The sequence below is a fragment of the Schistocerca serialis genome, chromosome 5 (assembly GCF_023864345.2).
Source record: "Schistocerca serialis cubense isolate TAMUIC-IGC-003099 chromosome 5, iqSchSeri2.2, whole genome shotgun sequence".
Classification (NCBI taxonomy): domain Eukaryota; kingdom Metazoa; phylum Arthropoda; class Insecta; order Orthoptera; family Acrididae; genus Schistocerca; species Schistocerca serialis.
In genome coordinates, this window is record NC_064642.1 from 797,408,856 (window position 1) to 797,553,034 (window position 144,179).

General features: G+C 43.9%; 1 protein-coding gene across 1 annotated transcript; it reads right to left on the reverse strand.

Annotated features, from left to right (window-relative positions):
* Window positions 1-5,022: 5,022 nt before the first annotated feature.
* Window positions 5,023-92,835, reverse strand: LOC126482231 (polyglutamylase complex subunit TTLL1-like). Its single transcript, XM_050106210.1, has 8 exons — window positions 92,729-92,835; window positions 81,638-81,703; window positions 77,401-77,579; window positions 71,945-72,128; window positions 54,568-54,769; window positions 38,557-38,787; window positions 15,842-15,951; window positions 5,023-5,140 (listed from the first exon to the last, which is right to left on the reverse strand). The coding sequence occupies exons 1-8, from the start codon at window positions 92,833-92,835 to the stop codon at window positions 5,023-5,025; spliced, it is 1,197 nt and encodes a 398-aa protein (XP_049962167.1).
* Window positions 92,836-144,179: the final 51,344 nt, after the last annotated feature.

Here is a 144,179-nt window from a genome sequence, read left to right on the forward strand (position 1 = left end):
TAATATCTTTTCTCATTTTTTGTAATAACTGAGACATGAAACATCTCGTGCCCATCACCCTTTCTCTTACGTCTTGCATCCTGTATGCACGCCATGTTCCTTGCTCTCTCTAATGCATTGACAGAAAAAGAGATCGCAACACCAAAAATAATTATTGTAGGGCAATGAAATGTCTAGGTAACAACTTTGGCACTTATGCAGTTTAGCAGGTACGGAAAAAAATTTTTCATTTTTTTTCAAAATTTGATCGATTATAGTCAAATTTGATACGCTGATTACGAATACGATATTTATTTTCGCCCCAGTCAATTATTTACATCAAAAAAATTGTTTTAAACTTTTTAAAATTTTTTTATTTTTCAATATTTTGTCGATATAGTGAATTCTGATGCGCTGATTTCGAATATAACATCCATTTTCATTTTCCCTTGACCGTCGGCGATATCTTCTGCCCGATAAGCGCGGCGCTGTCGATGACGCAACATTGCGTAATACACTAACTAATCAGTATTTTCAAATCATAGGCGGCCGCTGCCGCGGCCGCATTCCAAAAACAAAACTCCCAACCTAACCTCAAGTGGGCTACGCTACAGATCAATTTATGCAGTTTAGCAGGTATGGAAAAAATTTTTCATTCCAAATGTATCTGGCTTGGAGAGCTTTGTGGGTGAATATGTAAAGTTTGTTGGTGATTGTACTTTGTATTTTCATAAATAAAGTGATCTGTAGCGTAGTCCACTTGAGGTTAGGTTGGGAGTATTTTTTTTTGGAATGCGGCCGCGGCAGCGGCCGCCTATGATTTGAAAATACTGATTAGTTAGTGTATTACGCAATGTTGCGTCATCGGCAGCGCCGCGCTTATCGGGCAGAAGATATCGCCGACGGTCAAGGCAAAATGAAAATGGATGTTACATTCGAAATCAGCGCATCAGAATTCACTATATCGACAAAATATTGAAAAATAAAAAAAATTTAAAAAAATGTAAAACAATTTTTTTGATGTAAATAATTGACTAATAATTGACTGGGGCGAAAATAAATATCGTATTCGTAATCAGCGTATCAAATTTGACTATAATCGATCAAATTTTGAAAAAAATTGATAAATTTTTTCCGTAGCTGCTAAACTGCATAAGTGCCACAACTTTAACTTCTTAAAATGATACGATCACAGGTAAATGAAAGCGCGAAATTAGCCATCGCAAATATGAAATGCTGGTACATTATTAATAACCGGTGTAACCACCAGAAGCGAAGGTGTTGTTGTTCAAACGGCTCGCTGGATCGCCGGTGAACTTGACCGTTTTTATCGTTTGGAAAGAGCTATAGTTGAGACTCGTGACACCACATTATACGTCTCCAGTTAGTTGCTGCCCAGCTTCTATGTTGTTCGGCCCGTTTCAGATGTGTAAGCCAAATGTGCTACATTATCAGTGGCCATCTGCTACGTAAGAGACTCCACATGATCACTGCATGCCGCTCTCTTCCCAAATTTCTGTCGGTAACTGGCTGAGTCTGTATTCAGTGAGAGCAGCTATTCCTGCCGGATTTGAAACAGACTGCCATGTGACAGTGCGATGCAGACTTTTCTTCTTCCTGTTAGTTCATACACTTTTATAACCATTGTTTTCACACCGTGTTACGTGTATGCGAGTGGTACACAGCTTTCTGCTTACCTTTTAATTACAAATAAAAGCATTCCCACATTTGAATACATCAGCTGGGAACTGAAGAACTCGCGCACTAGCAGATATTTTCAGGACGGTATGTGTGTTCATTTCATTCTGAATCATCATGGTGATGTAGAGGATGTTTTGATAGGATCTCTACATGATTGTAAGGAGCACTTCAGGTACCTAATAACACGTTTGGTTGTCTTAATTTTTGGTACCTCCCATGACTTTTCAACGTGATGTACACAGTCTATAAGTAAGCAACGTTCAGAACAGTTTCACACTTGTTACTATAAAATTAATGCTAGTTCTGAAAAGAAGAAAGAGAAAAGAAAGAGAGAAAAATTTGTATTCGACGAAGCAAAATTGTGACCTCTTTCTAATATAATGAGTCTTTAGAAACTATATGCCGTTTCCTATAACTTTGTATGTCTATTGCTTTTCTGAGAGGTTACATTCCGCGAATAAAATTCTTAAAAGTTGAGATTGTCTTTTCAAGAAGTTGAAGTTCAAGCAAGGATTACTGGTTCAAAATGTCCAAATGACACTGAGCACTATGGGACTTAACATCTGAGGTCATCAGTCCCCCAGAACTTAGAACTACTTAAACCTAACTAACCTAAGGACATCACACACATAAATGTCCGAGGCAGGATTCGAACCTGCGACCGCAGCATTGGCACGGTTCCAGACTGAAGCGACTAGAACTGCTCGGCCACTACGGTGGGCTTAAGGATTACTGAGATTAACTTAAATTCAGAAAGATTCTTATACATAATACTCCTCGTGATCAGAAGGAAAGCGAATAGGTGCTTCAGTTAGCAAGGTGCTGCTCCAACTGTAATGTCTTAATTCTATTCACATCTTGAAACTTTATAACGATAACCGTTACAAACAACGGAAACGTCAAATTCATTTACCTGTTTACTTATCTCGGCATTCCTTTCGTTTCCTAATATTGTTTAATCAAATGATTATTATTACTTTAGTTGCTCTTTCACTGAATATTATAACAGTAAGTGACATTGAAAATAATCCACACAACCACACATCCTGGAATCTTAGCAATTAAATATTCGGAGCCTAGTTCGTGCATGAATGCGTCGGAGTCGCACTTGGTGTGGGTTTATTGACAAGGAGAGAGAAAATTTCGTCTTTCAGTTTTTATTGTTAGTACACTAAAGACGTTACGGGAGTTATGTGTGGAACAAGTAAGTTTATCCAGTTTTTAAAATGCGTAGTATGTTATCAATAGAATAAATAAAAGTATAATCTCGAGCTCTCTTCATCCAACAATAACATATCCTTAACGTTTGAAAATAACAAGATTGAATTCTCTAGACACACTCTCGTTATCTTCAATGAATCCTGACTAGAAGCATAAGATATAAAGTGATGACACATTTCTAAGGAAGGAAATCTACATCTTATGTAAAAAAGGGTCACACTTTTCAGTTGAGAGCAATTACATTTAACTCATTTGTTTTGTTGGTGTGGGCGTAGATAACAGTGAATAGTTTAACCAGATACAGATATAAATCACCAGTTATTGTTTTGATACATTTATTTGATTTAATTTTACTGATTCTTTATCTAGGATTAAAGTTCTTGCAGACTCCATGACTTCTCAATTGTCCATCTTCGCAAAAAACGGTACTTCAGCCGTATCCCTACATTAATTTGAGATTTATGCAGTATTTTTCGACAGTTAGCAGTCTACCGACTATCCTGTGCTATTTCCTTTCATCTCTACCTAGCTACTACACGTAACATGGTCTTTAATCTGTTATTCACATTCTAGTGTTGTTCTGCCTCTAGCATTTCTCGTCTGTATGCAGTCCATCAAGAGTAGTGACTGGCGTATTGTGTCGAGCCAGTTGCTCGGCCACCATTGACCAGACGTTTTCAATTGGCGAGAGATCTGGAGAATGTGCTGGCAAGGTCAGCAGTCGAACATTTTCTGTGCCCAGAAAGCCCCGCACAGATCTGGCATGCGGTCGTGCATTATCCTGCTGAAATGGAGGATTTCGCAGGGATCGAATGAAGGGCAGAGCCACGGGTCGTAACACACCTGAAATGTAACGTCCACTGTTCAAAGTGCCGTCAACGCAAACAAGAGGTGACCGAGACGTGTAACCAATGGCACCCCATACCATCACAATGGGCGATAAGCCAGTATGGCGATGACGAATACACGCTTCCAAAGTGCGTTCACCGCAATGTCGCCAAACACGGATGCGATCATCATGATGCTGTAAACAGAACATGGGCTCATCCGAAAAATTACGTTTTCCATTCGTGCACGCAGGTTCGTCGTCGAGTACACCACCGCAGGCGCTCCTGTCTGTGATGCAGCGTCAAAGGAAACCGCAGTCACGGTCGGCGAGGTGATAGTCTATGCTGCTGCAAACGTCGTCGAACTGTTCATGCAGATGGTTGTTGTCCTGCAAACGTCCCTCTGTTGACTCAGGGATCGAGACGTGGCTGCACGTACCGTTACACCCATGAGGATAAGATGCCTTTCATCTCGACTGCTAGTGATACCAGGCCGTTGGGATCATGCACGGCGTTCCGTATTACCCTCCTGAACCAACCAATTCCATATTCTGCTAACAGTTATTGGATCTCGACCAACGCGAGCAACAATGTCGCAATACGATAAACCGTAATCGCGATAGGCTACAATCCGATCTTTATAAAAGTCGGAAACGTGATGGTACGCATTTCTCCCCGTTGCACGAGGCATCACAACAACGTTTCACCAGGCAACGCCGGTCAGTTGCTGTTTGCGTATGAGAAATCGGTTGGAAACTTTCCTCATATGAGCACGTTGTAGCTGTCGCCACCGGCGCCAACCCCGTGTGATTGCTCTGAAAAGCTAATCATTTGTATATCACAGCACCTTCTCCCTTTCGGTTAAATTTCACGTCTGTAGCACGCCGTCTTCGTGGTGCAGCAATTTTTAATGGCCAGTAGTGTATTTCAATTGATCATTTGGAATAATTTCTTAACAATACTGGAGGCTTTCAAATTTACAAATGTAATGGAAACAGTTTCTAAAAAGAGAAGAGCACAAAATACTTTACTGTAACATGATAATTTTGCTAACTACATGCAGCGTGTATGAAATGTTTGTGTTTTAAGGACTTGACTTTTAGAATGGCGGTACGAAAACAGTGTCATTGTTAGTATTTAACAACACAAAACGATTCCAATACTGCATTTGACTCTTGATTTTCAGATTCTCATCAAACGGGGACAGGCAGACGCCGGATGCGTTGCACCCGACGTGTGGTCGCAGTGCGAGGCAGTGGGTGGTTGGCAGCGGTGGCGGGGGCGTCGCCGCTGGTCAGCGGCCCGCCCTGGGAGAGCAGTAGGCGCGCTCGTGCACCGCCGCCAGCTCCTCGTCCAGCAGCAGCTCGAACTCCCCCAGGGCCTTGGCGCTCGGCACCTTGTTCCAGCGGGCGCTGCACCGCGACACAACACGACACAGCTCTCTCAGCAAAATACATCGTTACGTGGGCACACTTTTCAATAGCACACCCTACAAATTCCATGGCGTACGTGTCTTACCTGGTGAGCCAAAGCATTATGACCACCACCCACCGAAAGTGACGTAGTAAGGACAATATATATATGGCGCAGAGGTAATCATTCTAGTAACAATTTACTACGAGGATGGCCACACAAATTGCAGCCGGTTTTCGACCTCCCCTATCTTCCTCTCCAGTTAGTTCCATCTTGCACATAACCTCTCCGATCCCATCAATCCACCTCAGCCGTGGTCTTCCTCTCGGACTGTTGCCTCTGATGTCTTCTTCCAACACCCGCCAGGTAATCTGACCTCGCTGCAGAACGTGCCTGTCCTACGTCAGTCTCCTCTCTTCGATCACGGCCACAATGTCGAGAGACTTGTATATCTGTTGGAATACGCCATTTTCCCTTTTTCTCCTCGTTCTCCATCCTTCACTGACCAAATACTATGTCTCATAACAGCATTCTGAGATGTCAGGCGTTTCCTTTCTATCTTCTGCGTCTTAGTCCAGATCTCTATTCTCAAATAGGACGATAGGTTGTATAGCTGTTCAGCAGATCCTAATCTTCGTGGCCACCGATAGAAGCCAAGAATTCAGTAGCATTCCAAGTGCAAACCTTGACCTGTTTCCAGTGACGAAACTAGTACAAAATGGGCACATCCATTGACATTAGCGACTTTGATAAAGGGCAGATTGTTAATGCACGGCGCCTGGGAGCGAGAATCTCGCAAATGAAGAAACTGGTTGACTGTTTACCTCTTACTGTCGTGAGCATCTATGGAAAGTCGTTGCAGGAGAGTGAAGCCACGAGTATCTGGGAATGTGTTGGACGCCACACGCCTCGCCACAGGAGGGGGATGCCGGAGGCTTCCCTACTGTGAAAAGTAGGATAGGCCGCGGCATGTGACAGAACTGACGACAAAGTACAGTGATTGTGCAAGCATAATAATTTCGGAGCCCACCGTTCAGCGGACATCGTTGGTAATGGGTCTCTACAGCAGACACCCCAGTCTGTTCCCAAGTTGACCCAACGACATCGGGCTGCGCACGCAACACCGAGATTGGACCTTGTCCCAATGGACAGCCTCTGTCGACCTGGAAACAGCATTCGATAGTGTCAAATGAGGCAAGGTGCTCGAAATTCCGAGAGAAATGTGGGTAAGCTATAGGGAAAGGTAGCTAATAAATTATGGTTGGTTCAAATGGTACAAATGGCTCTGAGTACTATGGGACTTAACTTCTGAGGTCATCAGTCCCGTAGAACTTAGAACTACTTAAACCTAACTAACCTAAGGACATCACACACATCCATGTCAGAGGCAGGATTTGAACCTGCGACCGTAGCGGTCGTGCGGTTCCAGACTGTAGCTCCTAGAACCCCTCGGCCACCACGGCCGGCAATGATGGTTGAAACTTTAACAGTGGCAACTTTATTTACAGTTCGTACAAAATAGATACGTGTTTCAAAGTTTTACTGACCTTCAAAGTAGTCACCAGCATTGTGTATAGCCCGTTGCCAGTGATGTGGAAGTCGTATGACACTCTTAGCAGTTTGTGTTGACTGTTCATTTTTCGAACACAGCCTACGACCAGCATAGAGACCGAAGTGATAGCACTTTCTGCAGTACCTGACCATCATTTTGCAGGACAATGCTCAAGCACGTACAGTGCAAGCTGTTTCTGATTTGAAACTTCCTGGCAGATTAAAACTGTGTGCCCGACCGAGACTCGAACTCGGGACCGTTGCCTTTCGCGCGCAAGTGCTCTACCATCTGAGCTACCGAAGCACGACTCACGTCCGGTACTCACAGCTTTACTTCTGCCAGTATCTCGTCCCGAGTTCGAGTCTCGGTCGGGCACACAGTTTTAATCTGCCAGGAAGTTTCATACCAGCGCACACTCCGCTGCAGAGTGAAAATCTCATTCTGTTACTGATTTGTTTGACTGATGGGACTGCTAAGTACAATACCACCTGCTGCACTGCCCTGACTCAAGCCCTCATGAGCTCAACTGCATTTCTGAACCAAGGAAACACTTCACGGCATTCGCTTCAGAACTGCTACAAATTCGTCAGGCAGTAGACCGCGGCTCTCGAACTGTCAACACAACTGGCACTGCTAAGAGTATGCTACGACTTCCACATCGCTGAAAACGGGTAATACACAATGCTAGTTGACTACTTTGAAGGTCAGCAAAACTTTGAAACACGTATCTATTTTGTACGAGCTGTAAATAAATAGTTGCCAGTATTAAAGTTCCAACCCTCGTACAACGCGAGCAAGAACAGAGACGGAAAAATAAGACTACAAGACGAAGAACGAAGTGCTCGGATTAGAAAGGTTGTAAGACGGCGATGTAGTCTTTCGCCTCTACTGTTCAATCTGCACATCGAAGAAACAATGACGGAAATAAAAGCAACGATAAAAAGTTAGATTAAAATTCACGGGGAAAGGATATCAGTCGTTAGATTCGTTGATGACATTGCTATCTTCAATGAAAGTGAAGAACAGTTACAGGATATGTTGAAAGGGATAAAAATCTAATGAGTAGAGATTATGGATTGAGAGTAAATAAAAGAAAAACAGAAATTAATTAGAAGCAGCAGAAATGACTACAACAAGAAAGTTTACATCAGAATTGGGGTTAACGAAATAGGCGAAGTGAAGGATTCTGATAGATATGTAGTGTTGTGTCCTACTCAAGCGCTGTGTGCTTCTTTAGTGGATACAGGAGTGAGAAGATGTTTATGAACAGAGGATTTGAATCCACGTCTATATCTACTTAGATGCTCTACAAATCACATTTAAGTGTCTGGCAGAGGATTCATAGAACCACCTTCACAATTCTCTATTATATCTCTATTATATCTTTCTATCTCGTACAGCTCGCGGAAAAAATGAACACCTGTATCTTTCCCTACGAGCTGTGGTTTCCGCTACTTCATCGTGGTGATCGGTCCACCCTATATAGATCGGGGTCAACTAAATATTTTTGCATTCGGAGGAGGAAGTTGGTGATTGCAATTTCGTTAGAAGATTCCGTCGCAACGAAAAACGCCTTTCTTTGAATGATGTCCAGCCCAAGTCCTGTATCATTTCTGTGACACTCTCTCCCACATTTCGCGATAATACAAAACGTGCTGCCTTTCTTTGAACGTTTCGATGTACTCCGCCAGTCCTATCTGGTAAGGATCCCACACCGCGCAGCAGTATTCTAAAAGCGGACGGACAGGCGTAGTGTAGGCAGTCTCCTTAGTAGGTCTGTTACATTTTCTAAGTGTCCTGCCAATAAAACGCAGTCTTTAGTTAGCCTTCCCCACAACATTTTCTGTGTGTTGCTTCCAATTTGAGTTGTTCGTAATTGTAATACCTAGGTATTCAGTTGAATTAACGGCGTTTGGATTAGACTGATTTATCATGTAACCGAGGTTTAACGAGTTCCTTTTAGCACTGACGTGGATGACCTCACACTTTTCGTTATTTAGGGTGAACTGTCAGTTTTCGCACCATTCAGGTATCTTTTCTAAATCGTTTTGCAGTTTGTTTTGATCTTCTGGTGACTTTATTAGTCAATAAACCTAGCATCATTTGCAAACAACCGACGACGGCTGCTCAGATTGTCTCCCAAATCCTTTGTATAGATAAGGAACAGCAAAGGGCCTATAACACTACCTTGGGGAACGCCAGAAATCACTTCTGTTTTACTCTACGACTTTCCATCAGTTACTACGAACTGTGACCTCTCTGACAGGAAATGACGAATCCAGTCACATAACTGAGACGATATTCAATAAGCACGCAATTTAACTAGGAGCCGCTTGTGTGGAACCGTGTCAAAAGCCTTCCGGAAATCCAGACTAACGGAATCGATCTGAAATCCCCGTCAATAGCACTCAACACTTCACGTGAATAAAGAGCTAGTTGTGTTTCACAGAAACGATGTTTTCTAAGCCCATGTTGACTGTGTGTCAATAGAGCGTTTTGTTCGAGGTAATTCATAATGTTCGAACAAAATATATGTTCCAAAATTTATGTGGTTTAAATCTCTCAATTGCTGCCGACACTATTTCTCTGACTTAAGTCAGTCTATTCTACACATAATGTCAAATAGTAAAAACAATACATAACTTCGTTGCTGCATTTTCAGCAATAGTTACTTTCAGTAACATTGAATGCTGAAACATCTACAGATATAAAAGATTTATAAATCTGTCTCTCATCAATACAGTGTCTATTCATATGATGTTAAGTCCTGACCACTTTGAAAGTCTGCAAGTATTATTCAGTAGGTTAACACACCAAATAAACTCAGTCCATGAATGGAGCTCCGGAGAGGGGATGCTTCTATCTTACCAGCAGCGGCCTAACCGTTCGTGGCGGTGCTTTCCTGCCACGGTGGCGGCTGTAGGAAGAGCGACGGCGTAACTGGCCGCACGCGTGTTTGAAGGAGCGGTCGATCAGATAGATGCCGATACCACAGGTAGCAAAAACAACCCGCGAGGGACGGAGGAAGGAGGACATAAAATGCGGACCAGCCCTTGCAAAAAGAGCGTTCCTGGCCAAGAGATATCTACTAGTGTCAAACATAGTTCTTAATTTGAGGAATAAATTTCTGAGAATGTATGTTTGGCGCACAGCGTTGCGTGACAGTGAAACACGGGCTGTGCGAAAATCATAGCGCAAGTGAATCGGAACATTTGAGATGTGGTGCTACAGACCAGTGCTGAAAATTAGGTGGACTGATAAGGGTAAGGAATGAGGAGATTCTCCGCAGAATCCACGAGGAAAGGAATATATGGAAAACAGTGACAAGAAGAAGGGACAGGATGACGGGACATCCGTTAAGACTTCCTAGGTATTAGAGAGCTGCAGAGGATAAAAGTTGTAGAGGAAGGTTTAAATACATCCAGCATATAATTGAGATCGTGGGCTGATATTCTGAAATAAAAAGGATGGCACAGGAGAGAAAAAGGCCTCAAACAAGTCAGAAGAATAATGACCGAAAAATGAAGTAACGTCAATGAAAACGTGTCGGAAGAGTCGCGTTTCTTGTTACACTCGGTCGACAGTGGTTTCTGGATACGCCGTCATCCAGCGAACGGCTGTTCGAGACGCGCAGCGCGCAACAGACCGCACCCAGTGTGGGCACCATTATGCTTTGAGGGGTAGTAACCCCGTGGTAGTAATCCAAAGCACCACGATAGCTGAGGACAATGTGAACTTCGTTACCGACCACCGGAATTCCTTCATGTTCGGTGTCATCCCCGGCAGCGATGGCATCATTCTAACTGTAACGCGACATCATCCTAAGGCATTAATTTTCCTCAACAGTAGTTGTAGGTACCAGCGTTATTATTCAAATTTTAGACAGGTCAGTCTTATGTCAGCTGCTTTGCTGAAAACTTTCATATACTTTAATACACAATACGCTATATTTCAAGCTACAATTTATGAAAAAGGAGTTACTTCCTTTTCGATGTTACAATCGATAAGTATTAGCTCTGAATGTACATTTTAATTTCTTTGTTTGACAAACATTTGAAATTACGAATTATTTGGCACATTTAAAATTTCTATTGTTAATTACGCAATCTAGTGCTGTTTACTATGTTTATTTCTGGAGTCATTCATGAAATAATGATCGAAACTAATAGAAATTCATTTCTCAAGAAAAATTGTACACCTTTTAATACTGAGTGAGATACTAGTAAGCATGCCTTTGTATTTTGGGTGAACAATGTAATTTCGACTCTCTTAATGAGAAAATTCAAAAGACTGTATGATATACTAAAATCTGACAAAATACAGCAACGTAACAACAAAACTTGTGCAACAACAATTTTCAAATTTATTTAGATCAATTCGACAATGAGGACCTAAAATGTGAGAGTGAGAATTTCAGCTTGAAGAATAAGACTCCTAGACAAGAAGAAGTGGAGCTAACCCTACACGAAAAGCTAAGTAAACTGGAAAGTTTTATTGTAATCTTTGCTCTTCACAAATTCTTCATAAAAGACTTTGCTTATTGTGGACAATAACTGGAATTAGGAAAGAGGGGGGAGATTAGAAGCTGGATGACTGTTCTCATCAAAGGCCCGATTCGTGCGTCAGTTGTTTGAGGCGAATGGCAGTAAACTCATGTTCGTGTCTTTGAAAGTGAATTAGCCTCATTTTAATCCGACGGAAGCATCTGGGAATTGCATAAACTACGCGTAAACATCTGGTGCCACTTACTCCCCAAAAATCTACGATGGGCTTGTCGTAACAATGGCACGCAGAATCCCTGTTGTATTGAGTTCCGAAGGTGGTCATAAAGTTTCAGCTCATCAGTATATATCGTGCTAATATCATTGTTACACATTGTTATGCACCTTCGGACACACTAAACAGTGCACTGCGTCACAGTAAGCAGTAGCTCTTTGTCATGTTCTATTGAACGAAGTGCAGATTCTGCGATGATCAGCAATGCTGGACAGAGATACCTGATGGGAACTTTAAATCTTTTATTAAAAGGCTTAAACGCCAGCAGCTATACTGGGCTGGAAAAACGCATCTAGGCACAGATTATGTTTTGTGGAATTAATTTGCAATAATTTAACAAAACAACAGTGTTATAAGAATAATCATTGATAAATGCAGTGAACAGATGCGGCAGCGTGAAGTTTGACGCTCTGCGGATTAACTTCGGTCTGTAGTCACTACAAAATGTGCCGCGGGGAGGGGGTTGGATGTATTAACGTTTATTAAAAAAATGGAGTCCGTCTGATTAAGTTTATTTCGGTAGGGTACGAAATTTATTTATAATTTTGCAAAATGTGGCCAATTCACACGGTTAAAGCAAATTGCCAACGATGTTACATTCTCGTTATTATTTAATCGACAACAGCACATGACACCGCAAAATTGTTATTGTTATTATTGTCGTTCTGGTATTCAGTTCAAAGACTGGGTGTATGGAGCTGTGCACGTTTATCTAATCTGTACAAGGCTCTTCATCTTCAAATATCTACTACCACCTCCAACCATTTTGACCCCGTTATCGTTTTCATCCCCATGTCTGTTTCTATAATTTTTACGTCGAACACTTCCCTGTTACTTGATGCATCAGGATGTGTCCCGTCAGGGGATCACTTCTTTTAGTAGAGTTGTCTCTTAAATTTCCTTTTTTTTTGCGTTACAATTCAGTTCCTCCTCATATTTTATTTCATCTTATTTTGAGTGACGGAGAAAGTATCTGATGTTCATTTAATCAATCGGTATCTGTATAACTTTCAATATACACTGTAGGGCAGAAAAACGACGGACCACGAAGGAATTAACGGAATGGAGTGGAACTCAGTAGATGTGATGAACATATACGACAAACAAATGAATACAGTTGCAGAACAATTGGACGATGTATTCAGGACAAAGAGTTTCACAATGGACCGAGTCAGTTTCGCTTTGGTCCGCTCCAGGTCCTTATGCAAGCAGTTAGTCGGCTTGGCACTGACTGACAGAGCTGTTTGATGCGCTTGCTGGGAATATCTTGTGGAATTCTGGCCAAATGGCGCGTTAGGTCGTCAAAATTCCGACCTGGTTGTAGAGCCCCGCCCATAATGCTCCAAACTTTTTCAACTAGGGAGGTATCCGGGCGACCTTTCTCGCCAAGGTAGGGTTTGATAAGCACGAAGAGAGGCAATATAAACTCTTGCCGTTTGTGGGCCGGCATTATCTAACTAAAATGTAAGCCCAGGATGGGTTGGCATGAAAGGCCAACAAAACGGGACGTAGAATGTTGTTGACGTGTCACTGTGCTGTTAAGAGTGCTACACATGACCAACGGGATCCTGCTACGAAACGAAATGGCTTCCCAGAACATCAGTCGGGGTTGTCGGGTGGTATGGCAGGCAACAGTCATCTTGGTATCCCACCTCCGTCTGAGGTGTCTCCAATCATGTCTTCGGCCTGGAATCTCATTGGCTGGAGTAGAACTGTCTTTGCTGATGAGTCTCGCCTTGCATTGAGCCCCTCACAGCAGTGGGCTACATCCCTGGCTGTCGCCCATCTTACGGCCTGACAACCAAGAGTGATGGTTTGGGATGCCATCTCTTTTCGTAGCAGAAATCCTTTGATTGTCATCCACTGCACCCTTACAGCACAGCGATACGTCGAGGGTATTCCATGCCCCGTTTCGTTGCACTTCATGACAAGCCATCCTGTGCTTACATCCCGGCAAGATGGCGCCCGACCGCACACGGCGAGAGCTCCCACTGGCTATCTTCGTGCCTGCCAAATCATACCTTGTCCAGTAAGTTCGCCGGATCTGTCCCCCAGTTGAGAACGTTTGGAGCATTCTAGCTCCCTCCAACCACCTCGGGATTTTGAAGATCTAACAGGCCAATTGGACAGAATTTGGCACGATATCTCTCAGGACGACATCCAACGAAGCTATCAATCAGTGCCAAGTAGAGTAACTCCTTGCGTAAGAGCGAGAGGTCGATTACACATGACTGACTTGCTCAATCTGTGAAGCTCTTTCTCTTCCAAAAATCATGCAATCTTTCTGGACTTGTAATCATCTACTTCTACATCCATACTATGCAAGACACCTGACGGTGTGTGGCGGAGGGTACCTTGAGTACCTCTATCGGTTCTCCCTTCTATTCCAGTCTCGTTATGTTCGCGGAAAGAAAGACTGTCGGTATGCCTCTGTGTGGGCTCTAATCTCTCTGATTTTATCCTTATGGTCTCTTCGAGAGATACACGTAGGAGGGTGCAATACTGTATACTGCTTGACTCCTCGGTGAAGGTGTGTTCTCGAAACTTCAACAAAAGCTTGTACCGAGCTACTGAGCGTCTCTCCTGCAGAGTCTTCCACTGGAGTTTATCATCTGCGTAAGGCTTTCGCGATTGCTAAATGATCCTGTAACGAAGCGCGCTGCTCTCCGTTGGATCTTCTCTATCTGTCCTATCAACCCTATCCGGTACGGATCCCACACCGGTGAGCAGTATTCAAGCAGTGGGCGTACAAGTGTACTGTAACCTGCTTCCTTTGTTTCGGACTGCATTTCCTTAGGATTCTACCAATGAATCTCAGTCTGGCATCTGCTTTAGCGACGATTAATTTTGTATAGTCATTCCATTTTAAATCACTCCTAATGCCTACCCCCAGATAATTTATGGAGTTAACTGCTTCCAGTTGCTTACCTGCTATATTGTAGCTGAATGATAAAGGATCTTTCTTTCTATGTATTCGAAGCACATTACACTTGTCTACACTGAGATTCAATTGCCATTTCCTGCGTCAGTTCGTTGCAGATCCTCCTACATATCAGTACAATTTTCCATTGTTACAACCTCTCGATATACTACAGCATCATCCGCAAAAAGCCTCAGTGAACTTCCGATGCTATCCACAAGGTCATTTATGTATATTGTGAATAGCAACGGTCCTATGACACTCCCCTGCGGCACACCTCAAATCACTCTTACTTCGGAAGACTTCTCTCCGTTGAGAATGACATGCTGCGTCCATTTGTTTACCTGTGCATTTACATCACATGTACCGATTTACGTTCCATTCGAATAATTGCTTCGTGATGCGTCTATTGGTCTTCAATTGTATTTACGTACAGATCTGAAGTGAATGTTATATGGATTTATTTATTTCATGTTTTATATAGTTTATGTTATGTCGACGGTACGGAAAGTGCTTTGTTGCCATAAGTGAAAGTTAATTTTTTTAAACTTTACGGCAGAAGTGACAACTGAGAAGCGTATGCTGATGTGTAAATGTGGACAGAAGTAACATCTCAGTTTAATAGTGCAGAGGTAAGCGGTATTCTGCAGAGAAGTTGTTTTTCTTCGTGGTAACGAAAGGACGGTGACATGTGGAAAGGAGAAGCGAATTATTATGTACGGTCAGTTGAACAGAGGAGAGTCAAGTGACAAGATGGGCATGACAGATTATTACGGGTGAAAGGAGTGGTATTTTGTGGAAAGTAGGTTTTTTTGTGGTAATAGTTGGACACTGTAATGCGGTAAGGACAGTGAAAGTACTGAGACAGTGGAAGAGATTGGCAGAAAATTATCACAAAGGCACTGTTGCAATGACTTACAAAATCGTAAACAAAAAATGTCGGGTCTTGAGATTCTCAAAAGAGGATGACTGGAGAGGTAAGTAGCAAGAGAGAAGTTGCAAACTCTGACGATTTAACCAGATGACCTACGCAGAATACAGGGTTAACGCTGTAAGTGGTAAAGCCGAAAACGAATGGGTCGGCTTTACGCTCCTCCTTTCTCCGAATCTGTCTGTACTGGCTCGTAACTCGTGGAAATCAGTCGAAAAAGAGTACAACAGTCCAACAATGGAAAATCCAGGGTGGAATGTAACAACACCAGAGAAGGAAAGTGGTTACTCACGATATAGCGGAGATGCTGACTCGCGAAAAGCACAATAAAAAGATTCACACAATTAAACCTCTTGGCGATTAAGGCCTTTGTCAGCAGTAGACACACATACACGCACGCACACACACACATAAACGCAACTTGTACACTATTCTGCAGTCTCAGAGAGTACAACAGTGTTAGTAACTGTCAGAAAGTAAAACACGCAGTTAATTTTTGACTGTTGAAGTCACTTACTCACCTCGGGAAGCCGTCAGGTGGCAAAACGACGTTTAAAATGTTGTCTATCAACTTCGTTTTAAGGATGCGGTCTTTAATAGTTGTTGATGTCATAGAAGGCGAAGCGTTAATCTGTAACAGAAGAAACACAACAAACTTACGACTACTGTATATGTAAGGCAAGGCAGACTGCACATTGTCTTCAGTCATAAGACTGGTTTGATGCAGCTTTGCACCCTACTCCGTTCAGTGTAAGCCTGTTCAACTCTGCATACGTACCAGGAACTACATCCACTGGAATCTGCTAACAATAGTCAAGTGCTAGCCTCCCTCTCCCCTCCACAGTTTTCTTCGCTACCAAATTAACGATTTCTCTATGTCTCATGACGCATCCGGTCAAACGACTCGTTGTCTCTGTCAGTTGTGCTCTAAATTTCTTCACTTTCCTAGTTGACTGGTTGCCTTTTCAACAGTTACCCGAACTACTCGTTGAGTCTTCAGAGTTCTTCTATAATAGCGCATTTCAAAATCTTTTATCTCCTTCTCATCTGAACAGTTTACCCTCCTCATTTGCAGGTCAGGGTGGCCGAGAGGTTCTAGGCGCTACAGTCTGGAACCGCGCGACCGCTAAGGTCGCAGGTTCGAATCCTGCCTCGGGCACGAATGTGTGTCATGTCCTTAGGTTAGTTAGGTTTAAGTAGTTCTGAGTCCTAGGGGACTGATGACCTGAGAAGTTAAGTCCCATAGTGCTCAGAGCCTCCTCTTTTCACTCTCGTATAATGCTACAAACTAGGAAATTGCCTTCATAAAGATATCCTAACATTTTATTTTGTATTGGAGGTTAACAAATTCCTCTTTTTTACAAAACACTTCCTAAGACAAAAAAGAAAGAAAAAAGTGACGCACAGCGAAAGAGTTATGCAAACTGGTCACAAATTGATATTCATACAGATAGCGAAAGAAAATGCAAAACTGTTAACTTTGGCGACCGATGAATGAATCTATGACGTTGCATTGCAATTCACTAGGTACCTGGCATGGATAGCAAACAGAATACATGTCGATACCAGCGCGTAAGGTCTTGCGAATATCATTCCATGTACTCAATTGGACAGCAACTATGCTTGACGGACACGCTTATGAACGATGTACGCAGATGTCAGCATTTGAGAGAGGACGTGTAGCTGGGCTTGAAGAAGCCAGTTGGAGTAATCGGTGAAACCCTTGACATTTGAATAGGAGCCCCGTTTTGTTGGCCTTCATGGCAAACCATCCTGGGCTTAAATGTTAGCAAAATAATGTCCACTAGCACACGGCGAGAGTTTCAGCTGCTTGTCTTCTCACTTTCCTAACCTTATCTTCGCCAGCAAGTTCGATGGATCTGTGCCTATTTGAGAAGGTCTGGAGTAGTATTTTTTATTTATTTAATTCACACGTCTAGTTCCGTAGGACCAAATTGAGGAGCAAATCTCCAAGGTCATGGAACGTGTCAGTGCATGAAACTACAACGTAAAAGTAATAACAGATGAAATAAAACGTTTATGGACTCGCAAAAAGTCAAGCCATAAGTTTATGAAGAAGCAATCAAAAATATAATATAAGAATCAGCTTAATTTTTCAAGGAACTCCTCAACAGAATAGAAGGAATGACCCATGAGGAAACTCTTCCGTTTCGATTTGAAACAGCATGGCTTACTGCTAAGATTTTGAATTATTGTGGTAGCTTATTGAAAATGGATGCAGCAGTATACTGAATGAACATCTTTCTGCACAAGAGTTAAAGAAGTGCAATCCAAATGCCGATTGGATTTCTGTCGAGTATTTACTGAGTGAAAGTTGCTATTTTCTGGGAATAAGCTGACATTGTTAACACGAAACGACAGTAAAGAGTATATATATTTAGAGGGCAACGTCAAAATACCCATACTAGTGAACAGGGCCTACTTACCACATCGGGATTTTGACGATCTAAAGCCCCAATTAGACAGAATTTAGCGCCATATCCCTCAGGTGGACGTCCAACAATTCTGTCAACCAATACCAAGCCGAGTGACTGCTAGTACAATGACCAGAGGTGGATCAACGCCATTTTGATTTGCTCAGTTTGTGAAGCTCTTCCTCGTGAATGAATCATCCTCATTTACGGAAACTGAAATTATTTGTTTGCCTGTAGATGTAAATCATATCTTCCGATTTCCGTTCGATTCGGATAATTCCTTTGTGGTGCTTCGTCCTTTTTTTCTGTCTTTCTGTTGCTAGTGTATTTTCATGCTACTACATCTGTAGCGTACATCTTCTCTATTTCTAGCACAATGAGTTATTTTCGTCCCTAGACAGCAAAACTAGTCGAACAATGTTAGTATTTCATTTCCTAATCTAATTCGTTCAGCATTCCCTGGTTTCATTCGACTACAGTCCATCATTACCCTGGTTTCACTTTCGTTTATGTAATTTTCCGCCCTCTTTTGAAGACATTATCTATTACATTTATCTGCTGTTTCAATTCATTTAAAGTCTGCGTGATGGAAGTTACTAGGAATATGACTGCCTATGAGGGGAAGAAATCCATTGTGCACTTGGTGTACGTACTGGGTGGAGTCAGTGCGGGAGTAGAACGTGTCCTTTCGGATGCCCTGAAGAGGTCATGGTAGCCAACTGCAGGTAGTGGCAACTGTAGCTAGTAACGACGTGTGTCGCTGTGGAACAGGAAAAAATGTTTTTGGTTTCCAGTGGATATACGTAGTCTGAAGACGGCCAGGCTTGCTTGCAAGATGAAGAGAGAGGTCACTATGTGTAGCATCTTCGACAGAACCGATTACGGACATTTGTTAAAGAGTTGGTCAAACCCGAGGCTCAGAAGGTTTTGCAACCATGAAGGCTGCAGGTTCCTACGCTTGCGCCATAAGATGGATAGGTCTTGGGATCCACTGAAAAGTTCAGGTGTCCATTACATACAGGAAGCAGGGATATGGGTAGCCGGGGCTGAGTGGAATGGACTGGGCAGTTTTTTTGGTTAGAATTTCTAGGAAAAGTGGACACAGAGCTTCGGTCTCAAAGAGTGCGTGTCAAACACAGAGCAAGGATAGCTCCAGGAACCATTGGTATTGTAGCTGAAAATTGTCGTGTCTGTGTTGAAAAAAAAAAAAAAAAAGCAGAGTTCTCAGAATGTCAAATCGTTATGCATACTGAAATCTAGCCGGAGCCGGAATAAGTTCAGCAGAGCCTTTTACTAAAGACCTAATGGTGTTCAGAAGCGATGGATTGCATTCAGCTGGTGGCCGTGTGTTCGTTAGTGATAGAAGTACTTTATCTCGTAGCGACGTTGAAGTGGATAATTGCTGTCAGCTAGTATGAATAGAGGTTACACTTAACAACCATAATAAAGAAATAACTTGGTCCTTTTACCGAGCTTCAATTCACGAAATACGGTTGCTGAAAGGCTCAAGGAATATATTTGTCTCATTTCGAAAAGATCATTTATACAATTATAGTTGGTAAGGGCCTTCAATTTGACCTCCCCTTATTGGCGAAAATACATGTTTAAAATCGGTGGTAGGCATCAAATTTCATCCGGAATGGCACTAAATGTTTCCTTCGAAAATTATGTTGAGCAATTAGTTCAGGAGCCAACTCGAAGTGTATATGTCTGCAATAACACGCATGATCTCTCAAAAACAAGTAATGCTGAGCAAATACCGAGCTCCCTGAGGTAAACGGTGATAAATGACCAAAGAGTTCAAGGGATATATTTGTCTCATTTCGAAAGGGCCATTTATACAAATATAGTTGGTGGTTGCTTCAATTTGACCTCCCCTTATTGGCGAAAATACATGTTTAAAATCGGTGGTAGGCATCAAATTTCATCCGGAAAGGCACTGAATGTTTCCTTCGAAAATTATGTTGAGCAGTTAGGGAGCTTGAATGCCGCAACATCTAAACTCACCAAAGAACAACGCAAAATATATCTATTTAAAAATAGATAAAAATTCAGTTGACGCCTTCCTATAAAACAGCCTCCATTCTTTCCAAACTAACTATGTAGCTTAGATCACATGTGACTTAAACTCAGCGGAACAGTAGTGGTGACAAATGAGGGATCTGTAACAAGGAAAATTAATAAGAGGCGGAAGGACTCTGTCGCGTAAGCTACGAAAGGAGCATTCCAGATGTCAAATAACGAAAAAATTATAAGATTGGCGTTGTTTTACTGAAGCCGAAAATTTAGTGTTGACTTTTAATGTTTCCCATAAGGAAACTGTAAAACACGCGAGCGGCAAGACAGAGTCAATACCTTCACTGGCCGATCAGCAACGGTAATGTTACCGAAAACAGGGCAACTAAAGTGGAGTTACTAAGCATGGTTTTCAGAAATACCTCCACCAAAGAAGAAGCAGTAAATATTCTAGAATTGAAAGCAGGAACAGCTGCCAACATGGGTAACTTAGCAATAGATAACCTCAGAGCAGCAAAGTAAACCTAATCAATGTAAATATTCCAGAATTCAAACCATGAACAGCCGCCAACATGAGTAACATAGTAGCAGATACCCTCAGAGTTGCAAGGTAACTTGAATCAATCAATAAAAGCAAATTTTCCTATCCAGACATGTTCCTTTTGGAGTATGATGACGTAATAACTCCATATTTAGCAGGACTTCATGAATAACCCCTCGCTCGACGAGTGACCCTTATTGTCGTAACTCAAAGTTGCAAAGATTACATGAATAAACAATTACGGACTCTGGAAAAAATATTGAGTGCGAACATAGTGAATTCAATCGTAGAAAACGACATGTTGACACCTATCAGTACGGATTCAGAAAACATCAATTTTGTGAAAAACAACAGCCTCTTTATTCACACTAAGTAATCAGTGCTCTAAGCTGGGGTTTCCAAACTGATTCAATATTTCTAGATTTCCAGAAGGATTTTGCAGGTTGACTCACAAACTGCTTCTAATTACACTGCATGTCATTGGAGTCCCATCGCAGCTCTGCAAGTGGATTCCTGACACTCTGTCACAAAGGTCACAGTTCGTAGTAATTATATGACAGTCACCGAGTATTACAGAAGCGATATCAGACGTTCCCCTGAATCTGATAGGTCCTCTGCTGTTCCTAATGCATATAACCGATTTAAGACAACATCTGAGCGGCGCTCTTAGATAGTTTGCAGGGTGATACCGTCTAGTAAAATCATCAGTGTATCAACACCAATTGCAAACTGACTTAGATATTATATGTGTATACACACGAGTGCTAAAAGGAATCCAATGAATTATGGTTGCACAATGAGCTGCACAAATCTAAAGGCTGTTAGTTCAACTAATTACCTTCTGATTGCAGTTACGAACGAGATGAACAGAAACCATCCAATAGAAAATGTTGTGGGGGAAGGCGAACTAAAGACTGCCTTTTGTTGGCGGATCTTTTTAAAGATGCAGCAAATCCGCTCAAAGAGACTGCCTACATTAATAGTAGAACAATCTTCATACCACCCCACACTCCAATGTTGCCAAAATTATTCAACATGGCGGATCCTAGATGACGGCGATAGATATGGCAACGTCGCAATAACGTCATGGTGGGAAGTTCAAACTTTGGTTTGAAAGCCGGTTGGTGTGGCTGAGTGGTTCTAGGCACTTCAGTCTGCAACCACACAACCGCTACAGTCGCAGGTTCGAATCCTGCCTCAGGCATGGATGTGTGTGATGTTCTTCAGTTAGTTAGGTTCAAATAGTTCTAAGTTCTAAGAGAGTGATGACCTCAGATGTTAAGTCCCATAGTGCTCAGAGCCATTTGAACCATTTATTTTGCCAGGAAAATAGGTCAATTGTACTACCTCCACTAACCTAACCACTTCCCCTCTAACCCTCTCCTACCCCCACAGAAAATGGCGGGAAGTTCTTATTCCAGGAGGACAAGGCAACACACCGCAGCTACCTCCACTAACCTAAGTAAATGGCGGTAGAAAAGGGTACTTGGGCTACCTCCACTAACCTAAGTCATCCAACCACCTCCTCTTCCTAGGAATTGGCGGGAAAAGAACTCAGCCTGTGCTGGATAGGATGGATGTAAGATTTTATTTTCCAGGCAATCTTTATTTAAACAATTAGGGGCAGTACCTCCATCCAGTGTGTTCACAACGAGGTCCGGAATCCAACTGACCTAATACACAGTAGTGCCACCACAGGGCACCATCGTCCCTGTTGTGACATAATCCAGGATGCCGGTCCAGGAGGGAAAATTGCGGGAAAAGGACTCAGCCTGTGCTCGGCTGGTGGATAGGTTGGACGTAAGTCGTTATTTTCAGGCTTTATTTAAACAATTTAAGGCAGTAGCTCCATCCAGTGTGTCCACCATGAGGTCCGGAGTCCAACAGGCTTAGTACACTGAGCCTGAGGTGGGCTGCTGGAGAGGGGAATGAGTGTACTTTATTTATTTTGGAACAGTTTATCTAGGGACGGATTTCACACACTTTATTTATTACACTGATACAAAACACGCGCTCTGATATGCTTGGGGGTCGCAATTTACAGCCTACAGACCTGCATACTACTCGTAAATCACCAAAATAATGCAGTAAAATGACGTACACACAAGCAAAAATTTCGTAAATTGTCGAAATAATGTATGTATAAAGCTCTGCAAACACGCCTGTTAATAGTAAAGTCTTGAAATAATGCATTTTACTGCCTACAAAACTGCAAACTAATCGTAAATCACCGAAATAATGAAGTTCACAGACGTGCATACACACTCACAAATTATAAACTCTCGACACAAAGCATACCATTTATTTAGGGACGGATTTCACCTATTTTATTTATTACACTAATACAAAACACTCACCCTGGCGTGCTTGATGTCGCAGTAAATAATCTACAGACCTGCAAACTACTTGTAAATCACCTAAATAATGCAATACACTGATGTGCAGAGACTCATACTACTCGTAAATTGTCAAAATAATGCTGCAAACATGCTTGCTATTCGTCAACTGTCGAAATCATGCATTCCAGTGCCTACAGACTTGTTCACAAAATAATGTGACAGACACGAAAACAACTCATAAATCACCGAAATAATGCATATATAACTCTCTGCCTACATGCTCACAACGCTTAAATAGCCGAATATAATGCGCTGCACAAACACTCAGTGCAAGTATAAAAACACTTTTCAACTATAGTCAACCACGATATATCAGCAAACTGGTCCCCTACAGAACTCTAACATGCACATGCTAGGTGGCATACTCATGCCAGTCCCATCCGCAAGACGAATCTGGGCATGCGTGTATACCATTGCTGGGACGATACCCCTTTACCTATTGATCCTGATGTCGCAGGCCGTGCTATAGCAATCTGTTCCAGAATAACATAGACTGCGCTCCCCCCCGCGATCCTAACGGGACATGGTAGCTGCGTCTAGCCATGAACACGTGCTTACCTGCCCAGTGTGGTTGACGCATTGCTGTGAAGTGGATGCAAGGCGACTGACCATCTAAATGGTTCTCAATGTTATACCGATGTCACTTGGCTATGTAAAATAAGAGCCAAGTTGACTTCTCGGATATTGTAAAGTGCTGCAGAAGATAGCATGTAGGACTGATAGACATGAATGGGCCCTGAGGGACATAGATGTGCTTCAGACTGTCCATCTGTACGTAGTTTGGGGATGCACCACATTACAGTAACAAAATCCTCGTCCTTCTCCCAGTTCCCTTACTGGCTTCTATACTATCTAGTGCTGTACAAGCAGGCGTCATTTCACGCTGACCTAACACGTCGTGCACCATTGGCAGAGTTACGACATCTTTTCCCATTTCCACCGAATGGTCAAATCGTGGTCCTGTCGCACCAACTCAGGTCACTCTATTTATACGCATGTTGCAGAAAGTAGTAGATTTGGCTCTCTCCGACTTACGCTCAGTTCCAACTTAAATTCGAACGGTCTCATGCACTAAGCTGCAGAAATGACAGCAGTTGCAAGATGCATAGGGACTACCTAAAACCATGTTGGAATTTTATTGTAGCAGACTGGCTGTAATCGTTAAAGGACTTCTCCATCGAATTCAACAGATGTATGTGGTTGAATGGAAAGACTTTATTCCAGATCATAGACATCATTTCTAGCAGATAGCGATACTGTAGAGATCTGAGAAGCCTGTGTACATTTCTTATGACCTCAGTCACCATGCCATCTACTGTTTGTGATCCTTCTCAATCAACCATCAACCATAATCCAGTGGATATATAGTGGAACTACTGACGTGGTATTGATACAGAATACATTACAAATACTGGAGAAATATCAAGGGGCTACATGAGGGATCCGCAAGCAGCACTTTCATACCACGTTCCTTAGCCGAATCACTTTCAAAATTCAACAATTTTACCACGAGGTTGCATTGTGCCCTATGTGTAATTGCACTGCTGGTCTGATAGTATACAGTGCTACGATCACTGTCTATATTCAGTGTCACTGTGTTGGTCTGGAAAAACACAATTCATTCAGAGGTAACGCCATACCTCGATTTATAAATCCAGGAGAGCTTTTAACACGAATCCTTGTGTGTGTCTGTAGAACCAGGACCTGTTGTGATACTAATATTGCCGTGCCTTTTAACATCTGTTTGTAAGACGATTACGTCTATGTTTCTAAGGCACAGTATTACATCTCGCAAGAACGACTTGTGAGGCATGTTCACCCATTGTTGACTTTCGGTTGCTATTATTTCGTTAGTTTTAGGGGTTGTGTGAGAGGTTCACCTTGAGCATCAAGCTTATAAAGTATCTACAAACAGTGTTCTGATAATTGCAAAGGAAATGGCTATGTCCAGTCATAAGAGGGTATGCATTTGAGGTGGGATACTGTGATAGCAAAGAGAAGAGTATGTCAAGTCATAAGAATTGTACAGATACTTCTGTTTGCAGAGCCCCACCCTTGAGCAGGGTGTATCTCCGATAGTTCACTCATTGTCAGGTGTCATTCAACTGAGACCGTGATTGTAATATTTAACTGCAAGTACTATGATTAAATATATATGTGACCAATTACCTAGAATGATTTTCTGACTGGGTGTGTGTGCCGCACAGCGCCGGTGGCCTGTGGAGGGTATGATTCACGTTTCTGGCTAATGGAGGAGCTGTCCAAATGGAGAGACCTGTTGAGATGCAGGAATGTAGCTGACTTAACCGTGCTGTCCTCTAGACGGCCGAATAGCGAACTAATATTTAGTATCTGTTGGACAGCTTTCGTGATCGTGTGGAAATTTGAGAAGAGTCGATATTGGGGTGTGGCTGCATATTTCACACCTTTATTCAGTTGAGAGAACATCAACTGTGCTTCGTGAGTCTACCAGGTGAAAGACGGGTGGAAGAGACATTTACTGGTTCTCTAGACATGAGAAACACGTTAGTTGACTTTGTAAATTATAGCTATGATTTGGAATCTGTTACATCACTGACAGCAGTTTCCTCAACTGTTTTCTACTTTTCACATAAAGGTCTAAGCAGACCTAGTTACCTAGTTTCTAGTTACTCAGTGGTTTACAGCATGCTCCACCTTGTTAAAGGTTCAGGTTTCTAGAGTAAAAATGTCCAGTCTATATATTCAAAACTATGTTGCATGAGTGATGCTGCTATGCAAGCGATATTGCTATTCTGGCAAATCATGCGAAATTGCATATGTTCTTGTAATCCCAGAGTCTGGGGATGGGTGTAGAAAAGCAAGCAAGCAAGCAGGTTGGGGCTGGAAGCAGTACCGAGGGGAACCGAATACGAATTTGTAGAACAGTTCTGAGAGTGACTTTAGTCTGCCGAGGGCGCTCTGGTCACGCACTGGGATTGTATGACCGCCTGACCTCGCAGGAAATATCTCATGCAACGAGGAGTATACCTACGGCGCATGTGCTTACCCCATCCGTCTTTGTGGTATACTCATATGTACGAGTGTCTGGTGAGCGTTAGCTATACCGATTATGGAAAAGGGGCGTTTTTGTATGGCACAGGATACGAATTGTATGTTTATTACATTGACTTGGTAAGTGGTGAAATATTGCTGGTTTGGAGATCAGTTTCATGCTCCTGTCTTCAGTGGCAGAACAGAGTAATTGAGTAAGAGTCTTTCCGTATCTGACAATCTGTAGGCCAATTTGCTGGGTTTAGTTGTCAGCCCAATATGGCGATTTGTACCAAATAGATTTTGCCATTTAACATCTCATCTGCAGAAAAAAAAGGCGGACAGTGTTTCCACTATGGCAGCTTTAGTATTTCGCAGGTAAATTCACTAAGAGTCAATCAGAATGCTCCATTCATTCACAAGATATCCTTTGTACTGGGAACATAGGAGCCTCTACATAGCAGTGAGAACGTTTGTGTTTCAGATACGCTCATTGAAAGTGGAAAGTGTAACACGTGATGGACAGGGTGTTATGTTAGGACCAATCAGGATGAATGTATTCGGCGATATTCTGCGCTATTTTTCGTATACAGGTTCTGTTAGGAGAAGAATTCCATGCAGACAAGCTGAGACATCATGAAAGCTTTTACAAAAACGATCGTTAACTATTTCTGGAGCACTTTACAATTTCCGAGTGCTCGACTCAACTCATATTTTACATAGCAATGTGACATCGGTATAACATTGAGAACCTTTTAGATGGTGAGCCGCTACACGCGCATTTCGCAGCGATTCGTCAGCCACTCTGGGCAGGTAACCACACATTCACGGCATCCCGCATGTCCCGTTAGGATCGATAGGAGGAAAACAGTCTACGTTATTCTGGAACAGATTTGTATAGCAAGACCTGTGACGTCAGTATCCATAGGTAGAGGGGTATTGTGCCACCAATGGTAAATACGCATGCCTGGAGGCGTCTTGCATATGGGACAAGCGTGAGCGCGCCACCCAGCATGCATACTATGAGGTTCTGTAGGAGACCAATTTGCTGATACATCGTGGTTGACTATAGTTTGAAAGCGATTTATTATTTAGGTGATTTACTTGTAGTTGGCAGGTCTGTAGACTAATTACGGCAACCTCAAGCAAGCTAGGGCGAGTGTTTTCTATTAGTGTAATAAATAAAATAGGTGAAATGCGTCCCTAAATAAATTGTATGCATTATTTCGAGAGTTTATAATTGATGAGCGTGAGTGCACATCAGTGAACTGCATTATTTCGCTGATTTACGAGTAATTTGTTGGTCTGTAGGCTGTGAATTGCGACCCCAAGCATCTCAGAGCATATGTTTTGTATCAGTTTAATAAATAAACTATGGGAAATCCGTCCATACATAAATTGTTCCCAAATAAATAAAGTACACTCCTTCTCCTTCCAACAGCCCAGCACAGGCTGAGTCATTTTCCCGCAATTTTCCCGCAGACCACCATAGGATGAAAAGTCACTCTAGTGTCATGCAAGGTACAACAGTGCCTTCAGGTGGCAGTACTGTGTACTAGGTCAGTTGGACTCTGGACTTTATGGTGGACACACTATATGGAGCTACTGTCTCAAATTGTTTAAATAAAGACTGAATATAAAGACTTACATCCAATGTATCCAGGAGCCCAGCGCAATCTGAGAACTTTTCCCGCCATTTTTCCTCCGCAGTCCACCATCTTGGATTACGTCACAGGAGGTATGACAGTGCTCTCTGGTGGCAGTCCTGTGCACGAAATCGGTTGGACTTCGGACCTTGTGGTGAACACACTGGTTGGAGTTACTGCCTCTAATGGTTTAAATAAAGACTGCCTGCAAAACATAGGCTTCTACCCATCTTATACATCTACCCGTGGTCTAGGGGGAGTGCGGCTCTCGCAGCCGAGCGAAGCAGACGTGCGGTGTGTGCTCTCCGCTGTCAGAGAGAGCCCGCGCGCCTTGTTTACTTTCTTCGGCCGACACTAACGTGACGCCGTAGCGCTACAAGACCATGGCAAACCAATACAGAAGATCAACCTTGAAATTCACATTTCGGAACGACTTTACCCGACCAAAGGCGCTCGAAGTCGAACGCTTTTTAAAAGAGGAAACCAAGATCCCGGCTGCCGACATTGTCGGCATTCATTTTTCGATCGTCAGTAGCACGGTCTACGTAAAGCTCATAAACGAAACTACATGCGACAAGGTGCTTCGTGAGATGAAACAAGAACTCCGCTTCTGCCACGCAGATGGCAATGTTGGCAACGTCGAGGTTGGCCATGCCGCAATGGGACTGCGGACTATCCGCATATTCGAACTTCCATTTGAACTCCCGGCGGCAGAAGTTGTAGCGGCGCTCCGCCCCTACGGCACGGTACACGAACACGTGGCTGAAAAATGGACCCAGTTTAAGACGTATCCCGTACTCAATGGAGTACGCCAAGTGCGCATAGATCTCCAACGACACGTGCCATCCTATCTACAGATAGGAGGATGCCGGGCCATAGTTATTTATGACGGCCAGCCGAAGACGTGTTCCGGATGCGGCAAAGAAGGACACCTTCGTTCCGAGTGCCTCCAGCGTCGGATCACACAACTCCCACCGAAGGACGTTGCACCACCAGCGGCGAAGACTGTTCTACCCGTGACTTACGCGGCGGCGCTCACGACGTTCTCCACGCAACAGACACGACCGACCGCTTCAGCGGTACAAGAATCACTTTCCACGGACAAAAACCAGGATGATCCGCCGACCTGGCCAGTGGTGGAAAATAGTACTACGACTCTGGAGCTACCGAACGCGACAGACATTGACGCCGGCAAGATGGCAATTGATTCCCTTATTGTACCGACCGAAGCGTTTGTTCCGGTGGAGCGTGAGTCAGTGCCGTCTTCTGACAATGAAGGCCATGTACGGAAACAGCGATCACCGAAACGCCGAAAGCGCCGTCGTCGGACCGTGTCGGAACACAGCGGTTCGCATTCGGCCGGGGAAGAACAACTGACCCCTCAAGAAGCCAGCCGCGAAGCTGGGGCTGTTTCCACTGACTCCAACCTTGCAGAACAGACAGAAAAACATGCAGCTTTCGAACATCAGCCCATTGACAGAAACAGTGAGCAGCGGGAAGGTACCGGTGCAGGCAGCGAAGTCGCCCGGTCCCTTACTACCAAACATTCCGAGGCTATGGAACACGAACAGACATCCGCGCCCGCTTCGTGGGCCGAGGACGTCGAGACACAAGATCCCGACCCGCGGCCAACTGAGGCGCCGCCGGATCATGCAGCATAAACAGCACAGGAAGGACCGCGTTTGGCGGGGGGTGACATTACTTCCGATGTTCGCTTCTCTCAAACTTCAACATGGATAACCTCGCCCAAACAACGCGTTGCCAGGCTTACCGCCTGGCGACAATGAATATCAACATGATCAGTTCTCCTGTCAAGATCCAACTTTTGAAAGAAACCATACGAGCCATGGGAGTTGACTTTGCTTTCCTACAAGAAGTGAAAACGACTGCACTCCCGCACTTTTACGGTTACGCCACACATGTGACGCCCGGTAGCCCTGCAGACACCGGAGTGGCGATATTAGTGCGTGAAGGTATTGAAGTTACCGACGTCACGTTTCTTCCCTCCGCGCGAGGAATAGCATTTACGGCACTCAACACCCGTTTCATTAATGTTTACGCGCCGTCGGGTACCACAAGACGTCACGACCGCGCCAGATTCTACTCCACAGATGTCGCTCCCCTTTTCCTTGGACGATACGACCACAGCGTCTTCGCCGGCGATTTTAATTGCGTACTTCATCCCAAGGACCAAATCCCACATTACATGCCTTGTCCGGAACTGGGTGCGATGATCCAAGAACTTCACTTTTGCGATACGTGGGAAAAAGTCCACGGTAACCGCTCTGGCCACACTCATCTTACCAGTCATTCGGCCAGCCGACTTGACCGCATATATGTGTCACAAGATCTCACACAAGGTGTGGTGGACGCCGAATTATGGCCTCAAGCCTATTCCGATCACAGTGCCTATATCTGCACTATACACCTACGCCCCCAACAAGTCTGGCGCAGCAATGGCTTTTGGAAGCTCAACGTAACTCATCTCCAGGACCTGGATTGCCGTCGGCAAGTTGCAGCAACGTGGACTGACTGTGAACGCCGCCACCCACGATACACCTCGACCCTGGAGTGGTGGCTCCTCTGTGCCAAACCAGCAATCCGTAGGACACTTATGCGATATGGCAAGGACGTGACTGCGTGGCATCGACAGACCCTCGATTTTTACTACGCGGCACTCAGGGACCTCGACGCCTTACCCCCTTCCCCGGAGAGACAACATGACCAAAGCAGAATGAAGGCTCACATACTATCATTGACGAAGCGTCGACTAGAAGGTGCAGTAGTCCGCTCGCGACGGCACGACCGAACGGTTGCAGAGGAACCCACTATGCACCACGTTGTGGCGGATAAGCGCCGACAACGTCAACATTTAATCACACAACTCAGGACACACGACGGTCGCTTATGTACGACCCAAGCAACCATAGTAAAGGCGGTGGAGGATCATTTTCGTCATCTTTACAAGGAAAGAACCGTCATTGACGAGGCCACTACTGAAGTGTTACAGCAGATAATACGTACTATCGACGAGGCTACCGTGAATGCACTAACAGAGGAAATCTCACTCGAAGAAGTCGAAGACGCCGTGGACAAAGGTGCGGCCAATAAATCTCCTGGACCTGATGGATTGCCCATCGAATTCTACCGGACTTTCCGTGACCTCATGATGCCTCGCTGGGTTATAATGTTCCGCGAACTTATGTCTCCAGACTGTGTTGTGCCGCCAGCGTTTGTAGAAGGTCTCCTCATACCAGTACACAAGCCAGGTGGAGGGCTATCGATTAACGACTATCGGCCGCTTACAATGTTGAACGCCGATTACAAGATTTTCACCAGGATTATGGCGAGCCGTATTAAGACGACTTTGCCGATGATCCTCGCTCCAGAACAGACGTCGCAGGGGGGAGAAGCCAACATACACACGGCCACCGGTGACTGCAGGGACTTAATAGCGATCGCTTCTGCGTGCCGTCTGAGAGCGGCGATCGTCTCCGTCGATTTCAACCGCGCCTTTGATAGAGTGCACCAAAACTTCCTCCTACGAGTGATGGACTGTATGGGATTCCCCCCGGGCCTCATCGACACCCTACGGCGTCTTTGGACCGCAGCCAGCTCACACGTCCAGGTCAATGGAAGGATGGTAGGACCAGTACCCATTAAGAGGTCTCTACGACAGGGTTGTCCCCTTTCTACCTACCTTTATGCAATCGCACTCGAGCCACTCCTAAGGGGCCTTAACCACCGCCTATCTGGTATCACGCTGCGGGCCGTCACCTTTCGCTATAGGACATACGCTGACGACCTGCTACTGCTGGTTCGTTCCAATGACGAAGTTCAAAGCGTACTAACCTGGATTGAGCGATACGGACAGGCCGCAGGCAGTCTTCTGAACATCAACAAGTCGGCGGCGTTGGACATTGGGCGTGGTCTCGGACCGGAAGCCTTCGCTCCCCTCCCACCAGTTTCTGATCTGCGATATTTGGGCATCACGTTCAAGAAAGATGTACGTCAAACAGCTGCAGCAAACTACCGACGGTTATTACAGATCATACGCGCAATGGTGCGACAGAACCTGCTCCGGGACTTGAATCAGCTACAACGTGTTGAATACTTGAACCTCCACGTAGCTTCCAAACTCAACCACGTGGCACAGGTCCTCCCACTACCGCTGCAGATAGGTCGCCGGCTTCAGGCGGCCTTCAGTTACTGCGTTTCCGTAGGTCATATCTTTAAAGTACGATACGACACTCTTACCCTCCCAGTGCACAAAGGAGGGCTGGGATTGGTCAACGTCAGGGCGAGAGCAGCTGCCCTTTACATGAGCAACATGAGGAAACGATGGAAAAGTCAATATACCTCTCTCACGGGTTGTTTACTACAGGTTCTGATGCCAGCCTCTAACGTCCCGCCGGTGTCGGTTGCGCACGTCGCACCACAGCTCTCCCATGTGTCGACCTTCATTCTTGATTACAGCTATGTCAGCTTGAACCTCTCCGCCACACGTCCACCGAAGGCGAAAGATTTTTATACCAACCTTCTGCGGGCTGTTCACCATAACGTGGTGGAAAACAAGTACCCTACGGTTCACTGGCCAAGAGTGTGGAAAACGATACACCACCACTTTCTGTCATCCACGGTGCGTTCGAAGTGGTATCAGATCGCCAACAAAAAATATGCCACGCGCCAGCGACTTCACACTATCGGACTGGCAGACTCCCCTTATTGCCCAGATTGTCACCTTTTGGATACTGATGAACATCGTTTTACTTGCACATCATCGTCCGGAGTTTGGCGACTAACACAGAAGATACTGGCTTGTTACCTCCGGGTTACACCTGATATGATTGACCCGCAGACCCTACTCTGTCCCGATGAAACTTACTTTCCGGCTGCAAAATATCATGCGCTTACATGGTTCAAGGGACTTACCGTCGCCTACATCTTTAGCGACGGAGAGAAAGAGCAGATTGATTACTGGTGGTTCCTACAAAATGCTCACAATGCCCTCGAACGCACACCGAAATACCGTACGCTCTTCGCAAATTATTTACGCAGTGTTTTCGTTAACCCCCCACTCAGCTGGGGAGTGCCAGGCTGTGGTTAATGTGCTGTGCCGCATCACACTAACGGCTCAACGTTCTGCCTTGTCAGCCATGACCAAAGGAAGAGACAAGCTGCTGCAAGGCTACTGTTTTCATTGAGGCACTAGCGAAGCAGAGTGCCTCCGTTGCAGATGCCCTTCAAAGGCGCTATTGGCGATTTCAGATAACGATGGCAAGGCTCCAAGTGGAACCAGTTACATTATTGAAGAACCTTTTAGTTAGAATTACATCAGTGGTTTTATATTTTTATTTTTTTTTTTGATTACTCTTTTATGCCACCTTTGTTGTTGTAACACTTACTTGTAACACTTAGTTACTAGAATTCTCATTTGTACACGCTCCCTAAATGTAATCATATAAAAAAATAAGAAAAAGTGGCAACGAATAGCCCTAACCTTGATTCCCATACTTCCCCTGGTCTATAGGCAGCTCTCTGGGGTGGGCTCACTGAGGAGCCAACGCCTGAAGTGGATCAGATTTTTTTTGTTATAGGATGACAAGTGGCGGTGGCACTTAGGTTTCTTTTTCATTTTCTTATTTTTTTTTTATTTTTTTTTTATATTTTTTTTTTATTTTTTTTTTTTTTTTAGTTCCATTTTCCTAATGGGCTTTTTAAGGGAAAAAAGTGGTCCAAAAAGGGGGTAGCGTCTAATAAAATAAAACAAAAAAAACAAAAAAAGGGTAGGGTCTAAAAAAAAAAAGCTGTAGCGTAAAAAAAAAACAAAAAATTGGTAAAAAAAAAAACAAAAAAAAAGCAAAAAAAAAAAAAGGGGTAGCGTCTTTGATTCATAATCAAAACGCTTTCGGTCCCGGGTTCGATCCCCGCCACTGCCTAAATTTTGATAAATAATCAGCATTGGCGACCGAAGACTTCGGGCATAAGACGTCAGCCTCAATCTGCCAACGGCCTTGTCAAAGAGGGCGGAGGAGCGGATAGAGGTTCAGGGCACTCTCTTGTCCGAGGGGTGGGAAATTTCCCCTAAAGGCGGAAGAATCAGCAATGATCAACGACATGAAGGTGCAGAAGGCAATGGAAACCACTGCATTAAAGACACGTAACCTGTATCCACAGGACATGTGGCCTATATTTGAAGAAGTGTCATAATGATCTCTCCGTTGGCAAAAGATTCCGGAATTGTCCCCCATTCGGATCTCCGGGAGGGGACTGCCAAGGGGGAGGTTACCATGAGAAAAAGATTGAACAATCAACGAAAGGATAACGTTCTACGAGTCGGGGCGTGGAATGTCAGAAGCTTGAACGTGGTAGGGAAACTAGAAAATCTGAAAAGGGAAATGCAAAGGCTCAATCTAGATATAGTAGAGGTCAGTGAAGTGAAGTGGAAGGAAGACAAAGATTTCTGGTCAGATGAGTATCGGGTAATATCAACAGCAGCAGAAAATAATATAACAGGTGTGGGATTCGTTATGAATAGGAGGGTAGGGCAGAGGGTGTGTTACTGTGAACAGTTCAGTGACCGGGTTGTTCTAATCAGAATCGATAGCAGACCAACACCGACAACGATAGTTCTGGTATACATGCCGATGTCTCAAGCTGAAGATGAACAGACAGAGAAAGTGTATGAGGAAGGGTAATGCAGTATGTAAAGGGGGAGGAAAATGTAATAGTCATGGGCGACTGGAATGCAGTTGTAGGGGAAGGAGTAGAAGAAAAGGTTACAGGAGAATATGGGCTTGGGACAAGGAATGAAAGAGGAGAAAGACTAATTGAGTTCTGTAACAAGTTTCAGCTAGTAATAGCGAATACCCTGTTCAGGAATCACAAGAGGAGGAGGTATACTTGGAAAAGGCCGGGAGGTACGGGAAGATTTCAGTTAGATTACATCATGGTCAGACAGAGATTCCGAAATCAGATACAGGATTGTATGGCGTACCCAGGAACAGATATAGATTCACATCACAATATATTAGTGATGAAGAGTAGGCTGAAGTTCAAGACATAAGTCAGGAAGAATCAATACGGAAAGAAGTGGGATGCGGAAGTACTAAGGAATGACAAGATACGTTTGAAGTTCTCTAACGCTATAGATACAGCAATAAGGAATAGCGCAATAGGCAGTACATTTGAAGAGGAATGGACATCTCTAAAAAGGGCCATCACAGAAGGTGGGAAGGAAAACATAGGTACAAAGAAGGTAGCTGCGAAGAAACCATGGGTAACAGAAGAAATACTTCAGTTGATTGATGAAAGGAGGAAGTACAAACATGTTCCGGGAAAATCAGGAATACAGAAATACAAGTCGCTGAGGAATGTAATAAATAGGAAGTGCGGGGAAGCTAAGATGAAATGGCTGCAGGAAAAATGTGAAAACATCGAAAAAGATATGATTGTCGGAAGGACAGACTCAGCATACAGGAAAGTCAAAACAACCTTTGGTGACATTAAAAGCAACGGTGGTAACATTAAGAGTGCAACGGGAATTCCACTGTTAAATGCAGAGGAGAGAGCAGATAGGTGGAAAGAATACATTGAAAGCCTCTATGAGGGTGAAAATTTGTCTGATTGGTTCAAATGGCTCTGAGCACTATGGGACTTAACATCTATGATCATCAGTCCCCTAGAACTTAGAACTACTTAAACCTAACTAACCTAAGGACATCACACAACACCCAGTCATCACGAGGCAGAGAAAATCCCTGGCCCTGCGGATTTGTCTGATGTGATAGAAGAAGAAACAGGAGTCGATTTAGAAGAGATAGGGGATCCAGTATTAGAATCGGAATTTAAAAGAGCTTTGGAGGACTTACGGTCAAATAAGGGAGAAGGGATAGATAACATTCCATCAGAATTTCTAAAATAATTGGGGGAAGTGGCAACAAAACGACTATTCACGTTGGAGTGCAGAATATATGTGTCTGGCGATATACCATCTGACTTTCGGAAAAGCATCATCCACACAATTCCGAAGACGGCAAGAGCTGACAAGTGCGAGCATTATCGCACAATCAGCTTAACAGCTCATGCATCGAAGCTGCTTACAAGAATAATATACAGAATAATGGAAAAGAAAATTGAGAATGCGCTAGGTGACGATCAGTTTGGCTTTAGGAAAAGTAAAGGGACGAGATAGGCAATTCTGACGTTACGGCTAATAATGGAAGCAAGGCTAAAGATAAATCAAGACACTTCCATAGGATTTGTCGACCTGGAAAAAGCGTTCGACAATATAAAATGATGCATGCTGGTCGAGATTCTGAAAAAGGTAGGGGTAAGCTATAGGGAGACACGAGTCATACACAATATGTACAACAACAAAGAGGGAATAATAAGAGTGGACGATCAAGAACGAAGTGCTCGTATTAAGAAGGGTGTAAGACAAGGCTGTAGCCTTTCGCCCCTACTCTTCAATCTGTACATCGAGGAAGCAATGATGGAAATAGAAGAAAGGTTCAGGAGTGGAATTAAAATACAAGGTGAAAGGATATCAACGATACGATTCGCTGATGACATTGCTATCCTGAGTGAAAGTGAAGAAGAATTAAATGATCTGCTGAACGGAATGAACAGTCTAATGAGTACACAGTATGGTTTGAGAGCAAATTGGAGAAAGACGATGGTAATGAGAAGTAGTAGAAATTTGAACAGCGAGAAACTTAACATCAGGATTGATGGTCACGAAGTCAATGAAGTTAAGGAATTCTGCTACCTAGGCAGTAAAATAACCAATGACGGACGGAGCAAGGAGGACATCAAAAGCAGACTCGCTATGGCAAAAAAGGCATTTCTGGCCAAGAGAAGTCTACTAATATCAAATACCGGCCTTACCTTGAGGAAGAAATTTCAGAGGATGTACATCTGGAGTACAGCATTGTATGGTAGTGAAACATGGACTGTGGGAAAACCGGAACAGAAGAGAATCGAAGCATTTGAGATGTGGTGCTATAGACGAATGTTGAAAATTAGGTGGACTGATAAGGTAAGGAATGAGGAGGCTCTACGCAGAATCGGAGAGGAAAGGAATATGTGGAAAACACTGATAAGGAGAAGGGACAGGATGATAGGACATCTGCTAAGATATGAGGGAATGACTTCCATGGTACTAGAAGGAGCTGTAGAGGGCAAAAACTGTAGAGGAAGACAGAGATTGGAATACGTCAAGCAGATAATTGAGGACGTAGGTTGCAAGTGCTACTCTGAGATTTAGAGGTTAGCACAGGAAATGAATTCGTGGCGGGCCGCATCAAACCAGTCAGTAGACTAATGACCAAAAAAAAAAAAAAAAATAATCCATCTTATGCAGGAGTGTCCTTTTCCCACTAATTATTCCTAGGAAGAGTGGGTGGTTGGATGACTTAGGTTAGTGGCAGTAGCCCTAGTGTCGTTTTTTCCCACCATTTTCTCAGTGTAGTGGAAATAGCCACGGTGTGTTGGATTGCCCAACTGGAATCTGAACTTTCCTTTATTTTCTGGGGTGTAGGGAAGGATTGGGGGGAGGGGGTTAGGTTAGTGGAAATGGCCCAACTGACCTATTTTCCCGCCAAAATCTAAACTTTTGCCATGACGTCATTGTGACAGTGCCATATACTTCGTAGCCATTTAGCGCCACCATTTTGAATAAATTTGGCAACAATGGAGAGTGGGGTGGTACAGAGGTTGTTTTACTACTTACATTACGCCTGTCCATTCCATTCTGGAGTACTGCTGCATGGTATGGGATCCTTGCCAGGAAGGATTGGCGGAAGACATCAAATAATTTCAATGAACAGAAGCCTGTTTTGTTTTACAGTGAAAAAATAAAGAAGATGTCAAAGATAAGATACGCGGATGAGAGTGGCAGTTATTAAAAGAAAGGTGTTTCTCTTTGCGACACAATCTCAGTTTGAATCTATTTGAGTCACCACTCTTCTCCTCCAAATGCGATAATATTTTGTTGACTCCCATGTACATAGCGATTAACGATCATCTTAACGAATTGGAGTTCGGTGAGAAAGATTTAAGTTTCATTTCAGCCATGTGTTATTCGAGAGTAGCATGGCAGAGAAATAGGCTAAAAGTGGTTCGATGATGGGTGTGTAAAGCATTTAAGCGTGAAGAGAATGGTGGTTAACAGGTGTAGATGCAGATGGACAGAATTACAGTGTTATCAGCAATCCTTCGTTATTTCATATCTTCTCCCTGAACTTTGATGCCCTTTTCAATTTCTCCTCGGTTTCCTTTAGTGCTTTTCTAATATGTGAACAGGATGACATAGGTGATACGCAACAATCCTGTCTCAATATCCTCTCAACTACTGTTTCCGTTTCATGTCCTTCGACTTTAGAACTGCTCATTAGCTTTACTACATGTTGTAGACAAGCTTCCGCTCACTGTACTTTATTCATACTACGTTCATAACTGAAAAGAGTGTCTTCCAGAAAACATTAAAAAAATTTCTGTAGGTATAAAAATGCAATTAACATACGTTTTTCAGCTTTATTCTAAGATAAGTCGTAGGGTCAGCTGATCCGCGTGTTGTTACACTTTTCTGGAACCCAATCTGATCAATCCCAAGGTCGGCTTCCACCAATTTTTCCATTATTATGTAAATAAGATGTGTCAGTATTTTGCAAATATGACTATTTAAACTAATGGATCGGTAGCACTCACATCTCTCAGTACCCACTATCTTTGAAAGTATTACGTTTCTCGTTGACGTGTAAGTACATTTTTCCTAACTCAAATGTCTTGCACACCAGATGGAATAGGTCTGCCTTGGCTAGCTTCTCCAAGTACCTTAATAATCCTGGGGGAATGTCACCTACTGCATCAGCTTTGTTTCAGCTTTGATCTTTCAGCCATCTGTCACGCAATGCTCGCCGAATCATATCTACCAAGTCATCCTCACCTACCTCCTCTTCCATTTCTATAATACTGTCCACAAATTCATTTCCCTTGTATAGTCCCTTTGCATAATCCTTCCACCTTACAGAAATCATTTCTTCAGTCAGTACTGGCTTGCGATCTGAGCTCTGTATATTCACCATATTCAAAGAACATAGCAGCCCACAAACAGGTTTCAGGTATAAGTAGAGAACCTTAATGGTTGTATCAGAAGATTATGGCAAAGATGGGTCGCCGGTTCACCTCTATGAGCCACGGCTTGAGGTTCTTGTCAATGATGATGTCGTAGCCGTAGCACTCGAAGCAGTGGCGGTCGTTGACCATGACGGGCACTGCCGCCTTGAGGGAGTGCACGATCAGCCACGAGATGTCGTCGAAGAGCTTCTGGGTGACGGCGGCGCCGCGAGTGCCCTCCAGGTAGAGGCGCAGGTTCTCCACCCCCCACTTTCCGCCGTGGCCCTCCTTGTACTCTGTCTGTGGGCAAGCGGACACCGGGGCTGCTTGACGCAATTCGTGACTTTTAATTCACGAACTTAGTTAGCTAGTTTCATGTTCCATAATTTTAACGATTCCTTTACGGAAATGATGTGGAACGAGTCAGTTTACAGGATATGTATACCTGATTAGTGTTATCATTAATGAACTGGTTACCATTTTACGTCAACTCACGCAACTACACTTAAAACAAGTACGAGGGTCACTCCGAAAGAAATGCACACAATTTTTTTAAAATTCAGTTTTCATTTTGCATGTGTGAAAGTTTTACAGTGTGTAGATACATACTTCCAGCTTGTTTTCAAAATTAGTTCAACCTGTTCCCGTGAGTTGCGCCGGCATAGCATGTCTTCAAGATGGCTGCTACACGTGACGTTCGTCAGAAGCAACGTGCTGTCATACAATTCCTGTGCTGTGAAAACGAGACAGCGGAAACATCCACAAGGGGCTGAAAAAAGTGTAGGGAGATGCTGCTGTCGATCGCAGTACAGTTAGTCAGTGGGCAAGCAGGTTACGTGATGAAAGCGGGCACGGCAATATTGAGGATTGTCCTCGCAGCGGCAGGCCTCGTACTGCACACACTCCAGACAATGTGCAGAGAGTTAACGAATTGCTGACTGGTGGCAACGCATCACAGTGAACGAATTGTCACGCCACGTTGGGCTAGGGGAAGTAACTGTTTACAGAATACTGAAAGTGTTGGCGTTAAAGAAGGTTTGTGCCAGGTGGGTCCCCAGGATGTTGACAGTGGCTCACAAAGAAAGAAGAAAAACGGAATGCAGCGAACGTTTGGAACAGTACTAGAATGATGAAGATGAATTTCTTGGAAGAACTGTGACAGGTGATGAAACATGGCTCCATAATTTTTCACCAGAGACGAAGAGGCAATCAATGCAGTGGCACCAGGCAAATTCACATAAGAAAAAAAATTCAGAACCACACCTTCTGCTGGAAAAGTTATGGCTACGGTGTTTTTCAATTCCGAAAGACTGTTGCTTGTGGACACATGCCAAGTGGAACCACCATAAATTCTGATGCACATATGACAGCACTGAAGAAACTTCAAGCTCGACTGAGTCGTGTTCCACCACATCGGCAAAAGCAGGATGTTTTGCTGTTGCACGATAATGCACGGCCACCCCCCCAGGGGGTCCACAACTCTTTTGTGGATACGTGCGTAGCGAGCACGGGACCCCGAGCTAATGTGGCCCTCCTTCCTTTCCGGGCTGCATACCCTCCCTTTCCGCATCCTTCCCCGTCCCCCATCTTCGCCCCCCCCCCTCTCACCTCTGGCTCTTTCCTTCCCTTTCTCCCCCTCTGGGAGTATGGTTTGTGCCTACGTCTGGAGACGGACGCTCGAAACTGTTACAAATTCCTTGCTTTCTACACTTGCAAGTCTTCGTCCTTCCTCTGTCCTTCTCTTTTCCTTCCCTCTTCTCTTTGCCCTTTTCTCCGCTGTGGCGTTTGAGACCCCTCTTCTTTCCTTTCCCTTTCTCATTTTTCCTCCCTGTGGGTGTCTGAAGGCCGACCCACGCAGTTCCATGCGTAGCCGGTGACGGGGTAACGCGTACGTACCCCCTGGCAACGGCCAGGCCCAGGGAGGGGTGATTACCCGAGCTGATACCTTCCGAAAGTGCCGATTGTTCCCTCCGTCCGTTTGTCGGGAGGTGTGACCTGAGGTGTGAACAATCACCTAAGGCGGGAGTGCCCTCAGAGAGGGCCCCCACAAGGGAGGAGCGCGCCATCGGAGACGCCGGTAATCATGGGGGATTCTTCCGCAATGGTTTCCTCACCTTCCACTATGTCTGCTCACAAGCGTAAGTTCACTGAGTCTCAGCCACAGACAGTTCTTCCATCGTTGCCACAGTTCCTTGTTGTTTCTCGGTCTGACGAAGGTCACGACTTCTCCACGGTCAACCCTTTCATTATTCAGAAAGGTGTCGACGCAATTGCAGGTCCTGTAAAGTCTTGGTCCAGATTACGGAATGGCACCCTGTTGTTAGAAACAGTCAGTGCCCTCCAGGCACAAAAATTGCTGCATACCTCACTGCTATACACCTTCCCTGTCTGGGTGGAACTGCACCGTACTTTAAATTCCTCGCGAGGAGTCGTTTATATACGCTCCCTCGATGGATTGTCTGACGAAGAAATTCAGCACTACCTGTCTGACCAGGGCGTAACGGCTGTTCATAGGGTTATGAAAAGGGTTGACACGAACATCATTCCAACCCGCACTGTCTTCTTGACATTTGACAAAGTTCAACTCCCATCGAAAATCAAAGCAGGCTATGAGATAATTTCCGTTCGCCCTTACGTCCCACACCCTACGCGTTGCTATCGGTGTCAGCGGTTCAATCACACCAGCCAGTCCTGTACCAATCCGGCCAAATGTGTTACGTGTGACAAGGATGCTCATGAGGGTGCTTGTCCACCTCCATCCCCTCGCAGCATCAACTGTTTGGGTGACCACGCTGCTTCCTCTCGAGATTGCCCCGTTTTTAAGGAAATTAGAGTGAAGGAAAAGGTGTCGACCATTGTTGCTCGAAAATTGTTCGCCAGTCGACAGCCCACCGTGCCTCAGACAGGAAAATACATCACTGTCCTTGCTTCTCCTCGGCCAACAAAGGAGGCGGCCACGCAGACTTGCGACCTCACCTTTAGTGCCACGGTCGTCAGATCGGCCAGCGCAAAGATCGCCCGTTCAACCTCACCACTTTCGCCTGCCCACTCTCTGGCTCACCCTTCGTCGAGCTCTGCTAAATCTCGAGCTCAAAAGCCAGACACCAAGACTTCGAAAAAAGAGCATACTCGTGAAGAGTTTTTATGTACCGCAACTTCCCAACCCTCGGTTCCTCCTTCATCTAAACATCATACTTCCAAGAAGGCTACTAAGAAGCCCAGTTCCTCTCCTTCTCCGCCAAGGCGTGTCCCATATACAGCACCATCTGGCGGAAATCGTCCTCAGCCGTCTTCTGTGTCGCCGAGGCGCACTGCTGGCGGCCGATCAACCGGCCGATCGCTGATGGCAGGAGCTGCTCCTGACCAGCCTATGGATCAGGATCTTCTGCCTTCGGCTCAATGCCATTCCATGCTGTCGGTCGCAAGCTCTGAGCAGTCGTTGAGTTGACAGCGACCTTGGTCACATTCCTCCATTTTCTGTTCACCCTATGTCCATTATCCACTGGAATATTCGCGGTATTCGAGCCAATCGGGATGAATTGTCGATCCTCTTACGATCCTACTCGCCAGTCATCTTCTGTCTTCAGGAAACAAAGCTGCGTCCCCATGACCGCTTTGTTCTCCCTCATATTCAGTCCATCCGATATGATCTCCCCTCTGTTGAAGGCACTGCAGCACATGGAGGACTCATGATTCTTCTCCATGAAACTCTCCATTATCACCCAATCCATTTGAACACTTCCTTCCAAGCTGTCGCCGTCCGTCTTTCCCTTTCCGGATACACGTTCTCTCTTTGTACTGTATACATTCCATCATCCACACCAATGGCACGAGCTGATCTCCTTCATCTTCTTGGTCAGCTTCCACCCCCTATTTGCTGGTTGGGGGCATCAGTGCCCACCACCCGCTTTGGGGATCTCCACATCCTTGTCCACGTGGCTCACTATTGCTAGACGTCTTCCACCAAGCGGATCTAGTTTGCCTCAACACTGGGGTCCCTACATTTTTGTCTGCCTCTACGACAAATTTATCTCATTTGGACCTTGCGGTCGGTACTGTTCTGCTAGCTCGGCGCTTCGAATGGTTCGCCCTTGATGATACACACTCGATTGACCACTTTCCATGTGTCCTTAGACTGCAGCCTCAACTGCCATACATGCGCCCGCGACGCTGGAAGTTTGCCCAAGCTGATTGGACACTTTTTTCGTCTCTAGCGACATTCGATGACCATCACTTTCCCAGCGTCGACGATGAGGTCACACATATTACCGACGTTATTCTTACAGCTGCGGAACATTCAATACCACGCACCTCCGAATTGCCCCGGCGCCCCCCAGTTCCTTGGTGGAACGGGGCATGCCGTGATGCAATACGTGAGCGGCGACGTGCTCTCCGCGTTTTCCGCCACCATCCTACTTTGGCCAACTGTATCCACTATAAGCAGTTCCGAGCGCGATGCCGTCGTGTCATCCGCGATAGCAAGAAGGCAAGCTGGAAATTCTTTATTAGCTCATTTAACACCTTCACTCCCTCCTCGGAAGTTTGGAGTCGGCTTCGACGGTTCTCAGGCGCGCCTAGTTTCTCCCCGGTCTCTGGGCTCACTGTCGCGCATGACACATTAGTGGACCCCGTCAGAATTTCTAACTCGTTGGGTCAGCACTTTGCTGAGATTTCGAGCTCTTCAAATTACCCACCAGCGTTTCTCCCGAAGAAACGCACAGCGGAAGTGCGACCTCTTGCTTTCTCCTCTCAAAATCGCGAAAGCTACTATACTGTTTTCTCCATCCGGGAACTCCAACATGCACTCTCTTCTTCTCGCTCCTCCGCCCCAGGACCGGATGGTATCCACGTCCAAATGTTGCTGCATTTATCAACCCACAGTCTGCGCTACCTCCTTCGCCTTTATAATCGAATTTGGACCGACAGTACTTTTCCCAGACGATGGCGGGAAGGTATCGTCGTTCCTGTTCCGAAACCTGGAAAGGACAAACATCTCCCCTCTAGCTATCGCCCCATTTCTCTCATGAGTAGTGTCTGTAAGGTTTTGGAGCGTACGGTGAATTACCGTTTAGCGTGGTGGCTGGAATCCCGCAGTCTTTTAACACCTGCCCAATGTGGATTCCGAAAGCATCGTTCTGCAGTTGACCATCTTGTTGCTCTCTCCACTTATATCATGAACAATTTTCTCCGGAAACGCCAAACAGTAGCAATATTTTTTGGTCTGGAGAGAGCATACGATACATGTTGGAGGACAGGCATCCTCCGCAAACTGTTCTCTTGGGGCTTTCGAGGCCGGCTGCCCCTTTTTCTTCGCGAATTTATGGCAGAGCGCACATTTAGGGTCCGGGTGAACACTACTCTTTCCCGTACTTTCTCCCAAGAAATCGGGATACCCCAGGGCTCCGTGGTGAGTGTTGTACTGTTTGCCATTGCCATCAATCCAATTATGGATTGTCTCCTTCCTGATGTCTCGGGCTCCCTCTTTGTGGACGATTTTGCGATCTACTACAGCTCTCAACGGACCAGCCTTCTTGAACGACGTCTTCAAGGATGTCTCGATCGCCTCCACTCTTGGAGCATCGAAACCGGCTTCCGTTTTCCTCCCAGTAAGACCGTTTGTGTTAATTTTTGGCGACGTAAGGAGTTTCTTCCGCCCTCCTTACATCTAGGTCCTGTCAACCTTCCGTTTTCAAACGTCGCTAAATTCTTGGGTCTTATGTTTGACAGAAAACTGTGCTGGTCCTCCCACGTTTCCTATCTTTCGGCTCGCTGTCTGCGATCCCTTAACACCCTCCGTGTCCTGAATGGTACCTCCTGGGGAGTGGACCGAGTGGTCCTTCTCCGCCTCTATCGCGCCTTAGTGCGCTCGAAATTGGACTATGGAAGCATAGTCTAGTCCTCTGCTCGGCCGTCTATTCTTCGGCGTCTCGACTCTATCCACCACCGTGGATTACGTTTAGTGTCTGGAGCTTTTTACACCAGCCCTGTGGAAAGCCTTTATGCTGAGACTGCTGAACCTCCGCTGTCCAATCGGCGAGCAGTCCTTCTGAGTCGTTATGCTGGCCATCTGCCTTCCATGCCTGCTAATCCAGCCCATGACCTTTTTTTCGACGCCTCCTTTGATGTAGGGTATGCAGGCCGCCCCTCCTCCTACTACCACCGGGAATCCGCTTCCGACAACTGCTCCATCCTCTTTCCTTCCGCTTTCCTAAAACCTTCTTGACATCTTGGGGTACAGCACCGCCTTGGCTCCGTCCCCGGATCTGCCTGCTCCGTGACCTTTGTCGATTTCCCAAGGATGGTACCCCTTCACTTGTTTATCGTCGGGAATTTGCTGCTCTATGTGCACAAATGACGGACGCCACATTTATTTACACCGACGGCTGGAAGACATCGTTAGGTGTAGGGAGTGCCTATATTGTTGGCGACACCCCAAATCACTTTCGGCTTCCCGACCAGTGTTCGGTTTCTACTGCGGAGCTTTACGCTGTTCTCCAGGCTGTCCACTACATCCGCCGCCATCAGCGGATACAGTACGTTATCTGCTCAGATTCTCTCAGCTGTCTCCTCAGTCTCCAAGCTCTTTATCCTGTGCACCCTCTGGTCCACCGGATTCAGGACTGTCTGCGCTTGCTCCACCTGGGGGGCGTCTCGGTGGCGTTCCTCTGGCTTCCGGGACACGTTGGTATCTGTGGAAATGAGGCGGCCGATATAGCAGCCAAGGCTGCAGTCTCTCTTCTTCGGCCAGCTATTCAATCGATTCCCTTCGCCGATCTACGGAGCGTTTTATGTCGTCGTGTTGTTCATTTATGGCACGCGCATTGGTCGACACTTCTCCATAATAAATTGCGGGACGTGAAAGCTCTTCCTTGTGCTTGGACCTCTTCCTCCCGAACGCGTCGTCGGGAGGAGGTAATTTTAACTAGACTCCGGATAGGGCACTGTCATTTTAGCCATCGACATCTTTTAAGCGGCGATCCTCCCCCACTCTGTCCCCACTGCTCTCAGCTGTGGACGGTGAGACACCTTTTAATTGAGTGCCCCTATTTTAATCCGTTACGCTCCCGTCTACAGCTATCGCCCGATATATCGTCGATTTTAGCAGATGACACGCGCTCAGCCGACCGCGTTCTCAAGTTTATTAGTGCCAGTGAAATGACGTCAGTCATTTGAAGCTTTTTTTGGGGACAACCAACCCCTTTCTGTAGTGGATTTTTAAGCCTTCCTTCTGCTTTTAGTTTCTCCAATTTTATGACTTTCGTTCCCATTGCAGCTGGTTTTCAGTTTCGGTTTTTTACTGTTTCCTAAGTCACGGACCGGGCGCTAATGACCTTAGCAGTTTTGCGCCCTAACACCAAAACAAAACAAAAAATGCACGGCCACATGTCAGTCAAAAAACCATGGAAGCGATCACAAAACTCGGATGGACAACACTGAAACACCCGCCTTACAGTCCTGACCTGGCTCCATGTGACTATCATCTCTTTGGGAAACTGAAAGACTCTCTTCGTGGAACAAGGTTTGAAGATGATGACTGCCTTGTGCACACTGCCTAACAGCGGCTCCAACAGGTTGGTCCAGAATTTTACCGTGCGGTTATACAGGCGCTGGTTCCAAGATGGCGTAAGGCAGTTGAGAGGGATGGAAATTATGTGGAAAAATGAAAATATTGTTCTTAAAGGATGTATCTACACACTGTAAAACTTTCAAACATGTAGAATAAAAGATGTATTTAAAAAAATGTGTGCATTTCTTTTGGAGTGACTCTCGTACATTTTTTACTGCTGTCAATTTTTAAGTGGAAATTCGTTAATGGAATAGAAAGAGTTGTCCAGGAGATATGATTTTAAAGTAGTCCGACATTTTCTGTTATTGGCCAAATGATCAAAACCTTTTATTGCTCCATATTTAACTCCTCTCTCATCCACTCACAGCATTAACAGCCTCTGTACATAAAAGGCGATGTCCTCACTGACTACTGATTGACTTATCATGGCCCAACAAAAACCGCTAAACTTGAAATTTGGAAGAGAAGTGTATCTTACACTATAGGCGTCGTTTAAGACGGGATTTTTCTAAATTCTATGTCCAACGGGGCTGAAATAGGGGATGAAGCGTTTTCTTTAACAAGCCACTATTAAGGCTGCTTTGGAGTTAGGCCTACGAAAATTGGTATTTGGTTTCTAGATCAGAAATAAAGAAATACATGTTTCAGCATTTTCGGGAATTTAATTCCATGAGGGTAAAATAGTGGGTGAAAGCCTTATTTGAAAATAATTTGTTATTAAAGAACTACTAAAGTATTTTTAAAGCTATGTCTGTGAGCATTGATATTTCACTCCTCTATTACAAATAAAGAGAGACGTGTTGCAGTGTTCCTGGAAACTGAACCCCTATGGGGGCAAAATACGGTATGAGACTTTTGTGAAAATATTCTATTATAAAAGCATTTTTAATTCTAAATCTATGAAAATTTAAATTTGCCTGCAGTTAGAAATAAAAAAATACATATTTCAGTGTTTTTGGAAATTCAACTGCTATCGAGGTGAAACGGGGGATGAGTGTTTTTATCGAAATATTTAATTGTGGAAACATTTTTGAAGTTGAAACTATGAAAATTTGCATTTGGCTTCTTTGTTAGAAATAAAACAGAAGCATGCCACTGTTTTTGGAAATTCACCCTCTAAGGGAATGTAACAGAATCAGACTGATTCGCTGACTCGTCATCGCCCAGCCAAAACCGCTAAGGATAGAAACTTAAAGTTTCGAGAGGATGTATGTATCCTATACTGTAGGCATCGCTCTAGAAGGGATTGTCCTAAATCCGGCTTCTAACGCAGTGAAATAATTGATGAAAGACCTTTAGAAAGCTTGTCATTGTTAATGGAATTTTGAAGCCAGATCTACGAAAATTAGTATTTGGTTTCTCAGTCACAAAATAAAAAATACGTATTTTGGCATTTTGGAGATTCAACCACTAAGGGAATAAAATAGTGGGTGACTTATTTTGAAAATAAATAATTACTAAAGAACTAATAAAGGCATTTTTAGGCTACATACATGAAAACTGGCATTTGACTTCTCGCTTACAAACAAGAAAAGTCTTTAAGTGTCTCTGGAAATTCAACCCCTAAGGGAGTGCAGTAGAGGATGAAAAATTTTAAGAAAATATTTCGTTACATTAAAAAAAATTAATGAAATTTATGAATATTGGTGCTTCATTTCTCCGTTAGTTCCACAAGAACGCAAAAGGCATGATTAACAAAAATGTTGGATTCCAGCTACTAGAATCATTTTTTGGTCAAAACTACATTCGACTAAAAGAAAATGAAAAAAAAAGTCTCTGCAGGCCGTACAGTCCTCAAGAGCGAAGCAACGGGAGCTAAACTAGTAGGTAATAAAAGTCATTTCTCCCTATAGTGTCGAAGGTACGTACACCACAATTGTTCTCAAACTTGATGGACTGTTTGTGACGAATTTCAGTTGCGAAAATGTACTTGTGATGGTGCAGATGAAATGCCTGGCTCCTCAAAGCGTTACCTGCAAACGCCTGTGGAGGTACACCAGAATTTATTCTTACTGTTCGCTTTTGTGCTATCAGTCCTTTCTATCTAGGTGATGAGCTAAAACCAGAAAATTATTCCGTGTGAGATTATTCATTGGAAATATGCAAAATATATCAAGAGAATGATATATTTATTTCCAAGATTACCAATTATACAAAGAGCTAAATTAGCTGAACTGTTTGAATCTCAGTAATATGCTTCAGGCAGGTCAAAATTTTATCAGTATGTACAACAAAAATTTTACGCATTGTACCCTTCTTACTGAGTCCTGTTGATTTGCTGTTGTTGGTATGTCTATGTTTGTTGTACAGAACAGAATGTAGTTCCTTTTTTTTCAAAATTTTGAGAGAGTCTATTATTCAGAGCACTACTTAGTAAATCTTTGTAAAATATAATTTACCAACACTTGTGTTGCTTCTCTCTAATGGGATTTATGATAACATTATTATCATCTGCATAAAGTACAAATTTTAATTATTGAATGTTAAGTGGAAGATCATTCTCATATATGAGGTATAGGAGTGGACCCACAAGTAAACCCTGTGGGTCTGTCTTCGTTATTTATGATTTTATTGTCCAGTCACTAAAATTTTCTGCCTTTGCGATATCGTCTGAAATATTGAATACAACCTTCCACGTCTTGTTTGCCAAGTATGATTCGAACTAGCTGTGTCTAAAGCCATCCGTTCCATAAAATTCGAGTTTTTCAAAGAGAGAATCATGATACACACAATAAAATGCCTTGGAGACATCACAAAAAATACCAACTGGCGATATATTACTATTCAATGCTTGTCCTATTTGATGAGTGAATGCATAAATACCAACAGACCATATATTACCATTCAAGGCTTGTGCTATTTGATGATTGAATGTACAAGTAGCATACTCAGTCGAGAACCCTTTCTGTAATCCAAACTATTTTACGGTACCAAAACTGTTTCCACTTAAATGCACGACTGCTCTTCAGTGCATTACTTTTTCGAATATTTTGGAAAAAAAGTCATTAAGGAAATTAGATGATAGTTGTTTAAGTCTGCCTTGTCATATTTCTTATGAAGTAGTTTAAAAATTAAATATATTAAACTGTCTGGAAAAATTCCCTGTGCCAGTAATTCAATCACTATGGATATTACATATTAAGCTGGGCAACATTTTGTGATTCTATCTGAAATACCATGAGCTTTCGATTTTTGGAATTTTTAGAATCGTATTAATTTCAGTCAAGGATGTTGATGCTACTTTTAGCTGCTTAAAGCAGTGATTGCTGTTCATGTCACTAACACTAGTAAGCCTCGTGATATGTGCCCATGGCTGTATTTTTCCACTAACTTGTAGCCATAGCAATATTCAAAATTTTAGAAAATAAAAGTTGTATCGGAGTAAAATTTTGTGACGAAGTGGCACTGTCATTGGTGTTGGCTATCACAGGTTATTTTGATGAGAAATTACTTATTAAAAATCGTATTTACAACGGAAAAAACATACAGTGACATTGATGAACCACTAATACATATTTAAGACCAATTTAGGACTAAACAGTAATTTGAATAAATGTTTAAGAAAATATTGCACACTGTTCCAGTTACTTTTGGGCGCGCTCTCAAAATTTTTACATGTGTGAAAGTTAGTTGACTCTTTGTGCTTAATCCGTGCGCTCGTCTTTCATTCTACGCAGTGGAGCCAATTTCCCTCAGTTTTATGGTTGGAAACGATCCGTTCAGGCCACTGCACTAAAGTACAGCCGATCCGTCAATGTTCCAATTTGCGCGAGAGTGAAAATCTCGTCTTCAGAGAATTATTGTCAAGTTACTTGCAAAAGATTCCACATTTGTTCGGTTGCAGTTCCTGCTAAGCTGGTTTTCTTTGACAGATAGTCCTTGCACTGTGAACCGAATTATCGAATGTAAAGCACATGTCTCGGTCCAATCTCACGCGAAGAACGTTAGGAAGCGTTTTCGAACATCTGCGGTTTATTTCGAACACATGAGCTTTTCGCACTGCAACAGTTTTTAAACTGTTCTGAAAATGGCATAGTTACCAAGAAAAGAAAATATGTTCCCACTGGCACATATGTAAGTGTATGCAGTTCCTCATTAACTTGTCTTTGGTGGAGTTTAGTAATGAGTACATGCTGCTGACAAAACCAGAAATGTAATCGGAAACGTTAGCCATGTGATAATAGGTATGGCAGCTGGAAGCCGGTTATGGCACTGAAATAAACCATCTTCGAAGTATTTGTGGCTGGCTGTGTTCTTCACCAACAACCTTAACGGTCATGGAGTTCAGAAACCCACCATTGATAAAATAAAATTTAAAAATATAAATGTTCTTCAGTCCTCTAAGTGTAGCGCCCATATGGGTTATGAAGAAGTTATGAGACTAATTACAGCACACAGAGAGGCATTTCGGCAGTTATTCATCCGCTCTCCATACGTAATTGGAGAGGGAAGGAACTGCAACATGTGGTACAAAGCTAAGTATCCTATGCCGTGCTCTACACAGTTTTTTCCAAGATATGTACGTACATGAGAATATATAAATTTATATTTGAATGTCACAAAATAGGTTAACATCAAAACTCTCAGCATCGGTGGGTCACATTCAAATGCTAGTCGAAATGTCTATTGAATGCGAACAGATATACTGCCTCTATGGGTTCCATGCTCTATGAAAAGGGTAATTACAAAACAGCTTAATTACTACGAAATGATGCAAAGTCTTACCTCTACATTTCACTTACGTGGTGAGTACGCATATTTGTGCTGGTGATCATTCACTGTTGTTATATTGTGTACCAGAAATGAATCGTAACACAGAGTTCAAAGGACAATGAAGTCAGCAGCAACCAATTATGCTTCTTGTACTTACATTCCCTAACATCGACATTCATAATTTACGATTTACATGAACTGGCAAGTGTTAATTAGTAAAATTTTAATTTTGTTCCTTACACAGCGATATGGTTAGATAGAATCTTCACCACCATATTTTATTTGGTCTTTAGAGACGGATCAGTTTATAATTTCTAATAATTGTTTGGCAAGATGCTTTTCAGGCACTGTTTGCTTGTTATGCTTTGACAGACAGATAGGTAACTAGCACGCAATAATTAAAACGAGTTGAGATACCACTTGAAACACAGACACATGTGGGTCGATGAACCACTGCAAATTCTTCAAACCCAACATGCGAATATTTTACAGGTTTGTCACAGTCTGTTTCCAAGTAACTTTCAGTTACTTAGTCTCTGCGAATACGGGCGCTCATACTTCAATTAGCACCTCAATAGTTTCTGAGGGCTATTGTACCTTTTATCTGTCTTTTCTATTTTTATGAGCCGTGCAAGAAGGTGGAAAACCAACTACGACTCTTAATCTCCCCAGTTTAGACATGGCTTTAAATAGACGAGAAGTGTATATTTTATTATGTAGACATGTGCGTCAGAGCATACTACCTCACTTTTGAACTTAGCTTGGACTTCATTTTCCTCCAGACTGTTCTTAACCAATCAGTATTTCAGCTGTCTATAACACCACGCAACAGTCTTGTAGGTTCTCATGTCGATATCCATACTTCATTGGTAATGAAGGTGGCTACGTAAGCTACAACTGTCAAGCACGGTGTTTCAACATGGAACTGAGGAACACACACAACGATTCCATCTGTCAATCGTGTGAATCAATGTTGTCACAAAGGTACTCGAAAAGCTTCCAATTCCTGAAGTTGATTAAAACTGAGAAAGTCTCACGCCATATATTCCCAAACATTGTCACATACGATCTGTGTAATGGTCTCATCTTGAAAAATGGCATCGCCGCTTGACATAGAGGCCGTTTTTGAGTGCATGTAGCCTGTACGGATATTGCAACCGCGTCATCACACTTCTCATGAAATAAGAGAAACAATTTCAATTCAGGTACATATGGTTTACAACAATAAACTTTCGCTATCAGTTAATAGTTGGACCTATATGAACACCCGACCGTCGAAATCCAATTCTCTTTCGATAATTCATTTTTTATTTTAGGTTCTGCTGAAATATCTGGTATGTAGGAATCATAGAAACATCATTTCGGTTGGATTCATTGCCTTGCGCAAGGGCATTAACGATAAAATTAATGGCAGTTACCGAAACATTTTGCCAAATATTCTCTTACACGGGAATTTGATCATATTATACGAGCTCAGGAACAAAGATCAGACAGTGAAAAGTAAACTGGCTTCAGCTGTTATTGTTGAAAATCAATAAGGATTTACAGAAGACCGTCAAAATAGGAAGAAAAGAAGCACACATTGACAATAGGAAACAATTATGTTGCTGGGAATGAATGCAAAAATTGGACGGACGTGAAGTATCGAATAAAACAACAGAGTAAGAAGTTCGGTGACACATTGCGAGGCGTCAGCGTTACTTAGTTTGGAATATGGAGAGAAAATGCTTAAGAAAAATAAAAACATGAACAAAAAAAAAAAAAAGAAATTATGTGAAAAAGAACGCTGATAGTCTAGATAAGGAAAATATACAGAGGCGGAAGGAGAAACGTGAATTCACCAGCTTCAGTCAGCCGTTCATCTGTATGAATGGACGCTATAATAATTTGCAATGTGCGTGTGGTGTAAAGGAAATTCGCAATTTGTGTTTGTATGACAGGAGATAGCATAATCAAAGTAATTGCAAATATGCATCTGAAATTTAGGTATGTGTCGGTATGATTTAAATGGAAAGTAAAATTATTAATGTGTTTCTATTGATCATGTAACTTCTTTCGCCAAGTTATTGACAGTATTATTTAGCTTCGTCTATATTAGCTCTGTGCATAACACACCTATTTTAAAGTAAATAAACAAATGCAACAATATCTTTCTAATATTCCTGCAAGACAGTGAGTTAGAACTATGGCGATAATCGACTGGTATGGAGGACACCACCAACACGAAAACTGTCGTGATCGCCACGAACGTCATCACAACCGTGATTCATGGAAACTCCACAGGTCACCGTTCACGAATGAACATAGCAACACTTCAGTCACCCGCCGGAGCCATGAGTACTGTGTTCACTGACATTCCTAGACGCTTATCTTGCTCGGATCACGCCTTGATTGGTATTTTTCCTATCGTTTGGCCTCTTGTAGGACTTGAATTTTTCCTGTATATTCTGTCAGAAAAATTGTTACCTAGACTGCGAAGAGCTCGCAGATCAACGTTTTGTATAGTATTTAAACTTAAAAGCTAGCGCTCTGAACTTGCATAATGGAGGACGACGATTCTAACCCACGTCTGGCCATAATCATTTAGGGTTTCCGTGATTTCCCTAAACAGTCCCAGAAAGTGCCGGAATGGTTCACTTGATACGGCACGGCCGATTTACTTCCCCATCCGTCCCAAACCCAAGCTTTTGCTCCGTTCTAATGACCTCGTTGTCGATGAGACGTTAAAAAGCAATCTCATACTCCTCCTAAACTTAACAGTTTATCATATACAGATGCCGAAGTGTGTTTCTGCTAGTGCAGCACAATAATATTTTTATTCTTCTCAAAGAGACACTACTATTGTTATTCTGACAGACTGCATAGCATATTGAAATATAAATACCTAAAGAATAAAGAGGGCTTACCGTGTTTAGAGGCGCTATTTTGTCGAATATTGAAATGATCAGTCGTCGTGTACGTGCATTCCTTTAAATATTTGTACAACTAGAAACACTATCAGTTTGAATATCGGCTCCACTTTTCACCTGTTGTCCTCAGCTTGTCTTACGGATTTTACATGAACTTTGTTCCCGACACTGGAGGAAGTCTAATTGGATTGGTGACAGGATACAGAAATTCAGTGGTTTAAATGTTCTTCCTAAGTTTTGAAAATAAATGTCTTTCAAGAATCAATAGAATATACTAGTAGTTGAAATGTCTCTGAATATGACAGGCTACGCCATAACTAATGTACCAAGTATAAGTTGTTGGAAAAGTAAATCACGATTGGTTGGTTGGTTGGTTTAAAAGAGGGGGCAATGGACCAAAGTGCTAGGTCATCGGTCCCTAAACGATGACTATGAATGAATGTAAAGGAATTTCCATTCGATTGCCTTAGTGAAACCATGTCCAAAGGTATAGATTTAAATACTTCATTGTCTTAAATTAAATGTCAGTGCGAAATTGGACACGGCAATCTGACAGAAAGAGCGAGGACATGGGGGAAAGTGAATGGGACTGTTTAAACGTAATAGGAAGTTGTGATTGCCCAGGTAGAATAGGTGCCCTATCCAACGATTAATCAATCTTCAATTCTGCAATTGCTTTCATTGGGGTATCTATTCCGGTGAGCCCTAAGGTTAATCATTCATAATTTTTGCTAAGAATATGCAAGTATCGCTTACCTTCAAAATCTATCTATAATTGATTTAACGTGTCTTAACTATCTATGGTAAATCCGTTGGCGAAGAAAAATGCTACGTTTAAGAAAAAAGGAAAATAGATATCACATCATAAAAAGAGACATTGCTGATACTCACTCCGTGTTTCTGAATGGAGACGTTGGTCAGGTGCACGAACACGTTGTCCATCTCCTGGATGCTGGTGTCGTACTTGACGGTGCAGAAACGACAGAAGCCACGCTTGAACAAATATATTTTCAAAGGGCGAAATGACGTCACCAGTACATACAGCCGTAAGTCGAATTTCTTGCCACCGATTAGAAGAGGGTTCTGGATGTACCTGCACAGTAGAAAAGTTTCCTTGAAGCAATCAGAAGTCCCGGATGTATGTACACACACACGGTTCAGTCACATTAATGTCACCACCACCTATTTGCGACATAAGCTTGCAATAATTACTCACAGACGTGGCAGCACTAACAGTGGAGGGTATATAACACATGCCGAGGATAACGGAAAACAGTGCAGTCGTTGTCGTGATGCGGAGACGGAGTAGACATGTGACGTCAAAAACAGGATGATCATTGGCTGTCAGGCCAACGGTGGAACCCATTTCCGAAACGGCTAAGCCTGTAAGCTGTTTGCGTGCTGGGTTGGTTAGTATATACCACGCGTGGCAAACCGAGGCTATCCAAAACCTGCTCCGAGGCAACTGTGGTGCACCACAGGCCATAGGCGACGTGGGTGAACGACGGCTATGGAGATGTGTAGCGGTGAATAGACGTGCGACTGTTGAGTAACTGACCACCCTAATGCACCAAGGGGCTACCTACAGTGTCTGGTCCGACGACCGTACAGCGAATGTTGCTTCATATGGGCCTCCGCAGCAAGCATTTGGTTAATGATCCCATGCTGACGGCTGTTCATCGGCCATGAAGACTGGAATTTTGTACGCCAATAATGTAAACTGACGTACACTAAGTGGCGACGGGTGGCGTTTTCAGATGAATCACACGTTGCACTTCATCAGACAGGTGGCCATTGGTGGGAGTGGCCTTGCAACAGTCGTTTGAAGGGTCCAGGGCGCAGGAAGGAGCGTTGGGATGTGGAGAATGTTTTCGTAACCTTCGCTGGATGATCTCTGAACCGTATCATCTTCATCTTTGCCTAGGTGTGGTGTGTCGTCTTCCGGAGCCTTGGATTTTCTCTGCCGCGATTGGTCCGTTTGCTTTTAAATTTCGGAGTGCGCTGTGTTCTGGTGTAGAGACCTGCTGGCGACGAGAGTATCGAGTGCTGCTGCCGGAGTGAGACGGGGAGTTTAGTTTCCGGTTGTGTGGCAGCGCAATGTTGCGGGAAAGGTGGTAGTACTTCCTGTGAACGCACGTGATTGCTAGGAGCGTGTGTACTCGGGACGAGCTGTGTGATAAGGAAGCTCGGCGTGGCAACTGTTGACGCGGCGTGTCCACTTTGCTATGGCGGAACTGGGGCGATTGACATAACTCGAGTTGGTGCTGGTTGCAACCTGTCGCCGAGTGCTTGTCTGCCTTCTGGACTAACGGTGAGAATTTCTTGACTTGATGAGTCTGACTCAATTTCTGCCCGTGTCATAGGGTGTGTTTTGCTCTAAGGTCGTGTGCCATGGTGGTTTCGCAATTTTAGTAGGCTCAGGCGTGCCCGAAATCCCGGTTCAATGATATGCTGTTATATTGTCAAGTGTAACTATCACTAGAAAAGAGTGTTAACTCTCTGTGCCTTAATAACTGAACCTAAAGTATTATCTGTGGCTGACCCAAGTGCAATAACGACCTTGTATTTTACAATTTGAGTGATATTATTATTTAGTCCTGGCCGTCACATTTACTAAGCCGAAGATTTGCGAAGGCCAGTGGGCGTCATTAATAGTTCCTGCCTAGATAGGCGTTATATTTTGAACCATGTGTTTCAATGTTTAGTAATTATTATTTTATGTGTTGTAGAGGGTTGCTGTCATGCCCTATGTGGACGTTTCGCCACGTTGGTGAAGTTCCTAGTTGTCCTGCTGGTCTGTGCCATATTGCTAAAGCAGGCAGTCCTAACACAGCTGATTGTAAATTTTTCCTAGTGGTGAGGAGCACGGGCTGGTTTTAAGTGCTAACTCACTAACTCCAACCATTCTCAAATATATAGTACTACTGATATTCAGGCCCTTCAGGCCGAGTGGCGATGTCGCTACCCCTTTTTGGTTATTAATTGTATGTTGTTAGCTTGTTTCATTAAAAACAGATCTCCTTTGGTATACGAATTTGTCTTTTGGCCTTTACTGCTCTTTTGGACGAAGTAAATAAATTGTGGGCTTTGCATTCTTGTAGCATTATCTAAACAGCATTTGTGGTTATATTTGATTGGCCTTTCTGGCCGAATGACTAAAGTCATTCCTTTCAGTAACTTATTGCATTGGTCAATAATTAATCAAACGTGTTGGATCCTTCACATCGTGACTATCTTGAATCGTAAGATTGCCATTCTGACATTACAGTTGTGAATGTTCAGTGGCCCTGGAGTTAAAAAATTTTGTTGTGTTTTGTGATATACACTCCTGGAAATTGAAATAAGAACACCGTGAATTCATTGTCCCAGGAAGGGGAAACTTTATTGACACATTCCTGGGGTCAGATACATCACATGATCACACTGACAGAACCACAGGCACATAGACACAGGCAACAGAGCATGCACAATGTCGGCACTAGTACAGTGTATATCCACCTTTCGCAGCAATGCAGGCTGCTATTCTCCCATGGAGACGATCGTAGAGATGCTGGATGTAGTCCTGTGGAACGGCTTGCCATGCCATTTCCACCTGGCGCCTCAGTTGGACCAGCGTTCGTGCTGGACGTGCAGACCGCGTGAGGCGACGCTTCATCCAGTCCCAAACATGCTCAATGGGGGACAGATCCGGAGATCTTGCTGGCCAGGGTAGTTGACTTACACCTTCTAGAGCACGTTGGGTGGCACGGGATACATGCGGACGTGCATTGTCCTGTTGGAACAGCAAGTTCCCTTGCCGGTCTAGGAATGGTAGAACGATGGGTTCGATGACGGTTTGGATGTACCGTGCACTATTCAGTGTCCCCTCGACGATCACCAGTGGTGTACGGCCAGTGTAGGAGATCGCTCCCCACACCATGATGCCGGGTGTTGGCCCTGTGTGCCTCGGTCGTATGCAGTCCTGATTGTGGCGCTCACCTGCACGGCGCCAAACACGCGTACGACCATCATTGGCACCAAGGCAGAAGCGACTCTCATCGCTGAAGACGACACGTCTCCATTCGTCCCTCCATTCACGCCTGTCGCGACACCACTGGAGGCGGGCTGCACGATGTTGGGGCGTGAGCGGAAGACGGCCTAACGGTGTGCGGGACCGTAGCCCAGCTTCATGGAGACGGTTGCGAATGGTCCTCACCGATACCCCACGAGCAACAGTGTCCCTAATTTGCTGGGAAGTGGCGGTGCGGTCCCCTACGGCACTGCGTAGGATCCTACGGTCTTGGCGTGCATCCGTGCGTCGCTGCGGTCCGGTCCCAGGTCGACGGGCACGTGCACCTTCCGCCGACCACTGGCGACAACATCGATGTACTGTGGAGACCTCACGCCCCACGTGTTGAGCAATTCGGCGGTACGTCCACCCGGCCTCCCGCATGCCCACTATACGCCCTCGCTCAAAGTCCGTCAACTGCACATACGGTTCACGTCCACGCTGTCGCGGCATGCTACCAGTGTTAAAGACTGCGATGGAGCTCCGTATGCCACGGCAAACTGGCTGACACTGACGGCGGCGGTGCACAAATGCTGCGCAGCTAGCGCCATTCGACGGCCAACACCGCGGTTCCTGGTGTGTCCGCTGTGCCGTGCGTGTGATCATTGCTTGTACAACCCTCTCGCAGTGTCCCGAGCAAGTATGGTGGGTCTGACACACCGGTGTCAATGTGTTCTTTTTTCCATTTCCAGGAGTGTATATATATATATATATATATATATATATATATATATATATATATATATATATCACAAAACACAACAAAAAGTTTTTAACTCCAGGGCCGCTGAACATTCACAACATATATATATATCAGTGAAGAAGTGCTTTTTAATATTTAATAAAATTAAATTGTGTTTGAAACTGTAACCTCATTTGGGTCTACGCTTTCACTCCCTGCAGCCTTTGAGCTCTGTTTATCTTACGTTCTGGTTAAGTTTTCCCATACCACGACGTATCAATCTAATCATTCTGGAAGGCACAATGGAGCAACACAAGTATGCATCTATCCTTGGCGACCATGTGCACTCATACATACAGCTTGTTTTTCCTACGCACGATAGCATCTGCAAAGTGTCTCGAAGCTCGCAGTGTAAGAACTTGTTACCAGTAGCCCAAGGTAGGTCTACCATAAGTTTACCTCTGGCCACCAAACTCCCAGGATTTAAACCAAATCAAGAATCTGTGGGACACCTCGATCGGGCTGTTCGGGCCATGATTCCCCAGCCGAGAAAGCTAGGGCAGATGGCTACAGCACTGGAGTCGCCATGGCTCCACATGCCTGTCTTTATCCACCAGAACCTCACGGACTCTCTTCCTGAATGTCTGTTTGCGGTCCGCGCTGCAGAAGATGGTTATTCAGACTTTTGATAGGTGGTCACACTAATGTAACCGGACAGTGTAGTAGGACAGCTCCAGCAGCGAAAGAAGACCACTGGGACTGTCGTCAAAAAATTGTGCGAAAAGTGGAAATAACAACTCGACTGAGTACTTGACAAACACCATTAATTCCTTTAAGTAAATTAATTATTGACGACAGTTTGTCTTTTACGGATTAATACATCAGCGAATGACTTTTCCATACATGTGGTCACGTATGGAAAGTCTGTGGTATCTCAACAAGTCTGAGACACGTGGGTCATACGTCTTCCAGGTATCTACGCTTGACAGCACTTGCCTGAGATCATGTACCACAGCCAACGCGTACGATCCCACAAGCGCATGTGAATGTTATGTTAGAATGTACCCTATTAGGGACCATTATCAGATTGGATTAAAAGAAGAGGAAAGAGAAAGAGAGACAGAGAGAGAGAGAGAGAGAGGAGTGGCAGGGGGAGTTCGTCATGGGATCGTTTATCCGGCGCTACAAGAGAGGCATTGTTTATCATGGAGAGGTTTACTATTAAAATTCTGAAAGAGTGGCTTCAGGGAGGAATCGGACAACATATTGCTTCATCCATAACACGTCTCGCGAAATCATGACAACGAGAAAGTCAAAGAAACGAGATCTAATAAGGAGGTTTACCTTTCAGGAAAATGAACAAGGACGGGCCGAAAACGCAGTTGGTACCAGAAGTACCCTCCAGCACTCACCGTAAGGTGACTTCCGGGATGCAGACGTAGATTCAGATCAAAAAACGCCACGTCAGATCCACTGGAAAGGAAATCAGCCCTTTCAATCGTAGCTTTTGATCAAGCATCTTGTTAGCTTCGTAGGGTATTCAGTTCCTTCCTGTAATCGTATTTGGCGATGCACTGCTAGCGAAGTTACGTGATGAATTGACAGGATTACTGTTTGGTGTTCTTCTTATATTTTGCATCAGTGCTGATTTCTACAGGAGTTGAAAGGAAACTGTCTTAGGCTTCAATGTCGTTCGCATATTTGTCACATCACCTCAGCCGACCGTAGCGAATAGCTACTGTGAGCTAATAGAGGGAGTGGCGAATAAAAGTGGCCCGGAGGGAGTGGATACGACTGGCCGCGAATGTATGCATACAATCACACCCCGTGTCGTCATTGTGCGCATATAACCACATTCCGTGACGCGCACACCACGTGTACGCCTGCTACGTGATCCACACAGCCTCAGAGCATAGTGCGGGCTGTGTCAGCGTCAGTGGAACGGTGCAGTGTGGTGATAGTACTCACTGTGGAGCAGTGGTAGTCCGTTGTGGAAAGTTCCGTGATAACAGAGCCATGGAAACGGTGTGGTCAGTTATTTACTCAAACGTTTAATGGTTTTAAAGTGCTAGCAAAGTGTGTCATGCAACACTTAGTCCGAAATACGGCATCAGACAGGATCTGACTTTAACAAGTCAAAAAACATTCCGAAACATGTCCACACACCAGAAAATCTGGCTGCAGTTCACCAGAAAATGCTTCACAGTCCTACCAAATGAACCCTGACGCCTGTCGCAAGAGACCGGCATATCATGTCGAACATGCGAACGAATATTCCTCGTGGACCAACAGAAGCATTCGTACCAAGTGTCTGTTGTTCATGCATTAAAACCAGTAGATGCTCTTCAGCGCCTCCAGTTTTGAGAGTTGCTGATCACAGAGATAACAATGAATGGCTTGGACATGGATCAGTTCCTTTTTTGCGATGAAGCCTGGTTTCCCTTGAATGGTTACGTCAACTCACAGAAGCACAGGTTCTGGGCAGCGGGGAATACGCATAAGTTCCACGAAACACGATTGCATAATTAGAAGGTTGGGGTTTGTGGGCACTGTCTGCACTAAGCATTATTGGCACCCTCTTCTTTCATCAGACGCTGCCTTTGGCGCGTTTTATTGCCAACATTTTGCAACGCTTTGTGGCAGCACTAACGTTGGAGGAAAAGACCTACAGTTACTTCCTACAGGATGGAGAAACTGCCCATACAGCCGGGCGAACCTTGGAGCACATTTAGACAATCTTCACGCTTGACAGAGACGTTAGAGGACTTCAGTCTGGTCGCAGACCTAGCTGTCTACATAGGCCACCTCATCTGTCAGTGCGCGACTGCTTAGTGTGGGGAGCCTTCAAGTCCAAGGCGTTTCGCAACGACTCTCATAGTCTTCAACAACGGCAGCAGATCATTTCAGATGAGACTGTAGCAGTTCCAACAGTCCAGTTTCCATCCGACTTCAGTAACTTGCTGACCAGGGCCCAAGAGTGCTATGAGATGAATGTTGGTCCCTTTCAACATCTGATGTAATCATGTCAGCTCTGCATTTCCATTTCCTCTGCTTTGTTTCCTTGTACCCTGGAACTCTGTTCTCCAGCCTAGTCCTATTTGCCCCATCCTGTACATTGAAACCTCGATGAGTTCCTCAGACGGGCACTGCTGATAATTCCACAACAAGTGCATCCTGCTGCCGATCCCCTCCAGAAGATCGAACTATGTCTGACATGTAACAGTTATTTGGTTTTGCTGCGTGTCACAAAATGAAAGGGGTATCGCAGCAGCATTCGTTTCTCTAAGAGACTGTCCTGGTACTGTAGATGGCTCCACTGTTTATTTGGGACATCCTCGAAGGGGACGCATAACTACATCTCCATCTAAAAAGATGTTCTATACACAAACCGCATTGGTGTATAAATACACTCCTGGAAATGGAAAAAAGGAACACATTGACACCGGTGTGTCAGACCCACCATACTTGCTCCGGACACTGCGAGAGGGCTGTACAAACAATGATCACACGCACGGCACAGCGGACACACCAGGAACCGCGGTGTTGGCCGTCGAATGGCGCTAGCTGCGCAGCATTTGTGCACCGCCGCCGTCAGTGTCAGCCAGTTTGCCGTGGCATACGGAGCTCCATCGCAGTCTTTAACACTGGTAGCATGCCGCGACAGCGTGGACGTGAACCGTATGTGCAGTTGACGGACTTTGAGCGAGGGCGTATAGTGGGCATGCGGGAGGCCGGGTGGACGTACCGCCGAATTGCTCAACACGTGGGGCGTGAGGTCTCCACAGTACAACGATGTTGTCGCCAGTGGTCGGCGGAAGGTGCACGTGCCTGTCGACCTGGGACCGGACCGCAGTGACGCACGGATGCACGCCAAGACCGTAGGATCCTACGCAGTGCCGTAGGGGACCGCACCGCCACTTCCCAGCAAATTAGGGACACTGTTGCTCCTGGGGTATCGGCGAGGACCATTTGAAACCGTCTCCATGAAGCTGGGCTACGGTCCCGCACACCGTTTGGCCGTCTTCCGCTCACGCCCCAACATCGTGCAGCCCGCCTCCAGTGGTGTCGCGACAGGCGTGAATGGAGGGGAGGGACGAATGGAGACGTGTCGTCGTCAGCGATGAGAGTCGCTTCTGCCTTGGTGCCAATGATGGTCGTATGCGTGTTTGGCGCCGTGCAGGTGAGCGCCACAATCAGGACTGCATACGACCGAGGCACACAGGGCCAACACCCGGCATCATGGTGTGGGGAGCGATCTCCTACACTGGCCGTACACCACTGGTGATCGTCGAGGGGACACTGAATAGTGCACGGTACATCCAAACCGTCATCGAACCCATCGTTCTACCATTCCTAGACCGGCAAGGGAACTTGCTGTTCCAACAGGACAATGCACGTCCGCATGTATCCCGTGCCACCCAACGTGCTCTAGAAGGTGTAAGTCAACTACCCTGGCCAGCAAGATCTCCGGATCTGTCCCCCATTGAGCATGTTTGGGACTGGATGAAGCGTCGCCTCACGCGGTCTGCACGTCCAGCACGAACGCTGGTCCAACTGAGGCGCCAGGTGGAAATGGCATGGCAAGCCGTTCCACAGGACTACATCCAGCATCTCTACGATCGTCTCCATGGGAGAATAGCAGCCTGCATTGCTGCGAAAGGTGGATATACACTGTACTAATGCCGACATTGTGCATGCTCTGTTGCCTGTGTCTATGTGCCTGTGGTTCTGTCAGTGTGATCATGTGATGTATCTGACCCCAGGAATGTGTCAATAAAGTTTCCCCTTCCTGGGACAATGAATTCACGGTGTTCTTATTTCAATTTCCAGGAGTGTACTTTACCACTTAGATTTACCCCGAGCTATTACACTTGTATAAGGTAAGCTAGAACAAAAACACTTCAGAAGAACCCTTCAGAACAAACGAAAATTTCCCTAACGTTAGATATGTGATCAACACCCGAAGTGTATGCTGGTGAGGGTAGCGCGCTTCTTCAAGGTTTTTGGTGTGGGGACTCACAGATTCTTGTTAATGCACGACGCATTTCTTGGTGGACCTCGCAAAGCAGCTTCTTCAGCATTTCTTTGATACACTCAAGCTGAATGCAGAAAGTCGTGAAAATGCGTACAGCCTATCTCTGAACATTCTCTATGTCTGCCTTTAGCGCAGCTTGGTGCTCTTCCAAGACACTGGAGGACTGATAGAAAGAGTATTTTGAATGGTAATGATTACTATGAATTCTTACGATGAGTTCATGCTAACATCTCACAGCACGTTACTGACAGCTGATAATGCTACTGAAGCTCCATTGTAACTGTAAAAATGACTCGCATTTAGTAAGTAATGAAATTTGAGTGTCATTTTCTTCACTTTCCGTACTGGTTTTAACTATATATCACTTCTGTTACTTGAGAATCATTGCTGCTGTATCACCTGAAAATCATAATACATACCGTAATGTTAAATTTGTGTAAGGCAGAGGGCCAAAGGAAGTGATGTGGCAAGTCTTTTGGCGCGTGGCGTGGCACAAAGGCATATCTCTAGCCTCTAACTTCACATGGAACCAATACTGTCTTCCTAAACAGCGCTTACGAGTCTGACGCGACGCCACTGTCTGGAATGGGGTGCCACGTCACTGCCAAACGAATGCGGTGTGCTCCACTTCCGCCACACGCCACGGCTACGCCAGTTGACAGTTTATGAAAGGGTCTGCTTTCGTTGGGAGATTGCCTCAGTACCCAGGAAAATTAGAGACGATCCTGAGTACCTTACTCATGTTGTTAGTCGTATGGAGAAGTTTCAATGTGTTTATGATCACAGCAGTGCTGTATCCAACAACAACAACGCTCAGATAATTCGGGGGAAACGATTGCAAGTGAAACACCATTGACAGGAACAGGAATTGAAAATCATATAATTTAGTTGTACAAGAGAAGGAAAATGTACAACTAAACAGAAATACGATAGGTGCTTTTTCATAAAAAAGTCTGCCGTTAGTTCTATTGAATCGGTGGATGCAATGTGTTATCAGATCCTATCGGTATGTATCAACATACATACTTTTTTCTGCCAAAATAACTGTCAACATGGGCTAAGAACGAAACTACAGAGCCCTTTTCTCAACTTTATACCAACATTTTTAGACTTCTGTTGGTTTAGTGAGTACTGACGTTAGTTCTCTTCAGAGTGGTCTATATTATCCTGATACATGACGTAGAATATACTCTATCACGCTTTGATATATGGCCACGTAGCAAAAGAGTGGCGTGAACTATACATAGATTTTATTCGTGTCGCAATTTAGTGATATTTACAAACCGGATCTTGGACATCACCATATCAAAGGAACATTCTATATAGTTTCTTCCTCTAGGTATTTCCTAAGTAAAAATACGCTTTTCATCAATTGTTTGTGAAAGAGGATATGGTCTCACTATGTGCTTCGTTAAAGGAAAAACTTCATCCATAGCAAAATACTATGGAAATTTTCAGTATTCTTCCGGGAATGATGTATGTTCCTAAAACAACAATGCTTTGCCGGACCAACTTTGTTTTAATTCTCTTTCAAGTCCCCTCTCGGTAGCTGAGTCGTCAGCGCGACAGAATGTCCGGGTTTGATTCCTGATTGGGTCGGAGATTTTCTCCTCTCAGGGACCGGGTGTTGTGTTATCCTAATCGTCATCATTTCATCCTCATCGACGCGCAAGTTGCCGAAGTGGCGTCAAATCGAAAGACTTGCACCCAGCGAACTGTCTACCCGACGGGAGGCCCTACTCACATGATACTTACATTTTACTCTCTCAACATTGTTGGGACTATACTCCCCGACGTCAGTTGATAAAAATAATCCTTCTACGTATGAAACAGCTAAGAAGACCGCGGTTTGGAATTGTAAAATGTTGATCCAGAGTCAGCAGGAGCTTCAGTTCTGAGGTGTTTTCCGTCGAAGCTACCAATAGTGTTCTATAGACTCGATAATTCCAGGTAACTATCAGCTTTTCTCTTCCAGGTTACAACAGATAGTGTTGTTAAATATACAGCCAGCAATGTTCCTTTATTGCCATTGACGTTTCAGCGACGATTATCTGAATGGTAGTGTATCCTCGGAAAAAGTAAAAGTAAAAATGGATCGATATTCGAATTTGAAACACCTTATAAGCTCCACTTTCGTTTACATTGGTATACCGGTAAGGATGTACCCAACAACATATTTTAGACTTTTGTTGATTAATATTAACAAATTTGAATGAAACCACAACTCCTTCATCGTCCGAAGTGGCACGTTACTAACGCTGAATCAACTGTATTTGCACCGAGTCACACATATGCCACATATGTACGAGGGTGAGTCAAATGAAAACCTTAAATATTTTTAAAAATATTATTTATTGTGCAGAAGTGGTACAAAGCTGTATCACTTTTCAACATAATCTCCCCCACGCTCAATGCAAGTCCTCCAGCGCTTACAAAGTGCAGAAATTCCTTTAGCAAAAAATTATTTTGGTAGTACGCGCAACCACTCATGCACAGCGTGGCGTACTTCTTCATCAGAACGGAATTTCTTTCCTCCAATTGCGTCCTTGAATGGTCCAAACATATGGAAATCATTTGGGGCAAGGTCTGGTGAGTATGGTGGATGAGAAAGTGATTGGTGAAGTGAACCCAGGTTTCGTCCCCAGTAACGATTCTTGCAAGGAAGCCATCACCTTCTCATTCAAAGCGTCGAAGAAGTTCTTCACAAGCATGAACACGTCGATTTCTCATTTCAGGAGTCAGCTGACGTGGCACTCATCTTGCACACTTCGTAAAACTGGAGCACATCATGCACAATGTGGTGTGCTGACCCATGACTAATCTGTGCCGGCCGGTGTGGCCGCGCGGTTCTAGGCGCTACAGTCTGGAACCGCGCGACCGCTACGATCGCAGGTTCAGATCCTGCCTCGGGTATGGATGTGTGTGATGTCCTTAGGTTAGTTAGGTTTAAGTGGTTCTAAGTTCTAGGGGACTGATGACCTCAGAAGTTAAGTCCCATAGTGCTCAGAGCCTTTTAAACCACTTTTTACTAATCTCTAAACATGCTGCAATGTCATTCAGTGTCACTCGGCGGTTTTCCTTCACTATGGTTTCAACTGCTGCAATGTTCTATGGGGTCACAACTCGTTGTGCCTGACGTGGATGAGGAACATCTTCCACGGAAGTCACATCATTTGCGAACTTCCTACTTCACTCGTAGACTTGCTGCTGTGACAAACATGCATCACCGTACTGAACCTTCATTCGTCGATGAATTTCAATAAGTTTCAAACATTCACTACGCAAAATCCGAATAACAGAACGCTGTTCTTCCGTGGTGCAAGTCGCAAGTGGGGCGGCCATCTTTATACTGATACTGAGACGGTATGTGTGCATCTGCACTATGCTGCCACCTACAGGCCATTCTGCACCCTGTTTGTAGCACGCTTACCAACCTACAGGATAACGGCGCGAAATTTCTATTTGTTATTACAAATTTAAGGTTTTCATTTGACTCACCCTCGTACATGGCATAACACGCGTCATGTCATTTGTCACGCTTTCTGCCTTGGGGTTACTGGCGCATATTGTTTGACCAGTGCTACACACTGAGACACTATAATGTCCCCAGCATAATCAATTTGGCAAAGAGTATTAGAACCAATTTCACCGTAAGGCCATGCTTGTTATATGTCGACGTGCGTACCGAAGACAGCAGCGTCCACACAGGATAAAAAAATGTGGATCGCATGTAGTCTACGGCAAGGCTTTGGATGTCCACAGCTGTAGCAAGAACATGAACATCATGGACTCTGTAAAGCAAAATATGCGGCTGATGTGGGGATAGCTAGCAATGGAGATTAATTCTGTGGAAAGACCAAATGCAAAGAACACACGTCAGTACAATTCAAGCGTCTGCATCCCACTACAGGCAGTCAGGGAGCGTGTTCGCATGTATTGAAGAAATGATTAATTAGGGACAACATGAAAACATTGCGATAAGTCTATGAAAAAATTAAAATGAATTCTGCGTTAAAGTGTATCCCGCATATGTTGTGGTCGTGGTAGCATTAGCAGGCTAATAAGAGGATATATAGAAGACATAGGTCCTAATATGAGGAATAATTTTGTGACAATATACGCCTAGAGCACGGCTTGGCTTGGAAGAGTATCATGGAGTGTGAGAAAATCAGAAAAGAAGACAATCGAACCAATATGTGGTGTTACAGGAGTATACTGAAAATTAAGTAGACTGGTAAGGTAAGAATTAGGACATCCTCCGCATAGTTGGCAAGCGATAGGAATGTATGAAAAGTAGTGACTAAAAGTGAGGGGAGGATGATATGACATGTGTTAAGAACTTTCCATGGTACTATAGGGAGCTGTAGAGGCAAGAACTGTAAAGGTGTACAGAGAGTGGAATACATCCATCACACAACCGAGGACGCTTTTTGTGAAGGAAATGCAGGTGCAAGATCTGCAATTCACCACTTATGAAAAATAAAAGAAAATAAAAATAAAAAAGAGACACTGACTCCCTGCTCTATCTATGAAAGACGGACGTACTCCGGTTAGTGATAGCATGATTATGCTAGGAGGGGTTTTCACCTAGGCCTTCCAGTTACCAGTGGCTTACACAGATGGTATGGCGGAAGTTTGTGAAAGTACGATGTTAACCACGTACTTGGTCAGTGCAGCAGGTGAACCCGTACCTGGCAGCACGGCTGATGTCTTCCTTGTAAGACTTGATGCTTCCAACAGAAAATTTGAAAATTTGTGGTAATTTCTATGGGACCAAACTGCTGAGGTCATCGATCCTTCGGCTTACACACTACTTAAATTAACCTACGATAAGGACGACACACACACCCATGCCCAAGGGAGAACTCGAATCCCCGACGGGGGGAACCGCGTGAGACCGCGCGGCTACTCCGCGTGGCTTCCAACCCAAGGTTCTTCCATTACATATGACCTTAATTGAGTTACAGTGGTTTGAGGAGGATATTAAATACTTTCAGCAGATACGCTGGCTCCAGAAAGTACCGTATGAAAAACAGATCAGGATGCAGATGTGCACGGTGTCAGAGAACACTGACAGGTTTTATAGACTCCATGCTACCAAAGAAACACTAGTTTTAAGAGTAAAAGGGGTTAAAATTATTTTTATTATAGGGTTTTTCTTTATCTGATTATATCAATCTTTCTCTGTGAACACTAATTATGATCGAGGGGATTCATATAAAAGGATGGTCTCTTTCTGGCATACATGTTAGGTATCTCGGTAACTTTTACTTAACCCTCGAGCCTTTCTGTCAGTGCACAAACTTTGCAGTGCTTCAAGCATCAACCATAAAATATTTTTGATGTAAGTAGTAACAACACTGTAGCTGAATCAGGAAACGCAACTGACATGAAAAAGAAATATTGCTATTTGCCGCTCGGTATACACTACTGGCCATTAAAATTGCTACACCACGAAGATGACGTGCTACAGACGCGAAATTTAACCGACAGGAAGAAGATGCTGTGATATGCAAATGATTACCTTTTCAGAGCATTCACACAAGGTTGGCGCCGGTGGCGACACCTACAACGTGCTGACATGAGGAAAGTTTCCAACCGATTTCTCATTCACAAACAGCAGTTGACCGGCGTTGCCTGGTGAAACGTTGTTGTGATGCCTCGTGTAAGGAGGAGAAATGCGTACTATCACGTTTCCGACTCTGATAAAGGTCGGATTGTAGCCTTTCGCGATTGCGGTTTATCGTATGGTGACATTGCTGCTGGCGTTGGTCGAGATCCAATGACTGTTAGCGGAATATGGAATCGGTGGGTTCAGAAGGGTAATACGGAACGCCGTGCTGCACCCCAACGGCTGTAACGGATCGTGCAGCCACGTCTCGATCCCTGAGTCAACAGATGGGGACGTTTGTAAGACAACAACCATCTGCGCGTGCAATTCGACAACGGTTGCAGCAGCATGGACTGTCAGCTCGGAGACCATGGCTGCGGTTACCCTTGCCGCTGCATGACAGACAGGAGCGCCTGTGATGGTGAACTCAACGACGAACCTGGGTGCACGAATGGCAAAACATCATTTTTTCGGATGAATCCAGGTTCTGTTTACATCATCATGATGGTCGCATCCGTGTTTGGTGACATCGCGGTGAACGCACATTGGAAGCGTGTATTCGTCATCGCCATACTGGCGTATCACCCGGCGTGATGGTGTGGGGTGCCATTGGTTACACGTCTCGGTCACCTCTTGTTCACATTGACGGCACTTTGAACAGTGTTGCAGCTGCATGGGCAGCTGTACCTGTACACGCCATTCAAGCTCTGTTTGTCTCAATGCTCAGGCTTATCAAGGCCGTTATTACGGTCAGAGGTGGTTGTTCTGGTTACTGATTTCTCAGGATCTATGCACCCAAATTGCATGAAAATGTAATCACATGTCAGTTCTAGTATTATATATTTGACCAAAGAATACCCGTTTATCATCTGCATTTCTTCTTGGTGTAGCAATTTTAATGGCCAGTAGCGTAGTTGCAGCGCAGGAAAGAACCACTAAGTTAAACTGCTAACAACTCAAGAAGTACGTCTAAACACATTTATGACACTTTCACTGCGACTGTTAGTGATACTGTCGGTGAAGAGACGGAGTGCGCGTGCTTGTGTTTGAATAATTTGTTTTAAGTAGCGGGGAAATTACAGGGTATTTCAAAATGAATGTTCTGGTTTTAAGGCTTTGTAGTATTTCTTACATTCAGATCATAATTACAGATAATACATCAAATGAAAGAGCAACTATAACAGTTTTTCTTACAAGTGTTCAGTGAGACCACAATTCTTTCGCCCATCGAATCAATATACAAGTTCTTCCGGAACCTTGATCACAGTGTCTGAATTAACTGTTCCGACAGTGCTATTTCTAAAGTCAGGTAGATTATAAGGTATCGGAGGCACATACACATGATCTTTTAGGAACCCCAGAAGGTTAAAATCGAATGACGTCAGATCGTGCTTGAACGTAGTCATGCAAAACAAGCTCGGTCATACGGCCCCTTTGCGGCCAGTCCAGCGGTCGGATACAATGTCCGACTTATCAATTGTATGCTGAGTTATGCCAGTCAGAATACTCCCTATCTTGCTGCCAAATAAAGCTGTGCGGTTCAGCTTGTTGCAATCGAGGGAAGAGCCATAGCTCTAGTGCGCCAAGCTACGAAACACCAGTAACAGTTGCTTCAACGAAAATGAAAGGCTCATAATCTTTCCTCCGGAATATTGCATAAAAAATCTACGTAGTGTAGTCTGTTTGCAACTGTACCATCTCGTGGGGCTTTTCTGACCCCCAGACATACGCACATCATGTGTGTTCACATTTCCACTTAGGTGAAATGTTTTTTCATCACTGAAGACGACACGATCCAGAAAATCGTCATTACAAAATTTGCAAATAAATCGTAGTGTGTAGGATTTAGAGCTTGTAACAGCTGCAAACGATAAGCACGTAGCTGTTTGTGTCTCTTTAGACGTCTCAACACAGACTGGCCTTCTGAGCTGATTTCTTGGGTTACGCGAGATACACACTCACTCATTCAACACGTTCTTCAGTCACTCTTGGTCGTTACATACTCAGTCCTTTGCGCACAGGGATGCAAAGAAAGGTGTTTGAGTTACTCTTTCGATTGATGTGTTAGTTATAATTGTAAGTTGAATGTAATAAATGCTACAAAGCCTCAAAATCCGTATACTCATTTTGAAACACTCTATACCTACCTGTTGCAGTCCAAAATAAATAGTAACAGACTGTTTCCATCTCGGGGATGCACGCAAATAAAGGGATTTTAGGTGATCTTGGACCGAACAAAATGTATCTCATTACTAAAATTCGAGTTTCCTTCAGTTAATTTCAAATAAGACGTATATAAAATATCTGTTGCATCCGGCATTTCATACACACTTATATAAACGCGGTATCATTCACCGGGATAAAAGAGAGGTTGTCTACTTCCCTCAAGCTCACTTCCCGTCACGTCACTCCATCTGAACGTTACCGCTGTCCCAGAAAAAACAGAAGAACTCTTAACTTGCTCACACGAGAATGTGACATCACGACTGCAGAATCCACATGTGCTCCTATTTTTGCCAGATATTCTTGAATAACATTTGCTCTAAATTACTTTTACATACAGAACAGTAAATATTGTAGTAGATAAATACGGCAGCGAGTGAAACGGCCTATTAAAATGTAAAGTGCTATTGCATTTGCTGTAAAAGAGAAGAAAGTTGCGTCTCTATCTCAGTGATACTGACTTGGAATTTGACACTAGGCTGCCTAATTGCCATACAACGTAGTAGTTGGTGTTTGATTCAAAATATACATTAACACAGCCATTGCCATGTGAACACTAATGTCCTCAGTGTTAGTATAAGAGCGCATTTACTGAATACTAGCAGCCGAATGAGAACAAGGTAAATGTTTCCCCATAGGAGTATTTTGAAAGGACTGATATCCACGTACCTGGAAATGACGTAGGACTCCCTCGACCATGGTCCCATGAGCGCCTTTGTGTCTCTGGTCCACTTGGTGACTTTCGACAGCCGATTGATGAGGAAGATCCCTGCGCCTTGAGACTTTCCACACGGTTTCATTATCCACGTTTTGTGAGGACCGGTGCGGTATTCTTCCAGAAATATGTTGTAGTCTGCGTCAGTGGAACAACATCAAATGGTCAGCTGGCTACGGTCAACGAAGAAAGAGTGGTCACAAGAAATTAAAATTGCTTACTGTATTACTGATTCTTTCCTTTATAATGAGGTTCTTAATCCATCTTTAGAAGAGCTATTCCCTTTGACTAAGAACCAGTGCATAGGTTCAAAAGGAATCCCAGAAATACAAGTAACTACATTAAATAGTTGCGTCTGCCGCTTCTGAAAATACTGTCTCTTAGAAGTTCTTTTTAAGCCCAGTAACTATTGTTCATTATTGAACCTCGTATGGCACTGTTCTTTCGCTAGTTACAAGGAAATTCTAGAGGATATTTCCTTGTCACCGTTGTATCTTCTGGTAATATCATGTTCATTTATTTCGCTCATACCTACCTTGGAAATTGTTGTACAAACACAGCGCGTGAATTTAAGTATCATGACCTGCAGCAATGTCAGTGACTGCTGCCATGTATGGCTTCGCCGATCTTTATTCATAGCTTACCATATGATGTAACTAAGCACGCTGAGTAAACAGAGTGTCTTTTCAAGGCTGTTTACTGCAACCATTTCGTGGGCTAAAAGACTGAAAAGTCAATAAAGAGAAATATCATTAATTTTTTTCCTATTTGCGTTGTAAATCATCCGTTAAAATACATCTCTCTCTCTATTCGTTTAGTCGGTTCCGACTCTTCGTGACCCCATGAACCAAATCACGCCACTTTTTCCTGTCTTGCACTTTCTCCCGTAGACCTTCCAGGTTGGAACACATTGCTTCTGTGATGCCATCGATCCATCTCATCCTCTGACGTCCTCTTCTTCTAGTTCCTTCAATCTTCCCCAGCATTAATGTTTTTTCCAGCGAGGCATGCCTTCGCATTGTGTGTCCAAAGTAGGTCAGCTTTTGTTTTAAGATTAGACCTTCCAGGGAGAAATCTGGTTTAATTTGCTCCAATATTGATCTGTTGGTTCTCTTTGCAGTCCATGGAACTCTAAGAAGTTTCCTCCAACACCACAATTACATAGCACAAATGAATAGCAAATGAGGAAATGAATTATTGTTCACTGCGCAGTCAAGAGCTAAAAGCCAGAAAGTATTTCTTCGTTACTCTAGTTCCAGGAGTAACTTCTCTGACATGACCACCACGAATGCTGAGCTACATTCAGTTGATGAATATTGAGTACGATTTCTTCGTGGGACAGCTATCGTCACGGTTTCATTCCTCAGGCATTTAGACCAAACTTATCTCTTCAGCCTCGACGTGAACAGAATAAACCGCTTTCCATTTCACTATTTACGCTTTATACTGCCTTCGAAAAATTATGTTAGAGACCTCCTCCCCTGTGTTATGTTAGTATGCTGAGAGCAGCAGGCCGCCATACTTCTGTGGCCTATTATAGTTTTCAACTGTCAAAATTGATCTTTGTGTTGTCTCGACTGACAGCAGACTCTGGACGCCACTTGCTGAATAAATCGTCGCCTTCTGCGGACTGTAATAACGTGTGGACATGGGGTTGCCCAGTTTCCGGCTTTACGTGGACGTGTCTGTTTTTAACAGTCCTGTCTGTCGAAATATATACAAGCCCGGGCCGTTCGGCTTATGTTAGGTTTTTTAGAGGCGAAATAAAGAACGCACAGCTGAGGCCCAATGCAAGCATATAAGATAAGCGCGAGGAGTAAGTATAAGGACGAATCAGGAGGTACACCATAACGGTATATGGATATATCAGCTACTGCCACTCTAGTAAAAACAAAGTTGGAAGACAAGAAGTTTTTAATCAGCGTCAAGATTTCACGAAATTCATCGAACAAAACAGATGGCTCTACCTTTAAAAAGTTTTTCGTTCATGAAAAGTGGACACCTTATTTCAAATCGCATCATAATGAATAATTTTATACTGAATCATTTCAGTATTACTTTGCGAAATATTTCCTTACTGTTCTGGGCCACAATGTCAACTTCAAAAGGGTGTTATCTCTCGTAAACTCCCAGTGGAAAAAGGAACGCTATAAACTGCAAAACATTCACGAATATGATGTTGTTTTGTAATTTAAAATTATCCTTTCAAGAGTTCCACGAAATGATTTCCAAAAAAATTAATTTCTTAGTAAAGTGGATTTTCAAATAGGAAATAGTAGTACTTAATCACAAATTAATGCTATTTTTTAATAATTTAACTGAAATGATCAAAGTTAACAAATATCTTTAGCCTTTCCGTCGCAGAAAAACAGATAATTGTTTATCTAGCGTAATGACGAACTTCTTTATTTTTACATAAGATTATCTCAAGAGGAGTACAGCAGGTAAAGAAACCGAGCACATAGTTCCTGTCAAAATGGCCAAGTTGTAAAGCTGTTTAACGATTTTTTTTTTTTTTAGTTTCTTAGCGTTGACCTCGTAAAAACTGACTGTAATTGATCATTAATAGACGATTGAAAATACCCAACTGACTATTTCAATTTATAATTTGTAGCCCGGATTTTGCGGCAAAATTTCCGGCTAATTACAACGCCGATTCTGATTTTCTGTTTCTGGACCTGGCAACCCTATGTGAACAGCAGAGTGTTGCGTGAGAGTACAGCGTTTAAAGTGATCGAGAATGAACAGATAAGATTTATTTTTTAAAATAAATACTGATATGAGTTTCACTACAGGTCAGCGAGTCATAAGAGATAACTGTTCCGCAGAATTGATCACTTTTCTACTCTTATAACGAAGTCGGGTGTCGCACTAATTTGTTTCCATGAAGTTCTATAAAAGTAATGTGTTGTGAAGAGTACTAGTGGGATTACTATTTCTGATATCAAAATAAATATAGTATAATAAAAAGCTTATTGTCGATGAATCAACATTTTTTCTGTGAATGTTTGTGATCCTTTGCTTACAAACGTATTTGTGCTGTGTTAAATACTTTTGTTCAGAAAAAATTTTGTAGTACAAATTTCCCTTTCTATCCTACAGGAGTGGAATAATTCATGGTATACGTACATTTCTTGGAAAAATTATGGTCGTCTGTTGAAAGAGAGCACAACCACATCGTTTTCTCTCACTCAGGACTCCCCTTATAACGACCAGCACTTCGGAAAGGCATCAACACAGAGCACAAGCAAGAGCCAGCGTTCGATGTGTCAGGAGTGAAATAAATGTAACAAACTTCCCCTTTACGTTATCCGATGTACATAACAACTTTTCTTTCTACGAAACGAAATAATGTTACTGATTAGCAACTCTGACATCTGTGGTATTTCACTGCTCCAGTGTAAATATGGTTCAAATGGCTCTGAGCAGTATGGGACTTAACTTATGAGGTCATCTGTACCCTAGAACTTAGAACTACTTAAACATAACTAACCTAAGGACATCACACACATCCATGCCCGAGGCAGGATTCGAACCTGTGATCGTAGCGGTCGCGCGGTTCCAGATTGAATCGTCTAGAACCGCTCGGCCACTCCGGCCGCCCCAGTGTAAATATCGAGAGATAAGAGGGGGTTTAGAATTCAACGTCCCTTTGTTGATGAGGACATTACAAATGAAGTGCAGTCTGAATACGGATGAGGCGGGTAGGAGACACTGAGCGAGTCCTTTATGACACAACCACACTTGTGTTGAGGGAACATCCAAAGCATAAAACAGCATGGCCTTGAGGGAACTAAATTTTGGCAAACCATCGAGAAAAGGGCTATTATCAACTTCTGCTACTTCCTTTGAGAATTCGATGCTAAGATGCATCAAATTAGACTACTACGAAGTGCGTTCATTAAGTACAGTGACACTTCTTTTTTCTCGGGCAGTTTTGGTTAAAAAAAATATTAATTTTGTTTGCGACCTCTTTAGACGTTTCTGTGTCATCTCATATGTTTACAGTTACTCCCGGTAGATGGCTGCGCTGTAACCAGTTTTTGAAATGACGCATACAAATGAGATGTTTCTAAGAGCGAAGACAAGTTAACGAATTTATTTTGGCTGAAAAGCAAACTATTGCAAATATCCAGAGGTGTTTGCAGAATATCTACAGACCCAGTTATGTGGATAAAACCAGCGTAAATCGCTGAGAGAAGCATCTGTCGTCAACAGGACGATGATAAGGAAATCTGGGCTTCGAAGGGCAGGCCGGTCGAACAGAGCTGTGATGCCTGTAGTCTCGCAACGTGCGGAAACTATTATTCGGGTTGATCGACGATTAATACTCGGGCAACTCAGTGCTCAACCTGACCTCTCTGGTAGTAGTGCTGACACATTGTCTACCAGTTGGTGTATTCAAAGATTCGTGCCCGATGGATTCCTCGAAGACTAGCTGGAGACCATATACAGTAAATAAGGAACATCTGTGCCGATTTGTTGTCTTGTCATAAGGCTGATGGTGATGACTTCTTGTAAAACATTGCGACAGTCGATGAAACAGCAACTGGCTGCTTTGAGTTTGGGGAAAAAGAAACGGAAATCTATGGAGTGGCGGTACAAAACCTCTCCTTCAAAACAAAAGTTCAAAACAGTACCCTTAGTTACTAAGGCCATGGCTACAATTTTCTGGGTCTCTGAACGTGCTATTTCGGTGTACTGTGAGACTTTTACGAAACTGAAGGAAAGTTTAAAGCATGCTCGTGGCTTAAAAATAAAAACATAATTTTCCTTCTCCACAACAACGAAAGGCCACAAACTAATCTGCGCACTCAGACATCACAGAACCCCAGTGGACCGTTCTTCCTCATTCGTCCTACAGCCCTGACATCGCACCTTCAGACTTGCGTCTCTCTGGTCCACTGGAGGATCAACTCCGCGGCGGGAAGCATTGAAGCAATGATCGGGAAGTTACTGATGGAACAGAACATGGGCGTGATGCAGTCAGTACATCGCCAGTATGACGGCATACGGTCTCTCATATCAAGATGCTGTAAGGCCACAGAAGTGTATAGAGATTACGTTGAAAAATAGAATTTTATAGGCAAAGAATGTGGACACTGTAAAGTGCAGTTAAATCATGAACAAAACCACAAGAAAAAAGTGTTGCTTTAGTTACTGGACGATCCTCGTAAATAAAATTACTACTCTGTATGATAGCGGACATGACCACTGTCCTGCAACTGTCGGTCGAGTGTCCGGGAGTAAAATAATTTCGTTCAGAGGGACTCAGAGCGTCTGCTTTAATAACTGCGTTGGCTCCAGCTGCGACGTTAAGTGTGAACTCTGTGCAATGTGCCTTACCTTAATGTGCCCCACTTGTCGCCTTATACACACAGAGGAGCCTGATGGGAGCGTGCGGGCTTACCTGCGGGCAGGACGAATGTGACGGGCACGAAGTCGAGGTGCTTGTAGCGGCGCGTGAAAGGGCACCGCTCCCCCAGAGGGTTCTGCTGGCGCTCCAGCTCCTTGCAGTAACGCTTGATGTTGCGCACCAGAAGGTCTTTCCGCGTCAGCTCCGGGTGGTTCGGGAAGTGGTTGATCATCCTACGTCGGTACACAAACACAAAATAACAAACTTCTCACTGAGCGTGTGGCAGGTTCTGCTGTGTTGAAGGTACAAATACAGCGTGTCCTTCTAAAACTCCGCGCTCCCCACCCGTCTTAATGACGGTTCATATAGTAAAAAAGAAGTATTAGAAATTTACGGGAATGTTATGTGGAAAACTAGACTATATGAAATAACCTAAATTTATTCGTATTATATAGGTGTGTTTGAGGTGCGTAACAGTCTTAAATAATAAACAACATACTTCGCTTAGTCAATCAGGTTTAGTGGCAGTCACTGCTTTGGCACGACGTGTTTCGCCAGCATGCTGTCATTATCAGATGTCCACTTATTAACTATATATCTCTTTACATGATTACGTTCGCAACGAAACCAAGTTTTAACTGTCGCATTTGCTACCCAGCCTCACATGCCAAAATACACTACTGGCGATTAAAATTGCTACACCAAGAAGAAATGCAGATGATAAACTTGTATTCATTGCACAAATAAATTATACTAGAAGTGACATATGATTACATTTTCACGTAATTTGGGTGCATAGATCCTGAGAAATCAGCACCCAGAACAACCACCTCTGGCCGTAATAACGGCTTTTATGCGCCTGGGCATTGAGCCAAACAGAGCTTGGATTGCATATACAGGTACAGCCGGCAATGCAGCCTCAACACGATACCACAGTAGATCAAGAGTAGTTCAAAAATGGTTCAAAAGGCTCTGAGCACTACGGGACTTAACTTCAACGGCCATCAGCCCCGTAGAACTTAGAACTTCTTAAACCTAAATGACCTAAGGACAACATACATATCCATGCCGGGGGCAGGATTCGAACCTGCGACCGTAGCAGTCGCGCAGTTCCAGACTGTAGCGCCTAGAAACGCTCGGCCACCCCGGCCGGCATCAATACTTGTGACTGGCGTATAGTGACGAGCCAGTTGCTCGGCCACCATTGACCAGACGTTTTCAATTGGTGAGAGATCTGGAGAATGTGCTGGCCAGGGCAGCAGTCGAACATTTTCTGTATCCAGAAAGGGCCGTACAGGATCTGCAACATGCGGTCGTACATTATCCTGCTGAGATGTAGGGTTTCGCAGGGCTCGAATGAAGAGTAGAGCCATGGGTGGTATCACAACTGAAATGTAACGTACACTGTTCAAAGTGCCGTCAATGCGAACAAGAGGTGACCGAGACATGTAACCAATGCCACCCCATACCATCACGCCGGGTGATACGCCAGTACGGCGATGACGAATACACGCTTCCAATATGCGTTCACCGCGATGTCGCCAAACACGGATGCGACCATCATGATGATGTAAACAGAACCTTGATTCATCCGAAGAAATGACGTTTTCCCATTCGTACACCCAGGCTCGTAGTTGAGTACACCATCGCAGGCGCTCCTGTCTGTGATGCGGCGTCAAGGGTAACCGCAGTCATGGTATCCTAACTGATAGTCCATGCTGCTGCAAACGTCGTCGAACTGTTCGTGCAGAGCGTTGTTGTCTTGTAAACGTCCCCATCTGTTGACTAAGGGATCGAGACGTGACTGCACGACCCGTTACACCCATGTGGGTAAGATGCCTGTCATCTATACTGCTAGTGACACGAGGCCGTTGGCATCCAGCACGGCGTTCCGTATTACCCTCATGAATCCACCGATTCCATATTCTGCTAACTGTCATTGGATCTCGACCGACGCGAGCAGCAATGTTGCGATACGATAAACCCCAATTGCGATAGGGTACAATCCGACCTTTATCAAAGTCGGAAACGTGATGGTACCCATTTCTCCTGCTTACACGAGGTATCACAACAACGCTTCACCAGGCAACGCCGGTCAACTGCTGTTTGTGTACGAGAAACCGGTTGGAAACATTTCTCATGTCAGCACGTTGTAGGTGTCGCCACTGGCACCAAACTTGTGTGAATGCTCTGAAAAGCTAACCATTTGCATATTACAGCTTTTTGCTGTCGGTTAAATTTCGCGTCTGTAGCACGTCATCTTCCTTGTGTAGCCATTTCAGTGGCCAGTACTGTAAAAATGAAGTAGTGCACGACGTCGATTTTGACCTGGTGATGGCATTTTCCAACCGGGGGATGGTAACTGTACTAATAGTGGTTACAACGTCCTCCGCCAACGGATAGCGTAGTGCCACACGTACCAGAGCGCCATCCATGACTACCCTTTATGTGGGAATTCCCACAGCCAGAAGGCTCAGTGTGGAGCAAACGTGTGAAGCAAGCAGGCAACCATGCCACGGAGATGCAATCGTGCTTCCTACAGCCAAATGAATGAGTTTGAAAAGGATCAGACTGTGGCCTTCCAATTGGTGAGATGGTCCTTCGGGAGAATTGCTACACAATTTGGACACGCTGCATCCACTGTGCAACGATGCTGGTATCAATGGTCACGTGACCTTTCTCACACCGTAGTGGAGGTTCTGGGCGTTCACGCATCACAGACTCCCGCCTGGATCTCTGTATTGTAAGGGCAGCACTGGCAGATCAGCTCGTACAGCTACCGCAGCGCAGATAACATGGCTTGTGAGCCCACACGTCTCAACACGAGCTGTTCGGAGCCGGTCTTCAGCAGTAGGTCTACGCCCACGCACACCTCTAGCCCGGCTTCCACTCAGGCCACAGCCTAGACGCGCACGGCTCGACTTGTGCTGTCAGAGGATCACTTGTAAGATGGAATGGCGCGCCGTGGTCTTCAGCGACGAAAACAGATTCTGCTTGCACGCATGTGGTGGTCATTTGGGCGTACGACGTAGACCTGGTGTACGCTGTTTCGTAGAGTCCATTCACGGAAGACATGCGGCCCCATCCCAGGACTTAGGGTATTGGGTGCGATAAGCTAAAACTCTCTCTCACATTTGATATTTCTGGAGGAGACTTTAAAAAGCTCTCGGTATCCGCAGAATGTTATTGACCCATTCTATTGTCGTTATTGCAGTAGGAAGGTGATGTGTTGTTCCGACGCGATAATGCACGCCCACACACTCCTCGAGAAACTCAACGTGCTCATCAAGATGTGCAGCAACTTCTCCGGCCAACCAGATCCCTGTACTTCTCTCCAGTCGGGCATGTGTGGGATATGATGGGACGAGAAGTGGCTAGTACGACTTGTCAAGCAACAACACTTCCAAAACTATGCCAACTGGTCGAGCAAGAGTGGCAGAACGTATGTCAGGACAGTATTCGCCACCTGTATGATCGACTGAATGCAGGAGACAGCGGCTGCATTGCCGCCTCTGCACTGCCGCACGTGGTGGTTACAGCACGTGCCAGTATGGGTGTTTCACGAAGGGTCGATGCCTGGTACCTCAGAACAGCTTGTGCTCTTGATCTGCAAACGTAATCATTTCACGTACTCAGTATGCACTGCTCCAACAATAAATCATGGAAAGGTTGTACTATTTTTACTGGCTCTGTAATTAAGGCGATGATGGCCAATGATCTCTTCAGTGCAGATGCACACTAAGCTCTAAATCTTAAGGGAATCGGCGAGATACCATGAGTTATGAGGCTAACGAGCAAGGGCACTACCTCAGTAGTGTGTGGCGTAAGTTGAGAATTTGGATCTGACAGGGAGCGCGGTTGTAGCTACCACTGCGTCCGGATGGTGTAGTGGTCAGCGCATCTGCCTAGTAGGCAAGAGAGCTGGGTTCGATTCCCGATCTGGTACAACTGTCTAACTTGCCGCATTAATCAGTGTCCACTGGCAGCTAATGCATTTAATTCTTTTGTGTCTGGACTTACAATTTAATCTGGGTGTTTGTTCTTCTTCCGACGTTGTCCGATCGTCGGCCGGCGTCGGAGTGGATCGGACTGGGAGAAATGTAGGTGTAGTCTTAGACACTTACATAATGCAATTACTACACCAAGGGGCCTCACAGTATCTAACATTACTATCACGCAATACCACGGATGCTAAAGGATTTCGCAACATGTACCATTACCAATAAGCAACAGAACGGCTGTATATTAAAAGTGGGAACTGAATGTAGGTGGGAAACAGAAGTGTACTTACTGCCAATCGTTCAGCCGCATCCCGCTTTCAACGCCGAAAATGCTGCGGCATGTCTGAGTACTGGCCCTAAAGATAAAAGTTTCAGTTTAGTTTCATTTTATATTACCAAATAATGCTTACTAATTTTTTGATTTATCCTGATAGTATTAGTAATTTCATGCCTCGTCTTAAACTGCAATAACAGTTACACTTAAGAAAAGTTACAAGTTCGTTGTCTTTCTTTGTTTTCAAATGAATCTTACAACTGTATTTAAAGCTCTTACCTAAAATGTTTCCATATGTACAGGTGTTTAAAAGAAAGTGTCTCATATTCTTACAGTAAGTAACTTCGTATAATGATGTGGCTGGAATTCAGTCTCTTTTGAGATATGCGCAGTTGAAGATTCGCAGTTCTTGGCCTATATTTTGTATACGTATGAGGTAAGATTCACAAGTGATGGCAACTAAATTATTACAATACTCACATCTGAGCAGATACGGATGCTCCAGTTGCAGTGGAGGTGAGACATCAGGATCTCGTCAGCTTCAGAGTCTCGGCAAGAATCGTCGGTGACAAGACATTCGAAGCATACACGATACCAAAGGTATTAACGTGCGCTACGTATCACCGACTTTTGTGCGATGAGTTACCAGCACCCTTGCAGAAATTGACCTCCGAAAAGACAACGACTGTGTTTTGTGCACGACTGACGATCTCCACATTTTCTACTGATCTTGCAACAGGACCTCACCGCAACGTTTCGTAAGTGATGGATTGGTCGAGAAATTCCAGTAGCATAACCTCGCTGTTCATTGGATTTGAACTCACTGGATCTCTGGATATGGGGACATTCAAAGACACTTGTGTATGCCTGATACATCCACAACCTGCAGACATTACAGGAGCATGTGACAAATGCATGTGACGCATTTGAAATGGAGGAAGGTGTATCTGAAAGAGTGCGTGATTTACTGTTAAAAAGGAGCCGAATAATGCGACACAGTACGTGGTAAGCAAGCACGTCCGGCTAGCCGTGCGGTCTAACGCGCTGCTTTCCGAGCGGGCAGGCGTACCGGTCCCCGTCACGAATCAGCTCTGCAGCTTAGTATCGAGATCAGGTGTGCCGATCAGCCTGTGGCTGGTTTTGAAGGCGGTTTTCCACCTACCTCGGCAAATGCGGGCTGCCTTCCCATATTCCACCTCAGTTACACTATGTCGGCGATTACTGCACAAACATTGTCTCCATGTACGCGTACACCATAATTACTCTACCACGCAAACAGTTGGGGTTACCCTCGTCTGGCCACGAGTGGCCGAACTGCACAATGACCCTGGATTCGGTGTGAGGCGCCGGTGGGGCGGATGGACTGCTGTGGAGTGTTGTGCGGTTGTGAACCACTGAGGGCTACGGCGGGGCGAAGCCTCTCCGTCGTTTCTAGGTCCCCGGTTTAAACACACAATACATAATACGTGGTATGCAATGTGCACTGCCTATAGTGTCTACTTGTACATAACAGATGTATGGGAATGAGAGGATGGACTGGATGATATTTTGCCATAAAATGGTTTCCGGACATGTGATTACAGGAACTTCGTTCTAGTTTTCACGAACACTACTTCCTGTAGGAATATGTGACTGTATCTCAAAACCCAGCATTACCATTCCGTGTACCGTTGAGCACATCTAAAAGTCCGAGCGAAAAGCAACGACAACAGCTCCAGTTCATCACATAGTCTTACCGAACTTCATCGTTCGGAAAACATATTAAGGTAAAACACTGCAGGATAACCTCCTACCACTCTTCCATAGGCCAATGATCTTGTTCTCGTCACTGTAAGTGACTACATATTCAGACTTACGATCGCGCCGTTCTGAACAGAAGTAGAACCACGAGAGCGGAGTTGTATTGCCTCAATATGTACATTTTTATGTAAACGGCATAGCCTAATTTCCATTGTGTGTCGGAGAGCACTTTCTGCACCGATTATCATTTTCTTCCTTTCCTGGTCCATTCGCGACATCAACAGAACGACTGCTGGTAAGTATCAACAGTTCAGTGGCTACAGGTTGATACGCTCAGATTTATTAAATGAATGTTGTTGGTCCTATTCTTCTTCTACGTTTTCCTTTGTGATATAAACCCACACACGTGTACAAAAGCTAAATCTACTGCATAAACAGCACCAATTAAACCATCTCGTAAACACCCCTCTCTTTGCGTATACCTTTGTTTCCGCTAAACTTTACAGAAAGTTTTGCATAAGCTATATCATGACTGTAACAATCTGTCTCAAACATGTGACCTTTTACACATATCCTCACTTTCAGAACCAAATCAATGTCTTATCTTTTCAAGTAACGGTAGCTACATGTTCAATCCTCTGAACATTGTTAACTGTTACTGTCGTAACTTACTAACCACAAATTTGGACACATATAATCATCATTTCCTCCATTAGTTTCTTTAATATTGTTTTACACGTTTTCCTATCTGTGCTGCACCAATTCTTGTTTATTTTCCATAAATCTGTGTATCTTTTCTAGTGTTACCATCATCTGGTTGGTTGAAAATCTAAAACGTCCGGTCCGATGCACTGGAAGATCTTAATTCACTTGTCAAACAAGTATAAAATAATGAAACAAGTAAATAATATTTTACAATCTTCCATTTGTCTGTTGTTCAATCTGTCTGTCTTCTCTTTTTTCAAACATAAAATAAAAGTAATGCTGCAAGGTTTTCCTTGATTGTGAGTACAGTAAAACTCCGTCCAGATATTCCAAACTGAACCCTCCTTTGCCCCACTCACAGCTTGCTGATATTTGGCTGAGAAACATCTGACTCTCAAGTAGATGGTATTCGAACAGTCCGCTCCGCCTAGAGAGTGAAGAGCAGTAGAAAACAGGTTCTGTTCCACATAGATATTTCCTCTGCACCACTCCCAAAATACTGACATATTTAACTATATTTAACTGAAAGCATCAACAACACTTTAATGCACCGAAGCTCTGAGACCCGGCTCTATTTCTCAGTTAGGACAAGGAAAAGTACAAAAGAAATAGTACGTACTCGTTACCTTTTGTTCTCTTTGTCACGTATCTTGTAGCTACTTTAGAAAACAGCTGTGAGAAGTAGCCTCTCAGAAATACCAAAACACAATAACTTGAACAAAAGATGCATTCGCTTCGCAGTAAGGTACACTACACATGTGACTACACACTGAGGTGACAAATCTCATGGGATAGCGATATGCGCGTATACAGATGATGGAGGTATCGCGCACACAAGGCATAAAAGGGCGGTGCACTGGCGGAGCTGTCCTTTGTACTCAGGTGATTCAAGTGGAAAAATGTCCGATGTGATTAAGGCCGCAGGACGGGAAATAACAAATGGTTCAAATGGCTCTGAGCGTTATGTTACTTAATTTCTGAGGTCATAAGTCCCCTAGAACCTAGAACTACTTCAACCTAACTAATCTAAGGACATCACACACATCCATGCCCGAGGCAGGATTCGAACCTGCGACCGTAGCGGTCGTGCGGTTCCAGACTGTAGCGCCTAGAACCGCTCGGTCACTCCGGCCGGTGGGGGAATTAACAGACTTTAAACGGGATGGTAGCGGAAGCCAGAAGCATGGGGCATTCAATGTCGAGAATCGTTAGTCGATTCAAAGTTCCGAAATCCACAGTGTGAAGAGTGTGGCGAGAACAAATTTCAGACATTACGTCTCACCACCACCACCCAGTGGCCGGCGGTCGTCTTAACGACCAAGAGCAGCGGCGTTTGTGTAGAGTTTTCAGTGCTAACAAACAAGCAACATTGCGCGATATAACCACAGAAATCAGTGTGGGACGTATGACGAATATATACATGAGTACACGGCGGTGAAATGGGGCGTTAATGGGCTATGGCAGCGGACGACCAGCGCTAACAGCAAGACATCACCTGCAGAGCCTTTCCTGGGCTCGGAACCGTGTCGGTTGGACGCTAGACGAACGAAAATTAGTGGCCTGGTCGGATGAGTCCTGATTTCAGGTGATAATAGCTGATGGCCGGGTCCGAGTGTGGTGCAGACCTCACAAATCCGTGGACCCGAGTTGACAATAAGGCATTCCGCAAGCTGTTGGTGGCTTCATAATGGTGTGGGCTGTGTTTACATGGACTGGACTGCATCCCCTGGTCCAACTTAATCGATCACTGACGAAATGATTATGTTCGGCTACTTGGCGAGCATTTTCAGCCATTCATAGACTTCATCCCCCCAAACTACGATGGAATTTATAAGAATAACAATACGCAATGTAATTTCTTCATCTTATACACATTTTCAAACAATGGAAACTCCAAGTAGGAACACACACACACACACACACACACACACACACACACACACGTCTCTCTCTCTCTCTCTCTCTCTCTCCCTCCCTCCCTCCCTCCCTCCCTCCCTCGCCCCCCCCCCTCATTTCAGCCATTCATGGACTTCATCCACCCAAACTACGATGGAATTTTTAAGAATAACAATACCCCATTTTCCCAGGCCACAATTGCTCGCGACTGGTTTGAAGAACATTCTGAATAATTTGAGTTAAAGATCTGACAATCCACATCGCCCGGCGTGAAACCCATCGGACATTTATGGCACGTAACTGAGAGGTCGTTTCGTGCACAGACCCCTCTACTGGCAACACTTTCGCAATTATGGACCCCTACAGAGGCAGCATGGGTCAGTATTTCTGCCTTCATTTCTGCCCTACGTCTGACAAAAGGACGTCCGACACGATAATAGGAACACAGTTACTCAAACTGGTGGCACTAACGTGCATTTCGTGCTACTGTTTCAGCGTCATGATCGGCCTCATCTTAATGCGGCTGTTGGGCGCGTTAACATGGGGCTGGAGAAAGCACTGGTGGCAGACGACATGGGCCATATTTCAATGGTGCCAGTTGAGTCCATCAGTAGATGGGGTTTTACTAGGCATGGCCTGCACCTCAATAGGTATGGGATGGGGAGACTGACAAAGCTGATAGGTGACAGTGTAGTGGGTGGTGGTGGGGTCACTCATGGAAAAACTCCTGTAGCAGTTGGTGTTAGAGTTGCAACTTTTTTTAGATTACGTCAGCTGAAAGGTATACCTGCTTAAAGGAAGTCCCTCAACCTAAGGGCTCACCTTCAGAGGACGTCATGTTTCAAAGTAGATAAGGAATTAGCATATTTCATCAAAATATAAGAGGTACTGGAGATAAAGTTAATTGACTCCTCTTAGATGTTGACTCTGAAATTATTGGTATATCGGGGCACCACTTAAATAATTTGGCAATTCAGAGGCTTCCTTTACCAGGATACAGATTAGCTGACTTTTTTTCAAGGAGTTCTTTACGGGGTGGGGAAGTGCTCGTGTACGTAAAAAACAGTATTCCATTTGAGTCCATAGAAGTATCACGGCACTGCACGAAACAGATATTTGAATGTTGTTCAATTAAATATGAATTTTGTGTATGATGGTGCAAGAAAAAGAATGTTAGAACGTTTCCTAAATTTGTACGATTTGATTCAACTGTGTTTTTTCCAACTAGGGTGCAGGGAAACAGTAGCACAGACATTGACTGTATTTTTATTCACTCTTCATTACTAGATGGGCTTTCTGTTAGTAAAAGGGTGAATGGTCTTTCATACCGTGATGCACAAATTTTAACACTAAAGTGCTTTTGTACTCAAACGAATGTGACATATAATTACAAAGTGTGTAGGAAAGTGAATCCAACAGCAACAGAGAGTTCTTTAAAGCTCGTAAAGGGACAAGAGTGGCAGTACGTCTATAGTAGCGATAACATAGACGACAAATATAATGCTTTCCTTAACACATTCCTCATGCCCTTTGAGAGTTGCTTTCCATTAGAACGTTCTAAACGGGGTACTAGAAGTAATGGACAGCCCAGTTGGCTGACTAGTGGGATAAGGATATCCTGTAGAACAAAGCGGGAATTACATCAAAATGTTAGAAGTAGTCACAATCAAGCCTCAGTAGCCCATTACAGGCGGTATTGTAAGTTGCTTAAAATGTTATTAGGAAGGCAAAGAGTATGTGGTACGCAAATAGAATAGCTAATTCACAGGATAAAATTAAAACCATATGATCAGTTGTGAAGGAAGTGTCCGGTCAGCCTCACAGAGTTGACGATGTAAAGTCAGTTCGTAGTAAAAGTATTTCTGTTAATGATAAGTCAGATATATGTGCAATATTTAACCATCATTTTTTGAGCGTTGCTGGTGAATTAAATAAAAAATTAGTTTCTACAGGGAATCATATAACTCTCTTTGCAAATGCTTTTCCTAGATTGATATCTGAAATACTCCCCTGTGATACAGACAAGGAGGAGATTGAGTCAATAATTAAATCAATGAAGACTAAGGACTCTCATGGATATGATGGAGTGCCTAGCAGAATATTAAAGTAATGCACTGCTCATGTTAGCCCTGTATTTAGCCATATTTGTAATTTTTCCTTTAGGAATGGTCAGTTTGCTGAACGATTAAAGTACTCAGTAGCAAAGTCGCTTTATAAAAAGGGAGAAGTGGACAATGTAGACAATTTTAGACCTATTTCTATGGCATCAGTGTTTGCTAAAGTTATTGAAAAGGCTGTGTATATAAGGATAATTGATCATTTTATATTAAACTATTTGCTATCTTGTGTGCAGTTCGGCTTTAGCAATCCTCGCTCAAGATGTTTAGGATAAATGATTCATTTAGTAAGTTATTACGTGGGTGTGAAATTCGTGGTTAGCAAAATATTGTTTCGCAAGACATTTTAAGATAACCATGAATGTATTCAGGAAATAGTTACATTACTTTTGTCATTTTTAAATGTACGTAATGTAGAAATAACGTATTGTCAAAGCTGTTTAGTGCATCGATAAAGTTTTGTGCATCGTACCTGTGTCCATCTCATTGTTAACGGTAGTGCCTAAAAGAAGGAAGAAGTGTTCACTCAAATGTAACTGAAATTCTTCAACTGTGTGTTTTCTGAGGTTCCCCTACGCTCTGTCATGAAGCATGTTACTTCATTTCCATTCCAATGTATCTTTACATTCAGATAGGTTTTTTGTTTCCTTGACCACGAACTTACATATTTCAGCTTGATGGTTGACAGGTTACCGAGTATGATTAGTTTCTTAAATCCTTATGCATGCGTTGCACTTAGCTTGATTTATTCAGTAGGCATATGTTTAGCAGCGCATTGCACTGAATCTGTATTTGTTTGAGATCTACATGCTGTTTACTGATTTGTTACAGGCACTATGGCATAGCAGAGAAAAGCAGATCTTCGTTTTACAGGCAGGGTTACAATTTTATGGCCTTGATTAACAATTCTTAGATATGTTTAGGAAACAGTGATTATTGATCATTTTCTATATGATTCCAAAGTTGTCTCCGTAACTACGCGTAGACAGATAATAGGTTTTGGAGATTTAGTTTTAGTATACGAATATCATGTATTACATTAGTACAATGGTAATCATCAATAAGTTTTCGTCAGAACAAGCAACAGATACCTAGCTATACCCACAGATGCTAGGTGATATCCCATCATACATTTAGAGGTTTTCATTTAAATAAACATTACATCTTACGTTCACAAGAGATGCAGTGCCACCTTGGATTTTAGAATGTTGCAATTTAGATGATTCCACATAAGTTACAGAGTAAAAATGACATTATTATCATAGTTAGATCATCACATATACGCTGAAGCACAAAATTAGAACGTGTCATCTACATCTACATCCATACTCCGCAAGCCACCTGACGGTGTGTGGCGGAGGGTACCCTGAGTACCTCCATCGGTTCTCCCTACTATTCCAGTCTCGTATTGTTCGTGGAAAGAAGGATTGTCGGTATGCTTCTGTGTGGGCTCTAATCTCTCTGATTTTATCCTCATGGTCTCTTCGCGAGATATACGCAGGAGGGAGCAGTATACTGCTTGACTTTAACAAAAGCCCGTACCGAGCTACTGAGCGTCTCTCCTGCAGAGTCTTCCACTGGAGTTTATCATCTTCGTAACGCTTTCGCGATTTCTAAATGATCCTTTAACGAAGCGCGCTGCTCTCCTTGGATCTTCTCTATCTCTTCTATCAACCCTATCTGGTACGGATCCCACACTGCTGAGCAGTATTCAAGCAGTGGGCGAACAAGCGTACTGTAACCTACTTCCTTTGTTTTCAGATTGCATTTCCTTAGAATTCTTCCAATGGATCTCAGTCTGGCATCTGCTTTACCGACGATCAACTTTATATGATCATTCCATTTTAAATCACTTCTAATGCGTACTCCCAGATAATTTATGGATTAACTGCTTCCAGTTGCTGACCTACTATTTTGTAGCTAAATGATAAGGGATCTATCTTTCTATGTATTCGCAGCACATTACACTTGTCTATATTGAGGTTCAATTGCCATTCCCTGCACCATGCGTCAATTCTCTGCAGATCCTCCTGCTTTTCAGTACAATTTTCCATTGTTACAACCTCTCGATACACCACAGCATCATCCGCAAAAAGCCTCAGTGAACTTCCAGTGTCATCCACAAGGTCATTTATGTATATTGTGAATAGCAACGGTCCTATGACACTGCCCTGCGGCACACCTGAAATCACTCTTACTTCGGAAGAGTTCTCTCCATTGCGCATGACATGTTGCGTTCTGTTATCTAGGAACTCTTTAATTCAATCACACAATTGGTCTGATAGTCCATATGCTCTTACTTTGTTCATTAAACGACTGTGGGGAACTGTATCGAACGCATTGCGGAAGTCAAGAATCACGGCATCTATCTGTGAACCCGTGTCTATGGCCCTCTGAGTCTCGTGGACGACTAGCGCGAGCTGGGTTTGACACGACCGTCTTTTTCGAAACCCATGCTGATTCCTACAGAGTAGATTTCTAGTCTCCAGAAAAGTCATTATACTCGAACATAATACGTGTTCCAAAATTCTAAAACTGATCGACGTTAGAGATATAAGTCTATAGTTCTGCACATCTGTTCGACGACCCCTCTTGAAAACGGGGATGACCTGTGCCCTTTTCCAATCCTTTGGAACGCTACGCTCTTCTAGAGACCTACGGTACACCGCTGCAAGAAGGGGGGCAAGTTCCTTCACGTACTCTGTGTAAAATCGAACTGGTATTCCATCAGGTCCAGCGGCCTTTCCTCTTTTGAGCGATTTTAATTGATTCTCTACCCCTCTGTCGTCTATTTCGATATCTACCATTTTGTCATCTGTGCGACAATCTAGAGAAGGATCTAGGAGATACAAAGCTTCATTACGTTATGAACTACAGACGTTGCAGGGTTACCCTTGGCAGCTAGGCAAATGCTGGAACTGGTAATACCTTCCCAAATATTCCCATTTGGGATCCTCTTTGTCCCACTGTCCGATGCAAGGTGTATGATAACGAACACTTTGCTACACTGTTCACCGCGGGTAGCGAAAACTATAAGAAATACACTGCCTGACAAGAAAGTAAAGCACCTAGAAGACGTGATTGGATGTCAATGTAAATTCGTCTACGTACGCGCCATCGGCAGGTAGGAAATGATTAGACTTGCACTTCCCTACGACTGGTAGAACCTCCGCCAGCCAGCATGGTCAATGTTGTTGCCAGGTCTTGTAAGGTATATAAGAGAAGAGTAAAGCGCCAGTCGTAGAGCGATCACGCTGAAGGACATCGAGATGCTTCATACTCATATGAGACAGTAGCTGACGGAGTTTGGAAGGGGTCTCGTTGTGTCAAGGTTCCGGTCCACCACATTTGATCACCACATGAGAAGATGGCTGTATTGGTGCACCAAGCAAGATAGCTGTATTGGTGCACCAACCTCATCGTAACCTCTTCCTATCTGTGCCTACCATCCGTAAACAAGTAATGGAGCGCGTGCAACATTCTGGGTCATCTCGCACCGTTGGTCTTAGACTAGCAGCAGAGAGACTAGAGACTCAACCTCCTATGGGCAGCCCACCGCTTACATCGCAACACCAACGGCTGTATATGGAGTGGCGCCGTGACAGCAGAGCTGGACTGCTGGAAAATGGCGTCGCAATGTGTTCAGGATGAATCACGTTTGCGCACCACACCTGATAACCATTGACAGCGACTACGGCGATGACCTGGTGAGAGGTGCCATTCTTCCAGTGTTTTCGAGACGCACAGCGGTGTTACTCTTGGCGTCGTGTTGTGGGGATCTGTCAGGTATGACTTCGGGTCACGGGTAATGGTGACTGAATGACCTGTGATAGCTGGGTGGTACGTCACAGGCATCCTTGGGCTCCATGCACTTCTTCTCATCATGGTGCCATATTTCAAGAAAACAATGCTCATTCCCACATGGCATGCGTCTGTATGAACTGATTGTATCATGTAAATTTGCAAATTTGTCGTACGTTCCTACGGGACCAAACTGCTGAGGTCATCGGTCCCTAGGCTTACACACTACTTTATCTAACTTAAACTAACTTACTCTAAGGACAACACACACAACCATGCCCGAGGGAGGACACGAACCTCCGATGAGGTGAGCAGCGGAAAACGTGACATGGCTCCGCGGACCACACTGTTACGCCGCGCGGCGTTGTACCATGTTGAAGTGCTTCCGTGTCCCGAAAGTGTCCAGATCTCTACACCGTGTGGGACCAGCTCGGACGTCAAGTCGTCTCAGTACCAGTGTCGAGGATATCAAGGAAGAGTTGCAGCAGTTCTGAGCCAGGTTGCTGCAGGAGAGGATACAGTGGCTTCACAAACGAACCGGCGGATGCAGCCTGGCAGGCGATGAGGTGTGGGGGATGAGGGGACAGCGTGCAACGTCATAATGGGTTCATACCGCTAAGCTCTTTGCAAATTTGAATCGATTTCCTGATGTAAAGTCACATACACTTTCAATCTAGTAAGTTTATTTCGTTTGTTCCCGTTCTATGTGCTTCACTTTCTTTGTGACGCAGTGTATGTATAATTCCTTTCCAATGAAACAAGACGAAAACGAGAGGAACATTTTGCTAGAAATACTAAGTGGCCTGGCAGTCGTAAGTGAATCAAACAGTAGTTGATACAAATCTTACCAGTAAAAGTTCCAGTCATCTTCTGGTTCAACCGCTCTCCATCCGCGTTTCTGGAAGTTGACGTCCAGCACAAGTTTTTCCAGGTCATTGCAGTAGTGGACTTTCATGTTGCCTGTGAACGCAAAAGAAAGCGTAAGTGGAAGGAACAGAGGTACAAAACCCTTACAAGAATATACTCTGATAGAAAAAAGGTCGCTGCACCGAAAAATAATTAAGGTGCAGTCACGAAACTCTGGGAATACATTTGTCTAGGTAACATAAATACTACAAACATGGGTCCGAAAATGCATACATTTTGCGATAAAGACATGTTTACAGGAGGTGTTAGCCAGCCGCTGTTGCCGAGCGGTTCTAGGCGCTTCAGTCCGGAACCGCGCTGCTGCTGCGGTCGCAGGTTCGAATCCTCTCTCGGGTATGGATGTGTGTGATGTCCTCATGTTAGTTAGGTTTAAAGTAGTTCTAAGTCTAGGGGACTGATGACCTCAGATATTAAGCCCCATAGTGCTTAGAGCCATTTGAACTGAACAGGAGGTGCTCAACGTGGCGTCGATTCATGAAGACGCTCCCGTCTGCCCTCCGGCGTAAGGAAGTACACCCGACTGTTACTGTATCAGCTGGTCAGCACTGAAGATCGTGTCCGACCATCGTTGATAGGCGTGGCGTAGACCAGTTCATTCAAGTGTACTCCTAATGAAAAGCCTAGGGGGTTGACGTCTGGGCAATGAGCAGGCTAAGGTGTGCAGGTGTGCGCCTGCCACCCCCCCCCCCCCCCCCCCCCCCCCGCTTCACACACCCCTCCCAACGACCCCTGTCTTGAAACTTTTGCGTCAGATTATCGCGCACACTATGACGTAAGTGCGTTGGTGTGCCATCATTGATGAACCACATTTGTAATGGTTGCTGTTGCGGCACAGTCTCCAACAAGGTAGGTAACACATTAATGAGGGAGTCCAGGTACTGCGCCCCAGTCAACCTTTGTGGTGGCAATTATGGCCCTATTAATCAATCGCCAAGTACACCTGCCCATATGTTGATTGAGAATCGGTGTTGATGCCCTCTTTCCTGAATTGCGTGGGGATTTTCACCTGCCTACATTTGCTGGTTACGGAAATTCAAAGCACCCACCTCATTGGTAAATAAAATCTCGCATGTGAACAGTGGATTTGCGGCACACTTCTGTGAGTACTTCAGCAACACTTGCTCGGGTACCTATACCGAAATTCCGGGCAACGCCGACCTGCTTTGAAGCTTTGCAGAAGTACTCAGATGGTATACAAATAGTTTTGACAATGGTTACTACGTGGTGTAAAGAGACAAATAAAATGGCCTTTTGATATTCACTGTACGTTGACAACCCACGTTGTGACGTTCTGGTTGACAGAACCTACTGATGTGACCAGTTCGATTTGCCCAAGTTTAGTGTCAGCATATGGTTTTGTTAATCGAAATGAACATCTTATGCTATTAAACAGCGGTAACAACACAGTTGATGAAGGAGTCCGGCATAATATTTCAAGAGGTCAGCGTCAAGCATACAAAAAAAGTAACGAACAAATTATTGTAAATTAGCAACGTCCAACGGAAGAAAGATTTATTTGTTTCGTACTAGTCCACTCATATAATTTGTTAATACCCTGCAATGGATTTTTGGCATTTTTTTCTCATTATCAGACGTTTTATTGCGCGCATATCAAAACAAATGTTGGTTCCAAAACTAACTGTTTGATGGTTTGTTGACTAAGTCTAATGCAATCTTGACGGTCGGTTCTTTTAACGGCTAATGGTGATAGCTTTTGGGTTTTGATGTAAGGCAGGCAGTTCCGTAACTGCGGAACTGCACATTGCAGTCCTTGTTGGTCGCATGAAAATATTTTATCATGATGAAAAATGTGTTAGTTTCAGAACTAACTTCTGTTTTCATATGCGCGCAATAAAACACCTGACAATAAGCAAAAAATGCCAAAAATCCAGTGCAGGGTATTAATAAATTATGTGAGAGGTAAAAGTACGAAACAAATAAAATAGTATATAAATGTGAGTGTGCAAATAAATAATTTGCTTAAGCATAGTTAAAAATATCTTTAAATATTTTTTTCTGTGTTTTATTTTGTACTCAAGAAGGGCCTCTCTACTTATTATTATACCTAAAATAATTTTTCTGACCACCTGTTAAAATACATTTATTACAAAATTTTCCCTGCCACGATTTCATGTGAAGTTTCTCAGACATGAAGTTGTGCAGTCACCACGTTATCTTAGAGAAACTAGAAGTTTCAGTCTTTGTATGCTTAAGGAACAAATGTTTTTCCTCATATTCAACTAAGAGGAGCTCACAGATCTGTGACGAGGAAACTTCTTCTATGTGGTGACAGCTTGGTATTACATGCATGAAAAAAAGTTACTCAGAAAAGTACTGTGCTAATAGCACAAGGCGGATGCGGAAAAAACAGGAAAACACTTTCTATTAATTTGTACGAAAAAGGATTATAATATTGTATAGGGTCCTTTCTCAGGTAAACTGGTGTCAAGTACAGGGATGAAGAGATAACACATTATGTGAAAAAGACGGTAAGTCAGTAGTGACGGACTGATATGTGGTCGAGATCAGGAAATCAATACCCACTAATATTTAATTCGTAGGGGAGAGTGTTGCACTTCGGGACACTACTCTGGCCTGCACCAGAAGTTTAATGTTTATCCTTATCACATTTCGAAATTACATCATTAACTTTACGTGTGCTGCGGCATTTTTCTGAAATTACAAAAATTGCTCTGGAAAATTAAGGTGTTTCCAAATGTGAAAACTGTTGCAGGGTACAATATGGTCATGTACGTACGAAAAATAATCTATTCAAATTTAAAAGTGTTGTGGTGGAAAGAAACTCCTCAATACTGTGTATAATGTTTTGCATTATTGCTCTACTACATACGAATAATCAGTAAGTTCATAATGGCTCAAATGGCTCTGAGCACTATGGGACGTAACATCTGAGGTCATCAGTCCCCTAGAAGTTAGAACTACTTAAACCTAACTAACCTAAGGACATCACACACATCCATGCCCGAGGCAGGAATTGAACCTGCGACCGTAGCAGTCGCGCGGTTCCGGACTGAAGCGCCTAGAACCGCTCGGCCACCGCGGCCGGCTAAATCAGTAAGTAAAATCAGATTAAGAAATATTATCAAAAATTAGTTACACGTTAAAAACTTTTTGAAATAGAAGCTATTGCACCTAACACAAATTTCAGTTTTTGAGACACAGAACACCATTAAGACATTAAAGAAACTCAGCTCATTTGTAAATATGATGTGTTTCACGGTAAAAAGGCATTCCGTTTCATAACAAAAGTTATTCCACTCTATTTTTCCAACTCTGTGGCACTGATGCAGCAACCGTGGTAAGGTTACAGATAGAATTCTGTCTTGGTTGCAATCAAGATGGATGTATTAGTTCTTCATTAGCGACGCCTTTCGCTAGTGTTGGAAGGCACCTTCAGACAACATAGCACTCCGTCTTCAGGCCACGAGTGGCCTACCGGAACCACCCGACCCCCGTTTCCATCCTCAGTGGAGGATGCGGATAGGAGGGGCGTGGGGGTCAGCACACCGCTCTCCCGGTCGTTATGATGGTATTCTTGACCGAAGCCGCTACTATTCGGTCACGTAGTTCTTCAATTGGCATCACGAGGCTGCGTGCACCCCGAAAAATGGCAACAGCGCATGGCGGCCTGGATGGTCACCCAATCAAGTGCCGACCACGCCCGACAGCGCTTAACTTCGGTGATCTCACGGGAACCGGTGTAGCCACTGCGGCAAGGCCGTTTCCTCAGACAATACGGGAAAACTACAAAACCCGGTACGAATATAATGGCCATATACCGAAATTCTAAAACAACGAACCATGGAAAAATTATTGAACCCTAAGACATAAAAGTTATCGGTTACAAGTTGCTTTTAGGGTGTACGGGGAGGGGGGAGGAATGGTGGCTAAAGAGTGTACTAGCTCCCATAGTATCCAATATAACAATTAACACTTATCGAACTATGGGTAAATAATCATCCCATGAAATGAGGAGGTAAACGAACAAAATTACACCCAGGAAAGAATGGGCCAAGTGTATGTATAACGCTAAGTTGGTGGTTCATAAAATTAGGTGCCCAGAATTTCCATCCCAATACATCGGCCAGCCGACGATGTCATTTACTGTTAGATTCAGCAAACAGTTGCTAACGAAGAAAGAGTAAATTAAAAAAATATTTCCCCTTCGCTGATCATCTTAACGCCTCATGCCATCAGTCCCTTAGTTTGGAAAATCCTATAATCCTGCACATAGAAAATAAAGGGCGAAAATTAAATTTACTTTTCGAAATTTCGAAACAAATTTGATTCAGGTCTCCGACGCTTTTCAACGAACTGTTACTGTCGAAAATTCAGGCGTTTTTTGATGCTATGATGCGCATCGTCAAAAGATTTTATGAATTTACCGGTACATTAGTTCTGACACTGGACGTTCTTCCCGATTGTTTGCACATAGCCTTCCGTCGTTAGAAATCCTAGCGTCGCCACCGGGGGAACTTACCGGTACTACAAAAACACCGCAGGCCTTAATTTTCGTATCATAGCACGTAAGGTTGCGCTCGTACAACAGATGTAAACAAGGCCTATTTTGTGTTTAAGGCGCGTCGTCTCCGCTTGCTAAGTCAAATAATGTCTGTGTTTGCTTCCTCCTATTGTACAAGGCCGTGGTTTACATATTTTAACAGTGTTCTTTTCCTTCTTCAGATGATTTTTTATGCTGTTGACAGAACCTGTATTCTAAAAATAAGTCACATTTGATTTTGCGATTGAGAGTTAACTTTTATTATCATTATTGGCTTGTGGTGTGTTACCACTTCACTGTAAGTCGTGACAAGGTAGGCTTCTGCCTGTTTCTCTTTCCTAATAATTGCTTATCCGGCCTGATGTCGTTCTTGTTTTAGGTTCAAATTGCGATCGCTGGCATTGTTCCGTATTTTAGCGTTATACATGCGCTTTTCCCATTCTTTTCTGGGTGTAATTAAATGCTTTTGGCTCTTGTTTTCATGAGACAATTTTTATATTTCATGGTATGGGAGCTAGTACACGCTTTAGCTACCATGTCGGCACTCCCAAAACACACTTTAGGAGCTGTAACTTTTATGGTGTGGAGTTGAAAAAATTTTACGTGGTTTGTGGCTTTAGAATTTTTGGGTTTTGTAATTTTCCTAGACTGTTTGAAGATGTCTTTCAATACAGGCAAAACGAAAAAGTAATAAATCCATCTTTATTTCAACCACGACTGAATTCTCTCTATTTCGTTTTGTGGTAGAAGGTGATGCACGACGACGATGTGTGGAACCGTCCACACGTTATGTAACTAGTTTCAAAAATATACAGAATTTTACTCAGCATAAAGCTCTGCAACTGAAGAATTATCAATATCATCAAAATAGCTTTACTATGTGGTACAGAACTTAAGTAGGTAGAAACTGCAATAATTACAAACGCTGCAGAAAACAAAACCTCGTGTCTTATAACAACAAAAACAGTGTCTTACAACAACAAAAACAGTACATAATGCCGGAAACTGCCCATGGCAATGTCTAGTGCGCATTCTTTCATGCGTTTCTAAAATCGGTCACTGGGTTGAAACACCGATCTGGAAACATCAAGTGTTCCTAGGAAGACTATCCTCCAATATAGAAGAAGCAATAACGGATATAAGGACTCAATTGATGTGGGTCGCGTTTGTCATATAAAAAAAAAAAAAAAAAAAAAAAAAATGCGTGGTTCGGCGAAAAGTGATCGAGAATTAAGTGCTTAACGATAGCGAAAATATGCTAATTCAGGGCTGTAAGATACACAAAAGCAAAATAAGACTAAATTAATGATTTTCCTTATATTTAAGGAGAGAATACGTTAGTTAAATAACTTGGGGGAGTTCCGTTGTCCATATATGACAAAAAAGAACTTCAGATACGCAGCTCCTCCATATTCTATCATCTGTCTGAGGCCACATCTCAATCACACTGTGGCTAATCTGCGGTCTGGTCATGAAAGTACCACTAGTTGGATACCTATGTCTTTAGACTTAACACTTTACATTTGTGTGTAAGTAAGGATTGAATGAAACTTCGTAAGGTATAAATCGCGTTGACTGAAGCTAGGTACACCAACTTGATCCATACTCTCGTCTACCTGCCTGTCGTTAGACACATACAGGCTCACACAGGATTCATGACAATAGAAAGCCCACGAAACTGAGGACATCGTTGCTCCCCAATCGATCCAGGTATTTGTGGCAGAGGTTACCTTTTGTACCCCTGTCACTTCGCCCTTTTCTTGTCCCAGTCATGAATGGTTTGCGAGAAGAACGACTACTGGTAAGCCGCCGTGTGAACCCGAATATCTGTGACTGTACCCTAACGGTCTTACACGTAACAGGAAGCTGCATACTGGTTGTCTCTTCCAGGAACGTAACCTCTAGGGATTTTACCACACTGCGATGCAGAACACCTCTGTTCCACCGTCTGCTACTGGAGTTGGCTGAGCATCTTCGCGCTCGTTAAACGAACATGAAACGCGCTGCTGTTCTTTGGATCTTCTCTATTTCCTTTACTTATCCTATCTGGTACGGGTCCCAAATTGAAAAGCAATATTTAAGCATTAGTCGAACGAAGGTTTTGTAAGATACTTTCGTTTTGGGTGGACCCTACTTCCTGAGGATTCTTCCAGTGAATCTCCTTCTTGCATCTGCCTTACCTGCAATTATTGTATGTCACGGATTCGCTTTAAATCGCTCCTTACACACACTGCTAGACATTTTACGGACGTGACTGCTGCCAGTGGTTGTTGTGCAATCGTGTAATCATACAATAATGGGTATTTCTTCCTGTTTACGTGCAATACCTTAGATTATTTTTTTATGTCGTGTGTCAGTTGCCATTCCCTGCACCAAGTGTTGATTGTCTGCAATTCTTTTTGCATTGCGCTACAGTTTTCTAATGTCGTGACATCTTTGTACAACACAGCAGTATCCTTGAAAATCCTCATGCAACGTCCGACGTAATTCACTAGGTCATATGAAAATTAATGGTCCTGCAGCGTTCCTTTGGGACACGCCCAATGTTACTTAACGTATGATGATTTCTCTCCGTTGAGAATGAGATTTGTTGTAACAAGTGATATGTGAATACAGGTCACGATTGTCTAATGCAATTTTATGGAAAAGTACCGTCTTCTCCTGGGTACTGTTAGTTATAAAGACCAACAAAGAGTACCTGAAAACTTGTTGCAAAATACACACACGTAACTGATTACCCCAATCGTACTGAATGCAGTGGCATGAAGTCAGTGCAATATCGATGTAGTTCTAATGTATTAGATACTGTTTAGGGCATAAAAGTGCTTCATACCATACAGTCGATCACAGAAAAGTAAAATTAATCTGTTCAGATCAACAGGTTTCTGAAAGTCACACATCACTATAACGTGACGAAACTCACAATTCACCGAAAAGTAATGTTAACCAATAAATTATATCATTTTACTGAAGAATGGGATACGACTCGTAGGCTTTGCCCAATGGCTACAGAAGTTACTAGAGACGATGTGTTGCACAGATTTAACAGCAAAGACTGATGTTGAAAAAAAAGGGAAAACATGACAAAGAAAACAGTCGGTAGACATATGTCACGTAAAGTCATATTTCGAACATAATTTTAAGTGAATCGCTTCTTTGAGTCCTAGTTTCCTATTTTCAGTGGACCTATATTGCTCACCTGAAGAATGGGATATTAGTGGAAAAAGGAAAGATGAAAAACGACAGAAGTAACGTTAGCGTGGAATTTAGTATCCCATTCTTCAACTGACCTATGTAGGCCAACTGACGAAGGCGAAAAGACCGACATACGTAAAATTTGTATCTCATGTTTCAGCTGGCATATATGCGTCAACTGCAGAATAAGATAAGAACGCTACCGAAGACTAAAAGGATAATGTACGTAACATTAGCATCGTGTACCTCAGTTAAACTACACGAACGCGAAAAAAAGCGACGTACATAAGAATTGTATCCCACCCTTCATTTGGCCTATATAGATCTACTGAAAAGTAGGATACTAGTGCTAGCGAAGGCGAAAAATAACGACAACTGTAAAATTTGTATTCCGTACTGCAGTTGACGAACCCTGCTTCAAATCATCCATATTCATAGGAATAGATAAATCCAGACTTAAAAATGAAAATCAAAAAGTAAAATTTCTCCAGAATCAAAAACAATTTTTCCGAAATTCCTCAAACTCACTAAGAACCAAAATAAGTACTGAATGAATCACAACGAACAAATCATTTTAATTAATACAAGCGACAAAAATCGTACACAAAGTCTGGCAGTGTCTTTTAAAATCACTTTCATTTATTTCAGTTTACAATGATGACGCCTCGTCGCAGTAGAAAATCGATTTATTATCTGGGGCTCGAAACTAAAGACATTAATGTCTGTGAGTAAACGATGACGTCATTAGTTGTATCCCATTCTTCAGCTGACCCCAACATAGTCAAAATAGGGATTCTAACATACAGCACGGTGTGAACAAACTGCAGTAAAAAAGTAACTGAGATAAATTTACATTCTCATTACGCCTAATGACAAATAGCTTTCATAAAATATGCAGGTCACACTATGAGAAACGTCTTCACACTTTGAAAAACTCGTAACTTATATTGAACGAATGCGATGTCATGTACATTATTTATGCTGGAAATGTTTAGTCTATAAAAATAAAGGAAAACTGAGACGATACTTCTGCAGGGTAATTATTCACTATGCACTGAACGAACACGTATCCATACAGTTGCTGTACGTTAGTAAATTGACGATGTCTATAACGGCAGGGCGGACATAAACTGACGTACACAATGTAACGCATACTCTCCGATAAAATAGCTACATCACAATGTTATAGTGACGGACGAACATACCTGAAATTTGAGCGGCCAAACTGGATAATGTTATAACTTCAGAATGTTGCTAGGAAATGAACATCCGCATCCCATTGTTAGAACCGCAGCGAGGCCGTCATCAAGATGCCCTTTCTCCGTCATTTATGTCTTAATCAAATAGTTAAAGTAAAAGTGACTCAGTGTTTCAAGTCTGTCATGTGAAGATTCACTACTTTAGGAAGAAATAAGTCATATTTCTCCCTGTGTTTTATCAGTGCTGTGCTTGAGAACGACTAGAATATTTCGAGTAGTTGATGTCACACTGCGGGAAAAGTAGGGCGCTATTCGAGTTTCGTTCGCCCGCAAATTAGCGACTGCTGTTGGTAATATCTCCACGACTTGTCTTCGCGTTATTAATGTAATATGGATTATTATAATATATTGAAGCACCAGTAAAACTGTACAGTCATGCGTATTTAAATACAGAGATACGCAAACAGGCAAAAGAAGGCGCTGCGGTCGGCAACGCCTATATAAGACAACAAGTGTCTGAGAAGTTGTTAGATCTGTTACTGCTGCTAAATGGCAAATTATCAAGATTTAAGTGAGTTTGAACGTGGTGTAATAGTCGGCGCACGAGCGATGGGACACAGCATCGCCGAGGAAGCGATGAAGTCGGGACCACTTGACGAGTGTACTCTGAATATAAGGAAAACGACAAAATATAAAAATTCCGACATCGCTGGGGCCGGAAAAAGATCCTGCAAGAACGCGTCGAACGATGACGGAAGAGAATTGTACAAAGTGACAGAAGTGCAATAGTTCCGCAGATTGCTGCTGATTTCAATGCTGGGCCATCAAGAAGCGTCAGCTTGCGAACCATTCAACGAAACATCTTCGTGTACCCTTGATGACTTCACGACACACAGCTTAACGTCTCGCGTGGGCCAGTCAACACCGACATTCGACTGTAGATGACTGGAAACATGTTGCATGATCGTTTCATACCGTATCGAGTGGATGGACGTGTATGGGTGTGAACACAACCTCACGAATCCATGGATACTGCATGTGATCAGAGGAGTGTTCAAGCTGGTTGAGGCTCCGTAATGGTGTAGGGAGCGTGCAGTTGGAGTCGTATGGGACCCCCGATTCGTCTAGATACGATTCTGACAGGTGACACGTACGTAAGCATCCTGTCTGATCGCCTGTATCCATTTATGTCCATTGTGCATTCCGACGGACTTGGCAGCAATTCCAGTAGGACAATGCGACACTCCACACGTCCATAATTGCCACATAATAGATCCAGAAACACTCATGTGGCCACCAAACTCCCCAGACATGAACATTACTGTTTGTATCTGGGGTGCCTTGAAACATGCTGTTCAGAAGAGATCTCCACTCCCTCCTACTCCTACGGATTTATGGACAGCCCTGCAGGATTCATGGCGTCACTTCCCCCGAACACTACTTCAGACATTAGTCAAGTCCATGCCACGTCGTGTTGTGGCTGTTCTGCATGGTTCCGGAAGCCTGTGCCGTCCCCAGTGAAAATATTGAAAAAAAAAAAACCTCTGACGCAAATATTAAAACGCCTTAATATGGACAAGAGCTTTTATCTCGATGAGAAATAGTATATTGAGTACGATGCTGGCCTCACAGGCGGAAAAAAATTTTCCTCATTTGTATTAATACACTACCGACCAATAAAATTGTTACACCACGAATATGACTTACTATAGACGTGAAATTTAACCGACAGGAAGAATATGCTGTGATATGCAAATGATTAGCTTTTCATAGCATTCATACAAGGTTGGCGCCGGTGGTGACACCTACAACGTGCTGACATGAAGAAAGTTTCCAACCAATTTCTCATACACAAACAGCAGTTGACCGGCGTTGCCTCGTGAAAAGTTGTTGTGATGCCTCATGTAACGAGGAGAAATGCGTACCATCACGTTTCCGACTTTGATAAAGGTCGGATTGTATTCTTTCGCGATTGCGGTATATCGTATCACGACATTGCTGCTCGCGTTCGTCGATATCCAATGACTGTTAGCAGAATATGGAATCGGTGGGTTCACGATGGTAATATGGACCGCCGTGCTGGATTCCAACGGCCTCGTATCACTAGCAGTCGAGATAACAGGCATCTTATCCGCATGGCTGTAACGGATCGTGCAGCCACGTCTCGATCCCTGAGTCAACAGATGGGGACGTTTGCAAGACAACAACCATCTGCCCGACCGGTTCTACGACGTTTGCAGCAGCATGGACTATCAGCTCAGAGACCATGGCTGCGGTTACACTTGACGCTGCATCACAGACAGGAGGGATTGCGATGGTGTACTCAACGAGTGACCTGGGTGCGCGAATGGCAAAACGTCATTTTTTCGGATGAATCCAGGTTCTGTTTACAGCATCATGATGGTCGCATTCGTGTTTGGCGACATCGCGGTGAACGCACATTGGAAGCGTGTATTCGTCATCACCATACTGGCGTATCACCCGGCGTGATGATATGGGGTGCCATTGGTTACACGTCGGTCACCTCCTGTTCGCATTGACGGCACTTTGAACAGTGGACGTTACTTTTCAGATGTGTTACGACCCGTGGCTCTAGCCTTTAATCGATCCCTGCGATACCCTACATTTCGGCAGGATATTACACGACCGCATGTTGCAGGTCCTGTACAAGCCTTTCTGGATACAGAAAATGTTCGACTGCTGCCCTGGCCAGCACATTCTCCAGATCTATCACCAACTGTGAACATCTGATCAATGGTGGCCTAGCAACTGTCTCGTCACAATACGCCAGTCACTACTCCTGATTAACTGTGGTATCGTGTTGAAGCAGCATGTGCAGCTGCACCTGTACACGCCATCCAAGCTCTGTCTGAGTTGATGCCCAGGCGTATCAAGGCCGTTATTACGGCCAGTGGCGGTTGTCCTGGGTACTGATTTCTCAGGATCTATACACCCAAATGGCGTGAAAATGTAATCACATGTCAGTTTTATATATTTATCCAATGAATACCCTTTTATCATCTGCATTTCTTCTTGGTGTAGCAATTTTAATGGCCAGTAGTGTATATAAAATGTTAATTTCAGTTTTTGAGTGCAAAGATTACTAATTATGTACAAGACAATCAAGGCAAGTGAAGAAGAAGGGAGTTCAATTGTTCTTCTACTACCCTTTTGCTCTCTCTCTTGTCTGATGTGGTAAGGGTCTGACATGTTTGTTAATTGCTGATGAATGTAAGCTCATTTGTGATAATGATTTAATAGGATAATAGTTTAAAGTTATTGTTCCATTTTATTCGTGGAAAGTGAGACCTGTGTCATGTCCGCTTCTTTTTTAAAATCAGTATTCTAAGTAATCTTCAGCGCAACAGTTGCAGCCGCCGCTGCAGTAACAGATGCAGTTACGTGGAAATTTTATTTCATGAATTTGGCGGAAGAGGAGTTATCGCCCGCTCATAATATAATAAATATTTTTTCTACAGCCGCCTGACGCACCGGATGATAACATAGGTTTTTAGATTTTTATTTTCAGTTGCTCGCCGAAATGCAGAGCCAGGACTCGAACTTAATTATTTGTTAATGGCGGTAAGAACAATTCTCTCGTGTGCGTGGGCAGTTGCAAATTATAACAAAGAAATCATGCTTGTAAAGAAAAAAAATTATCCGAGGCAGAATACAAAAATTAATTTTTAGTTTTCAAATTAAATGCTATGTGTTTCTAGACTGGCCCATATTACAGTAAGTAACGTGAACAAAACGTTTGCTCATATTAATATTTATTAATCAGCCTGTTATTAATAGCATAAACTCAAAAATAATTTCAATTCAACGTTACACCCAACTATCAATCATTTAAAAAGTTTTTCGCGCCCACATTACATATTTTTATTATTGTCCCGCGAGAAACCCTACACGACATTAGGCAGATGTACCAGTTTCTTTGGCTCTTCAGTGTCGAATTAACTCTGAAACACGGGCCGTAATTCTTCTAGGATGTATGTCAAATGTAGACATCTGTTGACGCTGGTTCCACGACGGATCATGTTGTTTAATGTACTCTCGTTATCGAAATTACAGTCAGTTAAATATGATTTACTTAGATATTTAATTCATAAGATTTTTTTTCCTGTCGGAGTCGAATGTTAATAGAATATTTTAAAGCTGGTAACTATTTTTTACCTGTTGTTCTAACGTTTTAGATTCTAAAAATCATACAAAATATGTAACTTGATACAAAAAAATAATATTTTTGCCTTTTATCGCTATTTGCTCCTGTGTTTCATGAAATTATCAAAGATAATCAGTGCAATACACTCCTGGAAATTGAAATAAGAACACCGTGAATTCATTGTCCCAGGAAGGGGAAACTTTATTGACACATTCCTGGGGTCAGATACATCACATGATCACACTGACAGAACCACAGGCACATAGACACAGGCAACAGAGCATGCACAATGTCGGCACTAGTACAGTGTATATCCACCTTTCGCAGCAATGCAGGCTGCTATTCTCCCATGGAGACGATCGTAGAGATGCTGGATGTAGTCCTGTGGAACGGCTTGCCATGCCATTTCCACCTGGCGCCTCAGTTGGACCAGCGTTCGTGCTGGACGTGCAGACCGCGTGAGACGACGCTTCATCCAGTCCCAAACATGCTCAATGGGGGACAGACCCGGAGATCTTGCTGGCCAGGGTAGTTGACTTAAACCTTCTAGAGCACGTTGGGTGGCACGGGATACATGCGGACGTGCATTGTCCTGTTGGAACAGCAAGTTCCCTTGCCGGTCTAGGAATGGTAGAACGATGGGTTCGATGACGGTTTGGATGTACCGTGCACTATTCAGTGTCCCCTCGACGATCACCAGTGGTGTACGGCCAGTGTAGGAGATCGCTCCCCACACCATGATGCCGGGTGTTGGCCCTGTGTGCCTCGGTCGTATGCAGTCCTGATTGTGGCGCTCACCTGCACGGCGCCAAACACGCATACGACCATCATTGGCACCAAGGCAGAAGCGACTCTCATTGCTGAAGACGACACGTCTCCATTCGTCCCTCCATTCACGCCTGTCTCGACACCACTGGAGGCGGGCTGCACGATGTTGGGGCGTGAGCGGAAGACGGCCTAACGGTGTGCGGGACCGGAGCCCAGCTTCATGGAGACGGTTGCGAATGGTCCTCGCCGATACCCCAGGAGCAACAGTGTCCCTAATTTGCTGGGAAGTGGCGGTGCGGTCCCCTACGGCACTGCGTAGGATCCTGCGGTCTTGGCGTGCATCCGTGCGTCGCTGCGGTCCGGTCCCAGGTCGACGGGTACGTGCACCTTCCGCCGACCACTGGCGACAACATCGATGTACTGTGGAGACCTCACGCCCTACGTGTTGAGCAATTCGGCGGTACGTCCACCCGGCCTCCCGCATGCCCACTATACGCCCTCGCTCAAAGTCCGTCAACTGCATATACGGTTCACGTCCACGCTGTCGCGGCATGCTACCAGTGTTAAAGACTGCGATGAAGCTCCGTATGCCACGGCAAACTGGCTGACACTGACGGCGGCGGTGCACAAATGCTGCGCAGCTAGCGCCATTTGACCGCCAACACCGCGGTTCCTGGTGTGTCCGCTGTGCCGTGCGTGTGATCATTGCTTGTACAGCCCTCTCGCAGTGTCCGGAGCAAGTATGATGGGTCTGACACACCGGTGTCAATGTGTTCTTTTTTCCATTTCCAGGAGTGTAGCTTGTCGTCGTAGCAGTTTCGCTGAATCTGGCATGTTGCTTGCACCGCTGATGCACAAGTCCAGTGTCACGTCCTTATTCGAGCAGCATTCGGTACCGTATCTCTATGAACAGACCGCTAGTACCGTCTGCAGAACCCTACGTTTCATTTGTCATTATGGCAAAATTAATGCCTGAATGTTTGACGCGTGATGTAAAAGGTAGTGCACTATAAGCTTTCATGGCAACTTTCATGGCAAAATTAATGCCTGAATGTTTGACGCGTTATGTAAAAGGTAGTGCACTATAAACTTTCATGAGGTTTTATGCTAATATATTCTGCAACAGAGGTCCAACTCAAGAAGTCTTAGATATTGAAAAATTTCAGTTACTTTGGACAACATTAGGTCTGCCTTAGCAATTAAATAAGTCCTGGCAATGGGTCAGTCTCGACTTCTATATGCTGCTTGCTGCTCTACTTCATTTAATTCTCAGAAATCGATTAGCAGCTTTAAATGGAAGTAAAAATATGTTGTGAGGAGGAATTTTACGCTGTTTTCACTAGATTACACCGCCTTGCAATTTGTGGTAACCGGATCGTTTCAATTAATACAGCTTCGATTGCTGGCTGGGTCACGATACAAGGGAAAGTAATCTCATTGTTCCAGTCAGAACGACAGAACTAGAAGACTGAAAAATTAGTCTGCTGTTCTCACAGGGGAGACGATTCCACGTGTGGGCACCGAGTTTCGTTAACTAAAGTCTTCGGTTATTACGTGTTTTGCAGTAACACTTTGGTTGCATTAATTGAGCCGAATTTTGCGGAATTAACTGTATTTCGCTTCGATTATCTGACTCACTGGCTATCCGCAATATGTTCCGTTATTTTTCCGTAATTTTTATCACGCAGTCCATATTCACTCGCCCACTGCGAACATGAGCAGTGTGGCGCATGCGTAATAAAAACAGTTCCATATTGTCCGCTCAATTGATCATATCTTTCACTTGCATCATACTCTCACGTTTTTCCTTTGTTTTATTTTCACTGTTGTACGTATCTAATGGAACCAATCAGAGACAGCAGTTTGCAAGCCTTCTTAATTGTGGTCTCCGAGAGCCATTCCCACGTAATACCTCGCACAATGAGCGAGTATGTTTCCATTTAGAAATAATGTACATCGTTTCATTCGGAAGTGAATGCAGAACGTCGCCCTTGCAGTAGTGGGGTGATTAAATTATAGGAAACGTCAAACAAGGGAATGCGTTTCAGAAACTGTAACTACCAGTCCGAAAAGGATGAATCACTAAAATAATACAGAGCATTGTGGCGTGATGAATTCTCATTCCAGACTTAACGATTACGGGATCAATGAAGGTATCAGAAATAGAGTTACAAGAGTTCCTGCAGGACATTTGTCTGGCGGCTGTAATTCTCGTTAAGCTGGCCTTAAGATTCACGTTACCTATAAACACTAATTAACAAGAAAGGATGAGATTTAGGTACGACAGAGCGACGAATTACTACGTAATAACTCTCGTTGTCCCCACTCATTAGCTTTTAACGTTGATGTAGGTTGTGCTACTATCAGGGCCATAATGCGAACGTTTTATGGCATCTGAAACAACTCCCTACAAGGAACACGACTTCTCCATATCGGTAGAAGCAGCTGATAATGGACTTGGAAGCTATTTCCAGTCTCTAGCGCGTTATACACCGTCCGATATCCCTTTCCAGTTTTACTTAAAGGGTTTACGTTATCTCGCGACGTTGCAGAAGAAATGAAGTCTTACGAAGCTTAAATCACAGAGATAAGACCTCGTACTCTCTTCTCTTAAAGATTTGTATTTGCTCACGTCCCAGAAAAGCTGGTGGAAGATCGATCTAGAGTTACTATAGCCAATACGTTATAGTGCTCACACCAGAAACAATGCAGAGGTAGCTGAAAAATATTCGAAATGATACTACTGCAAGGAACTTAAAGTACTGAGCGCTGTAAATAGTTGAGTGAATGCAATCAGCTAAGTTTTCCCTGGTGGAAGATCGATCTAGAGTTACTATAGCCAATACGTTATAGTGCTCACACCAGAAACAATGCAGAGGTAGCTGAAAAATATTCGAAATGATACTACTGCAAGGAACTTAAAGTACTGAGCGCTGTAAATAGTTGAGTGAATGCAATCAGCTAAGTTTTCCCTGGTGGAAGATCGATCTAGAGTTACTATAGCCAATACGTTGTAGTGCCCACAGCAGAAACGATGCAGAGGTAGCTGAAAAATATTCGAAATGATACTACTGCAAGGAACTTAAAGTACTGAGCGCTGTAAAGAGTTGAGTGAATGCAATCAGCTAAGTTTTCCCTGGTGGAAGATCGATCTAGAGTTACTATAGCCAATACGTTGTAGTGCTCACAGCAGAAACAATGCAGAGGTAGCTGAAAAATATTCGAAATGATACTACTGCAAGGAACTTAAAGTACTGAGCGCTGTAAAGAGTTGAGTGAATGCAATCAGCTAAGTTTTCCCTGGTGGAAGATCGATCTAGAGTTACTATAGCCAATACGTTGTAGTGCTCACAGCAGAAACAATGCAGAGGTAGCTGAAAAATATTCGAAATGATACTACTGCAAGGAACTTAAAGTACTGAGCGCTGTAAAGAGTTGAGTGAATGCAATCAGCTAAGTTTTCCCCATAATCTTGGAAATAATTGACTTACCAAAAGTTTTAACTTCACATACGATGATGTTTTGACAGATTACCTACCAGCCATACACTGTATCACTTGGTGGGAACATCATTGTGAGCTGAAATTACGATGATTCAGTTGATGGAGTTTCTTTGGACAGTGGTGTTTACTCGATAGCTGTCAGTGTTTCACGAAACTGTAGAAGTGCGTGCACAATCTCTACTTAGTAACTAACGTTGTATTTCTCAGTAGGTTTCTCAGATGACTGGCCACGCCGTGAGTTTGCGAGTGTAATGCACCTCCTGGTAGCTACAGTCGGTAGCGTCGTCGTTGGAGACAGATATCTTTGTGAGGGATCGCCAAATAAGGGAGATCCGTATCTCAAGATATTCTGCCGCACGGGCTTATATTTTGTGTACGATTTCCATTCTAGTAATATTTTCTGTTGTCTTACACTTCTTACATTGTTAATTCAAAGTTTCTAATGTTAGGACTGCAGATATTTTGACAGTGACGGCATAAAAAATAGTGGAAGAGGGAACAAAACATATAAAATAAAATGACAAATAAGTTATTCAGAAAAGACAAATATTTCGATTTCACTCAGGACATGTCTTTCGGTTTCCATATTCATGATTCTTTTTTCCGTTGGAGGTAACTGCAGCCGGAGGTTCGTTGTGGCAGATGTTCCTGGGAAGCAGTGTCTGTGCCGAGGAATGCCTCGTTGTACGTCTGCTGCATCCTTCTTACCAGGTCCTGACACATTTGTTGCTATATATTGATGTTGAAAGGAACCCGTCGGCTTGATGTTGTTGCTAAATAGTTTGATGACTGGCCTGGTTGCTGGCATTCATCACAATTTTTAAAGGCTGTGATGAAGAAGTTCACAGATATTTCTGTATATCTGGGTGTTTTCCTCGTTTTAGTTTACATGCTGGTTTAATTTCTCGATGTGTCAGAGGTGGAAATTGCGTGCTCTGCGTGGACGTGACCGACCTCTCGCGAGCAGGGAATGACTTCAGTTCTGGTCTCTTGAGTGTTGTCACTTAAAAAGGCTACGGTGCGGTTCTGTTGATCAGGATAAATACACCACTGGCCATTAAAATTGCTACACCAAGAAGATGACGTGCTACAGACGCGAAATTTAACCGAAGGGTAGAAGATGCTGTGATATGCAGATGATTAGCTTTTCAGAGCATTCACACAAGGTTTGCACCGGTGGCGACACCTACAACGTGCTGACGTGAGGGAAGTTCCCCATACACAAACAGCAGTTGACCGGCGTTGCCTGGTGAAACGTTGTTGTGATGCCTCGTGTAAGGAGGAGAAATGCGTACTATCACGGTTCCCCCTTTGATGAAGGTCGGATTGTAGCCTATCGCGATTGCGGTTTATCGTATCGCGACATTGTTGCTCGCGTTTGTCGAGATCCAATGACTGTTAGCAGAATATGGAATCGATGGGTTCAGGAGAGTTATACGGAGTGCCGTGCTGGATACCAACGGCCTCATATCACTAGCAGTCGAGATGACAGGCATCTTATCCGCATGGCTGTAACGGATCGTGCAGCCACGTCTCGATCCCTGAGTCAACAGATGGGGACGTTTGCAAGACAACAACCATCTGCACGAACAGTTCGACGACGTTTGCAGCAGCATGGACTATCAGCTCGGAGACCATGGCTGCGGTTACCCTTGACGCTTCATCACAGACAGGAGCACCTGCAGGTGTTCCTGTTTATCTCAACGACGAACCTGGGTGCACGAATGGCAAAACGTAATTTTTTCGAATGATTCTAGGTTCTGTTTACAGCATCATGATCCGTGTTTGGCGTCATCGCAGTGAACGCACATTGGATGTGTGTATTCGTCATCGCCATACTGGCGTATCACCCGGCGTGATGATATGGGGTGCCGTTGGTTACACATTTCGGTCACCTCCTGTTCGCATTGACGGCACTTTGAACAGTGGACGTTACATTTCAGATGTGTTACGACCCGTGGCTCTAGCCTTTATTCGATCCCTGCGATACCCTACATTTCGGCAGGATATTGCACGACCGCATGTTGCAGGTCCTGTACAGGCCTTTCTGGATACAGAAAATTTTCGACTGCTGCCCTGGCCAGCAAATTCTCCAGATCACTCACCAACTGTAAACATCTGGTCAATGGTGGCCGAGCAACTGGCTCGTCACAATACGCCAGTCACTACTCTTGATGCACTGTGGTATGGTGTTTAACCTGCATGGGCAGCTTTACCTGTACACGCTGTCCAAGCTCCATTTGACTCAATGCCCAGGCGTATCAACGCCGTTATTACGGCCAGAGGTGGTTGCTCTGGGTACTGATTTCTCAGGATCTATGCACGAAAACTGCGTGAAAATGTAATCACATGTCAGTTCTATTATAATATATTTGTCCAACGAATACCCGTTTATCATCTGCATTTCTTCTTGGCCTAGCAATTTTAATGGCCAGTAGTGTATTTGTTTACGAGCTAGACAATAGTCTGGGACCGTTCCACACAAAATCCTGTGCTGCATAGTGTCTAGTTCACTGCACGTGTCGCAGGCGTCTGTCAGGACCAGGTGTACGCCTGCTAGTTTTTCTTTTTCCGCTATCTTTCTGTTTACATCTTCGCTGTACGTGCTGCGGTCTCCTTGTGGTGAGAAACGCGCCGAGACATTTTTCCCATACGAATTTCCACCGCTCTTGTGGAAATTTTGACTGACCGGTATTCTTGCCTCTGATGGCATCGTATAGTCTCATTGTTCGCCTTCTCTCTGGGATTGAGGGAGCTTGTTGGTATATAACTTTTCTTTGTGTACACTTTTATGCAAAACTTAAGCGTGAAAGTAACTTTCGCTTAACGTAGCACTGCCAAGCCACGTTATCAGTGAAACTTGCAGCATACATTGAAAGACCTGCTACGGTATAGTACAGATGGTAATTCTAAGAAATACGCAATGGGAGAAACGCAAATGACGCTTGTATTCAAAAGGAATAATTACACTGATGCCATGGCGATTCATGATGGATCTGTGGACGCTACAAAAGGCGGGACTTGGTTTATGACAGGGTCTGTGTTCACCATGGACAGTACGGCATGCTTTTAAGCGTTTTCACACGCTGGGCGGAAGGTTGGCGATGAGTTATTGTGGTAGGGCGTTACATTCCGCCAACAGCGCGGGATGGTCGTAGGTGAATTTGTACGTGCTGCAGCACATCTTCACAAGTCAGTTTTCTGGGATTTAAGTCGGGGAAACAGGCAGGGCAGCCCATTCAATGAATATCTTCTCATTCCAATAGCTGCTCCGCCTAGGGTGTTCGATGCGGTCGCGCATTATCATCTATAAAAGTGAGGTTAGAACTGGGTCGAATGCAACCCTTGAAGAAAAAAGCACAGGGGAAGGAGTACAGTGTCACAATGGCGGTGACCGATGTGGGTTCCGTGGTCAAAGATGTTAGTGCCAAGAGAATAGGGAACGTACCAACGAGGAGTGACGCCAAGTGCTCTCCTGCGCTGAGAGGTGGTAGAGTCCCGCGTAGCGATTCTGGACGTTCACCTCTACGGTGGGAGGAGGTGACACTTAATGCACTCAGGAACATTGCCGAACACGATCGTCCTGGTGGTACTGGTGTTACGGCGAGGCGAGGAGAATGTTGCACTGGCGTACTAGAAATCTCTGAACACGGCACGCTCATCTGTCAACTTCATTGTAACATTGTACGTCGTTACTGGGGTTCATTCGGGCCTGATTTTATTTTTATGGATGACAACGCGCAAGTGCATCGAACAGCGCAGCAGGAGGCGCTCTAGGGACGGGAGGATGTTTGGCGAATGGGCTGGCCCCCCGTTACCCCGTCTTAAGTCGCATCGAGCAGGTGTGGGGTTCGTTGAGAGGACGTGTTACAGCACGTCCAGATGCACTTGTCAACCGCGCTGGTGGATGAACACCCCACCACAAGAACCTCTTACGAAACTTGCGAACACTTTGTACAAGTTACTCTGCCGGCCCACCTTTCATAATGCCGTAAGGGACCGTCATGAATCACGGTGACCTCAGTGTAATTATTGTCTTTGAAGAAAACTGCCATTTCGCTTTGCCTCATTTGGCATTTCTTTCGGCCACCTTCTGTACTACACTGTAGCAGCTCTTTCTGTGTTTGGTGCAAGTTCCATCAAGTGGCGTTACTTGCCATTGACACATCTTGCGAAAGCTGGTTTCGTTCTTACGTTCTGCATAACAGTGTAGTACTGTTGCACGTATAATACTAATACATAAATAAATAAATATAATTGTACGAATATGGCAATGCGCTTCTGAAGCAGCTGTGGCATGGACCAAGTACACGGTCCAGTCGGTTTAATGTGACCCCTGGCTATGTTCGGCGGCAATGTTCAGAGCCAATCACAGACGGCAGATGGCACCACTGACCGAGGAGGGTACGTAAAACGTGTCGTTGGGACGTGGAAAACAGTGCAGTCGCTGTCATAATGTGGGAACAGAGCGATTTATCCGACGTCCAAAAGGCCATGATCATAGGCTTCCGGATCAAAGGTGAACACTGTCTCATCAACGACGGTTCACCGGACGTTGCAGGCGCCTGGATCATGCAGCTATGCTGATTGCTGTTAACCGGCGACGAAGGCTGGAATTTGCATTCCAGTTCCGCAACTGGACGTCTACTGAGTGGTGACAGATGACTTTTCCAGATGAATCACTTTTCATTCTCGGACATGCAGATGGTCGTTGGCGTGTGTAGCACTGCAACAATCGTTTTAAGTGCCCAGATTGGAAGAGCCAGTCAGACTTGAATGTATACCGCAGAGACAGGCTGGACAGTGAAATTTGCAAAATATTTCCAGTAGATTCCCCGACCATGTTATAGTTCTGGGTGGAAATTTTCATTTGCCAGAAATAGACTGGGAGACTCAAACGTTTATAACGGGTGGCAGGGACAAAGAATGCAGTGAAATTTTTTTAAGTGCATTATCAGAAAACTACCTTGAGCAGTTAAACAGGGAACCGACTCGGGGCGATAATATATTAGACCTTCTGGTGACAAACAGACCCCAACTATTTCAAACAGTTAACGCAGAACAGGGAATCAGCATCATAAAGCGGTTACTGCATCGATGATTTCAGCCGTAAATAGAAATATTAAACAAGGTAGGAAGATTTTTCTGTTTAGCAAAAGTGACAAAAAGCAGATTTCAGAGTACCTGACGGCTCAACACAAAAGTTTTTTCTCAAGTACAGATAGTGTTGAGGATATGTGGACAAAGTTCAAAACCATCGTACAATATGCATTAGATGAGTATGAGTCAAGCAAGAACGTACGAGATTGAAAAGAGCCACCGTGGTACAACAACCGAGTTAGAAAACTGCTGCGGAAGCAAAGGGAACTTCATAACAAACATAAACATAGCCAAAGCCTTGCAGACAAACAAAAATTACGCGAAGCGAAATGCAGTGTGAGGAGGGCTAAGCGAGAGGCGGTCAATGAATTCGAAAGTAAATTTCTATGTACTGACTTGGCAGAAAATCCTAAGAAATTTTGGTCTTATATCAAAGCGGTAACCAAAATGGTACTGAAACAGATGATGACAGACTAAAGGCCGAAATACTAAATGTCTTTTCCAAAAGCTGTTTAACAGAGGAAGACTGCACTATAATTCTCTCTCTAGATTGTCCCACAGATGACAAAACGGTAGATATCGAAATATACGACAGAGGGATAGTGAAACAATTAAAATCGCTGAAAAGAGGAAAGGCCGCTGGACCTGATGGGATACCAATTCGATTTTACATAGAGTACGCGAAGGAACTTGCCACCCCTTCTTGCAGCAGTGTACCGTAGGTCTCTAGAAGAGCGTAGCGTTCCAAAGGATTGGAAAAGGGCACAGGTCATCCCCTTTTCAAGAAAGGACGGCGAACAGATGTGCAGAAGTGTAGACCTATACGTCGATCAGTTGTAGAATTTTGGAACACGTATTATGTTCGAGTATAATGACTTTTCTGGAGACTAGAAATCTACTCTGTAGGAATCAGCATGGGTTTCGAAAAAGACGGTCGTGTCAAACCCAGCTCGCGCTATTCGTCCACAAGACTCAGAGGGCGACAGACACGGATTCACAGGTAGATGCCGTGTTTCTTGACTTCCGCAAGGCGTTCGATACAGTTCCCCACAGTCGTTTAATGAACAAAGTAAGAGCATATGGACTATCAGACCAATTGTGTGATTGGATTGAAGAGTTCCTAGATAACAGAACGCAGCATGTCATTCTCAATGGAGAGAAGTCTTCCTAAGTAAGAGTGATTTCAGGTGTGCCCCAGGGGCGTGACGTAGGACCGTTGCTATTCACGATGTATATAAATGACCTTGTGGATAACATCGACAGTTCACTGAGGCTTTTTGCAGACGAAGCTGTAGTATATCGAGAGCTTGTAAAAATGGAAAATTGTACTGAAATGCAGTAGGATCTGTAACGAATTGACGCATGGTGCAGGGAATCGCAATTGAATCTCAATGTAGACAATTGTAATGTGCTGCGAATACATAGAAAGAAAGATCCTTTATCATTTAGCTACAATATAGCAGGTCAGCTACTGGAAGCAGTTAATTCCATAAATTATCTGGGAGTAGGCATTAGGAGTGATTTAAAATGGAATGAGCATATAAAGTTGATCGCCGGTAAAGCAGATGCCAGACTGAGATTCATTGGAAGAGTCCTAAGGAGATGCAATCCGAAAACAAAGGAAGTAGGTTACAGTACACTTGTTCGCCCACTGCTTGACTATTGCTCACCATTGTAGGTTGTGTACCAGATAGGGTTGATAGAAGAGATAGAGAAGATCCAACGGAGAGCAGCGCGCTTCTTTACAGGATCATTTAGTAATCGCGAAAGCGCTACGGAGATCATAAGATAAACTCCAGTGGAAGACTCTGCAGGAGAGACGCTCAGTAGCTCGTTACGGGCTTTTGTTGAAGTTTCGAGAACTTACCTTCACCGAGGAGTCAAGCAGTATACTGCTCCCTCTTACGTATATCTCGCGAAGAGACCATGAGTATAAAATCAGAGAGATTAGAGCCCACACAGAGGCATACCGACAATCTTTCTTTCCACGAACAATACGAGACTGGAATAGAAGGGAGAACCGATAGAGGTACCCAAAGTACCCTCCGCCACATACCATCAGGTGGCTTGCGGAGTATGGGTTGTAGATGTAGATGTAGATGTACGATGGCCTCTAGCAACAGGACCATGCCAAATGTGACAGAGCTCACAATGTACGAGCATGGTTCAAACAGCATCAGAATGAGTTAGCCATATTCCCGTGGCCTCCAAAAAAAATGGTTCAAATGGCTCTGAGCACTATGGGACTTAACATCTATGGTCATCAGTCCCCTAGAACTTAGAACTACTTAAACCTAACTAACCTAAGGACATCACACAACACCCAGTCATCACGAGGCAGAGAAAATCCCTAACCCCGCCGGGAATCGAACCCGTGAACCCGGGCGCGGGAAGCGAGAACCCGTGGCCTCCAGACTCACCACATTTAAACCCACTTTAGAATTTGTGGGACCACGGCGAGCGGGCTGCTCAAGTCACGCGTCCTCGGCCGATAATTTTAGCCGAGATGGCCACGGCAATGTAGTCGACATGGCTCCACTTTCGTGCCGGTGCCTTCCAGAACCTCAGTGGCTCCCTTCCTGCACTGCTACGCCGCAAAACGTTATTCAGCCTTCGACAAGTCTTCCCACCAGTGTGACAGGACCGTGTACCTACACTTGTTAAAACAGACAGCGTGTCAGACAACACATCATAAATAATGCGTCTCAACACCTCAAGAGAAGTAATGTCAGGAGAATGGCGGCTCGATTCCCCTTCCGCGTATACTGATTTAGGTTTTCTACATCTACATCGACATATATACCCCGCTAGCCACCAAGCGGTGTGTGGCGGAGGGTACAGTTCACACCAAAGTCATATTTCTCGCCCTCTGTTCCACTCGCGGATCGCGCGAATGAAAAACGACTATCTCAACGCCTCACTACGAGCTCTAATTTCGCTTATATTTGAATAGTGATCACTGCGCGATTAGAAAGTTGGTGGTAATAATACATGCTTTACATCCTCTGTGAAGATCGGATTTCGGAATTTAGTGAACAGCCCATTCTGTTTAGCGCGTCGTCTATCTGCAAATGTGTCCCACTTCAAACTTTCTATGAGATTTATAACGCTCTCGCGATGGCTAAATGTACCAGTCACGAATATTGCCGCTCTTCTTTGGACCTTCTCACTCTCTTGAATCAGACCCAACTGGTAAGGGTCCCATACAGACGAACAATACTCTAAGACTGGACGAACTAACGTATTGTAAGCTATTTCCTTTGTTGAAGGACTCTATCGCATCAAGAGTCTACCAATAAACCGCAGTCTAGAGTTTGCCTCTCCCGTTACTACTGTAATCCAGTCATTCCATTTGAGATCATTTCCGTGATTTACCCACATGGCTTAAGGCAAGTGCCAGTATGCCGCCTTCGAAAAAGTGTTTCACCTCTCGTCGGTGAACAGGGAATTACAGATGGGGAAGAAGATCGGACATATCCTCTTCTAAGAACTGCACCGCTATCTACCTTCACCGATTTTTGGGATCTACGGAAAACTAAATCCGGATGACTGGAGTGTGCTTTGAACTGCTGCCCGTCCCGCATGCATAACCTGTATATCTAAATCTTCCGTGACTGAACCGGAATCTGAACAATGGGACCACAAACATGATACGACAAATGTGAGAGTCATACCACAACTGTGTAGCAGTGTTCCACAGTGGCATCAATACTGGCATGAACGAGCAGCTTCAACTGGCTAAAATTTGCAACCACACTGAGTGGATTAGGTCTATCTTTGGAAGCTACACCTGTTCGCATCTACTCATTTGACAGGGGAATGTCATCTTCGCAAATACGTTGGCGATTTCAAATTTCTTCTTCCAGTGCAGAGTCCCCTTCGGTCACACCAATGTTGTTTTTGTCACTAAGGCATAATTCTAGCTCTTGTCTCACGAAGTATACTTTTCGAGCTAGTATCGTTTCAAAATAAAATAAATACAATATACAACAAAACCTGACAGTATGAGCATCGTGAAGATCCACACAGCTGGATCTAAACGAAGAGACGGGGCAAGAAGTGCATTTGTGGATGGTGAGACTAATTTAACAGGTGAATTAAAGCTCCCGGAAGCTGTGTCCTGAGTCACCGCAGAACTCATAGCGATTTTAAGGGGACTTAAATACTCAAATGCTTTTAGCAACGGAAGACACACCGCAAGAAGGAACAACAACAGTTTTATGACACGCTCAGAATTTATGCAGTTAAAATACTACCGCGTCAACAACAGCAAAACTGAACAAGTATATCTGTTTATAGAAGCATGCACTGCTTTGCCACATAAATAAGATGACGATAATGTTATGAGCGAAGGCGCGATTCATATAATAAGGACTAAAAACAGGGCCCGATGGAATGAAAATCACCAACAGTCTTATAAAATCAAGTGGAGACATTACGCCACAGCGATGCCTAGCCTACCATCACATCCTTGGTAACAAACTTGCAGCCGCAGCAGAAATTATATACTGACAACGGAGCGTCTTCGTGTCAAACATGGGAGATTTCGAGAACGTCTCTACCGTGTCAACATGGTCATATCTTTTCCATGACAATGCCGCAATAAGGAAGATGGAAATCACATTTTCTCCGCCTGCCACAGAAGATATCAAGATACTACTACAGTATCTGATCACCTTTGGAAATGCAGTGCCTATAAACTTTAACACGTTTTTAGCAACGGAAGACACAGAAGTGTATAACCTCATCTATCGCTTTGTAACAGAGAGTCAGGTCAGAACTTTTTTTTTATTTATCTTCTAACTACGATGATGCAGTCCGCCCCGATTTCTTCTCCTGTGACAGCGTCTTCATCACAGAATAGCAATTCCAACCTATGTCCTCAATTATTTGCCGGATGTATTTCAATCTCTGTCTTCCTCTACTGTTTTTGCCCTCTACAGCTCCCTCTAGTACCATGGAAGTAATTCGCTGATGTCTTAATAGATGTCCTATCCTATCACTTCTGCTTCAAAGCGTTTTCCACATATTCATTTTCTCTCCTATTCTGTGCAAAACATCCTCATTCCTTACCTCATCAGTCCACCAAATTTTCAAAATTCGTCTGTAGAACCACACCTCAAATGCTTCGATTCTCTTCTGTTCCGATTTCCGCACAGTCCATGTTTCAGTATCATACAATTCTGTGCTCCATACGTACATTCTCAGAAATTTCTCCCTCAAATTAAGACCTTTTTTTGATACTAGTACGCTTCTCTTCGTAAGGAGTGCCCTTTCTGCCACTGCTAGTATGCTTTTGATGTCCTCCTTGCTCCGTCCGTCGTTGTTTATTTTACTGCCTAGATAGCAGAATTCCCTAACTTCATGCTAAGTTTCTCCTACTTCCAATTACTTTGGTTTTTCTTCGATTTACTCTCAATCCATATTCTGAACTGATTACACTGTTCATTCCACATTCACTCAGGATAGCACTGTCATCAGCGAATCGTGTCACTGATATCCTTTCACCTTGAATTTTAATCTCAGTCCTGAACCTTTATTTCCACCATTGCGTCTTCGATGTACAGATTGAACAGTATGGGGGAAAGACTATATCCCTGTCTTACATTCCTCTTAATCTGAGCACTCTTATTATTCCCTCTCGGCTCTTGTACGTGTTGTATATTACCGTTTCTCCTTGTAGTTTACCTGTATTTTTCTCAGAATTTCGAACATCTTGCACCATTTTACATTGCCGGACAATGTTTCCAGGTCGACAAATCCTGTGAACGTGTCTTGATTTTTCTTTAGTTTTTCTTCTGTTATCAATCGCAAAGTCAGAAGTGCCTCTCCGGTGCCTTTACCTTTCCTAAAACGGAACTGCTCGCCATCTAACTCACACATTCTACCTGTTCCCCCAATGATTTTAGAAATTCCGATGTAATGTTATGTATCCCTCCTGCCTCATTTGATTTTAAATCTTCCAAAGCTTGTACAGTTGTTCATGTAGTTCAAAATGTCTGCATAGTTTTCTTTTAAGCAGACACAGTGAAACCCATGTAGGCATCTATGAGCTCTTACTGTCTTAACAGATTCGTTATTGTGTTACTGAATGGTCCTACATATATTTTTAGGACCATGACATTGTGCTATATACACTTTATTATTGACACCCGAAAATAATGTCATAGGCATAACCTTCTGAAAAAGGGCAACAAGTACCTGAAACCGGGAAAGAAATTAAGTTCCTTTTATGCAACTGGTAGCTTATTATTTAATTATATACGACTACAGTTGCTGAAAACGGATAAAATACTAAAATGTCTTTGTTCTTGAACTGTTACCAACCTTCTGTACCGAATCATCAGTAATGAAGGACGGTAGTGCATTTCCTTCATCGTCGTAGCCATTTGTGCGGCCATCTTTGATTGTTATATAGTCTACACCATCAACTAACCTTTATAGCGCTCGTAGCGTTTCTCCATGCACATCACTAATTTGTCGACGAATTTCGGCAGCTTTCACATCTCTCGCATTTAAAAAGCTAATAAAAGCACCAATTTTACAATCAGCGGCATTTTCAATCGGCTGAGTCATTGTAAGTAAATGTTCATGCAACGATAACTACCGCAATGCCCTTTGTGAATAGCCAGCAGCTGAAGCTAATTTGCGAGCAAGCGCTGTATAGCGCCCGCAAAGCTCCAACGGACATATTTCAAAACGCCACTTACTTAAAAAACGCTCTTCGTATCCACATATATTATAAAAATATGGATGTACGTGTGAATGTATGTATCTTCCACACCTCCTCCTCCTAAGCCACTGGACGGACATCAACCAAACTTGATACAGAAATCACTTACTGTCTGGAGATGGTCGCTGTGAGGGTGGCTTTGCAAAAGGTGCCTAGCCCAGGAAGAGTGGAAATCCGCACTATATTGATCCTGTATTTGAAAAGGAGACCGCGTAGTGAGTGAGTAAAAAGCATTACACGTAATTTCAAACCTTTACGGAACTTTTTCTCGCTCACAACGCCCATAAAGCGATGAACTGAAAAACGTTTATCGCTAACTAAATTTTCGTTGTTCAGGCAGTAAAACTGCCGCATGGAGCATGTATTATTTAGTACTTCTTTACTCCTATGTGTATTAGCAGATATGTTTCACATATATCACTGAAAGTACCAGCAAAATTGCCGGCCGGGGTGGCCGAGCGGTTCTAGGCGCTACAGTGTGGAACCGCGCGACTGCTACGGTCGCGGGTTCGCATCCTGCCACGGGCATGGATGTGTGTGATGTCCTTAGGTTAGTTAGGTTTAAGTAGTTCTAAGTTCTAGAGGACTGATGACCTCAGACGTTAAGTCCCATAGTGCTCAGAGCCATTTGAACCATTTGATTTTGATGATTGGAATCCTTATGCAAGTATCGGTATGTGTAACCTTCCGAAAGACTTCATGTTTCAGGCTATCATCAGTCTGTCTCATAACGAAGACATCCAAGAAGGATATTGCATTGTCTTTCTCCATTTCCATGGCAAACTGGATTTTAGGATTTATACTACTTAAATAACAAAAGAATGCCTCTAAAGCTTTTTTTCCATGGGACCAAACCACAAATGTATCATCCACGTGCCGATACCATCGACATGGTTTCTTATTCGCTTTTTCCAGAGCTAACAGTTCGAATTTTTCCATGTAAAAGTTGGCCATCGAAGACTCATCCTCCCACTGGAACTGACTAGAGGTGAGACAGTGTCCTAAAAGAGCAGTCAAATCGGCTGGGAAAACATCCGCTATGTAAACGATAACTTCGTTAAGTGGGATCATGGTCAATAAAGACACTATGTCAAAACTGACCTCTACTAATCAGCTATGTAAATAGCTACTGTGTCTAGGTGACGAGTATGGTCTTCCTCCTCTTCCTTTAATACTATTTAGTGTGGGTGTCCAAGTGGATTATTCAAGACACTGTGATCGGTCTCCTAAAATTTTTCCTTGTGTAGCAACGTATTACACACACAACAGAAAACCTGGGAAAAGCAGTCAATAACCAACTCCACAATTATAGTTATCCTCTTGTAGAAACTATGTGTGCCAAGGAGTCAGCAAGTCATACATGTCTTATAATAATCATATTAATGTCCTCCATAGTGCATAATCTGTACAGATATATTTATAAAGGGCTAGAATGACGACACAGTAGCGTATATCTGAAACAGAAATCACATACATCCACATTTTCCAACTTCTCGTGGTACGACCATGTAATATTACTGATAATATCTTATGTAATTCTTCAAAATAATATTCTTCAAAAAATACGTTAATACAAGGATTGTATAACTTTACACAAAATTTTTGCCATATATACAGTTGTTTCAAATATTAAACGGGGGTTGCAATAAGTCATACTTGGTTGATTTTTAAAAGACTCCCAATTAAATAAACACGCTTGATTGAACCCATTCTTTTGACGTCTACTTTGTTCCTATACTAACAGCATTTCTCAAGGAAATATTTTTGGAGTTATTCGTCCGTGACTTAAGAACAGGGAAGTTTAGTAATCACGCGAAATGTGTCAGTGCTCTTTCATTCGTGCTGGAAAAAATGTTGATTGAATTTTCATCTTCTCTCAAACCATTTTCCCCGTTGCTATCTGTGTAGCATAATTTCGGTTTTAAAATTACTGTGCATTTTGATTACTTACCTCAGATTAGCATAGACACCGCATATTGTTTCTGCTCTATGACGAAACTTTCGTATTACTGTAAATCACTTGTAATATTTTTTATGTGTGATGCATTGTAAACTTATGTGTCACTGGGCCATGCACATAATAATGCAATATAGGTAAATGCTATAATAAGATGTTCAGGACCGTTACCGTAGCACATCTTCACAAACATCGTTTAGCAGCACAGTTAAATCTGTCGGTAGAGTTAGTATTTTTCCCTCAGTCCCAGCTAAAATATATTTTCAACTGATGTAAACATTCAACGTTAAGCCTCTGTACAGGGTGATTTTTTCAACCGTGTACAAACTGCGAGGTTTGATCGATGAGACCATACGGAACTTAAAAGGTGTAATGAACTAATGTCCGTAAATATACGGTTTTCATGCTAAAGAACATTTATGCAATCACACTTCGTTACAGAGACTGCAGTCTAATACATACTGTACCATGTAGCCACAGTTACAGTACATATGTACGGTTTCCTCCTAGAGGGTGCTACTGCTCCTCATACGTCACACCCTAGCGCCCTCTCCAGCCGTAGTAATTGGTAATGTTGTGTCCGATTCACTTCTCTTGCTGACTCACTTTGTAGTGGATGAGATGCAGCGTTGTACACATTGCTTCCGTATTCCAATCGAGAGCTTGCTGACACGGTGTTTACTGACGGAAAGGCAGCAAGCGGCGGGCAGCAAGGTTGTACCTATCCCAGCCGACAACAACCACAGCATTCAATGTTTGCTACAGTGTTTTTCCACCGCTTGTCTGAGACAGGGTCGTTTCAGGAAGCACGAAATCATGAAGGACGTACCCGAAAAGTTCGGATACCAGACTTGGAAGAAAATGTGATTAACACTGTGGAAGGTGACAGCCGTGTTAGTATCAGGCAGTTGGCCGGTCAGTACGGGGTAAGCCAGACGGCCGTGTGGAAGATTCTACATGAGAATAGTTACTGCCTGTAACATTTACTAGCGATAGAGTACCCACACTGCAAGCAGTTGTGTCACCGATTTCTTTACCAGGCAACAACGATTCCGGGATCTGTGTTATCCATCCTGTTCACAGCTGAGGCCACCTTTACGCGGAGTGGTATCTTTAACATTCATAATAGTCATCATTGGGGCAATATGCAGAACCCCGATGGTATGGTGACAGCGAATCATCACCATCGGTACAGCTGGAATGTGTGGGCGGGTATAATTGGCGACTATGTTTTGGGACCATACTTCCATCCACCGGCCGGAACAATCTACGTTTCTTGCGGGTAACTTTGCCTCTCCTGCTGGAAGAAGTGCCTTGATGATACGAAGGGTCATTTGGCTGCTATATGATGGTGCTCCAGCCCACTTCGCCGTAAACGTCCGGACGCACTCAATCGTGTCTTCTCTGGTCGATGGATCGGACAAGGGGGTCCAGTGGCATGTCCTCCTCGTTCATCGGATCTCAACCCGGACGAGTTTTGGTTATCGGGCCATCTCAAAAGTATCGTGTATGCATAGCTCATTCCAGATGTGGAGACACTGGAGCAGCGTATTCAGGCCGCCTGTGAAACTAAAAAATGGCTCTGAGCGCTATGGGACTTAACAGCTGTGGTCATCAGTCCCCTAGAGCTTAGAACTACTTAAACCTAACTAACCTAAGGACATCACACACATCCATGCCCGAGGCAGGATTCGAACCTGCAACCGTAGCAGTCACGCGGTTCCGGACTGCGCGCCTAGAACCGCGAGACCACCGCGGCCGGCGCCTGTGAAACTGTTCGGATGCAGGCCGGCCGATGTCAACGACACAACATGCATGCGTTGAGACGAAAGGATACTGTTTTCAGGACACACTGTAACTACGGCTACATGCTACAGCGCCTATTAGACTGCAGTCTCTGTAATTATGTATGATTGAATAAATGGTATCTAGCATGGAAACCATGCATTTCCGGACGCAAGTGGTAGGATATCAAAGTAATTTCGTGCGTTTGTTTACCGTCGGCAGATACGTAAGTGATTAGGGGTTCCGTTCTCTGTGGCAGGTAGATCTGCCACCACAGTTTATTAGTGTTGTTCGTGTTTAGTGTTGTTACCAGGCCTGACACCGTACGAGGGCGTATCACAAAACTTTTGGCCTATTTTTAAACCGAATTACTGCTGTAAATGCGAATTCAACATATCCATTCGCAGCGGTTTATATTTCTCGCTCTCAGTTCTTCAAGATGCCAGTTGTGCTTCAGTCATCTACGGCGCGAGCATCCAAGTGTGATTTTTCTTCTTCAAGCAACGAATGCCCATCGAAATCTTCAGATAAAGGCGTGTCTCGCTTATCGTTCGGGGGGGGGGGGGGGGCGTTCGTCGCTGATTGACGACATGTCCTGCATAGTTGCAACAATGGTGAAGGCGGATCGACGTGTGCTCCTCAAGGACAATTGGTGAAAGCTTTGCATTTCGTACAAGTGTGTGTACGACATCGTTTCATCTACATCTACAGCTACATGGTTGCTCTCCACTTCACACTTAAGTGCCTGGTGAAGGTTTCATCGAACCATTTTCATACTACTTCTCTGCAATTCCACTCTCGAATGGCGCGTGGGGAAAAGGAATACCTAAATGTTTCCGTTCGAGCTCTTATATCTCTTATTTTATTGTGATGATCATTTCTCCCTACGTAGGTGGGTGTCAACAAAATATTTTCGCATTCGGTAGAGAAAGCTGGAGACTGAAATTTCCTAAATAGATCGCGCCGCAAAGAGAACCACCTTTGTTTCAGTGACTGCCACTCCAAGTCGAGTATCGTATCAGTGACACTCTCACCCCTATTGCGCGATAACACGAAACGAGCTGCCCTTCTTTGCACGTTTCCGATGTCCTCCGTCAATCCTACCTGGTAAGGATCCGACACCGTGCAGCAATATTCCAGCAGAGGACGGACAAGTGTAATGTAGGCTGTCACTTTAGTGGGCTTGTCGCTTCTTCTAAGTGTTCTGCCAACAAAGCGCAGCCTTTGTTTCGCCTTCCCCACAATATTATCTATGAGGTCTTTCCAATTCAAGTTGCTCGTAATTGTAATTCCTACGTGTTTAGTCGAATTGACAGCCCTTAGCTTTGTGCGATTTATCGTATACCCAGAATTTATCGGATTTCTTTTAGTACCCATGTGCATGACCTCGCACTTTTCTATGTTTAGTGACAATTACCACTTTTCGCACCACATAGAAATTCTCTCTAGATCGTTTTGTAATTGGAATTGATCGTCTGATGAGTTTACTAGACGGTATATTACAGCATCATCTGCAAACAATCTAAGGGGGCTCCTCAGATTATCACCTAGATCACTTACGTAAACCAGGAAAAGCAGAGAGCCTCTGACACTACCTTGTGGAACGCCATATATCACTTTTGTTCTACTCGATGATTTACCGTCTGTCACTACGAACTGTGACCTCTCTCAGAGGAAATCACGAATCCAGTCACACAACTGAGACGATACTCCATATGCACGTAATTTTATTAATAGTCGCTTGTGAGGATCGGTATCAAATGCCTCGTGGAAATCTAGGAATACGGAATCAATCTGAGATCCCTTGTCGACATCACTCATTACTTCATGGGAATAAAGAGCTAGCTGTGTTGCACGAGAACTATGTTTTCTGGTTCCGTGTTGGTTATGTATCACTAAGTCATTTTCTTCAAGGTGATTCATAATGTTCGAGTACAGTATATGCTCCGAAATCCTACTCCAAATTGAGGTGAGTGATATGGGTCTGTAATTCAATGGGTTACTCTTATTTCCTTTCTCGAATATTGGTGTGACCCGTGCTACTGTCCAATCTTTAGGAACAGACCATTCGTCAAGTGAGCGGTTGTATATGGTTGCTAAGTAAGGCGCTATTGTTTCTGCATACTCTGAAAGGAACCTGGTTGGTATACCATCTGGACCGGAAGACTTGCCTTTCATAAGTGATTTGAGTTGTTTCGCAACACCTAAGATACCTACTTTAATGTCACTCATGCTAACAGCTGTTCTGGTTTCGAATTCTGGAATATTTACTTCATCTTCTTTATTGAAGGAATTATGGAAAACTGTGTTTAGTAACTCCGCTTTAGTGGCACCATCACCGGTAACATTTCCATCGCTATCGCGCAGTGACGGTATATTTGCCACTGGTGTACTTTACATACGACCAGAATCTCTTTGGGTTTTCTTCCACATTTTGAGACAATGTTTCATTTTGGAAACTATTAAAAGTATCTCGCAGTGACGTCCACATTAAATTTCGAGCTTCCGTAAAACTTGGCCAGTCTTGGGGATTTTGAATCCTTCTGAATTTGGCACGCTTTTTTCGTTGCTTCCGCAACAGTCCCGTCTCTTATTGACTTATGCCGTATGAATCTATCAACTGCTGTCGATACTGTATCTTTGAATTTGAGCCATATCTGGTCTACATTAACATAACTAGCTTGGAAGGAATGGAGACTGACTCTTAGGAAGGCATCAAGCGAACTTTCATCTGCTGTTTTAAATAGATATATTTTGCATTTATTTTTAGTGGTATTGGTTGATATGGTTTTGAGCCTCGCTATGATGACCTTGTGTTCACTAATCCCTGCATCCGTCATGATGCTCTCTATTAGATCAGGATTATTTGTGGCTAAGATGTCAAGTGTGTTTTCGCAACCATTTATAATTCGTGTGGGCTCATGAACTAGTTGTTCAAAGTAATTCTCAGAGAAAGCGTTTAGTACAATTTCGGAAGATCTTCACTGTCTACCACCCGCTTTGAACATGTATTTTCGCAAACAAATCGAGGGTAGATTGAAGTTTCCACTGTATGAGTGGGTCGTTAGGGTAACGGAAGATGTTTTGTCGGTAGGTGCCTAAGGAGCGATTAAGCAGTTGGATGACATGATGAAAGGCAGGAGAATGATTGCTTCAGTAAATGATCTGCAACGGTATGCGGTGACAGTTGCTGGACGGCACTGAAACTGGTGATGAAACATGGATACTGCATTTCAAGCTGGGATCGAAGCAGCAGAGCATGGAGTGGAAGCTTTCGGGTTTCTCTGTGGGAGAAAAAAGGTAAAGGAAAAATGCATTCAGTGCCATCTTTTGGGAAAGAGATGTAAACGGTTTTCTGCGATCGCCATGTGCCGCTCCTACTAGATTTCATACCATTAGGTGCACCGTCAGTACCGACGGTTATTGTCCTACACTATCATGACAGCGGGGTGCCATCAGGAAAAAGAGCCGAGATATTCTAGATGTGACCAGTGTAGTTATCCTCCACGACAATACGGTGCAATAAGTGGCATTCAGAACGACAAGCTCCTGTCATTTCACTATGAGAGTCTGGACCATCCACTTCACAGTCCAGACCTCGTCCTAAAATGATTTCCAATCTTTAGGTCCACTGAAGAAATTCGTGGCGGGACAGCAATTCATATGCAGCTATGAAGCCAACACATCATTACAGTATGCTATGGCACCTCACAATGCGCAACAGAGAACTCCTCCTCGCACTTTTTAATGACATTTGGGCGTCGGGTCGCTTTCCTGACGCGTGGCGTGAGGCAGTTTTAATCCCTTTTTTAAAACCTGGGAAAGACCGCACTAACCCAAGTAGCTACCGTAGTATTGCCCTCACTAGTTGCATAGGGAAGACCTTGGAGCGGATGGTCAACCGCCGCCTTGTCTGGATGTTAGAATCCCGGCAACTCCTTAGTCGCTTTCAGTGTGGGTTCAGGAGGTTTCGTTCCACCTTCGATAACCTTGCCCTCCTGGAGGCGGCTATACAACAAGCTTTTCTCCGCCGTCATCACCTGCTAGGTGTATTTTTTGACACCGAGAAGGCCTACGATACCACTTGGAGGCGTCTCATCCTGGAGCAGCTTCACGAATGGGGTTTTCGTGGTTGTCTTCCTCTTTTTATTCAGTCTTTCCTCTCGCCACGATATTTTAGATACCGAATTGGTGACGTCCTGTCTGATCGCTTTGAGCAGGAGAATGGTGTCCCTCAGGGTAGAGTTTTAAGTGTGACTCTCTTTGCCATCGCTATTAATAGCATTACGTCCATAGTGAAAAGTCCTGTCCAGTGTTCTTTGTTTGTGGATGATTTCTCTTTGTTCTGCTCTTCTTCAAGCCTTGCAACGACAACTCGTCAGTTGCAACTTACGATTAGGCTTTTGGATGACTGGGCGCAGAAGTGTGGTTTTCAGTTTTCCACCGAGAAGTCTGTATGTGTTCTTTTTAACCGTTCTCGTTCGATTTTAACCTTTCCTGAGTTGCGGTTGAGGGACACCATTCTTACTTTTAAAGACACGGTGAGATTTCTGGGGCTCATTTTTGACTCGAGGCTCACGTGGTTACCTCATCTTAAAGACCTGAAACGGCGGTCGCTTCAGGCATTAAGTATTTTAAAATGTCTTAGCCACAGTACATGGGGAGCTGACAGGACTTGTCTGCTCCAGTTTTACAGGGCGTTTGTGCGATCTCCGCTCGATTATGGGTGCACGGTGTATGGGTCTGCGAGGCCTTCTTACTTAAAGATTTTGGACGTTGTCCACCATGAAGGGCTTCGGTTGGCCACTAGAGCATTCCGAACTAGCCCCATACCAAGCTTCTGTGCAGAGGCAGGTGAACCGCCACTTCATATGCGGCGACGGCTACTTACGGTACGCCAGGCGTATAAAACTTTGTCCACGCCATACACACCTGCGAGCATACAGTTGCTCAGCCTCCTCTGGCACGGTTATTTCATAACCGGCAACGTGCGACGCAGCCCTATGGGATTCGCGCACAGGATTGCCTCGCTGCGATGTCTATGGCTGGTCTCCGTGTTTTACGTCGCGGTTGGAGCAGATCTCCACCTTGGCTCCTCCGGAGACCCAAACTTATTTCAGGTTTGACTCGTTTTAAGAAGGATGGCACGTTAGATTTTACATTCCAGTCACTGTTTTTTAACATTTTAGATGAGCATCACGGTTTCACTGTCGTTTACACTGATGGCTCCAAACAGGAGAATTTCCTTGGCTGTTCTGTGGTGTTCCCTGATCATGTTACCCGGATTCGCCTCCCTGCTGAATATACCATTTTCGCAGCGGAGCTCCACGCGATCCTGAAGGCACTGGAGCTGATGCATCGTGTTCTGGGCGATCGATTTCTTCTCTGCTCCGATTCTCTTAGTGCCTTACAATCACTGCAGAACCTATACCCGACTGAGGAGATGGTCCAGCTGATATATGACCAACTGTACTTGCTCCAACAGCGGGGTAAAGAGGTATCCTTCTGCTGGGTGCCTGGTCATGTAGGAATATGGGGCAATGAACAGGCCGATCGGGCTGCCAAGGAGGCCTGCAGAGAGCAGGATGTGGTCCAGTGTCCTATCCCCTTGCAGTCGGTCATTGCTGCACTCCACAGGAAGTGCATGGAGTTGTGAGAGGACGAATGGCTGGCGGTGACGGCCAATAAACTGCGGTTGGTAAAGTCAACCACTCGGCCGTGGCGTTCCTCCTGCCGGTTGCTCAGGCGGGAAGAGGTGGCCCTCACACGTCTTCGGATCGGGCACTGTCCTCTCACACATAGCTTTTTATTACGGCGGGAGGATCCTCCGTTTTGTGGTGTGCACATCTCTGTCCGGCACATTTTAAAAGACTGCATTTTATACCGTGATGCACGGGCAGAAGCACAAGTTGATGGGGATCTGCCTTCTGTTTTATCTAATGATGAGACGTGTGTGTCTAGGGTTTTTAAGTTTCGTGATGTGTCTGGACTCTGGCCTAAACTTTTAGGCTGGAGGTTTTAGTGTATTGCAGAGTGGCTGACTCCTCCCCTTTTTTCCTTGTGGTCAGCCAGCCACTTCCATCTGCTACATTGTTTTAGCTCCCTCTATCATTTTCTTCCTGTGTTGTCCATGTTTTACTGTTGACACCCTGCTTCATCCCACGCTTCGGTGTGGATGAGCACATATTTTTCAACGATTGTTACCCGTGTTTTATGTTCCGTTTTATATTCCTGTTCTGGGATTTTTCTTGACACCCGTCTCCCTATGTTACTGAACGGGCGCTGAAGACCTTGCTGTCGTGCGCCCAAAAAACCCCTCTACTACTACTACTACTACTACTACTACATCATTCCGAAGGTGGTCCCACAATCTGCCAGGCGAATTCAGCTACCGGCTGCAATGGGGCAGATGTCTGAACCAGTGTAAAGATGTTGTGGAAAAGTTGTCAGTGCTACGTTGATAAGAAAGTATAATTGCGATTACCTTATGTCGGCTAATATAAAATAGGGGCAATAACTTTGTGATTCGCTCTCGTATATAAGGGCCAGGAACAGTGTCAGACTAGCCGGCCGGGGTGGCCGAGCGGTTCTAGGTGCTACACTCTGGAACGGCGCGACCGCTACGGTCACAGGTTCCAATCCTGCGTCGGGTATGGATGTGTGTGGCGTCCTTAGGTTAGTTAGGTTTAAGTAGTTCTAAGTTCTAGGGGACTGATGACCTCAGCAGTTAAGTCCCATAGTGCTCAGAGCCATTTGAACAAAGCCAGTGGTGTGAGCCCGCTGATCCACCACGAGCGCCCCTGCTGCCGCTATATAGGACGGCTGGCGTCAGACGCACAGCCCACTCGCATCCGGAGCCTCTTCGTTTCATGACACTGTGCAGACGCCGCTAAGCCGCGGCTCCGACACCGTCGTTCCTGCTTCAGTTTAGTCCGCGTCATCCCTGTTGCTATTATATCATCGGGGCTCTATTTATTGTTGCTTTATTTGTAAGGAGCCTCCGCAAGCTTAGAGAAACACAAGAATCTTCTTGAGCCGTGCTCACTCCGAACCATGCGTTTTCGTGAATTTCGCTATCTGTATTTGGTTTCCCCGCCCTTGTTGCGGTTACGTCGTGGTTCTTCTTCCTTCTACATGTGGGAGCAGTGATGTGTATCGATATTTGCGCCGTGTACCATATTTGGTTTGGTGCATATAGTTTTCGGCTAGAGGGCCTGGACGCAGTCGGTCGGTTGTTACGGACGAGGGAAGTTATCTCCGCGTGGTGCAATCGGCTGGGGCCGCTGGCAGCCCCTGTGCAGTGTCGGAGCGTGTGTGGAGCTGCCTGATCGCTACGAGCTTCGTGGTTCGCCGACTCAGGACGTCAAAGTTGAGTAGTGGTTTCAACTACCCAAGCCACGTCCATTCACGTTGTGGTGGTTCGTGTCGGTGGTTCGCTGTTGGGGAGGTTTTCCTGTGAGCAACACCGAGTGTTTCTACTGCTGGGCTTTAGCCGCCATGCGGTGCCATTAACTATGTTGGTCGACTACAATTTGAGTGCACCAGTGCAATTTTCTGTCTTGTGGCCTGCCCTGGGCACTAACGTAATTTTAGGCAGCGTCCTTTCCTCACCTGTTGTCCCTGTCCAACATGGCGTGTAATTTTGCCAGCTAATACGTACTCCACTGTGGATTATCTCGTTTGTAACTTTTCCGGTTTGAGTTCTCATGTACTGACTGACGGGAAGCAAGTCGCTGTATCGGTCGGTCCGTGGCTGCCCTCTGGTTGGGTTCCGACGGATCAAGTATAACTGGGTTCACCACTTGTCTCGCCTAAGTGAACGAGGCAGATCGACCTCCTTGGAGGCTTACGAGTGCCACTGGGGTTTAATTATCTGTTGCCAGCTACTTTAAATTCTAGGCTTATGGTTACTTTTGTTGATTTTATTAAAATTTTGCAAAATTAATTTTTAAATTTATCTTTCAAGCTTAAACATTGTGGCCCTCTGCCTTTAAAAGATTATGGTAATATATTTTAAAATTTTGAAACTTAATTGTGGGCTTCAGCCATTGGTATTGCACCTTGCTTGTGTATGTTATATCTGCTTAGCCTTAAGGCTTTCCACATAGCCGTGATACGTTCTTTTTTTAATTTATTTCATTTTCCTCTGTAATTGCTTTTTAATCTCGTTGATTTTTAAGATTTCTTGTTCTTAAACATTCTGGCCTTCTGCCTTAAAAGTCTATGGTAATATATTCTAAAATTTTGAAATTTAATTGTGGGCCCATATGTTTGCTGGTTTTCTTTTTAAATTATTTTATTACTGTCTTATTTGGATTTTTATCTTGTTGATTTGTTAAGATTTCGTGTTTGGAGGCCTTCAGCAGTGAAAGAGTTGCATTCGGTAAAGGTCCGGCTATGTGCTACTTTGGTTGTAAAGGTTATTAAATTACAATAAATTACAATTAGAAGGAGAAATTGACCTCAGCCTTTGGCGCTTTCCACAATTCTATTACCTGTTCTGCCCAGCGGGTTTAGCGGGCGGATCACTTCTGTTTACCACGTTAACTCACTCACTAATCGTCTTCACACTTGTCCAGCTTTTCTACAACGGCAGTTGCTACACCATTCCGTAGCACACCTCTCCTTACCGTTGTGTACGATGTCGTACACAACAGTCAGTGAATATCAGCAGCTGGAACAGGTTATGTCGTCCCAGGGGTAGGCTGCCATTAACATCAGAAAGTAAACGTCCTGGTTTGGAGTGACAACATGATGTGGAAGCATGGCCCGCTGGTGGATGGCATCGCATGTGTTCAGTGTTCAATAGTGATTGTACATTACTCAGGATGACCATCAAAGTCGAGTATGGCAGTGTTATTACTGGTGTTCCAAGCTGGAGAGCCATCAGGTAAGACTTCAGGTCACGGCCGGTAGCTACTGAAGGATCTCTGGCTGCTGATCGGTACGTCACATACACACTGTGCCCTCACGCGTTCATTCACTTGCTACAGTATCAAGGTGCCGTCTTGCAAATGGGAAACGCTCGTCTTAGCATGGAACCTATCTCTACGAACCATCTGCGCCATGATGAGGCACACCGATGTTCGGTAAGATCCCCAGGTCCGTTTGCGACAGAACACGTGGAGGACAAGCTGTATTCCAGTGTCAGTATTCAGAATATCAAGGGCCAGTTACAACGGATGTGTGCTAGCATGCCTCAGGGGAAGAGACAACGGTTTTGTTAAACACTACGGAACATAATCAGGCCAGAGGGATGCGACTTTAACTGATAAGTGAATAAACACTGACAAGTTCTTTTCAAACTGAACGCAATTTTGTAATCCGTGCAATAACATCACATACCTTCTCAACCCATCAAATTTCATTTCGTTTCCTTCTCCCCTTTTTGGTGCTCCACGTATTCTTTTCCAGGCACTATAGACATTGTGTACTAATATTGTGAATTAATGCGCACATTTATGCGTGCATGTAGGCGCACGCGCACACACACAGACACAGACACAAACACACACACAACTTCAATGAAGTGCAGGAAAGTTTACCAGCAATATTACGTTAAATAACTTTTTTGCTCCATCTACAAGAGAAATTGCACTACTTATAGTGAGATATGTTGCACTTTCTTATTTGAAGTCTTATATTTCATATCCACTAAAAATTCTGCTAGTGAATAGGAGCAGTAATCTAGTTTGTGTGACCTATGTGAAAGATTATCATAACATTATATCGCAGTACTTGTAGAAGCCAATGTCCTTACTAGCTGTACTTGGAACTTTTCTTTTTGCTGTGTATCATGTTTGTAACACTGTATACTACAGACAGAACATCATGGTTGCCATGTGGGTAAGAGACGTAATGTGCTTTTTAACTCTGGCGGTACCAAGGCATTTTCCATAACGCGCATTAATATTTCTTAGTTGTTGTTGAATAATATTAACAAAATACTTTCTAAAGAGGTACTGACTTGTTAATAGCATTCACAACTGAAAATATCTTTTAGCGCACTCTTAGCAATATCAACACAATTTCAAGAATGCGTATTACCAACTTTACGATTACCACAAAAAAATTAGAAATGCAGATTTCGTTCACTGTTGTTGTCTTCTACTCTCAACTTATTTTTTAAAGAGGTACTGATGTATAAGCGAGGCCCTGAACCTGGGACTACTGAATACAGCATTCACGTTGGGTTAAGTTTAGCTGAAAAATTTAACACGTCTATGGAGACTGGTAGAATAATTCATTAAAACAATAAATATTTTTTCACAATTTTAAAATATAAATTAACTGACTTGATTACAATATTTTCAAAAGGGAGGGTAAGGTACCCACTCCTCCTGTAGTCATTGCGAAGATTGACAGCGCAACGTAGCAGTTACACGCCCGTCCATTTTCGTAGACAAACTGTGTTATTTGCGAACCACATACAACAGACAACTGCCTCTGTATAGTACCATCGCAGTAAATCACGATGAGCTGCACGTTCCATGTGATGCACCAGCTCTTCCTGAATGTGCATCAACCGCGATGCAAAATACATCTCGCGTGCTTAACGAAGAGAAACACATCCAGTGTGAGAGCGCCTGATGGGTCAGTGTAATATTGTGAAACATACAGTAGGTGATCCTTCTGACATAAATGGAGTAGAGGGAGCGAGAGAGGGTTGGGACTCACCTGTTCACTCTTCAGTTTGCAGAGAGACTGTACCTGTAGCGACATCTCTTTTCCTGAGGAATCCAATAACACTCTAAGACAAAGAAACACGACGCACCACGGAGCAGTTACTTAAATGGGTCAGAATTTGATATACACACAGGTATCAATGTGTGACGTTGGAGTGCAGTTTCGCTGTGGAGCTGCCAAGGATAATAAACCGAAGACATTTCGATACCAGCGCATAAAGTATTTGCGAATTTCAGTCCGTATACAGTTGGACAGCAACTGCGCCTCGCAGACATGCACGTGAATAATTTACGCAGACCTCACCATTTGAGATAGGACGTGTATTTGGACACTCGGAAGCCCGTTTGAATAACCGGCGAATCGCTCGACATTTGAATAGGAGCGATGCCACTGTTGGATGACGTTGGCCGGAAGTGGTGAACCTTGACTGAACACAGCGGCATGAAGGAAGCTGTCGACTTAGAGACATGACAGAGCGTGAGGACCGAGCAATCGTCAGAGAATTATTCAGAGCTCCAGATTCATCATCATCGTCGATCGGAAGTACAAGTGATGCTTCAGTGACCACAAGGGGCATGAGTAGGCGGCTCACAGAAGGAGGACTGAGCTAACGGTGTCCCTTCCGCCGACTACCACTGACGTCTGTACACCAAACAAGCCCGCTGACAGTGGTGTCGGGCACATTCGGCCAGAAATCTCATTGACTGGAGTATAATCGTCAACGGTGATGGGTCCCGCTTAGAACTGAGCCTCGGTGACCATCAATCTGGAGGCGACCCAAACAGCAGTGGGACACCAATCCGACTGTGGCCCACCATACAACCCTAGAACAAAGAGTGATGGTCTGGACTGCCATTTCGTTTCAAAGCAGGAACCATTTGGTTGTTATCCGCAGCACCGTTACAGCACAACGGTGCGTCCTGCCTTTCGCGGCAGGCCATCTGGGGCTTAGATTTCAGCAAGACAATACCCACCCAGACACGGCGACAGTTTGTGTGGCTTGCTTTCGTGGTTGAAAAACCCTGTCTCGTCCTGGAAGGTAGCGGGATCTTCCTCCAGTTTGGAGCATTACGCAAGGGCACTCCAACCGTATCGGCATTTTGACGATGTAACGCATCAGTTGGACAGAATATGGCAAGCTATCCCTCAGGAGCGGACCATGGGGAAGATTAGTTTGGATTCCACAGAAATATTGCATCACGTGAGGCAATACTGACCCTACAACTTATCTTAGAAAATAGATTAAGGAAAGCCAAACCTACATTTCCAGCATTTGTAGAATCAGAGAGCCGGCCGGTGGAACCGCGCGACCGCTACGGTCGCAGGTTCGAATCCTGCCTCGGGCATGGCTGTGTGTGATGTGCTTAGGTTAGTTAGGTTTAAGTAGTTCTAAGTGACTGATGACCACAGCAGTTAAGTCCCATAGTGCTCAGAGCCATTTTGTAGACTCATAGAAAGATTTTAACAGTATTGATTGGAATACTCTTAAATCCTGATGGTAGCGGGGGTAAAATACAGGGCTATTTACAATTTGTACAGAAACCGGAAGGCAGTTATAAGAGTAGAGGGGCATGAAAGGGAAGCAGTGGTTGGGAAGGGAATGAGACAGGGTTGCAGTCTCTCCCAGGTGTTATTCAATCTGTATTTTGAGCAAGCAGTAAAGGAAACAAAAGAAAAATTCGTAGTAGGTATTAAAATCCATGGAGAAGAAATAAAAACTTTGAGGTTCGCCGATGACATTGTAATTCTGTCAGAGACAGCAAAGGACTTGGAAGAGCAACTAAAAGGAATGGACAGTGTTTTGAAAAGAGGATATAAGATGAAAATCAACAAAAGGAAAACGAGGATAATGGAATGTTATCGAATTATATCAGGTGATGCTGAGGGAAATTAGGCACTTAAAGTAGTAAATGAGTTTTGCTATTTGGGGGAGCAAAGTGACTGGTGATGGTCGAAGTAGAGAGGATATAAAATGTAGACTGGCAAAGGCAAGGAAATCGTTTCTGAAGAAGAGAAATTTGTTAACGTCGAGTATAGATGTAAGTTTCAGGAAGTCGTTTCTGAAAGTATTTGAATGGAGTGTAGCCATGTATGGAAGTGAAACATGGACGATAAGTAGTTTGGACAAGAATAGAATAGAAGCATTCGAAATATGGTGCTACAGAAGAATGCTAAAGGTTAGATGGGTATATCACATAACTAATGAGGCGGAATTGAACAGAACTGGGAGAAGAGTAGTTTGTGGTACAACTTGACTAGAAGAGAGGTCGGTTGGTAAGACATGTTCTGAGGCATCAAGGGATCACCAATTTAGTATGGGAGGGCAGCGTGGAGGGTAAAAATCGTAGAGGGAGACCAAGAGATGAATACTCTAAGCAGATTCAGAAGGATGTAGGTTGCAGTAGTTACTGGGACATGAAGAAGCTGGGAAAGAATAGAGTAGCATGGAGAGCTGCATCAAACCTTTCTCTGGACTGAAGACCACAATAACAACAACATCCCTCAGGAGGATGTCCAACAATCTAACAAGTACACCAATCAATGCCAAGCCGAATAATTTCTCGCTCAATTTCTGAAGCTCTTCCTCTTGATTGCATCAACGTGTTTCCCTGATTCTTTTTTTTTTTTTTTTTCCTTGGAGTGTATCTGGCAGGACGTTGTTTGTCGACCTAGAAAACCATTCGAACTCTGTGTGTATAAGCTTGTTGTGCAGCGAGACTTAACAGCCCTGTCATCGCGACTGAGAGCACGCTATGCTGCGCTCGGGCGTCACGAAGACGACGTGGCAGCCGGGGGCTATCGGCGCTTCTTCCGTCCCGCCGCGGCCGCGCCTCGCGACCTCTTGGGGTGTTAACTGGCGCGACCAGTCGCCCGCGGGCGGGTAAGCGAGTTATCTTGTTAGGCGGCTGCTTCCCCAGGGAAAACACAGCAGCGGCTGCGTTAAGAGGATTACCAGTCGGAGCTGTTCCGGCGCCGCCAGCCGTCCCAGACCGGTCCAACCAGGACCGTGTGTGTGTGTGCGTGTGTGTGTGTGTGTGTGTGTGTGTGTGTGTGTGTGCGAGCAGCCCTGCTACTGATGCTGCCGCTGCATCTGCACCGAAAAGTTCCGGTCCCACGCCTCCGGATACTGCACTCGTCCCAAGATCCGCTTCACTGGGAGAACTAACGAACTCGGTACGTGGGCATGCAGTAAAGCCGTCTTCCTCACACGGGGCGCGAGGGAGGACGTCGACGCTGAGCTGGAAGAGTTTTATAAGAACACAGTGTGGTGTTTCACGTTTCGGAGCATCCCGGAGCGTCCAAGACAGAATCTGTTACTCAGATTTTTTGTTTCGTGCAGAGAAAATGGGCCATTGAGATGCAAATTAGCATTTACATAGCAAGCAGTACTTGGGAGATGGCATATTAGATTACGTCATTTGCAGTCCCGTCTGGTGTTCAGCAAGTATGGCTATCAGCAACCCAAAGACTTTGTTCCCTTGGAGGTGGCCAGCGTGTCTGCCTCTGGAGCACGAGGTGCCGGGTTCGATTCCTTGCTGGGTTGGGGATTTTCTCTACCCAGGGACTGGGTGTTTGTGTTGTCGTCATTATTTCATCATCATTCTCGAAACTGGCTAGATTGGACTGCGGAGAGATTGGGACTTAGTACGGGCGCTGATGACCGAGCAGTTGAGCGCTCCACAAACCAAACATCATCATCATCCTAGATGTGATAATGCGCCACCTCTCCTAGATAGACTGATATAATTCTCGAACAAGAAAAAAAAATGGCTCTGAGCACTATGGTCATCAGTCCCCTAGAACTTAGAACTACTTAAATCTAACTAACCTAAGGACATCACACAACACCAAGTCATCACGAGGCAGAAAAAATCCCTGACCCCGCCGGGAATCGAACCCGGGAACCCGGTCGAACAAGAAAAAGAACTAGGAACGGCTAAAGGACAAGATAAATATTAACAGACCGCTGAGATGTCCGGTTAATACCCAATCCAGTATCAGACCAAGGGAACGAATTGACTATGCCCGTACTTGCAGGCGGCAGCTAATTTGTATGGATACTGAGGAAGGGTGGTCGATGTCACAGCACTGATAACTCAAGAACTTAGAAAAAATAGCACTAAAGACCATTTCTGAAATCAGAACAGAACGTATTCTTAAAGCCTTGGGCACACGGACCCAGCATTCGAACATTTAGGCTGAGCGTGCCAAATTTGTGACCTCATAGCGTCGAGGAAACACATCTGGGAGTGTTTGTGAACGTGCAGAATAGTATCTAGCTTATCAGATATTATGAACGGGGGTTTGAACATCAACCAAAAGGTTCAAATGGCTCAGGACTATACTATGGGACTTAACATCTGACGTCATCGGTCCCCTATTACTTAAAACTACTTAAATCTTAATAACGTAAGGACATCACACACATCCATGCCCGAGGCAGGATTCGAACCGGCGACGCAGAGGTCGGAACGTCAACCAGTGAGACGGAAGAATGCCACGTACACCACATGCACGTCATCTCCGATCAACATAGGGTCGCAAGACCCTTTATTGGCTTTCACGTACGTACGTCATTTCTAAGCACCAGCAAATTGAAGATTTCTCGAAAGCCCGCGGTTTTTTGTATGATTTGTTGTAATAAAAGCACCTAAACGTCGTTGTTGTTGTTGTGGTCTTCAGTCCTGAGACTGGTTTGATGCAGCTCTCCATGCTACTCTATCCTGTGCAAGCGTTTTCATCTCCCAGTACCTACTGCAACCTACATCCTTCTGAATCTGCTTAGTGTATTCATCTCTTGGTCTCCCTCTACGATTTTTACCCTCCACGCTGCCCTCCAATACTAAATTGGTGATCCCTTGATGCCTCAGAACATGTCCTACCAACCGATCCCTTCTTCTGGTCAAGTTGTGCCACAAACTTCTATTCTCCCCAGTCCTATTCAATACTTCCTCATTAGTTATGTGATCTACCCATCTAATCTTCAGCATTCTTCTGTAGCACCACATTTCGAAAGCTTCTATTCTCTTCTTGTCCAAACTATTTATCGTCCATGTTTCACTTCCATACATGGCTACACTCCATACGAATACTTTCAGAAATGGCTTCCTGACACTTAAATCAATACTGGATGTTAACAAATTTCTCTTCTTCAGAAACGCTTTCCTTGCCATTGCCAGCCTAGATTTTATATCCTCTCTACTTCGACCATCATCAGTTATTTTGCTCCCCAAATACCAAAACTCCTTTACTACTTTAAGTGCCTCATATCCTAATCTAATTCCCTCAGCATCACCCGACTTAAGTAGACTACATTCCATTATCCTTGTTTTGCTTTTGTTGATGTTCATCTTATATCCTCCTTTCAAGACACTGTCCATTCCATTCAACTGCTCTTCCAAGTCCTTCGCTGTCTCTGACAGAATTACAATGTCATCGGCGAACCTCAAAGTTTTTATTTCTTCTCCATGAATTTTAATACCTACTCCGAATTTTTCTTTTGTTTCCTTTACTGCTTGCTCAATATACACATTGAACAACATCGGATAGAGGCTACAACCCTGTCTTACTCCCTTCCCAACCACTGCTTCCCTTTCATGTCCCTCGACTCTTATAACTGCCATCTGGTTTCTGTACAAATTGTAAATAGCCTTTCGCTCCCTGTATTTTACCCCTGCCATCTTTAGAATTTGAAAGAGAGTATTCCAGTCAACATTGTCTAAAGCTAAGTCTACAAATGCTAGAAACGTAGGTTTGCCTTTCCTTAATCTTTCTTCCAAGATAAGTCGTAAGGTCAGTATTGCCTCACGTGTTCCAGTGTTTCTACGGAATCCAAACTGATCTTCCCCGAGGTTGGCTTGTACTAGTTTTTCCATTCGTCTGTAAAGAATTCGTGTTAGTATTTTGCAGCTGTGACTTATTGAGCTGATAGTTCGGTAATTTTCACATCTGTCAACACCTGCTTTCTTTGGGATTGGAATTATTATATTCTTCTTGAAGTCTGAGGGTATTTCGCCTGTTTCATACATCTTGCTCACCAGATGGTAGAGTTTTGTCAGGACTGGCTCTCCCACGGCCGTCAGTAGTTCCAATGGAATATTGTCTACTCCGGGGGCCTTGTTTCGACTCAGGTCTTTCAGTGCTCTGTCAAACTCTTCACGCAGTATCATATCTCCCATTTCATCTTCATCTACATCCTCTTCCATTTCCATAATATTGTCCTCAAGTACATCGCCCTTGTATAGACCCTCTATATACTCCTTCCACCTTTCTGCTTTCCCTTCTTTGCTTAGAACTGGGTTGCCATCTGAGCTCTTGATATTCATCCAAGTCGTTCTCTTATCTCCAATGGTCTCTTTAATTTTCCTGTAGGCGGTATCTATCTTACCCCTAGTGAGATAGGCCTCTACATCCTTACATTTGTCCTCTAGCCATCCCTGCTTAGCCATTTTGCACTTCCTGTCGATCTCATTTTTGAGACGTTTGTATTCCTTTTTGCCTGTTTCACTTACTGCATTTTTATATTTTCTCCTTTCATCAATTAAATTCAATATTTCTTCTATTACCCAAGGATTTCTACTAGCCCTCGTCTTTTTACCTACTTGATCCTCTGCTGCCTACACTACTTCATCCCTCAAAGCTACCCATTCTTCTTCTACTGTATTTATTTCCCCCATTCCTGTCAATTGCTCCCTTATGCTCTCCCTGAATCTCTGTACAACCTCTGGTTCTTTTAGTTTATCCAGGTCCCATCTCCTTAAATTCCCACCTTTTTGCAGTTTCTTCAGTTTTAATCTACCTAAACGTCGTATTGGTGGTTAAATAATTATTGTAAATTGCGCATAATGGAAGTATGCCGTTTCAAGGCAATGGAGCATTGAGGATCCAACAAAAACGCATTATTCCTAGTACAGTTGTTACAATTAAATGTCAGTTAATAACATATCTACAATTAAAGTTTTCAGGAGGTGGTAAGACGCTAAGTATGGCCCTAGACCATTCTGGTAGACGTAGCGTAATGCGTACAGTGCAGACGCAGAACTGTGAGGTGTCACGTGGTGCCGAGCTGCTTCGTGTCTGACTGGATAAACCGAACTTTTTACTAACTTTCGCATTTGCTGATGGGTGCTGATACGTTCTTATTGTTTTAATATAGTCTGTAGTATACGATGTTATGTAAATATATGTGGAGGGAATATGTTCCATTCGCTTAATCTACAAGACAGCTTTTAGTACTGGCGATAAAATATTTTTCACTTTCTTGTTTTCTGTCTTGTATTTCACATGTTGTTCAAATGACTCTCAGCACTATGGGACTTAACATCTATGGTCATCAGTCCCCTAGAACTTACGACTACTTAAACCTAACTAACCTAAGGACATCACACAACACCCAGTCATCACGAGGCAGAGAAAATCCCTGACCCCACCGTGAATCGAACCCGGGAACCCGGGCTCGGGAAGCAAGAACGCTACCGCACGACCACGAGCTGCGGACTCACATGTTGTAAAGAGCCTGCAATTGAAAAGGAACATTGAACGACCAAGAAAGACTTCAGTGTTTTACTTAAAAGTGACAGTGATGAAATACCTTTTACCTCATTTGGGAACTGCTCTTAATGAGTATCACACTATTTGCAACGGAAATCGTATAAGCTGAGGTCCTTACTGAGTTTAAATGGTCCTTTTCTTTTTGGCTTACGGCGTTTTCTTGGATGCTCAGGAGGTACGCAGGCAAAGGCGAGCAAACCTATGGGAA

Coding starts and splice junctions, on each gene's coding strand:
- LOC126482231 (XM_050106210.1), bottom strand. CDS start 92,835: ATGAAAGTCCACTACTGCAATGACCTGGAAAAACTTGTGCTGGACGTC. Junction 15,952..38,556: donor TCAAGCCGTGGCTCATAGAG/GTGAACCGGCGA, acceptor CTTCTGTTACAG/ATTAACGCTTCGCCTTCTAT. Junction 5,141..15,841: donor CCACCTGACGGCTTCCCGAG/GTGAGTAAGTGA, acceptor GTCGCGGTGCAG/CGCCCGCTGGAACAAGGTGC.